Source organism: Anopheles marshallii, chromosome 2 (assembly GCF_943734725.1).
Source record: "Anopheles marshallii chromosome 2, idAnoMarsDA_429_01, whole genome shotgun sequence".
Taxonomy (NCBI): domain Eukaryota; kingdom Metazoa; phylum Arthropoda; class Insecta; order Diptera; family Culicidae; genus Anopheles; species Anopheles marshallii.
The window spans coordinates 87,341,658-87,485,836 of record NC_071326.1 but is presented as its reverse complement, the minus strand read 5'-3'; the positions used below and the strand labels follow the sequence as shown (position 1 = coordinate 87,485,836).

At 44.5% G+C, this 144,179-nt stretch overlaps 6 protein-coding genes across 6 annotated transcripts; 2 read left to right on the top strand and 4 right to left on the bottom strand.

The window, feature by feature from the left end:
• Window positions 1-49,444: 49,444 nt before the first annotated feature.
• On the bottom strand, window positions 49,445-50,305 carry LOC128709304 (uncharacterized). The gene has a single exon (XM_053804291.1). It carries the CDS (start codon window positions 50,303-50,305, stop codon window positions 49,445-49,447), a length of 861 nt encoding a protein of 286 aa, XP_053660266.1.
• Window positions 50,306-51,539: 1,234 nt separating this feature from the next.
• On the top strand, window positions 51,540-52,232 carry LOC128709286 (uncharacterized). The gene has a single exon (XM_053804274.1). The coding sequence runs from the start codon at window positions 51,540-51,542 to the stop codon at window positions 52,230-52,232; it is 693 nt and encodes a 230-aa protein (XP_053660249.1).
• Window positions 52,233-53,506: 1,274 nt separating this feature from the next.
• LOC128709381 (uncharacterized) lies at window positions 53,507-53,891 on the bottom strand. Its single transcript, XM_053804379.1, has 2 exons — window positions 53,722-53,891; window positions 53,507-53,648 (listed from the first exon to the last, which is right to left on the bottom strand). The coding sequence occupies exons 1-2, from the start codon at window positions 53,889-53,891 to the stop codon at window positions 53,507-53,509; spliced, it is 312 nt and encodes a 103-aa protein (XP_053660354.1).
• Window positions 53,892-56,416: 2,525 nt separating this feature from the next.
• LOC128710269 (uncharacterized) lies at window positions 56,417-59,965 on the bottom strand. Its single transcript, XM_053805314.1, has one exon. The coding sequence runs from the start codon at window positions 59,963-59,965 to the stop codon at window positions 56,417-56,419; it is 3,549 nt and encodes a 1,182-aa protein (XP_053661289.1).
• A 765-nt stretch (window positions 59,966-60,730) lies between these two features.
• LOC128710270 (multiple epidermal growth factor-like domains protein 11) lies at window positions 60,731-63,748 on the bottom strand. The gene has a single exon (XM_053805315.1). The coding sequence runs from the start codon at window positions 63,746-63,748 to the stop codon at window positions 60,731-60,733; it is 3,018 nt and encodes a 1,005-aa protein (XP_053661290.1).
• Window positions 63,749-83,722: 19,974 nt separating this feature from the next.
• On the top strand, window positions 83,723-127,326 carry LOC128710449 (MOXD1 homolog 2-like). Its single transcript, XM_053805501.1, has 9 exons — window positions 83,723-84,013; window positions 97,375-97,530; window positions 103,543-103,815; window positions 108,904-109,083; window positions 112,312-112,824; window positions 112,903-113,065; window positions 113,244-113,379; window positions 121,528-121,696; window positions 127,021-127,326. The coding sequence occupies exons 1-9, from the start codon at window positions 83,723-83,725 to the stop codon at window positions 127,324-127,326; spliced, it is 2,187 nt and encodes a 728-aa protein (XP_053661476.1).
• The last annotated feature ends 16,853 nt before the right edge of the window (window positions 127,327-144,179 follow it).

Genomic DNA, 144,179 nt, shown 5'->3' with positions numbered 1-144,179 from the left:
GATCTCGAGCGCAGCAGATTCCATGCAGATAAGAGAGCGGCCACGTACGTTGACAAACGAAATGTGCAATAAGAAGATAATTGGCTGCATGACCCCATCGCACGTCCTGCGCCGCACGCAGCAAGACGATTGTTAGACGCTGGTGACAGATTGTCCGTTGGCGTTGAATCAACCGTAGCATCGTGGGGCACGTTCGTATTTGAAGGGGGCTTAAATCATGCTCCAAGGACGGACCCGTTCTCGTTACGGAGCCAGGATAATTACACCCAATCGCGTTCTGTTTGGCTGCTGCTTGTAATCCAGTGTGGAATGCAAAGCAAGTCGCGCCAAAGCAGAAGATGACATAAATCCTTTACGGTGGTGCGTTTGCTGTACTTCACCGTGCAGATCGCTATAAACGCTACGCGCGAAACCGCGAGTATGTTGCTCTCAGCATAATCATAAAGTTGTTTACTGGTTAAACTTTTCCTTTGAAACAATGTTTTCGTACGTCGAACTTTGTGGGTGTAAAGTTGTTTTTTTTTTTGTTTGGTATCCCTCACTCGCTCCTTTCGTTGGGTTCTTATAGCTGGCGAAAATGTTGTTTTATCCCCGCGAATGGTTGTCGTCGTGGGTGTTGGAACAGTAATTTTTAACAGCCTTCTTCGCGCATGTAGATGGTGCCTCTCCCACAGGCTTCAAATTTGGTTCTTAAACCCATTTCTTTCCTTCCTTCCAGAACGGTAGAGGCGCAGCAGTTAAACTTCAACCAACATCGTCAATCAACCATCGCAAAATCGACACTTGACGAGGTATGAGGCGCAGCTTTACTGCACGGCCCGATGCTGTCTTAATTTATGTCACCCTTGTTTGTTGGCTTGTAAAACTTGATAACAACCCGTATTGGGTTCTACCATCGGAATTAGATATCATGTAAATTGAACATTCTTTGTGAGTGTGTTTTAAAGGCAATAAATAGTCGTCCAATGAAAGCTTCCCATGTGAGGAAATACCTTATTTACACGATGACACTGAATTACGTGCCGACTTCCCAACAAACTCACCTCCAGCCGGGTCGACCATCAGACCCACCGCAATGTATTTTCCCTCGAAACATTATGCTTGATATAATAATTGCCCAATAATCCGTCCGTTTATGTTTGCCTTTATCGCTAACTATTCGCAAAAGTCTCACACGCGCGGTGTACACACTGTAGCACCAGCAGCCACATGTGGGGCAATCAGTACAAGAATTATGTCTCTCGAGAGAAACAAAAATACAAATCGGCAGCGAGGCAGGTTTTGGCAACCCCAAACGGTAGTCGGCAGCGGCTGTGCATGAGCCACCCCCCACGGTGCGGTCGGGAAATTCAATTACTCCGTTAAATTTATTGCTTTATTTTGCAATTTCCGCCAGGACCGGTGTGGTGTGTTTATTCAAATGCCTCTTAAAATTCAATATAAATTTAAATTTCTTACTTACTTTCGGTTCCGCTGCCGGGTCGGGTCGGTTGCCTTCGTAAGATGGTGCATTGCTTCGAAATTCCGCAAACTCTTGGGTGGGGTTTACACCTCACCAAGCGGTTGGTGGTGGTTCGTGGTTTCTTTTCGCGGTTCTTCACCATGCACTTACACGTATACACACACACACACACACACATACACCTGTCAAGATGTGCATCTCATCCCTGCCGAGCGGTAACGAAAGCAAGTTGACGACAAAGTGCATACCTTCCATGCGTTTCGGTGCTGCCATTCGTATGCAGATCTTAGCCCGGGCTCTTTACCACTTCACTAGCAAAGAGAGTGTAAGCGCCGTTTTGCCGCTTCTAACGTACGGCTGCGGTGGGCTGGGAGGTGATTTTTTTCTTCGTGCTTCCTCCTGTTCTGATGTAAGCGACGGCACGAGCTGTAAAAACGGTGTGTTCCTTGGAGTGCTTGAGCCAGTGAAGGAGGCACCGTTGCAGCGTTGTGGAAATATGCAGATGCAGTTCGCGATATGTTGCAGCAGAGGTTGAGGAAATCGTTGATAAAGCTTCCAAACCAGTTTGCTTGGATGCGCTTCTTCATATTATAAGAGCGCACAGTCTGTGCGTCGGTTTGCTTCGGTTGGTAGTACTTCCGTGATTTCTTCCCTATTCTACATCAACCCCGGGGAGTTGGGAGCTTTCCACATGCAGCAGCTTTCGGATCGAATTGCATTCCCAGCGCCATCGTGGCAAGCAGCCGGGTGGCGGAGGCAGTCCTTTTTTCTCATTTCCACCCTTCGATACCAGCAGCGAAACGCTATTTGCATTGAAAGATACTCCTCAACCACCGCTTCAGAGCGCGTTTGAAGTAGCAACGGCAATTTTTTTTAAGCTATTAGGTGTACATAAATGAGCGGAATGATTGCATTCATTATCGTAGGCATCGGGCGCATTGCAAATCCTTCAAGAGTGTTTCGATGCATCCGGGCGGGACAATTGGTAAATAAATTATAATACCTGCTGTTATAATGCGGTGCTGTGTGTGGTGAGTGGCGAGGTTCGATCTTGATAGTGGCTGTGTACGGTAAGAGCATAAGTGATTGTTTTATAAGCTAACTGCTTTGTTTCTTTTTTTCCTGATTGTGAATGGTTGTTTTCGTTTTTCTGATTTTTCTTGAGACATTCTTGAGAGGTTACGATGACTTGGCTGGAGGAGAAATTATTGCTGTTAGCATTTCGTTACTGCCAATTTTTGTCTCTCTTTGCTTTTTATCATTGTTTTGTATTTTTAGAGACTCGTCACAATATTTGTACGAATATTTAGTCAGTGATAATGTCCCTCCTTATTTTTTCTACTTCAGTCATTTTTCAAACATTCATTGTGCAACGGAATCTGCATAAAATTTATTTTAATGAAAAAACAAACGAAGGCATCCATCCACCTCATTTTAGGCCCTCGAAACAACTCCATCTTTGATAGTGACCCATTACCATTTCGGTGCCCAGCCAGGTGCCGTAACTCGCATACCTCCAAAATCTCGTTATCGTAAATTAAACGTTAACAAGATCCAGCACAAAACATCGCCAAACAAATGATTATTGGAGCGCGCCCCAGAAACCTGTCGCGTTGGCTGTCTCAAGATCATCTCAAGCGCTCGGGGAACCGTCCGGACGAAGCCAACAAAAAAAAACATGGATGGAATACAAATTAATTGCTTGCGTTATCATTGATTATGCAACTCACAAAGACAGGGCCGGTGTACACTTCTTCACGTCGCTGAGGATGGGTGGTTAAATTCACGCAGTGAATACTTTTACCACGAATTAAAAACCAGCCCAAACGCCGAAAACATTACACTCCAGGGGTGTTCTTTTTGAGCGCATTTGAGCAAGTTTATGGGAAGGTTTTGCTGAACAACAACTGACAAAGAATGTTAACCTTAAGTATGAATAAATTCAAAACGAAACCGCTCTACCGTCGCTGGACGCTAAATTAATGAAGCACAAAATGTGTTCTTTTTTCTCTGTTACGGGGTTTTGCGAGTGACTGGGGTGAATCAAAGGCGTACAAAGAACAGGCAAGAAAGGATCAGCAATCCAGTGAATTCACGATCCACGAACTCGTTGCGTGCTAATTTATCTTCCACCTCATGCCGGGCAGACGAGAGCGCGAAAAGTCTCGCCGAAATCATTGCGTTCTGGCTTCCAGCTGGTCGAACAGTAAGGGCGGCTTTGGTAGTGGAGTACAATTGTACGAGGGCTGTCTATTGAAGGGATTGTCGCATATCTGGGAAAGGTAAGTGAGTGATGGTGGAAACGTAGTGGTGAACCTCGTAAGTTTATTATTTTTTCCAGTGATTGAAAAATTGTTGAATATATGTCGCTTAAAAGCGGAAGACAAACTCTCATCGACAAATTGTATTTTCTACTTATAAATAAGGCACTTTCAAATATAAATGTAATAGCAAATCGTTGAAAACTCAAATAAGCTTCTCCGATTGCATAACTTTAGGAGTATATGAACGCTGAAACTGTTATCCAGCTATCATTTCTTTTCAACCTAAGAATTATATTTAAAGATAAATAAAAAAGAAAAAAAAAACTAAAACGAACTAAAAGTCTTTTCACTTCGTGTTGCAGAATTATATGATCTCATTCTGTCGGTCTCAATTCATATAACAACAGAATAGTATCAAAAAATAAAATCTTTACATACTAATCGTTTTAAAGAAGCTGAAGTGTCGTAATGGGAAACTGTAAAAGAAATAAGGATAAAACCATTCCATATGGAATTCTTCATCTCCAAAGTAATTGCTAAGCTCTGTTTTTGGAAGATTCCACTCAAATAGCGATCGGAAGGATTAATTTAATTGGTCAAACGACTCGTCGTGTGATGCGAAGTGCACTTAAAAAGAAACACGATGCAAGAGAATGCACACAAAACAAAAAATTCAATACGTCCAGAACCAGGGGCACTGGAATAGGTGTCCTCTCGGGAGCGGAAGGCCGGAATCCTGTCTTTATTTTTAGGATTAATTTATAACATGACCTACGAGTGCGTGTATGTGCAGGCATCCTACCTTCTTCGGAAACTCTGAGTGAAAAACGGATGCGTCTAACGTTCTTTATTGGCCATTCTGAGGATACGCTTCTTATAATGGTGACGATGTGGGACAACATTAGGAAGTAGGGTCACTGTTACTCGTACCAAAGTTCACCGCAAAAGGGAAATTATACGGAAATAAGGCTTAAGTAGAGTAGAAGTTCGGTAGATATAGTTTTTCCTTCGTTTTTTTTTTCTTCTCGTGAGTACAATCATAAATTTTCTTCTGCATCGGCAACGACACAACATGCAACGCTAGCGAAAGGAAGCGAAGAACACGCAGACTATTCCGTCCCCGAAAGACACACGGCACGCACATACGGCCACGATTTTGTGCCCCTCTTATACATCCTCATCCTCACAGCCCGCATCGTACCGTCTAAACATGTGTCTCCCATTCTATACGCGCCACGATCCAACTTTGTAACTAATTATTTCCATGTTTTGGTTGTTTTTCGTGTGATAATTTAAATGAAGACATTTCTATGGCCATGTTGTTTCGGTTTGATTTCCCCGCGATCGTAATCCCGACTCTCTTCCTGCCGGGGGTTTCGATTCCTTCTCACCGGTTTGGAGAACTTTTTCTTCTGTTCGTTTGCCTTCCACTGCAGTGCACCTAAACAAGGCAACCCTCCTAAACCGATCGGAGTTCCCGCCTTGTGCTGCTAATAAACCAACGTATGATAATGGTTGCCTCTCAGTCTTATTTCCTTGCTGGTCCAATTGTCCCGATCGTATCGCAGCGAGAGGGAACGCGATTGTTCTAGGTTGCGTTGTTTATTTTTTATGATGCATCGGTGTTTAAAGGAAGACAATCCCCACACCAGCAACCAAAACCCGCGTCTACGGGAAGAGAGAATCCTGCATCGTTTGTTGTAGTTTTTTTTCTCCTTTCTTTTGGATGTTGGATGCATGCAGTTCACCCTGGCGCAACACAATGCACCGCGAGATCCTTGGTTGCGCGGTGCCCGAGACAACGACCAAAGACGACGCTGGGCGCGTTTTCAGCACAATCATAAATTGTGCTTCAGCACAGCGGACCAGGTTCGGGGTCGGTTGATTTACGACATCGCCGATTAATTGGATGGGAAAGCATTCTCTCTCACTCCCGGGCGCTGGTTTGTCTCCCAGGGGTCGGGAAGTGCAATCGTTATTCAAATAATTGGATGTGACATAATCGGACGCTTGAATTGGACGCAGTTTTCGGCCAGCGGAGCATATCTATCAAAATTATCTTGTGCGGGTAAAATATTACCTTACGGTGGGGAATTAATAGCCTGCGCCGGGTCACTCTAATGAAAGCCGGCCAATTCTTTCAATGTGCTCCCGGGCAGGACGATCGGGCATGGGGGTTTGTGATGAGCGATGGTGATGGCGACAAAAAGGGCCCATTATATTGTGCTGTGTCTTTTTTTCGGGAAGGAAATAAAGTCATTAGAAGCTATCATGGATTAGATTAATAGGGATCTCGTGTGCGTTATCCGGTGTGTTTATTTGTGAGCACACATTATGATCTCGAAATGAATTGTGGCTGCTGACAAATCACTCACATACTTAAAGTCTTCCCGCGTAATTCCTTCCCTGCGAAGGTTGTGTAGTCTAGCCTGATGCCCGGGCTGATAAGTACCTCCGGATATTTGTTTAACCAGCAGATGTATGTTATCCTTGTTCCTGGCTCTATTCGGCAAGATAAAGCCGTTTACCCCGAGCACAACTGGCGCCCCAAAGTCCGTAACGCAAGATTACCCTTTTATCGACCGGTTCATAAACATAACCCGTCACTAAAGCCGACCTTTTTTTTCGTTCGCATCACAAAATCTGCTTGCGGATCATTATGAGTCGGTGGCATGGTTCGCGTATATTCGGTGCAAGATCACGATGGAACGCACGGACCGCGGACCGATGGAAGGAAAAACGCATTACTTGGGGCCTCGTTGCTACCGCAATATTTATGACGGTTACACCATCCGAGCGCGGGATTGTCACCGTTGTTCTCGCAAAGAGACTTCCCCTTGAGCGTGCACCCGGTCGGGGCCTGCTCCACCGCAGCCATTCATTTAATGGGCCACTACGAAACGAGCGACTCCCCATAAGCGTCCTGAACTGCGCGTGGAGTAACTTGTTGTTTATGCCGTTCTAAAGATTGCCTGGTTCGGGAAATAACCTTACTCGCCTTGCTGCTACTACTGCTGCTTTAAATTTCTGCTGTCACCGAGGCTCTTTTTGGCGTCTTTGCTTCCTTTCTCCAGTGGCCACGTACCGTGGAGCTGGTTTTGAGAAGAACGGGGAGTTTGTAATAAAACTGTTTCCTTCTATAAATCATGCTACAAATCTTCGGTCACAGAATGTGCTGGTACCGCTCGCGTTTCGCGGGAACTACCCAAAATGGTAACGAACAGTGACGTTGGTTGGAAAACGAAGGTAGAAAACAAACATAACATTTTCAACTTTACCCAAACCTGGACCATCTTCTTCCCTCTAATTGGATCGAGCCGGGTAGATGTGATGAACAGTGCGTTGGACGTGTGTGTTAATTTGCGATCCCGAAACATGCAATATTTTTGATCTGGATTAATCAAGCGAACATCTTTTTCGGTGGGTTCCTAGGGAAGGTGCACACCATCCATCAAATCGCAGACTGTCATCAAGCGTGTTAAGGTTTTTGAATGTTAGAACATTCACTTTAACACGATGACATCTCGTTATGGAGTAACATTCATTTCCCGAACTCCGAACTCCAGAGCGTTTCCGCCGAGAGCACCCGCCACGTATTGCTCCCGGGCCAATTAACACGATCAATGGATCGCGTCTGAATTTTAGACGATGAAGATGGGAGCCGTTGCAGCTGTACCTCCGTAGTGGGATGTGTACAGTAGTCACGCATTCGCACCCATCGTTGATGTATTCATCTCAAACATCGAATTAATAATAATAACGTAATTATTCAATTACGTTTTCCAAACTCCACTGCACTCCACGCCCCAGGTGGAATGTACCAACAAAAGCTCGCTGCGAAAGAGCTTCCCTTCAATGGCGCGCTAGTTAGGGTGCGTGACGAGGCAGATATTTGCCTTCAGCTCCATACAGCGGTCAAGACATCCGAAACTCGCCCCCGGCACTGTCTGATGATGGTGTTGATTTTATTTATTTATTTACTTGCCATTTTTGCCATCCCAAGTACTGATTACTTCTCACCCTCTGGGTGAATGGTTGTCTTCGGATGTCTGCCGGTGGATTGAATCTAAACAGCACTGCGGACACTTACGCACATATGGAAAAACTCTGGCAAGTATCAATCTAATACAACGTATACTGTGTAAAAAGATGGGCAGTAAATTGTAATGTTTCATCGTAATATGCGATGAGAAGAAACTCCCATAAACATTCTCACCAATTAAAACGCACAAACAAGCTAATCCTCTTGTGCAGCCTGTATGACATAAGGGAGGTAAGAAAAAAACGCATCCATAAGAAAAATCCCCGTTCTTGTAGAGATTCAATTAAACACCGATAAATATTCGTCTTTACCAGAAGCACCTAAGGTATTGGGTTGTAACTGGCGTAAGTTTTCCCGTGGCTAACAGACAGACCCGGCCGTGGCATGAATGTGGTAGCAATTGGTAGCGAAAACGTTAATCCGGGGTAACGTTGCGTTTCAACCGTGTTTTTTTTTTATTTTCACTCATCTGAAGCTACCTCTTAGTTGCTTTTCCTCAGCCGCATGGCTCATATCCGTAAACAACCCCTCGGAATGGATGTGATGATCTACAATAGTCGCAACTGCCGACCATCAACATCGAAGAGGATCACCATTTGTCGGCAAAGTTCACGGATGGGTAAGACCGAGTTTGGGCTTAATTTTTCATTTTTCAGCACAATTGAACCCTCCCGTGAAGCTGCGTGGAAGAGTGTGTGTTCGTGTGCGCATCTTTCGGTGGTTAAGTTCGGTAGCAGTTGCGGTGGTAAGAGCAGAAGAATAGTTCAACGCACCTTTCACGAGGAGTGCACGTTGTTTGCGGCCGGTTGAAGAGTACCTTCCTCGGTACTACTAGCGTGCAACATCCAGAATCTGCCCTGGAGTGAGAGAAGAAGACGAACAAAAAAACAACAACCAACTCCACTGGAGCTGGAGCTCACCTGCCAGCAGAATGGGCTGTCCGAAAGCGGAGGGAGGCCTACCGATGTTTATGATCGCTTGAGCTGCAATAAATTAAGCGGCTTACCTCGTTTGATTACAATGTGTGTGCGGCTGCGAAGACTATGCAAGACAGCGAGTCCATTTACCATTAAATTTGTACTCCAACGGTTTAAGGGTGGATTTTTGTTCTCCTTCCCTCCACGAGCCGGTAACTCTTCTAGCCCTAATTCTACAATACCTCCGAAGGCACCCAGAGCATACCGTTTCTTTGGAAGTTTTGGTGGATTTTTTTACTCCTCATTCTTTGTTCACACTTGACTTTGCTTCGTACAGCAACCGATGTGGCTTCTCTTCTGTGCCTGCGGTTTGCCTAATCCTAGCCAGGCGCAATCGTTTTCAATTAGGCAGCGTGTCCCTCTAAACTTTCCTCTGCCCAAAAATTCCGTACCCAACCCAACGGTCTGGTAAAGTGAGTGAGCTCTGCTGAAATGTTAATCCTTCTTTTCGAAGCCATAAAGCAGTTTTATTATCGCACCAGAGACAGCTCGCCAGACACGGACGAACATTTCTAGGCGGACGCACCGTCTGCTGTTTTTTTTTCGCGGTTGTCCGATTTCATAATTCTTTCCTTTTTTTGGTGGGTGGAGTTGCTCCGGACCCGCCAAGGCTTTACTGGATGCCAAATGTTTTTAAACGATCTTTTTTTATTAATTATATTTTCAAGGTCTCACCGCCCATCTTTACGTGCAGCATTGCAATGGCTGACCTCATCTAACGACTGGCATAAGCTGCCGAGCAGAAAAAACAAATCGTAAAAAATGCAAACGCGTATCACACTCGCCTATCGCCGCTAGCTGCGATAATATGCAATCGATCGTTAAATGCCTTTTGAATTAATTTACTCCAAGTACATTCCTCGGGTTGCCTGGGATTGCTTTCGATTTGTTTTCCAATCGATAGGAGTGCTGCATTTTTGTTTTGTTTTGCTCTCTTGCTATCTCCTTTAGCTCGACGCATCACAACACATGCAACCGTTTTTCTATCACTTCACTTTCTCGTGCAGGCGAGCGCGGTTTTCGGGATATGCAGCTGGTGGCTTCACGGCAGACATGGGGGTTGTTGGCGCATCATCCCTTTCCTGTTAGCGCTGCCGGTTGGCCACAACATTCGCGCGGTCGGTGGCGTGCTGTACAGTTGAGGGAAACGGTTGGTAAACGAGCACATGTTTCGGCTGATTGCCTACCACAAGCACGATGGGCAAAGGTGATCTTACTCTGTGGCTACAATCGGAATTATTCTAATTGTTAAAATTGATTATTGTATCAATCAAAAGTTGATCTAATTGATCTAATAAGCAATAAAATATTAAAGCTCTAATAATAAATCGTTTTGTTCTTTTCGAAAGCATCATACAAGTCGTTTCAAAATCTTATTTAACATTTTACTTAATACAGGTACGAAGTATTTTCGATTGTATTCACTTCTTGAAATTATTTTGATCACAGCAGCATCCTTACACCATACGCCACAAACGTTGCTGCATTGCCTACATTCTGGCGAAAAACAACAAAATTTCACTTCTAATTTCCGATCGATTGTCTTACTTTTTGTTCTATTGTGTATATCTTTTTTTTTGTGTTAAATTCTTCTAAATAAATTTATTAAGGTCAATAATGTGATTTTCCTTTTTTTAAATATTCATATGGTAACATTTCCGTTTAATGATATTTTAGTAATATATTCTTGACTAGCAGCTACTTGTATACAGTGAGGAAAGAGTACTATTGAAGAGAAAAATGACTTTTATCGTAATATCTAACCTCTGGTTGTTAGTTAATTAATTAATTATAACCTCTGAAAATTTTCCTTTAATTTCTTATCATAGTACAAACACCAGTAACGATTGTTTATGTGCTGGACATGAAAGAATCTAAACTTTTTTTAAAACTTTGGCCATTCTTGTTATCCATATTTATGTCATATCCCACAGTGAATTCGCCTCCATCGGGCAAAACAAATCGCAAATCGCAACACACTTTGCTGTACATTCGTGCAGAGTTTGAAGGCGCACCAACGCACCGCTCTCTCCCTCCCCCCCTTTGGTCAACCATTGCCGATCAACCCACTTGGAGGCGATTTTCATGCCGAACTTGTTATCGGGCGCATCGTGGTACGGGATTCGATGATGATAGCAAATTGATTTAAATTTCATGTCCATACATACGTTTATTATCTTGGAGTGGATTAAACGAATGCGTTTAATCAATTAATACCCCAATCGAACGCGCGCGCGCTAGTGTGTGGTGATGGGCCGCACGTTACCCACCGATAGCCCAATCGAGAGGCCACCCGGCTCCCGTGTTTTGTTCAGCCGGGCAATGCACACCTAAATCTCGTGTGGTTATCGTTTGATGCGTGTTGTTAGTGTGTGGTCTACACGGTTTGGGAAGTGGGAGATGTTGATACAATTTCCTACCCCACTGTTGCGTTCTGGTTCGCTTGGGAGCAGGATACTGCCGTAGGTCCAGCAGGGCGGTAGATATTGGACGGTTTTCCTGTGTTGTTTTTTGTTGTATATTTTTGAGTGCAATTTAACGATTTGTATGCTTTATCTTGAAATGCGCTTATTTTATCCCGAAACCTTGCTGTCGGACGCACAAATTAATTCACGTGTTTTTCTCTCCGCCTCTGCACAGAGCCTCTCCTGAGGGGAGTACTCTAGCCCGCAATCTGCGTGTACCTCAGAAGCCAACCTTTCTACACGTATGTGTACTCACTTCCTATCGAGGTCAGCCTCGAAAGGGCAGGCATGTTTTTAGTCGAAAGGATTTTACAAGGAGCCTGAACGGCATGCGATAAGCACGGCGTGTTGGTATGAAAATGGCATCGAAAACGTTGCTTTGTTCTTCGTACGTTGATGATGACGGAAATTGAGCCTCACGAAACAAAGGTGAGCGTACGGTATGCGTCTTTACGGTTGATTACTCGCTGTCTTCCACAAGTCCTTGGATGATCCGAATGCTCCATATGAAATGCGGGTGCTGCAGAGCTAGAATCTTGCCCAGTGCGGAAGCCACTTTCGTAGAGATAAGCAGTCGTCCAGGCGTCTGAACGACGACTATTTCTCCCTGAGAACCAGGTGCACCGTGTTCTGCCGCGTCATTTTTATCCTTAAAGTCCCTGTCCCTGCGCACCGCAATCATCTCACCCCGCCATCTTTTCGCCCGTTCCGTTATAATTGGACCGAAATGTTTGCTTCTTCAATTTTGCGTCAAGCTAGCGAGAAAGAAGCAAAAAAAAACCTCCATTCCCTGGGAACCGTCAAGGTCCGGGAGTATTTACGCGCTTTGCAGAAAAGTAATGCGTCGGTCGGTTCCTTGGTGACTCTTGGCCGTTCACCGTGCCTGCTAAATGCCAACACTCGAACGATTTCGAGTATTTCCGTTGCGGAGTATTTTGCGTCGGCAGTTATTGCACCATTCCCGTCGGCTAACCATACATAATTGACCTCACTTTCCGGCGGTGCGGCCGCGTTTGGCAAGCTCTCCGGGGCGAGCTTGTGTAATTTATCAGCTCCCGAACCGCCCCGAAAGGTGTGGTGGAACTCGTGGTTGCGTTTCGGCATTACCGGTCAACCGTGTATCGCTGCGTCGAAAGGAATGGTCGCGATTAAGAATGGTGAAAATTGCGACAAAATTGCGACACATCGGGAGAAGATAGAGCGAAAGAGTGGTGTTTTTTTGTTGTTGGATGCACTTCAAGTCTGAAGAGTTCGTTTTTCCGACCGCCGTCCATGAGCAGCAGGTGATTGAAAATTGAAGTTATTTTTACTACCTTGCACACAATTTTATGAGGTTTGAAATTATGTTTTCAAGTGGTTACAGGCCGAAAATAAGTTGTATTTATTTAGTGCCGTCCTTCCATTAAAAAAAAAGAATATGAGAAGAGACTCAAAATCAATCATAATGACCTTTAATTTGTTTTGCAAACTTGCAATCTTAAGTTAAAATAAACCATTAAACTGGGATATTCGGTAAAGAAGTTCACTACTAGCAAACATTTCATCTCCACTGAGGTCTGAGACGCTTTGTGCGACGTTTTTGTAATATGCTTTGCTGCACTGTCACATTTCTAGCTTACCCGTTGGACCTCCAGTCTCATTCCATTGCATCCATGTCACCGCTCCTCGCCGAGAAGTTCGAAGAACTTCGCGATACTCTCATCAGTGCGGGTGAGTTATTTCTGGGCGATTAAAATTGATTGCACATTCGAGGCACATACACCCATGCGAGGTCCACGGAATGGAACGGTTTCGCCTCGAACTTTCCTCCCATTTGCCAGGTGGATGCCAATGCGTTTAAAATTCGAAAACTTTTCCACCTATCTTACCGTGCTAATCGGCCGCAGTCGCGTAAAGTGAAGCGGATGTGCAACGTTGCAGGCGGCAGGGCGTACGGCATCCGAGGGACGAATGGTGGCTTGAAAGTGGTTCGGGCGAAAGGTGCAATACAGCGGCCAAGGGAGACAGAAAAGCTAGCGACACAATCGGTCAACATCAAACGGTTTTTATTGCACACATCTTCGCTGTGAATCGCGGTTCCTGGCAATCTGCAGCACAGTTGGATGACAGTTGCCCCCCTCTCTCTCTATTGCACTTGGACGCCGTTCCGTGCGATGCAATTGCAATCGAGCGCAGCGATTGGAATGGCATGCCGGTGGTACGCGAAATGATCGGCACGGGATGATTTCATACCTTAATCGATCCGCCACGATCGATTGGTGACTGCGGAATGTTTCTTGCTGTGTTTTTTTTTCCTTCTTTCCGAGCCCATTGTGGTGAACTAATTTTACAGTCATTTGAGCGTCGATCGGCGCGTTTCTTCGCTAGATTTTCCACTGGGATTTGTCCGAATTATGACACACCAGTTCGCGTCGTGTTCACATGTGAAGGGCGCATCTCCCAAAACCACCCACCTGAAACACGTTACGGATGATACAGTTTTACAGCACGATGGAGGAAGTTAACGATTCATTTGGCTAGCGTTTTCCTTTCGGCATCCGACACAAGACGATGGTGCTGGGGGCAGATGAACCAACCAAGACGGCAGCTGTTGCCACTGTTACCTCGCCGGCGGTAGGGATTTGCCATTTCCTGTCCTACTTCGGTTTTTGCACATTGCCGTAGCTGTGCATAAGCATAACCAGAAAGACATAAATTTCTCGCGATTAACTATAATTTATGACGGTGGCCGGGCGGTGGCGTGTTCCGTGTGCGACAACTCGACCGTGCAACGGAGTCACTGACACCTTTTAGCCGGTAGCCCGGTCCGGTTCAGCTCATCTTCCAGGTTTGAGGCCTGCTACATGGGTTGCGTTGAAGCCATCTGACGGACTACTACAGAACCAATTTCCAAAACCAGTTCGTTAATGTAAATCAGTTACATTTTTATGCATTCTTTCAATTTGTTAGCTAGCTCCGTCTTATTTTGTTCGGATGTGTGTGGTTAAGTGAATTTATTGCCACCAACTGCAGCGGAAACGTGCATTAGAGGACATAAAAATGACAAAGGTGTTACAAGGCTGCTCCATTAACCCAGTCATCCACCCCGACATGCAAATAGTTTCTACTGCATCGGAAGAAAAGCACGACAGATGGATGTCAATTTCGGACGCCCAAGTGAGCAGCGTCCCAAGCGCCGTAGCACAGGTGCAATTTCGTGTGTTCCGGCTGTTTGGTTGCCACGAGCGATGTGAAAGCTATTACGCTCGTTCGTAATTGTTTAAAAGGTAATTTCAGCAGTAACTTCAAGCGTGTAACACAACACGCCAATTCGAGGCTAGCGCCCAAACTGGGCATCAAATTAGATTTAATTAATTGCAGCAGCAGCAGCTCAGCAAAATTGGTTCCCGGGCATCGTTCCCTTCACGTGGAGGCTATGCAGAAGAATTGCAATTCGAGGTGCAACAAACGGTTTGCAGTTGTGCACCAGTCAGCACCACCGGATGGAGTGTGAGGTTAACGAGATTTCAATTCAATTTAAAACGATGATGTTTGGAAGCAATTGCTACCCGCCCGAACAAGATTGCTGGCGAATGACTTTGAAATTATTTGGTGAAATGGCTTTATATTCGTTCTCCCAGTCAGGTTTTTTTTCTGTATTTGTAAGCTATCACTGCTTCACCAATGGAACAAAACGGTTTAATCCATTTTTAATTGCAATTTACGGCAGCGAGCACGGTTGCCATAACTCTGCAATCTGATTAAATTGACAGATGATCATCCGGATGGTGGTCCAGGTGAGGAATCGGAGATACTTTTGATGGTGACGAATTATGATCACAACAGGACAATGTTTTCATATTAATTCCGCAACAAGCTTTTGTTTTCAAATGCTGTGAGTATGTGAAAAAGGATTCTGGACTCCATTTATGAAAGTTCTATATTATTCCAGATTCGTAGGCGATATAATATCTGATCAGGAGCACCTGTTTAATAATGATCGACATCTGAAAACTCTCTCTCAGGCTCTCCAGTTTTATCGTGAAAATTTAATCCAAACATATTGAATAAATCCTACAATTATTAAGACTTTGAAGCAATCTTCGAATATTCGGGCGTAGGATTGCGACTTTCAGCTACCAGTTTTAAGCAACACAGATAGTAATATGTTGTCAGAGATTGCTACATCAAAGTACAACCATTGGACCAAGTCGTCCTGATTAAAAGGAACGATCATCTCCATCCCTCGTTCGCGAATGGATTTGTCCAGAAATTCGTACTTAAGTCGAACTACCGACCTTTGTGGTGGTATGTTGTCGACCGTTTTGTTTCTTGTGACCCAATCAAGTGTCTGCTATGTTGTATAAGAGATCTATTTACCTAGCTCTAACAGCTTCTCCAAAGCAACCAGGTTTTCCCAAACAACACAAAAACCTTGAAATATTTCAATATTTATCGTGTAGAAACACTAATTGTAGTAACATTGGGAAGAATATTTATAACGGCTTGCTCCAAAGTTTTAATTCCAAAATGCGTACCTTCACGCCATCATCTCTTTCATGTTGGAAGTGATTGAAGCACACATACTTATAACACATTCTAACTGACATCGCTACAACCAGAAACGATGATCGTACACCATCCAAAGGTCCCAGTTGCCAGTGCTAACCAAACAACGTCTATCCAATGGCAGAAAACCACGAGTTGGTAAAATGTCATAACGTACCGAAAACCCAGCTCTCCCGGCCATACACAATCCATGCCGTGGTATTTTTGTCCCTTCAAATCCCTGATACGCACTCGTGGCACCAGCCTCGGCGCGGTTCCGACCACAGCAACGGAAGCACGGAGCGGAACGGAGCCATCCGGTGCAGATACGCAAAATATGCAGACCGGTCTACTAATCGCTGGATGGAAAACAATATTACGCACGTTTTTGGAGCATGACACGAAGGGTTTTTGGCCCGAATACAGGTGTGCTAGGAGGGTGGTTTTCCTGTGTGAAATGAAATTTTTCGTCCCTTCCCCAAAACGCGTCGCGTATTTGGCCGGCCATTTTATCGAGTGCTTTGGATAGGAGATCATAACTTTGTCGCACAACCGAAACGCGCACGCACACTCGCAAGCACATATTCGGAGGACACTAATCCTTTCTAACGATCCGTGATGTTTCATCCTGTTTCCGTGCCTGTCACCGCTTTTGAACTCCTCCACGCACGTCCATCCATCCGGCTGTCGCTGGGAGAAGGATTCAATGCTCCATTTCCGATTGTTTCCAGTTGAACTCGGATCCCTTTTTTTGGGGCGGGTGTTGTAGGTGGATGGTAAAATTCACCCAAGATCAAGGCACGCGTAGGGTTGGCTGGTGTTGCCGTACGGACGTGATATTGACGTGGCGGATTCCCTCTTTTCCACGACCTCAAAACGGAAACACGGCGCGTAAAGCGATATACATTATTAAAAAACCCCACTCGCCCCAAACCCAACCCACCCCTCTGGTGAGGGTTTAGTTCTTAACCCTTTGGCCAAGGGGGTTTCACAAAGGGAGCCTAAGCAAGATGATTTTTTTTGGTGTGCATGTGTACCTTTCCGTACCTTCTGTGTCTGTTTGATTGTGTCAGACAGCGGGAAGCTTTAGCATACTCTCGGCTTTGTTCGGAATCCCTACCAACACTCCAGCGTCCTAGCGGTTCGTGGACAAAAGCAAAATAAAAATGCGCTACCTGAATCAATAAAAGGATCATACACCAGAAAAAGAAAGATATCAACAAACAACAACGGAGGCTACATTCTGTTTGTTGCCGTGTGCTTGCGAAAGCATTGCGGCAGATTCTTCGCGGTTTTTGGCCAACACTCACCTGCTGAAACCACGGTTATCCTACCGAAGCTGCTGGGTCTTTTTTTCATTTTTCACCCCCGTTCCTTGCCGATCCTGTGGCAAAGGGTCACAGCAGACGGAGACCCGGCAAAGCAGCAATCTTTCACTCGCCGTTTCCACGCGCTGAAGTTGTTTGTTCGCTTGCTGTTTGGACATTTTTATGATTGATTTCTGACATCTGCGCCTCCGAAGCCGGCGTTGGGCCGGATGACGGTTCACGGGGAAGGGCGAAAAAAAAAAAGGTTTTATTGATATTTTACCCGATAGCGAGTGTGCTTTCTAAATTGCGTTCGAGAGTTTTGGCGCGCCGGCAACATTTTACCATACGTCTCACCTTTTTGTTAGGGGGAGGAAATAGAGCCAAAACAAAAACACCCTGGGAAAATTGTTCTTAGAATTTGGCTGAATTTGAAACCACCGGTGGGCGAGACGGAAGGAAAAGGAATTTGTAGAGCAAACACCGAAGGGAAAAGTGGAGTGGGAAAATAAACCATAAATCGATTATTGCAATTTCTTTAGTTGTTCCATGAGGTGAAAGAGTTCATAGGGATTTTTTTAAGATAAACACACTTTTTACAAATATTGAACAGCAAAGATTGGAAAGAGTGTCCTTTTCTTCGAACGTTCAGTGTCGGTAAACACAATGGTATTTAATTATTTTTAATGAATTATTCCCTTATTCTTTCAAAGTGTTTTCTACATTGCTATTAAGTTTTAAACCAACACGTGCTTCTCGTTATGCTTTTTGAAGCTTTGTGTTTTGATTTGATGCAACCATTCCACACAAGATAATATCTAACATCCGACAAGCAAAACTATCCCTTTATTGTTCTTTAGTCCAAACAATAATTTCCTAACGAGTGTGCTTATGCTTACCGAACTTCCAAGAAAGCTGTTCCGCCTGTCCACAGACAACTTCCGAGATCGAGAAACGATTAATCCAACGTCAGCTAGTGTAGGTCGCCTTCGGATCCCAGACAGTCGGACACAAGACGGTTTACGGAAGCATGAAACGTATTTTTCTTGTTCGCTGACTAACAACACATTAGAAATGGAACCGTCGCGCCCGTTTCCGAAACTTTGTGGAGAGGAAAAAAAAGCAACCTCAAAATGGGAAGCATATTTCCGTAATAAATGATTCATAAATAGTGCTTCCTGTTGCGCTCTACGATTACAAACAGCGATTTTCAATCACACTTTTTTACACTTACCATTCCACGCACTCGCCGGCGCACTGGTTCCGTGGAAAATGGGTGGTGTTTGGAGATTTGAAGGGCGCCGTCCGCACGGGAGTGGGGAGAAAAAGGTTCGAAGTAAGCGAAAATACTTATCCCAAATAAATCATAACCTCACACTCAGCATCCTTTGCATTCCCAGGGAGTGGCCAGTCACCCAAAACATTACCGAACTGTCATAAATAATGATCTCAATGGTGCGCGGGTCGACCGAAAAAGGGCGATACACGCACAATGAGACACTGGGAATAGCTGACTGAGAAGGTTTAATGTCAGCAGGTTCCGTATGGATCTTTGCGATGCGTCCGAAAGGCGGAAAAAACAAATATAATGAAGAGGATGACTACATAGCTGTGACCAGGACGAGAAGGAAAAAAGCAACAAAAAAACACGATCCAAAATCAGTTCTATTGGAGTGGGACGCTATATGAATCGTGTGCGTCGTGTTTATGCATACCTAATCTTTCGCTTACGACAACAGCTACGGGAAAGGGTCGCTGATGTAGCTACTTCCGACCAGGAAAGGATGAGTTAAACACCGTGCGAGGAAGGAATCGAACACGGATCGATGTGTGCTTCGGCTCGTCTTGGTTCCGGCCTTGGTTTGGGGGGGTTCTCCGGAAGGGAAAAATGCTGTTGTCTAGATCAAATATTTATGATACGCTTACCAGCGCCGGCCCTGCCTCATGCTTCCGTCGCCGATGGATGGCGTCCATCTTGCCCGGGGGTTTCTTTGTCTGAAAGGAAGGAAGCATATTTGCTAAGACGCATGGTATCGGACGGTACGTTTGCTTGGACCGGAGCTGCAGGGAAGGAAATGTCCTACATCCGCAATAGCTTCACCAAAGCCGTACGGATGATGTTCCGGGCTTCTGATCGGTTGCTGTTTAGCCGGGGCCGAGTAATCGAGTTCACAGTTTAAACGGATGCTGCAGCTTCCAGGGTGAATGGAGAAGCCTTTGGAGATTGATTTATGGATTGGTTGTATAGTCTGCTCCGGTTGGAAACCACTTCATAAAACGTTCAATACGAGCAAAATTAAGGCGATAAAGTTAAGTGCAGCAATTCAAGCTCGAAATGATGCTGCAGTTGATACGACGATCACAAAGGCTTAATAAGTAAAGTATCAGGAGCATTTAAAATTGAAGCAATGAACAGTCCATGGCTAATATTGTGATTTTTATATTTTTGCTTGCGCTGAATATATAAATTTGAAATCAAACTACTTGCTCTCCCATTTCCAAATGGAGGCATGAAACACAAATCTTCTTTGTTGTAGTAATTAAATTTGATCTCCTTCGATAATCTACGTGTGAATTGAGTGTTTTCACTGTATTGTGTTTGTGCTTTGAACTAATCCAACCAGAGTGTAACGAATTCACCGCCTAACTTCTTCTTTAACATGACTTTTGACAGCTTGCCGCTAAGTAAGCTGCCCAAAAGAAATGTTTTACTGTTTATTTTTTCCGGCACAGTTAAACCACAAAGGTGACAACCGCCGAACCGATTTTGATACAAACTTTAAAAAATAAACCGTGAAGAAGCTAATTCGGTGGCAGCGCGTTTGTAGTGAAGTTATGGTGATGCCGCCAAGTAGCACCAAAAAGCCAAACAGGCGTATCTAGAGCAGGTCTTCAAAGGCGTTCGCTCACGACCGAAACGCAGCGCGAGCCAGTAGTCCAGCTTCGGAAAGCTCTAGGTACTCTGGTGCTGGGCGCAGTAAGCAAGCTAGGCAAGCTCAGTGTCACTGTCAGTCATGCTTCAATCGCGGAAACAACAACCGGTCAGGGAAGCTGAATCAATCAGCACCATTTAAGCACCTTATTAACGTCCCTCCGTCGACCGGACGGCATTCTGTCACAGTCACGTTCACACCACGATACCGGACCGTGTCTTGCCCGGGAGGGAAGAAAAAAAAATCCTAGTGTCACCAATGGGCGATGTCTTCCTTTTTGATGCCTTTGAGACTTAAAGCTTACCGCGCTGGTCAAGAAAATGTAGTGGAATGGTGCGTGTTTATTTTCTTTTCCTTTGCTGTCATTCCCAGTCTAGATCTGAGGCTTCCGAGTTTTCCGATAGCGAGTGCTATCCGGATTCCTTTAATGACTTCATCACGATTCCAAACACGGCAGCAGCTCAAGCTCGGTAGCTTGGGCTTGGTCGTCTGAAAAGGGGATGACGGCGTAAATGAGTGAAACATTGGAGTTCCGCTGTGGTCTGGAATTAATATATCTTAATCACACACCGGACAATGGAATCTCCCGGGAATCGGGCTCCTTCTGGTCAGTGAATGTGTCGATCATCATCATAAATTATCGCTCAGCTACGCAGCGCATCGTAAATTCGCACAGTGTGAAATTGCTGGAAGAGCTATCGATATACTGGAATCGACTATGAATGTGGAATAAAGATGAGGAATTTGCTTGAGGGATACCAGGAAGTGGAATATTCTGTTAATTGTTTTATAATCTTATAATTGAAGTACACATTCTTGAAGTTACAACACTAGAAAGAACATTTTCTTTTCAAGAAATAAATTTAAAAAAAAACATTATTATTATATTTTTGCACTTTAAAATAAACAAACAAAGGGACAAATTTTGTCCCTTTTTTGATGAAATGCTCTTTAAAACGAATCTCTTCTAATGCAGTGAACTGCGAAAACTAACACCGATCGAAATGAAGAGATTAAAAACAGGACGATTGGAAAAGGAGTGCAGTGAATCGCACAAATACTGGAACGAGGAGTGAGAAAAACTTCTAAAAGAAAACAACTGACCGACATCGAAATGCATCAAAATAAAATTACATGGTCAAAGCAGGAACACTAAAGAATAACATAAACTGTTCCAAACCTGAGATAGATAAGCTACATACAAACGAGGGAATGAATGAACTAAACGAGCGAATAATAATACACGGCAACGTCGGGGCAAGTTGAACATGTTGGTATCAGCCAGAAAAACACGAGGCATTAGATAGACACCGGCTGACAGATGCGAGTTTGGTAGAAAAAAAAGAAACACAACAGAAAAACCCACGACCCTCCGAACCTCATCTTTTTGCTTCGAAAGGTGTTGCAAGCACTCAGCCCTAAAGATGAGCTATCGCGAGGGCCACATCGCCGGATCGGGCCGGTTTGGGACGGCCCTAGCAAAATGGAGAGGTAAAGATTTTCACCTCCATATGTGTGTGCGGTCCACGATCGCAACACCACCCAGGTTCGGTTTCGTTCTTAATGAAGTGTAAGTGTACGTGGAGCAGGCACCGAAACCCCGTAATTATTGACGCTACCATCACCACCGTCACCCACCGTGGCCCTTGCCCGGGACCACCCAGCCGGCACCATGTTGATGCAATTAATTAAAGATTTCTTCTTTCGGTTGGCACCTTCCAGCGAGGAAAGCAACACCGAATGGGACGTCATCATTCTTAGATCGGTGGACCGGTACTTCCTTCGGCGAAGATGCCTGGTGGCAACCCGGCGACCATCTGTGGCGACACCGGTGTGGCACATCGGGTGCACGATGGTTAATGTTGATTGCGGTGAGTACAGAGCATTATTTCGCAAGACAGTAACAGTTCATTGTGTAATTGGCATGATATTCTGGTGTTAATGCAGAGGAAAGGATTTTAGTACTTTGAGGTATAGGCAGACGTTCTTAACTCAAATCTGGTCAAGCTAGTCTTTAAATTAACTAGGAATTGATTGATCTGTTTTGATATTTTACCTGATAAAGCATACCCTGGACGATTTTCAATGAAATTATTGTAGTAGTAATTCAATAATACTTATCTTACTTAATCACCTTTATTTACAACAACACTTACATGTAATAGATGTGTGTTTTTATATTGTATTTCTAATGAGCTTTAACATTAAGTATAGATGATTTATTTGTTCAAAGTTCCATGAAGGTTGGATTATGTCCCAGCAAGTTTGTCAAGTTATTGAAAAAAGGCAAGAGAAAAACGATTTTAAAAGCTACAAATTGGATGCAAAACATATTCCCGTCATGTTGACATGAAGAAATATCACTTTATGGACGTGAGTTGATGATGATGAAGCCTCCTTGGTCAATAGAATTTTTTTGTAATACCACCATCGACCGGGTCTCCCATCGTGGCTGTAATGACCCGGCACAAAACACCAACTAACGCGAGTGCGCTGGAAGTAATCATGATTTATTTTCATCAAGCTTAGACATAAAAACACTCGCATAACCCATGGTACCATTCGAATGCAAACCATTCCATTTTCGAACACCAATCGATGAATGAAAGATGCCCTGCGCGAACCAACGCTTCGGCAACGTCTAGGCACACACAAAAGTCGCGGATCCTATTTTTGTGTGCTATGTTGCTACAAATTTATCATGTAAATCAATACAATTTATCTTTCCACGTCTCTTTCGGTCGGTGTTTTCTTCCTACCATCGCCGGTGCCCGCAGTACGGTGGAGGTTCTGCTTTTATTGCGGCTTATTTGTGTTTGCAACATTAATCAATAAACATGTGCATGATGTAATGAGCCGATCAGCGTTGAATAGCCGTTGGGAGGTGGGAGGTCTGTTCAACGGTTTGACGTGGTACCCTCGCACAAAACCACAAAATATTAAAAATGAAAACAGAAAACTTCTTACACACACGCGTTCTGTTACCAGCTAAGGAGGTATCGCGTGTGATGCCCTCATTTGGGATGAACCTGAGCCTGAGTGGTCCTAAAACCCGCGAGTGGTGCCCTTGCTTTCTTACTCCCACTTTGTTCGATTGACCGAAATCGTAATGCTGATTGAGCAATAAATCTAACCGTGAATGCACTTTTCCATTACGGATGGTGGTCGGTTCGGGCCGAAGCTTTGTTTTTCCCTTCACTGTTAGTTGATTATGGTTCATTTTTACCTGCACCGGAAATATGCTTCAATGCTTCCTTTTGCATGTTCTTATGGCCAGCGAAATGAGCTTTTTTTATGGATGCTAAGCTAATATGTTTATAATATATATATTGGTTTTTACGTTTCATTAAATATTTTATTATCATAATCTGGAAGTTTTTCCACTTTTCATGTCATGGAAGTCATGGAGCAAAATTTTGCAAAATTCGTTTTGTTCCTTTTTTGAATAACATATCAATAAATTTATTTGCACAAAAATTAAGTGGATTTAAAAGATGCTTAATTACTTCATAAAAGTTTTTTACAAGCATCAATAACGGAATAGTATTGAAACATTGCAATAATAAATAGAAAAATCCTTAGATAACAAAAATGAAACTAGAATTAATGAGATAACTCAATAATGATGATGAAAAAGGAAAAGTAAAACTTAAAAATAGATACAAAGAGGACAACATAAATTTAAATCGTACAATGTTACATAGCAATTGCTATTGAAAGTTCAAACCACTAATAATTTTAGTTTTATGTTAAAAAGTATTTTACTTTTTGAAGGAAAGATGAAGGAAAGAACAATTAAATATTTCCGTGAGTAGAAAAGTTTAGGTGATTTAATTGTATAGGTTTTTTTTTTCTTAAAATTAAAATATTTGTTCTTTTGACTTTAGGACTTTTAATTTTATTAATTTTTTTGAATGGAATTTAATGGTCGCATATAATTGTCTAAATTTCACACCGCAGCTTTCCCATCGGTTCCATTTAGCTAAAACTTTGATTGCTTGGTACATTAAAAATAAACCTTCTGCATTCGAATAAATCTCGCAGGGTAATTACTGAAAACACGAGAAAGGAGAAGAAAAAGGACAATTTCCGTGGAAAAATGTTAAACCTTTGTTAAACGTAAATTATATTGGCATCGGTTTATGTCCGTCTCATCAGGCTCCGGACATTAATATTGTACCTCGTGATGCGTACCGAGAAATACCATCTGCGGACCCTTTTTCCTACAATTTCCTCGCAAGAGATGAAGATTTTTGAAAAAAGAGCAAAGAAATTACACCCGAATCCCGCTCGCAGAAGAAGCTAAAACACACACACAAAGGGCACTTTGCACTTTGTGTTCTTAATTGCTGCAAAATGGTTCACATTCCGGAAGAGGACAGGGACCACAAAGCGCAGGGTACGAGATGCAGATCGAAATGAAGAGAAGCGAAATAAAACCCCTGACACCCCCCTCAAACTCAAAGCAAAGCTTCGAAACACTTGGCTGCAATTTAAATTTATGATTCATGCCAAACGCGCCTCTGCGTAAAAGGTTGCAGTTTTAGTGGCTTGGCTTGTTTGTTTTTTTTCTCCTGCGCATGAAAACACTAACCGCTTGACTTGGTGGATCATGTTGCAGCTTCCAAATGGTACTTTATTATACCTTTTTTTTGGATATTCCTTAAGTTGGTCCAAATTTCGTCTCCACTGGTTTGGAGTTGAAATGGCAGCAGAAATAAAGCAGCGACGCACACGCGGAGAAAAGCAAAAAAAACAACAAGCGCGAAAACCTTCGGTGCAAGATCGGACCGAAATTAAAAGTTGTAAAAATTAAGATAAATGATTGTCGCTCTGATAATTAATTCCAGCCATTGTGCGCAACGCCTTCATGCTGCCGTGAAAGGTGGGAACACACGCAGTGCCGAGTGCGTGCTGCACTCGACCGTGCATTTGCTGGGTGAGTTTTGTGCTCGATTTGTTGCCATATTAGTGAGCGGAGGGGCTTTTTTTGCGCTGTTGTTTGTTGTTGCACCGCCTTGCTGCCGGGATGCCCGCGCCCGTTGTCTGGGTGCAATTGCACGTCGGCAAATGAATATTTCATTCTGTCTTGCTGCGCCAGGACGCCATGTCGCGCTGGTTTATGTTGTATGTTGTTTTTCTTAGATTCCTCAAACATCATCACGAGCGTCTTGATGTTGTACCCTTTCGAGACTGCAGAGAAGAGAATGAAGTTAAAACCTCATACAAAAAAACACCAACAACGGGAGTTTTATGAGATGCCATGTCAAATGTGCAACGATTCGTCACAGAAACACTCGCAAATGCGTTCCTGTTGCACAAATATGCATCCGAAACGCACATCCCATTCGGTCGGTAGGGTTTCGATTGCAATTATTCCGCTGAATGATTGCTCAATTGATAGGCTTCCCTGAAACTAGTCAGAAAATAGGCACAATTCTCACCGATTGCCGCGGCTACTTGCTGTGGGACAATTTTTCTCTGCGCAAATTGGCAAACGCCGCAAGTACGCATGCAACGTAACAAAAGGCAAAGAAACAAACCAACGTTGTCCTTCAAACCGGATCGATCACTTCTAGGCTGGCCGTGCATTCCAGCGCGCGGATAGATATTTCCGTAATTGACTTCTCCTTTGCGGCTGTCCACGGCCTTCTGCCTGATCCGGACCAAGATCGATTGTGCCGAGAAGAAAGCAAAAACTGTGCGGGGAAAAGGTTTGTAATGCCACCCGGAAGGTAGCTTCCTCACGTTGCGCCCCGTGGCTCGTGGTTCCCTCACCAAGTTGTGGTAAATGATTTATTTATTGCAAAATATTTCGCCATTCTTTAACACGCCGGTCGGCTCGAGCGCCCGACCATGGGTTGGACGCGGTGGAACAGGTTTTAAGCCACTTTTTTGCCAATAAGTACACGTGAGTGTGTGTTGTGTTTAGCTCCAGTTTGATAGCTACTGAGCAAATATAGCAGATCGGAGCAGATCGGAGCTCTGTAGACGATCGCTCATGATCGATCAATAAACCGTCAACTCCCGAGTAGATTGACGGCTCTGACGGCTTTGGCTTCTGGTTCTGGTTTCTACCCATGCCGGTGGACATTTGCTGTGTACGGCCATGCGGATTTTCATTAAACCTGCCCGCCTTCAACTGCTGGATGGGTTTTGAAAGCAAAGAGCAAAGAGAAAATGGTGTACGTGGAATTTAAATTAAGTGATTACTAACCGAAGATTCCCTCCAGCACCAGAAGTTTGCCGAAGAAAACGGCTGACGTTGGAAAAATCTTTTTATCCAAACAAGACTTGCCCTCTCACTCACTCCACGCTGTTGTTCGATTTGTTATCATAATTTTATGCTTCCATTTATGAGATTATGATCGGTCGTCAAGATAAAGCAACTGCCGACCTGTCCGTGCGTTCCGGGTCTGTTCCACCCCGATTTGATCGCCCGATACGAGCGAGTCGCCGGAGATCCTCGGACCGGTTTGATTCCCATCTAAAACCCAGCGTCCTCGAACCGTGCGAGTATCGACCACAACTATCCACAGCAAACAGTTGCATCGGGGATGGTCCAAATGGGGATGTATCTTCCTACTTCCAAACCCGGCTGAAAGGCATCGAGCGCAACTACCTGGACTGGAGGTCCCGCCTTCGGGAGTTCCGTTCCGGAGCTTAAAGAACACACGTGTCCATCAACGGGAACAGGTAGTCTGGGTTGCCACCGTCCCGTATCTATCATTAAAAACCGATCAGCAAATGATCTTTCGGGTGGTGCCCGGAATGCAGAAGCCGCAACTAGACCTTTGCCGGATATTTGACATCTTGTTCCTGCAGGGCGGGATAGTTTGGTGTGTGTGTTCCTGATAGCGACCGGTAATTCGGTGTGGTCGTCGTGTGAAGGCAAAGCGATGCGGCTCATTGCGCGTCCTGAAGATAAATGAAGCGTAACTGTCAACGTATGGTCGGGGTCTGTTTGTTTGGGAACAAGGACCCATAATGGTAAGCCATAAACTAAAGGTCACATCACAAATTGAACGTCCGGGAGCTGGCAGGGAATTTTCGGAGTTCCAGTTAATTCATATTTAATTTTTATTATCTTGTCCCGAAACATTTAGTTTCCCTTTGGAAAGGTTAGCTAAACAGGGGATCTTTATCGTCAAGTGTAGTGCCGGTGAGAACACGAGGATTACAAGGTTCATTCTTCCCTATGTCCTGCGAGAAACATGAGATATTATCAGATAGAGTCAGATAATGCTTTAACGACTCGCTGTTGAAACTTTCTTTCTCCAAGTCCATCTGACCATACTGCTCCACATCCCAACGTCCAATCAATTAAAACCCGACAGCAATCTTTGCAGATGTCAAATCGCTGGCAGAGGATCACCATCATCAAATGAAGGAAATTGAGCTTTCAGCAGGCCATGAAAAATGGTCGGTAAAGGATTTTTGCCACACATTTCAACCCGTAGACCTGCAGCTTAAGCACACTATTGGCAACAACGTTATTAATCATCAGTCAGCACCAATAGTGTACCGTCCAAGCGTTGGTAAGGTTGAAGCGCAGCATTGATAAATGACAAACCGCTTTCCGCGTGTCCGAACGAATCAATGTACGGCAAACTCGGCACCGGCCTCGGCTCGGTTATGCAGGTTCGTGTCCGTTTCTTTTAGTCGCTTTTGTTTGCCCTGGTTTGTCTTGGCATGTCGCTGAATATATGGTCACGAAGCGGTTTCCAGAGTGAGGTGGACACAAAAAAAAAAGAATCTTGTCGTTATAACTTTATGCAGGATTTTCCCGAGGATTTTTTTCTCCGTGTGTGCATCGCAGTGTATGTTTGTTAGCAATGCGCTTTCCGCTTTGCGATCATAATTGTGAGGAAACGTTCTATGCAGCCAGGGCTAGGCACTGGTGACAGCATACATTTTTATGATTCATTCTCCGATAAAGTATCGTCGCACGTCGCCGGTCCGACATACCGACTCGGGGAGGTCATCGGAAGGTCTCCCATGGGATAGGGACCCCCGAACGACCACGAAGGAACAGCGCAAAGAACGCAAACCGCGCATCCAAGTGAGATAAATATTGACTTTCGGGAGTGCATCCAGTACGGTCGCTGGTTCTCCGAGGTCGAAAATGCGACCGTAACGTCTGGCCACGGTGGTTAGCGTTTGAAAACCCCCTGTTTGGAAGCACTCGCAACCAACTTGGCACCGTCCACCGTACGTCGAACGCCAAAGCAGAAACGTCGATTCGATAAGAATCGCAAAATAACTTCTCCCGGGGTTGCTTCTCGCAACAAACCCACCACCACAACGCTCATCCACAACTCGCACAGCGTCCTGTCTCGGGCCTTGCTCGGGGTCTTACTGGACTTCCCAGTGGAAGTCTTCCGCACCGAACGATTCCACCACAGAACGGTGCCGTGAAAAGAAGGAACACAGAACGAGCATAATTTTTAATTTATTACATTTTAAATTCAATATTGTGGCACAAAACGGTGCACAAATCGTTGCGGTTTCGGTACGGATTGGGGTTCGATCCCGCGGATAGTGTTTTTGTCCATGGATGTGTATGCATGGCTGTGTGTGCCGGCTAATGTGTACAATTACATACATCCTTACGGGCGGGTTTCAACCGGCAGTCCTGGGAGGATGTGTTGCGGTGGCTTTTGTTTCGATTGCAGCCAATTTCTGATGCAGTTCCGGGACAAACTGCACTATATTGCGCTGAATTATGAGCCGGCTTGTTAACAGCGCCACAATCGACGGCCCATCATACGATGGGTTTTGTGGGTCGATTGTGCAGTTGAAAATGAAATTTAAGGCAAGCTGTGATGTGATAAATTTTCGCAATCGATGATGAAATTATTATTGAAAGTTGTTTAAGCTAATGTTTGAGAATTTCACTTCAAATGAACGAAAAACAACTGGAAGCGAATGTTTGATTAAAATATGTTGGACGATTGAATTTAAAAAATTGAAATTAGAATTTGTGAAAGAATGTGTAGAAGATCGAAAATATTTCATTCCTTTACGAAAAATGTTGCAAATGTTAAAACTATTAACCGGACTTCGTTAGTATTCACGCTTCAAACTGTACAACACTTCCCATTCTCTCGCTACACTAAATGCAGACCGTTAAACTCGTTACATAAGCCGCTTTTCTTTTCAGATAATTTCGAAACAAGCGAAGCTATCCGAAACGAACCGCAGCAGCCAAAAACAAAAATAGAATGGGACTGGCGATAAGATTCGTCCACTCTGCAGGTGTATTACTGCCCAGACAAAAAAGGCAATTCTCCACACCGCTGCACCCAAATCTATCTTGGAAGTGATTCATTTTGGGGAATGCAAGAATTGGAAAGATCCTTCTAAAACCGATAGTTTTTCTCCATGTTTTGTTTGTTCACTCATTTTCCAAAACACAGGAAAAAAGAACAAATCGGTTTTAACAGGAAAAACTACAAAGATACAAACGACTTTTATGCTGTAGCCGTTATGTGTTGCGTGCAGCTTCCCTGTTGTTTGTTAAAAGCGAACGACAGCCAAAACCAAATGTTCAGTAAAGTTCATTTACTGATAAAAAAATAGCTCCAACACGTTTTAACGCTCTGCCTTCCGAGCGTTTGATGAGCCACAGGAAATGGAAAACATAACCTAACCACAGTGGTCTCGGTGGACATCCTGCGGGTGGAAGCACTAGACGACCGAATCAGTTGGCCTTTCCATGGAAGAAAATGTGTGCGAGGTTGTGCCGGCGCAAAAGAGAAGCCCTTCATCATCCGTGTTACCATCCCTGGGGGCATTTATGGGCCGATAGATGAAACAGTACGTACTCCAGTACATCCTAGTGAACGAACGGCCTGGCAGCTGAAGCAACCGACCCCACGGGAGGTCGGTTTTTTTAAAAAATACAAATTCACCTAAACCAACACAACAGCAACAGTAAAACACAAAACGAAACGTTCGCCCAATGCAAGGATTTACCTCGCGTGTATGTGGAGGCGGACGATCTCGAAAGGATTAAGGTGAACCGAGCTTACTTGAACTGGGAGTTACCTTTAAAGTACGTATAGCGCTAGGTAAGCATTTATTGTTTCATCTGCGTTTACTTTTATTCGCATCCAAAATGGTTCGACGTGGTAAAGGCCTTTCTTATCGGGCTTCCCGTTTTGCAGCTTGCGGGAATGGTCTGGGATTAAGAAAAGCCGCCTGAAGTTATGCAATTTTGTGTGTGGAAAGAATTGTACAAAACCAAAACACTTCGTTAATGCAGGTGGAAATAGAACCACTTACATTCATGGATTCGATTCAAAAGGTTTGGACAAAGTTTGGTCTAAAATCGTTGTTGCTTTTGTGTCTCGGTTTTCAACAATTTTTAATAAAGCATACTATAATTGAATCTCCTCCGGCCGTACTATGATTCTTTCTTATTTAAATATGAAAAGTATATTAACTTTAATAAATAAAACATATAAGAGATTGTTCATTATTTTAGAGGGCTAGTTAATGTTTTTATTGCAGAAAACCCTCAAATCTCTCGACTTTCTTTTGACAAAATGGTAAACTCTGAGCCTTAAAGACGCATCAGTTTTATCTTCTAATTTGCTCCGTAAATCAAGGAGTACCTCTGCTGTTGATAACAATCAATCCTTTCTTTTGGAAAAAAATGCCCAACAAAACCTTACGGCTGGTGGTGGTGGTTTCTTAGGTTCAACTCCAAAACCTGCTTTCGTACCGACAACTGCGTTGAGCTGAAACATTAAATTATTTTAGGTTAATTAGATATAAAAATTAATTATGTCAGTATATCAACCGTGTGCAGATAGTTCCCAACTAAACGGGGCCTTCTCATCAGAGCCAGTTCCTTAAGCAAGCCGTGCGTTAGAAAAATAGAAGACATTTGTTGATATTCTTTCCCGCTCTCACTTATCTTCCCATGAAAAACGAAAAGAAATGGGAATTGAATTCAATTTTTTGTTTTTTGGTAGCCGCTTCTACGGAAGCTCACGGTAGGAAGCTGACCGTGCGGCTCCCGGGGGTCCGTTGCCCGTCCCGGAGGTCGCGACCAGATCGTCCCCGATAGAGCCCTCCTCCTCCGTTCGTCAGGCCCTCGCCACGAATACCCCCACCCTCAGCAGCATCATCCTCGCCAGCAGAGGGTGCGCGAGAATTAATTGCCTTCCCGGAATCTCTTTCAGCCCGAAACAAGTTGATAATTTATTCAAGCTACACATGTCCGAACAACGAGTTCGTCGCGTTAGATTAGTATCTTGCGGAAGATTAACGCACTCACACTCACCGGAGGCGTGTTGCCGTTCGGTTCGGGCCGCGTTTCGCTTAGGTCACGCTGCGCCACCTTCGGTGCGATCTTGTTCTTCCCGCACGGTGATCTTGCCCGCTGTTCGCAAGTTCGATTGGAAGCCTAATAGGCTTGCTCATTAGGTAATGCGCGGGTTTCTCGCGGACGCGGTCTTCTGGACTACGGGTGTGTACCACATTTCAACACGCTTGTACGATCGCGCCACGGTGGACAGGTGTGGTGTCTGGTTTGTCGACAAACAAAGAAAACAACAACCAAACGGGGTGGTGAGCTGGAAAGCAAATGACGACGCCACCAAATAAACACTCCACCAAGCACCTTCTCCACCGCTGGAACGGGTCATAAAATTGATGAATATTATATGCTGAAACCGGGGATAAGGAGGAAGAAATTAGTCGAGGATTAGAGGAGGTCAGGCCGGTGGAACAGGAATGCTCGCGAGGAGAACCCCGAAACGAGAAACATTTTGGCTTGAGTTATGGATCGAAACGGGTCATTTGCGCTGCAGTGTGTAAAGTATTTTCCCATCGAATTCTTTGTGCAATTTATTCGATCGGTTGCGTTGATTTAAACCATTTCCCAGAATGGGGCGTTCGGTACAGTTTGACTTTTTTATTAGTTATAGTTAACTGGAAGCTTATCAAATCCTTAATTAGGTTCGCGGAAGGTAGGAAATAGAACAGTATCAATATTTATAATGAGGGAGCTGTTAGTAGCCGAAGAAGAAAGAATCTGTTTTGCTGATGTAGGTGCATCTTAAAAAAGCGGTAGATGAAATGAAACCGGATTGTTGGTTTTAAGGAATTAAAAAACAACTACAACTAACGATCATTATCCGTTTTTACATCATTGTAAGTAAACTTAACCACGCATAACATAATAAAATATCTTCTTTCTCTCATTGAGCTGCTTTCGAGATAGCTGCATTAAAGTTCGCCCCATTTTATGTCACTAGATCTTGGTTTATTAATTCTTGAGCATCAAGATATCGCAAGCTTTTGCAAGAATTTTTTACAAAAAGTGACAATCATGTCGTACGAAGACAAGGAAATAACAGAAAAGATAAACTATAAGGACCGCAAAATGCAACAAAGCTTAATCGAAATATCGTAACTAGCTGCTCTATAACTGATATTTTGCGCTCTAGAACATCAAAATTCAATTTAAATTCATTGAAGCATAAATTAATCTAATATCCCGGAGCAATTGATTAACATCTGGCTGTCTAAATTTCACCATGGTTTTTTTAGTTAGTTTCATTTAGTCTCAGGTGATGTTTTACGTCGTGTTACCTCGAAACAAAACAATTCATCAATTCAGTTCAATTCAAAGCCAGTAACGAAACGAAACATTTCATACCTCTAGAAACCATCATTAGCATTCCTCGGCACTAAAACAAGAAGGAAGAAATACACATCGAACATGAGTTTTTTTTACCAAAGCATATGTCGGGGTCACCAGCGATCATGGCGCCAGCAGACAAGCGCCACAGACGGATCACGATTTGTGTGCTGGTATTTTTTTCTTTTCTGTTGTTTCGAGGCTAGTAAATGATAAAATCATTTCTTTTCGAACGCGTGACGCATGCTAAGCGAACGAGTTGGTTTATGGGGAGAAATCTAAACCATTTTCATTGATACCATGCTAATTACCGATCGCATCAATCATCGGAACCATCCGGCAGGACCCGATAGGGGTGTGATGCATCTGAAGCATGTTCGTTAATGGGACCGCAAGTTCAAAATGCAACTGCAGTTTTCTTCACGCTTGTCGAGCAATGATCGTGTTAACCTTTTCTCCTGTTATCGTTACTACGATTATCGCCAACGGCTTTCGCAGCCGCACTGTTGGCACTCGACGCTCGACGGTGTTGGAGAAAGTACCAGCAAGTTCTTCGAATTGATGAAATTCAAAACCAATTCCGAACAGGCGATCGCACGACGAGCGACTGCTACAAATGGGCTTGGAGTTCATTATTATCCCTCATCGGAACACCTTCGCACTCGGGTCGTTCGAGCGGATATTAGGATGTTCATTAATCATCACGCAGACGTGTCGTTTTTCTGTTCTTTTGTTTTGGTTTTTGAAACATTTTGGGGGAATATAACGTACGAAGGAAGGTGCTCTCATACTTCTAAGAAGTCTCTCCATCTCAAATTGAGGAAGACGAACATCGGTGACTCCTCCACACGCTAGTTCAGCGAAGGTTTTGGATCCGTGTCGCTTGTTCCGTTAATGAGTTAAACATCGTTAATAGATTGTGCCGACCCGGTGTGGCAATTAGGAAACGGAATGAAGATCCACCATCGTTGCAAGCGTAACCGCGCTGATGGCGTCCCGTCGCGCTTCACAGGCAGCGACCTGTAACTACCGAAGTGCGAATTGGATAGAACGACACAAACCTAAACAAGGGCAGATTCAGTGGTGGTGTGGTGTCACCATGATAAAATAGACACCCTACCGTGACGCGGTTTGGTTTGCGATCGGATCGTAAGATAGCGTGCGAATATTCTCGCAGATATAGCTACATTTGGAGGTTTTGACCACCGATGAGCTTCCGATGGGTCTTCAGAAGAGGAGGGGACATTAAGCAAACCATCACGGGCCTTCATTTAAGTGGCTTTAACTTTTTCAACCAGCTAGATGATCTTATTACCGGCTTCATTTTCGCTTCTAATGCCCAAGTAGAAGAGCTGCTCATCTGCTGTCCCTAAAAGTAAGCAATTTCCCTCCATAAAATAAACCTTTAGCTGTAAAGAACGTTCACGGCGCTGTAAACAGCTCCCGAAAAATCGAAGCTAAGCGTTTTCCCACTCACAGTAGGTCCGGGCTGTTTTAATTCCACTCCCGTGGTGAGAAAACTTTTCCCAAACCGTGGTGGGGATGAAAAACAATACCAAGTGTAGCCATTAGAATTGGTGAAGCCCTTCCTCGACCGACACTCAGCTCAGCCAAAACTTCTCACCTACCCGAGCGAATGTCGAGTGCCGAGCGTGTTGTTAAATTTAATTGAAAATAAAAATAATTAAACTACTAGCGCCGGTTAATTATCGTTGGCAGTGCGCTGTGATCTTGTTGCGGAAGAAAGCCAATAGCGAAAGGTGCCAATTAAAAGTTTTATTGTGCATTATTATCTTAAACGATCAGTTTTTGATACTGAGTGGAATTGGCGAGCCAGCGTAGTTGGGAGTGTGATTTTTTTATAGTATTATTTCTGAACACATTAGAAGTTGAGGATTAGTATGAATAGGAACCGGCTTCTAATGCACTCTACACGTTGGTTTACTGGGACGATTTTCCTATTATTCTATCCCGCTTATTGAAACGTCGTGGTAACAATTTCCTTTCCACGTGCAACGTAACGCAATCTGGATGTGAATCTTTGCGTCAATACCCACTCGTGCCGATCCCGATGCTTCCTTTTGGTGAGGAAATGCATTTCGACACCAGCAGCAATCAGGAAGCAATAATGAATCATTAGAAATGCAATTAAAACTGTCATTAAAACTGCACACCGAACACTTGGTGGATGACATTAAGAAGGCGCGTACACACGTGAAAGAACGTCTCAATACACACAGACACCCAGTCGTACTAATACGCCTTGACTGCACAAATGATTTTTAATTGTTCCCCCAACTCATTCCTCATTGTATCCATACCGTGCAGCCTAGAATGTGTCGATTTCTATCAGGTGCGTCAAACAACGAACCTGCATCCGATGCGCTGCACATTAAACACTAAAATGTAATTAAAATGGTTACTCGGCTGCTGGCTGAAGGACATCACCGGCAGCGCTGCTTCTAGCGAGTGGAGAGCGTGAAGCAGTCTTGCAGAACAATGTCCCATTCGAGACGCGGTAGTAACGCTTGGCAAAAGAAGCCGGTATGGTTAACTCATAATATTATTGTAGACACTGCTGCCAGGATCATAAGGCACTGCGCTGGAGAGAACGCGCGTGCTTGTGTGAAGCGTGATTACAAATTCATTAAACACTTCCCACACCATTCCGATGCACTTCCGGAAAGCTAGCTTACGGTGGGGGCTTCCGGAAATGATGCATGTTGTCGGGCAAGATGCTGCTGCCGGTAGCCAGCGTACCAGCGCTGATTGCAAAACCGTGATGAATGATGCTGATGATAGTGGCGGGCCCGGATTGGTGCGTTTCAAATGAATTGCATCCATTCATTACACCTCCATTGGATGCGATGAAGGATCGGAGCAGCAGAAGTTGATCTAATTAAAAGAGAGAGAAAAAATATTTATGCCAGCGATGAGTGATAAGAATTTTATGCGCCGTGCTGTGCAGTACTTGATCCATGATTCACGTGCTGGGATGACTGATGGCAAATGTTACAATCTGCGTTCATCGCAGAACGCTGCAAAAATGTAATGCTTTAGGTTTTTATTCTTTTCCATTTGCTAGCTACGAATGGGTTTTTTTATAAGAGGAGCTAAAATCTATCACAATCAGTGCCATTACTTTGAAGTGAAACTTCATTATGAGTAGGTTTAAAGCATTATAAAATGAGATTGTAAAATTATTTAGAAACTGAGTATGATTCCAATACAAAATTACACATCCAAGTACAATCCTATCGCTCGATCAGAACCGCAGCTTCGATTGCTTTAAGGGCAGAGGGCGCTACTATCACCAGCGATGCGACGATCGCCTGCTTTTTTTCAAGTGCAAACCGACAAACGAAGAGTAATAGTTAGTAATAGTTAGAAGTATTATTTTAAATCCGAAAGTTTTCAACAATTATTTAAAGTAGTTTCGATGTTAATTTAAATTTAAATCGATTACAAATTGTGATAACTCTTCGCTTTTTTTATTTAATTTCTATTATTTTTTTATTAGAATGTCAAGCTAAATCTATTGATTGGCCTGGAGAACTGAACTAATTGCAATAATTAAAATGTTATTTTCTTTTATCTATTAAGACATATTTTTCAATTAAACTGCTGTTGAAATGACTGTGTACGAATAAAACAAATCGGAAAAAACGAACCAATTTTTTTCCGCTTCTGTGAAACCATCGTCGGAAAAATACCATTTCAAGCTAAACAAAAAATATGTAAAACGTCATGAAGGTAGGGTTGTATCGGGTGGGAAGCAATCGTGCACTTGCAATTGCTCTAAAAGCTGATTAAAATTTCATTCGTACTCAACCGTGGTGAATCGTTTACAACAGCTTCGTGGAAAGTATTTATATATATGAGAGTTTCCCAGTGGAAAACAAGAAAAAAAAACACCAACTGCATGAATGCAGGATGAAAGAAGCGATTGCACCTTCATGCCCGACCAATCCCCTTAACTGCCCTCCATCCATCGGACAGTGAGTATCACACTCAAATTCAATATTGCACTCCCGGTTGAAAAAGTTCTGTTTGGAGAGCCTCAAAAATGCTAACAAAATAGTACGCTGCAAAAGACGGGCAGCCGCACTGGAATTGCGAAATCAATCTAATCTAATTTGGGGTCGAAAATTTTAACAAATTTGCAAACAATTCCAATCGAAACGACCCGGGTTTGCAGATCACTGCCACAGTGCGGCACTGAACCAGAGCCGGATCGGATGTTTATATTTGGCCACCGTTGCCATCATCCCCGTGCGTAGAACATTGGGGGATGGAAAAGGCTTTTTTATTTTCGCTGTTGTAATACGCCACGTGTCCATTTTCACGCCATCGCCATGGATCAACCGGGGGCCAGGGTTAGGGTTCGCTCCGCCTGATGGGGCCGGACGGCTGTAATCTCTTTTCGACGCGTCCCGAAACCTTTCTACATGAGGGAATTTGCAATTTAACAGTCTGTCTGGGACCCAGCCAGAGCTCCCCGGGACCATCTGTGGGTGAGAGATGGGTATTTATTTTTATGCCGTTTCGGTTCACCCTCTTCCCTTGGGAGAAGCAGGTGGATCCGTCTACGTGTGTGTGTGTGAGTGTGGCTGCTTTGTCGGATTGAAACGAATCGAAACAGGCCCCAAAATGGAAGACAAGGTGAACATTATGGAAATTTCAGCTACAAGTTGGTGCGTTCTAGCGCTTGGGAATCATCGGACAGACGGAATCTCATTTTGTTTTCCATTATTGGGTCTGCATGCGTGTGCGTGAATGTTGTTTTTCTTTTTAACGAATTTTGTACCACTTGTTTTGCTTTTTTCCCACTCAACATGCAATCTAAACTCGAAGCTTGAAACCAATAATTTATTGTATGTTTTTTGATACATGTTCACCTCTCTAATTCCAACGCCAAAAGTTGCAGCACTGTCGGCCATGTTATTTTCTCCACTCCCAAGAGTGCAGTAAAAATGACCGAAATAGATACGAGGTACATGAGGTAAAAGCGAGGGAAAAAGCGAGGGTACAAAAGACCTCCAATAAGACCCTTCGGGTGTGGGGACGCGTTTGGGTGACGGTGAATTATTCATCACTAACAAGCGAAGCGCGGAATATATTTTCAATTACAAATTTAATCGTATTAAATTATCTGCACCGTTGCACACATGCGGGGCGTTTGTTTTCATTTTCTCTAGTTTGTTTTGTTGCTATCCAGAATGATTGTAAAGTGCGTGAAGGAGAACATGGGAACAGGGAGAAGGAAGAGCGAACGCACCCGATGCTGGTGGGGAAATGTCTTTACATTATTGAATAGTCTAGGTTTTCCGACAACGTACCTATCACTTCGGTGGATGTGAAAAGTTACTAAGGAGCTGATCGTTAGCTGTTATACACGTCGAGTACGAATGTCGATAACACGATAGACTAGTTTAGCAGCAAGTTTTTCTGAATTTGAAGAATTTATTTGAAGCTTAGATCTTAGATAGGAAATTCATTTTATGGTCAATAAACGATAAGAATTTTCATGACTGTTAAATTCACTTCATGGAGTGCATGGAATTATGACAAATTATTTTTACACAATATCCCCTGAAAACCTTCAAGGATTTTCATCCTCGTAAAAAATGAGCTTAAACGTTAAGTAATACGAACTGAACAAACGATGCGCAGAAATTGAGTTATAAATAGAATCGCACATTTTTCGCAGTTTGAATTCTTTTTGAGTCAAATTAAATTAAATAAAATATTTTCTTTCTCACACAAACCAACATCCTAAAGACCACCCACTAACTGATCCCATAGTTTAAGTAATAGGGGAATCTTTTTGTATTGCGTATTTTCCACTTCGTTTAGTTCGTTACGGAAATGCGAATAATTTGCCATGGGTCACCTTTGCTTATTTCGGCTAGTAAACGGCAAAACGGAGAAAAAACTGCTGCCCTACGCAACTTCTCCGACCTCGCATGTATATTCATCTGTGTTCGGAAGTTACTAACGCAGAAAAGCGAAGGACTCGATGGAAAACAATATACTGATAAACGGATTAGCACCATCGCTACAGTTTGATTGCTGACTCCGGCTGTTGGGACCGCCAGATGAAAACGGACTCCGAATTGAAATGAAGCCTACCGCATACGATTTGACAATGTCCATCAGTATGCAGCGCGTAGGAACGATTCACGAGAGAAATCTCGGACCATTGCTCGCGCAAGGTCATTTTTGGGGCCCCGGGCCGGCCCCGGTGGAATCTTGTTTGATTTCTGTCCAACATTTTGCTAACGTCATCGACCCACCGGGCCGATGTGGAGAGACTGCCGCATCATAGAACCTTTCAATCTTTGGCCCTGAAGTTAAAATCCCAAAATTGAATCGACATCATGTTTTGCTGACTTTGCAGAATTCCAACACGTGAAAAACAAGGCAGGGTTCTTTCCTTTTCACAGCACGGCAGACGAACCGCTGGAACTATTGAGGTGGTGGTTTGGTGGATTGAAAACCCTTGGCCGACCCGTCTTAGTTAGGTCGAAACCTTTCCTAACCTCACAATTTTCACTCTTCAATCTTTGCTTCAAACGAATGCACAGAGGAGGAAACGGATGGGATGGGGAGTATGGTCGGAAAACCTTCAACCCACATTTATCGTGGTGGAAATGATGAGCAAAATCATTTTCCACCTCTACCGGATATGCCACTACGGTGGTCGATGTTTCGGAGATTTCTTTTGTTTCGCTTTACGACACCCGGTCCGGTTTCTGGTGGGTGCGTTGCCGGTTCCGAGAACTACCAAAAATAGCTGCCAGAATTCCATCTTACTTGGACGAATAATTGAAGCCAGTTACCAACAGGACGTATATTAATTTGGGGCAAAGCAAATGATAAGTAGGAACAATTGTTTCGTTTATGGTTTTGGGAAGTTGAGAGATTTTTGTTCAATATTTATCGATATTTTAATGAAAATTTATAAATTTTTCTATCGACAAATATTAAGTTGGTCCTTTGATAAATAGCTTAGCATCTATTTATGTCAAAGATAAGTCTGAACATGTTTGTGCAAACATTCATTTGTTTAGCTAGCGTCATAAAATAAACTGTTTTAAAAGAATTACAATTTGACAAAATTACAAAACATCAAGTCTAAAAGCAATAGTTGTAAAAAATACAAAATAAGTATATGGAATAAATTTAAGATACTTTCAATATTCTGGGGAACAAATGGGCACATCAATTGTCTCGATTGTATGATATATGTCTAAAACAGCATTTGAATCCATTTCTAGTCTTACGCACGTGCTGTAACAAAGGGTTACTCTACGGACTCCACGTAAGAGGCTTTCTTCCGCAAGATCAAAAGTTGTTTTGATTTAAAAGGATTACAACGGTTCGAAGTCTTTTCGCCGAAGGATACCCCTTTCTACGCTCCCCCGTTTTCCAGCCCGTGGCCCGAAAGGGGTAAAATATTCTTTTGATCAACCAGGCCAACCATGTGGCTCCCGAAACATTAAACCATGCTGTTTCCCACGTGCGTACATGCATGGTTGGATAGAGGCGAAATGGGGAGCTCAGCATCAGGAAATGGTTGAACTGATTATAATAAAATTGACCTTCGGAAGCAACCTCTGGAGCAACTTCTTTCGGTTGGCCGCACCATTGGGTACCATTAAACTTACATGAATTTAACCTGTTAAGCTACAAATAAACCGAAACGGACCCTCCTAGCTGCCCGCTCCTTGGGGGAGCATCATGTGATTAGCACCTTTTGACTTCGTTTTCCACCATGTTTGTTTTGCCTTATCCGGCCGCCCACAGTCCGCATCCTGGGGCCGATCGTTTGTTGAATAATTCAGCTTTACTCTTCGCACCGGAACGTCACCGGTGAGAGAAACCCACCACCGGAGGGTTCGGTATTTGTGGCCACATCATTTTTCGCTGTAAACGGTGGAGCTGTTGGGGGAGTTTTTAAGAAGCTTGCTGAAACGAGTCTGTCGAACTCCAACTGGTGGGGCGAAATGACGTGGTCGTGCGGGCCGAAAGCGGAGACGAAAAATGGAATTGGCCACAGAAGATTTGGACCACGGAAACTCATCTTTAATTCATGGCGCCTATGGGCGCTCGATCCTTCATTTCACGATCCTTCCGAAGCGTTCCGGCAAACAATCGCGCAAGACACTATCGCGGGGCAATGAAAATCGTAAATGAACCGATTGGTAGGTTCCACGGGTGTTTCGGGCTGGGTTGCTGACTATCGATGATCAATAAATATTCCTAGGCTGCGGGTCGCTTCCGGGCTTATGTGCGTTGCCTAGCCGGGTGGCGTGGCATTCGTGATAGAACCAGCCCGATATCCGTGGAATGAAGTCGAATAAATATTCATCTGACAATTGTTCCGGCGGGCGCAACGCACAAAGCGCCGTTGCTGCAGCAACACAAGATGGGATCGGCGAACGTAATCGGCACGTTCGACTGCATAGCAGTGTCCCGCATGCTTTCCTGTAATGGAATCTCCCTTACTGCGGGAGTTCCAAGGTCAAGATGTAGGCGAGATTTTCCCGTTAGAACCATTGTTTGTTCAAGGTAAGATTGTTGCAATCGATTCAAATTAATACGGCTTGAAATTGGTTGTTCAAGGTAAGCTTTTGTAAAGTGTCATTAGTGTTGAAGTTGCGATAGTGTTCAATTTCCTAGCACTAATGGTGTTGATTGACACAGAGTTCTAGTCAGACATAATATTGAAAACAGTTTTACTCGAATTCAATAAAAAGATTAAGATATTTTCTGATGTCTTCATTGATAAGAATGCTGTGACAGCGGATAAAACAAAGTACCCAAATTGAACAGCCAAAAGTAAAAAAAATATCAAAGCTCACCGGGAAAAGAGCGAGATATTGTTCAGCCATTTACTCATTGTTCTACCCTGGAAACAGTGAAAAATATAGAAGCTAAAATATAGAACCGAGGCGAAGCAAACTAGCAAAGGCAAACAAATCAAAAGACGAACAAACAAAAACAGACCAAACAAAAAACAACAATGGATGATTTTGAATGCAACTGATAAGCGAACGGACGATAATGAAAAATGGCCAACCGCACGGGAAAACTGGAGCTCGCGTTCGGCTTGACCATCTGCAAGCGAGCCACCACGGTTAAGATGCTGCCGGTTGAATCACCAGCCCTGGCCGTCGTTTATTATCGGAATATCGCTCCCCGGAGTGAAGTTGCTACAGTTTTCGCGGGTTCGCTTCGGGGCCCCGTGTGGAAGAAAAAAGTTTGCGATAAGATCCAGCCGGGGAATGAATGGCTGTTGCCGCTGCAGTTGGAGGGTTCGTTTTTGCCCTTTCAATACCTTCACAATACCATCATAATCCCTGTGTGCTCCGGGATGGATGCTTCCCTGTGCTTTGTCGCCGGTTAATCTAACCGATCCGGGAGCAGCAGCAAAACTCCCACCGCCACTTTCGCAAATCAGCAGGGGAGGAAGAACAAAAAAGAAGGGCATTCAAAACCCAACCGTGGCTACCGGAGCCGCAAGCGTTGCACAGTGGCCAATCATACTGTGGGTGGAAGCCGCAAACCAGCGTGCACTTATTGGAAGGTAGAAATTTCAATAATGATAATAATATTCGCTCCATTGTCTTCTGGCCGGTGGATTATTGTTTCGGGGGTTGCAGAAGGAGACTCGCTGTTCTTTTCCTCCTATCACCGGGTCACTTTCGAGCGCAAAGATCCGCTCGCATTGTGCCCGGTGCGGGTGATGTAAACGTTCCAGTTTTATCTTTATGCCATATTAAAAATCGAGCAAAACAAACAAAAACCTTAACCGAGCGTCACTTTTGCTAGAAGCGGAAAATTAAGGCAACATCTTCCTGACCACTTGAAGTAGGGTCTTGTGTGCTGTGTATCGAAAAAGGTTTATCAAACAATATGCGCTAGGGGGTGGTAAGTGTTATAGTTAGAAGGTCACAAAACCTAATGGTTCATAGTAAAGGCAATAGGACGAGATAGTAAATGAGTTATGTAGAGAAAGTGTACATTGAAGAAAGTTGTTTAAAAAAAAGAAATGAGTTTTTTATGCTTTTAGTATATGAGGTTTATATCTTGTACATTTCAATCACAAAATATGCATGAAACACCTTCTGAAAAGGGCACAACAGATCAATGACTGTAAATATTGAAGTTTGTGTGAAATTTCTTTCTCATTAACATTCTGCTCATTCTTCCAACAAAATTTCAACAGAATAAAAAATCATCCCTCAATTTTTACCACCCCTCACGCATAGATAGCATTTAATTTCTGCTTGATTGGAAAACAATTTAAAGAAAATATTCAACCATGAAATAAAGAAGTTCTGCAACAGATGCTGTTACACAAAAACCGCCACACAACCACCATCCTTCTCGTCTTTCCGTCTGCGGTGCAATTCGTCTCCACCTGCGCCCACAATTCCCTTATGACAAGAATAATGGACTGAATAGGAATTTCCTGCGCCACAAGTGCCTTGTGCTTTCTCCGTCCCATTTCTGGAATTAGAATGTTATAAAACCGAGTGAGCATGCGGCGCTTACCGGGGCATGGGAGCCGAGTTGGTTATTAATTTTCTCATTCGCATTCGGAAGAACACGTCGACAAGCAAAAGACGTCTATCAAGACGTTGTCTCGTCTCCGTGCAAAGAATAACTGTCGGTGGGCGGGAAGAAAAATGGAAAGGCGGCGCCATGTTTGTGTAACATGGGGTAAAAGGGATAAGAAAAATGACTGAGTTGCCATTTTTATCCGATTTATCCCATCTCGAGCGGCAAAGAAATTCCGACATCCTTTCGACAAAAATAAAATGCAAACAAAAAAATCAAGAGAAAAGAAAGATAGCATATAAAGGAAGGCATCCTTTCAATCTTCTACGTAACATTTCGCTTTCTGAAGCCGAAGAATGAAATGGCGAACAAAACGCTACGTCCGGAAAAGAAATGCATTCGGGTGAAACCGGGGTAGATCGAACATTGTTTGGGACACAAGGCGCGTTACGCTCTTTTCCTTGGTTTCCTTTCGCCGATGGAGTGTAGCTATGAAATGATGGTTCCACATTGCAGTAAAGACGGCGTAGTTTGGCGGTGGAATCACAACAACCAAGCGCCCAAAGCTTCGATACGATCGCTATCGTTTCGAGAAGATCGCTGGCTGCGTGTTGTTTTTCTTCCTTGCTCGAGGGAAGAGAGACTTCGTAGGATAAGCCCCAGCGATGAAGTAGGAGTACGGTTAAGCAAAGTACGAAATCTTCCAATATGATACAGTTTTCGTTGCTATGTGTGTGTGTGTGTGTTTTTTTTTTTACTGTGGTAAATACAAGCAACTGGTAGCCACCGATTTGAGTATGAATAGTCACGAGGAAATAAATTCAAACCCCATCGTTCAACGCCGTGAAAGTACACGCCTCGGAGTATCTCGTCGGGGCCCAAGTCTCGTTTCGACTTCGTTTTTTTTTTGTCGAGTGTAACGAGGTAAGTTTTGCTGATAAGATGGCCCGATTAAGCTGAGGTCCCGCGTAAGCATTCCAGAAGCACCACTTGGTTGTTCCGCACAAGAACCAACGGATGATCTTGATCCTCCCAGTTGCCTGACTTTGCCTCAGGGTATTGCTCCAGAACTGTAGCAAACAAAATTTATTGAGCGATTCACCATCGTTCGAGGAATGGTGTGTAATTTCAATCTTCACCGCGAAATATCTTCAACAACAGGAGCACAATCGACGACTTGGGCCTGGCATAAATTCTTGGAAGAAATGCTTTCGAATGTTTTTGCAACATTGAATTTGCTGTAACTATTTTACCAATTTCTGAACAACTAGAAATAACCTTCATGTTCGTCCCATGAACATGCCTCTTCTGGACATCACTCCCGAAGATATTCTAGCAACTTTCAGCAAGCTAATTGGAAAATTCCTACAAAAGCGCCAATACGTGATTGACGGGCGAAAGGATTTGCTGCATCTTAACGTCCGAAAGTTTTGCGGCAAAGAATTTGACTATTTCACGTTTCGAAACCACTCGCCACAAGAAGCTTAGTTCATCAGCACGTCATCATGCAGCCTGATCTGGTCGATATCCCGAAAAAAACTGCCAATAAAGGATCCTGCCGTAGAAAGACTTGGGAAGATTTCCCCATCACTCCCCCCGACAACTAGGCGTAATGAACTGTAAATGAGCGGCACTTTTAATTAAACTCAACGTCAAAAAGTTTGCTCCGTGCAGGTGGTACGTCGATGAAGTACCTTCTCCCTGCTTTTCCATGTCCGTCAATGTCATTTTGTGCTGCAAACCAACAAACCTGAGTTAATCATGCGAAACTGATCCCTGCTGCCTTGCTGGTGATGGCATCTTTGGATGTAGTTTAGGTAAGTTCCAGTTTTTACTTCCTTCATCTTTGGCTTCCATTGTGGCCAGGTGAAAATAGGTCACTTTGTTGTTTTGCCCTCGAATGCAAGTATGTGAAGCTTTCCATCTTTTTGCATCGCAGTATAATAGTTGGATCATTCCAGCATTGAGTAAGAAAATATGGAGTGTAAACCCGTACCAATCTTCTGTCTTAAAACAAAAACTCAATCAAGAGCACTAGCATGTAGGCAAACCAAAGACCTGTCACGAAACTTTGAAATGCTGACAGTTTGAAAGTGATTGAACTTTTTTTTCCTCCACTCATACCAACAAACATCCGACAAGGAGTTTGGAAGGAACATTCCCAGCATCTCGGTGGATGATTGTGTTTGCTTTGGATAATAACCAAATAACACATTCAAAAAAATCCTACACACACACACTATGACCCTCATCCTTATTCGATGGGAAATAAACAAATCTCGATCCAGGTTAGAAACCAAACAAAAGCGAGAAAATTCCTCCGAACGTGATGTTGCTGAGTAGAAGATTTTATCCTTCCGAAGGCACTTTTTCCCTTTTTCCGACCATTGTGTATCGATACTTTGCTTGAAGGAAATCAAACTAAAACCACCCTTTTCTTTGCTGCTCTGTAAACACATACGAACGCTTTGCGGCGTTGGGGCTGTAGCAAAATAATGGGCCAAAAGTAAAGAAAAAAAAAAACCATCACACAACCATCGCAGAATACTGCCATGTGTGAATTTCTTCCCTTGTTTGTAACGAATTCTTAGAAATCGGTGCTTTGGTTCGGAGTGTGTTGGATGAAAAATTACTTTCCTATTTGTTTCCTACCTGGTTTCCTACCGACCAGTGACATTTCAGGTTGATAAATATCTTTTGCCCCATTTTTTGCGCTGGTGCTACAAGTCTGTTTTTATTACTGTGCACCATATCCTGGCAAAAGTTTTTGTTTCCCCCTCAAGACATCGCTATCGAAAATGAGACCTTTCCTGGGTGGTGGATTCACTCCCGCACACTATGGAGCAGTGATTTGCGGCTAAAAATAGAAAGCACATTACTCAGGAACCCGGAACTCGGAATGCTTGGTGCCCATGATGTTCACACCCGGTTGAATGTTTGTGCAAAGAAATGGTTTGGGCGTTGTGGAACCTTTCTCCAACCGAAAACCCAAAATTGAAGTTTGCAGAAAATCAATAGTTGATTACTTCATCCGAGATACGGTTCTAACTGGACAAACTCTACCTTTGCATGAAGTGATCTGCTCGGTAATGTGTATGGAAGCCATCATTATTACTTGCTATGTCTACATCACTCCACCATTGGTGGCATCCGGTCGGCATGGGTGGGAATATGGTTATGATAACATTGAAAGCCACTCATGTAACTCCCTTTTTAGCAGAGACGCAACACATAGAACAATGAGCCTCTTGTGAGGGTTAAGCAAGTAAGTAAACAAACAAAGTACCCCATCGTAGACTGCATAAATGTTTAGGAAAAGTCTTGTTTCATCTAGAGCTGCTCCCTAGGTTGCCGTTCCAGAGTTCGAAGGAATCCTTCGTGCGTGGTTAGGCCACGACTACAAACTGATCCGGAGAGTTAGCGTTGGCCAGCGGGAATGGTTTTTGATAAATTTCTTTTCAATCGAAAGGACCTCAACAAAAAGCCTGTCATATTTCGAATTTGAAAATGTGTTCTGTTCATAGTTTTCGATACCTTTCCTATTTCCTTTCAGTCTACTATTGTACTCGTCTTCAGGTTTTCGCTGGTTGGCTCTTCCGAAAAAGCTTTTCCCCATTTTAGCAACGTGCTATTGAAAAGCAGTGGCCACACCAAACAATGACCGGAAAACAAATTTTCTCAACCAAGCAGAAGCGTCCCGATAAGGGCGGTACACTCTTTGCATGCTGTGGCTTTGGAGCACCGGTTTGCGAGCACCATTTCCGGGTTTTCTGGCAAACAGCGCATTGTTTCCCTTTGTTCCGAGGGAATGGTACCAACTCGAGCCATGATGGTGTTCACGTGTACCGAAAGTTCAAATATTCGTCATTCGTCATCAGGATGGAACGTGAAGAAAGCGCACCATTGTTTGCGAGGGAAATTGGCAGTTTTCGAGCGACCATCTTCATTCCAATTAATCTCATAAATTTTCCTCCGCACCAACGGATTGGTGAGGTAAGATAACATTGTGGCGATGATGGAAACAGTAAAAGAAATCTAATTTCCCCAATTTTTATGTGATTTTTTTATGGACAAATCTCATATGCTTTTGCAGGCTTCCCCAAAATGAAAGAGCAAAATCGCTCGGTAGGGCACAGTGAAATATTCAAATGAAAACGAATTTAATTTTCTACATGTCTCTCCACATCGCAAACTTCAACAAAGTTGTATACTTTCATCCTTCTTAAATTCTTCAATTGTGATTTTTTTTGCTTCTTTTGTATTGCTTTCCCAACAGTTCCATCGTTGCTGTTACTATCCTTGGCACACCGTTTTGTCAAGACGTGAAGACGTTTTAATCCAATTTAGCGGGATTTCGGTGCAGAAAGAACCTTCGTTGGGCGTTTGAAGCAAAATCGGAAAGCCTAAAAATAATCCCCTCATTTTTGTGCGATGTAATCCTGCATGTCAATACAACTTTACCATACCGGGTATGGCGGGGAACTAGCACGCTATCTAGCCTGCGTACGTGGACCCGTAAACGATGGATCCTGTGATGCAAGGCAACAATCAATTTGACAAGATAATACTCACCAGTAACTCGCTGAGGGGAGGAAGGCAAAGATTTACAAAAGGATAATGCTTCTTTTCTGCAGGATTTTTCACTTACGCACCCACGTGGAAGGAAATGACAGTTTCACATACTCAGGTATTATTGGGAAGCGTTGAGACTACAGTTGGATATCGCCTTTTGGTAGCTAGGATGAATGATCAGTTAAGCTAACCGTGTGCAATCAGGAGCATTATGTTAAATAGAACAACTGGACAACCGGATTCTGTTTGATGCGATTGAAATCTTATCGTAAAGGTCCGACTGGTTCTGATATAACACATTTAATTCTTATTTAAATGTAACAACAAAAACGAGATTATAAATCAGGAAAGACAAATCTTAAAAGGAATGATCAAGAACACATAATAATCGTATCTCTTCTGGTAATATTTGAAGCTTATTCCTATTCTATCATTCTTTGATTATTTCCCTATTTGAAAGCAGTTTGAAATGAAACAATAAAATTTGATCTGAGTGCCACAGCTTTGCAGGAGTTACCCGAAAACCCCATGCACCATTAGAACATCACGGACACACGTGACACAGTACGGGAAGGCCACTGACGACGAGTTGAATTTCTGACCTTAAAAAGCAACTTCCCTCGACGTGTAACATCTGTCCTCTAGCGGGTTGCAGTTTAGGCTGCAGCATCACGGCACAGGCTCAGCTCGCATCCCGTAGAAACCCGACCTGACGCGAGCTGCAACAGTACCCCGTTTGTCTGACTGCGGTTGAACGAGTGCTGCCGCTAAAGAGCAATTAATTATCTCGCTTACGGTTCCAAAGGATGCGAAGGATTTTCTGGCATACCAGCGACTACCGAGTGGTTGGTGCCGTTACCCTCTCTAGACATTCCAGGCCCAGGTCCAGCAGAGGGGGGTATAAATTATGGACCTTTTGCCCGATGTGCGATGTATCTTTCAAAAAGAGTTGACAAAATACTCCCGAAAAAAGTCCCGCTAGACAAGGAGCGGTGGTGGTGATAGTGGTTTGAATTTTCCATTTTCTTTGCTCTCCGTTTTGTTCCGCTTTTTATTCTTCCGTTGCAGGTTTTTTTGGGAAGAGACCGAAAAAAAAACTGCACACCACAACGCGACAACAACAGTTGCTGCGACATGGGCCATAAACAATCTAACGGGTCATGAGCGAGGATCCTTGAGGGAGGATTCTGAGAAGGATGAAGGGAAGGATAGGCGGAGGGTGGCAGCATGACATTTAGGATGTTATTATTTCAACGCCCACAATTAATTATGCGTAACGACGAGACGACGACTGCTGACATGACATGGTACTAATGTTTTTTTTTGTATGCGCGCGTGTACGTGTGTGCCACCAACTTTCCCTCTTTCGTTTGGAAGCAGAAGGAAATTACTTCTGCATGAATTTGGAAGGTTAAGATCCTTTTAGTTCGTCATCTCATTCATTCAGTAACGGTTGGTAAACCGTCTGTTGCAACCAGGATTCGATCGCTTCTGATATTTGCCGGAAGATTAATCGTTGCGTAATGACTTCAGTAAGATGCGGATATCCTCGCGTATCAGTTCTACTTCAAGCGAAGTCGATAGACTATTTCCATATCGCAGTACGATTAATGATTCGTTACAAACATTATTTATTTAAATACCACTTATCCTAGCATTTCCACCTGCTGTCTAAACTACCTCCAACTCAGCGTCTCGTCCAAGAATTGGCCGACAGCGATTCACATCGCCGATCATGCACATGGAAAATCGCTCACTGAACACTTGGAACCGGCCACACTCTCGTTCCCCAGCTATCCACAGCGTGCAGGTAACGTACCGAGTGCAGAACTGCGGGTGGGGCAGCACACCAAACGCCACATTGTTCGTACGGCAGATGTCACTGGGTAGTGGGCGAACTTCTTCCGGCGCAACGGTGGTCGTAGTCGGTAACAGTGTGACGGTGCAGGAGTTCAGATCCCCTGGGAGACACACAAACAGACGCTCGGAAAACACGAACCCACGGCGGCAGGAACGCTCACGGGCTCGTCCCAACAGGCAACTGACGTACTTATTGCAGTCCTCCGGATGTACCATCGTACCAAGCACAATGCCACGGCACATGTCCCCTGGCAGGGGTACCTCTTCGCCCTCCTTCCGACACGTACGCTGATTTCCCGGCACACAGGTGATCTCGTCCGAATCGAAGATTGTGTCCGGGGGACATGTTTCCTCGGTGGCAACTTCCTTGTAGCAGCTGATGTACTTGAAGCAACTGCTCGGATGCTCCAATATGCCAATCAGCAAACCGTCGCAAACATTTACGTTAGCATCTTCGTTGGATTCAACGCTCTCACCGCTGTCTGGAGTTGTAGTTGAAGTTGGAGCTGGTTGGGGTCTGTTGCCTTCTCCACTACCACCACCACCTCCGCCGCCTGGCCGATTACCTCCACCTGGACGACGGAGCGATACCTCACTGTTCGCATGTTCACTGACTGCCAACACGGCACCCACCAACGCTCCAACGGTGAGAAATACCAAAAAAGTCTTCATTGATTCGCTATAAATCTTTCACAATGTCACTCCCCTCTGAACCAACTCGTTGCGGGTGTCTAAGATTTGTGTATGACCCACCGTACGATGAACGCTGTTTATATAGAAGCTTCTCAAGACTTCGGGCGATTTATCGTAAATCGTTCACCACACAATAAGCCGCACAGATTACACCTGTTATTTTGAGGTAACTGATAAGGTTTCCCGAGACTCGTATCACTATTCGCGCAAGGCATGCCAATGGTATGATCTGCTATATCCGGATCGCTGGACTTTGTGATATTTATGACCTAGTCTAAAATCTGTTCTTCCTGCAGTACAGCCTGATAGGCGAGCGAAGGTTAAAAATATCTCTTCAATCACAACTCAAATCACGGATGAAAGAAACGGTGCCGAATCATTCCGTTGTGTATCGAAAATTGTGTTTTTAATAGATTTGTCTTATCAATGACAAACAGGTCTAGAAAGCGATCAGGATTTCCACTACTTGCTGTTTTCGGCTTACGTGTCTGGGGTGTTCCAGCGGTGTGAAAGAAGTGTTAAAGAGGTCAGGTACGAAAACAATCGCGCGATTCAGCGCCAAAAAGTGCGAGGTAATGTGGAACAATCAATGTTGGGAGTCATCATCGATTCGGTCAATCGGCAGTGTGATACGATACGATTGATGTATTTTACGTTACGAAATTTTGAGCTGAAAAGATGTGCGCTAAGCGTGCGTCACCGAATGGAACATTTCACTGAGCGGCTTAGCGCCTTACAGTATGCAATCGCAACACACCTCGCGCACAGTGAAACGGTTCTTTCGTGTAGTGGACACATTCTAACAATGCTTGATCGATTCATTGATTTTATTTAAATTAAATTTTAATTGTTAATTTATTATTTCAGCGGAAAAAAAAACAGAAATTAAATTAGTAAATTCGTTCTGTCGCCAAATATAATTTATCTGCAATTCTTTACATTATTCCATCCCAATACCTACAACATATCAGTCCCTCAACAACAGTTTGATTAGCTTGCACTATATCGGCATTTACAACCAAGAGAGCCCTTAACTGCGCTTTCTCGCGGAACAAGTAAAGATCTGTTCCCGGAAAACTGCAGCTTGCATTTTGTTATCCAGTTCCCATACCACGGCGATCGCTTATCAAATAAAGTTGGCATTTAAAAGAAGCTACACTATTCACTTATCTCTGTAGTTAACGTTGTGGTACGACGGCGCAAACAACATCCGATGGCGCTTTACATTTTGTACGTTGCTTTGCTGGTTGGTGCATTGTGGAATGCACCTTCTGCCAATGGGATCGATCTTAACGTCTTATGTCAAGACGTACGTTTCGGAACCTACCCCCATCCAACCGATTGCCGACAGTACGTGCTGTGTATTCTTTCTGCACCGGTTGTGGTGCCCTGTCCAGCCGGATACGTATTCCAACCGGAGGTACAGTTCTGTGTGCAAGCGTCACAGTACGAGTGCAGTGCGGTCACAACAACTATTCCCACGCCCGAACCGTCCAGCACTACGGTGGAACCGGAGTGCGAGCGGCGTCCATCCTGGGAATCATTCTTCTGCGATGGCGTACGCCGTAGACTCGTCACAAATCCCATGAACTGCACCCAATACATCCACTGCCAGTCGGATCCACCGAAAAACCATCATTGCCCAACCGGCACTGTCTTCAACGATCTGTACCAAGACTGCCTGGCTGGAGACGCCCAGTCCTGCGTGGGGGCCACCGTCGGAGAGCACTTTTGCGCCAACCGCACTGACGGCAGCTACGCTCATCCGTACCAATGCAACCGATTCATCTCCTGCGTGCGGCAACAAGTGCGACTCGAATCATGTCCACCCTTCTATGTATTCGATCCAGCCGTCGGACACTGCGTGAAGGGAAGCGTGCTTGACTGTTCAAGCCTGTTGAATTAGTGATAAGATGAAGCAAGGTTCGTAACTGTGCATACGAGAGATTGTTTGAATAAAATGCACGAGTTTGATCGCTTGTGCTGATATCTGAAGAGAATTAGATGTATTGGTTTTATCGAGAATTGAAAACCACTTAAGCAAGGGTTAACAAACGTTCGACTGAGGGATGTCAAGTTCAAGCTTAAATAGAGACATCTGACGAATGTCTGGACCAGTCAGACACTTGCTGTCAAAATGAAGTTTTTGCACAAAATCGTACTGGTTTTGGCGTTTTGTTTCTCTTCGATAAACGGCCAGAGTACAGAGTCCTGTGCAGAAGAAAACGAACTAACTGCAAATCCATCGATTTGCAGCCAATACTATCGCTGTCTGAGTGGTGAACGTATTCTGTTCAGCTGTACTGAAAGTAAAGTGTTTAATCCCGCTACTAAACGCTGTGTAGCATCCGACACGTACTCCTGTGATGAACATCAGCCGGAGCCCGTGTCAACGTCTGCTTCATCGATATATTGCCTGACGAAGGAAAATGGTATTGAGGCCCATGCAACCGACTGTGACAAATACGTCGTGTGCGAGGATGGCAGCGGGGTGATACACGCCTGTCCACAGGGTGAACAATTTTCCTGGAACAAGCTAGCATGTGGTGTCGGCTTTCCTTGTGGGGAGTATGTCGAACGACAAGGCACATCGCTGGAAGCCGAAGCATGTGCCAGACAATCGCTACTGCTGGCGGAACATCCGTACGAAGTTGGTGTGTACGTCGACTGCAAGGATAAGGTGATCCAGAACTGTGACGATGGTACTATCTTTCGCTGGAACTACCAACGCTGCCTGCCGGGTGTGGTCTCGACTAACGAGCTGAACAGGGCATCACCTAACTGTGGCGCCTTTGGTAAGCACTCGCACGCTTATCTATGTGAGAAGTACTTCAAGTGTATCTTCTGGATCTCTTCACTACAATCATGCCCTCCGGGTATGATCTACAGTGCAGCGGAGGAAGAGTGTATTTCTGGCAACTTTCAAACATGTACTTACACACAAAACTAATGTAAAGAGGGGCAATGAATAAAAGGCACGCGTGCACAAACACAACTGCAAATGCTCGTTTTTATTTATCTAACCTAGCCTAACATTAAGTCCAATGTTTCTCACGTGCTGATACTACCGTTGATAAGATATCGTTCTTCCGTGCTACAACAATCTAATCAAAGGTTCATTTAGTTGGAAGAGCAATTCACAAATACAGCTGTATCTGTATGTCTACACTTGCATTCTTATCACAGCGTATAGCAAAGTATCACCATCAGCAGCACTTTCAGTGCCAGTGTCAAATAGGGCGTCCCGGTCATCATGTCACGTTCTTCGTGTTCTGCCGTTCTTGGGCCACATTTACTTGTGTTTTTGAAATCCGTTTCACTGCTGCAAACGAGAAAAGTGGCACATTGTAAACAGCAACTCTCGATAAAACAAAACCCCAACTGATTTCACACACCTGGTACAGCACAATGGTTCGGAGGTGATCGTTCTTCGGGAGCTTAAAAGGGTAAAACCTCTACGACCCTCTCTTACAGCCAACCGTTTTATATGACTTTCTCCGCGTACCTTAACACTGTTTAGCCCGACACCGATCACGATGAGAAGCCACCACAGTGACAGCTTCATGTCGCTGCGCATACTGAGCTATATATCGTGCGAAACCATCACCATCACGAAGCGCCTTATCAGTTTGTCGCAGTGATGATAGCAAGTAAGTAGACGGTATGTTACGATAAGCATGCGTTTATTGATTTATGCATTCGCTTGTACAGCATATTTCTTGAACCTTTTTTTGTATGATACCTTGATCCTTTTTTGTATGCAAGTCTATTGATTACCTGCAACGCAGCGCTCAATATCAAACTATCAAAGGTTAAATCCGTTGGACGATTATTGCAGCTAATGAACTGAGCGCAAAGTACTGGATGAGGGTAATTTCCATCGGGACATGTCGATCGGGAGGCTCAGTGGTAACCGGAGACTAGATACAATCATCCACTTTACCTATCACACAATCGAGTTTTTCCGGGTGGAAGATCTGTCCTTCTGAACAGCGTAAGGCTAACGTGAAACTTGCCAGGCAAGCGAGATAAAGATCACAGCTTTGTGGATGCGGCAGGAATCCATCAGGTCGCCCAACGCACGTATCGTCGATGTACGAGCAGGTGTTAGCGTTACCGGGAATACAGTTTTGGGTCGTCGCACGGAAAATTGATCCCGGAATACAATGCATCACAGTCGGCTGTGAGCTTCTGCAACGAATGTATGACTGGCAGTCGGTCGGATGCGGATAAACTCGGTCATCCGGACTACCGATGCACATTCGCTCGATAGGATCGTAAGCGCAACCGACTGCCGTGCCAGGCACACAGACCTGCACGTCTGGACGGAAGATCTCCCCGAGAGGACACCTCGCGATGGTTACGGTTTGACATTCACAGCGGATGTAAACCTGACAGAAGTTGGGATGCTCGATCACCCACCCATTGGGTTTGTTGTAACAAGCGTCTTCGATGAACTCGCACGTTTGAACGTTTCCTGGTTGACAAGCACCGCTCGGAGCGTGCAGAATATATCCTTCCACACAATTCCATGTAACCGCGACTCCGTTACTACAACGAACGAATTGATTGCAGTTGTCTGGGTAGGGAAAAATCGTACCGTCCTCCTTCGTTTGGCATATTGTCTCCATGGGGGAGAAATCACAGGTGCGTGCATCTCCAGGTGCACAGTACTTTACGTAGTTGTTAAAGATCTCACCGGCTGGGCATTCGGTTATTACAGCAAAGCCTTTTTCACACCTAATGAACAAACCACATTCGTTCGGATGTTTGATTGCTTCTCCATAGGTGTGATGATTGCATATGTCTTCGTTTGGTCTGCCTGTTTCCGCGTCCCCAATTACACACTTACCGAGCATGCTGTTGAACACTTGTCCATGTGAGCAATCGACGACCGTGGTTGCACCGTGTGAACATTCCAAATATCTGGTACAATCGTCTGGGTGAGGCAACACACCATCGGTAAGATCTTTGCAGGTTTTGGGAACTTCCTGCAATTCGCAAGTCGTCCGATCGCCAGGTAGGCAGGCACCATCTCGCTGTGACCAAATTTCTCCCACCGGACACGCAAAGTGGTTTACCACGCCGTGTGAGCAGAACTCAAAGTTCCAGCACGAATTAGGATCAGCTAAGAAAGCATACGATGCGTTCGGGCAGATTTGTTTCCTGTTTGGTTCGGAAATATTCACACACTGCGCTCTGTCACCCGGGATGCAGGAAAGTAAGCTTGGGTCATATACAAATCCTTCCACACACTCATTGACCGTAGGCTGACCGAACAGGCACACTACAAACACTTGGCAGAGGGTTGGATCCGGATGAGGCAGGAGCACAACCTGCCTATCTGGACAAATATCTTCCAAGGGCAGTGCGTACATCGATGGTTTATAAATGATCAATTTTTTTGATACTGCCGAGTTGATCAACAGCAGGAACAGTGCACCGGCAAACAATTGTTCTTTCATTGCGACAACTTCCAGTTGGATGTCTCTGAGGATACTGCAGCCAAGCTCGCTTCAAATTTGGATATTTATTGAGCGGTGAAATTCTGGCCGGTGGACGAGACCGGTGCGAGACGGGGACTTTCTTGCATTTATCTTCCCACGATCGTACGTTATCAGTGAAGTCATTTAAAAATAGCACCTGCTTATCATTGGGAGGCACGGCTCACCACCAGTTTGGGAAACGGTGTTTTTTCGCCAACCACTTTGATCTTGTAACAAGAACTCTCACTTAAAACAGGGGAGTGCTCAATGATGCATCTGATTTTGATGTACGGAACATCGGTTGAGATAACTATAATTGAACATAAGTTGCTCTGTCAACTTTTGTGTAAAAAATTGAGTAGCTTCTTGGTTCAAAAATTTTACTAATTTATGCACAAGCCTTTAGAAATCCTTTCAAACTATTTCATACTCAACTGCAAGCGAATCGTTAAGTTTTGAGTATCGAATCACAATTGTGATAATTAAATAAGCATGTTCCACCACACCAGATTATGTAAAATCAAAGTAAAGAAACCGCATTTGAGCTATTAGTTTGATAGTTTATTTATGCACTTTTATGGGGTCATAATTGGATTATATTTATTCAAAGTGGTATACAAGTCCCTTGATTACCTGGAGCACAGTTTCGAATGGCGCCAACAAAGATCTGGTTTGGCGGACAGGTTAGGATCTCCGTGTCTCCGTTCGTGCAACGAATGAACAGATAGCACAGCAGCGGATGAGTGTAATTCCCATCAGGACGTCCTTCGCACACCGAGATGATGGGGGGCTCGGTGGTAACCGGAGTCAGCGAACAATCATCTGCGTTACCAGCCGCACACACGAGGAACTCGGGATGCAAGATCTCCCCTTCTGGACAGCTTAGAGCCGACGTGATACCGGAAGTACACATGAGGAACAGTTCACAGCCCTGCGGATGAGGAAGAACTCCATCACGACGTCCGGCGCAGGTATCGTCGAGGAATGAGCAGGTATTTCCATTTCCAGCTACACAGCTTTGAGCCTTTGCGAGGAAGATAGTTCCGGGACGACAGTTCTCCACAACTGCCACCGAGCTTTGACAACGAATGTACGAATGGCAATCGGTACGATACGGATAAACTCGACCATTAGGCTTCCCCACACAAGTTCGCTCGATAGGTTCAACCTCACACGTAGATGTATTTCCTGGCACACAGACCTGCATGTCTGCACGTAAGATCTCTCCCTTCGGACAGGAATCAACCGTTGCAGCTCCATGCCGACATTTTATAAAGTGACCACAGTGACTTGGATGCTCAACTACAAATCCATCTGGATGCCCGTGACAAACACTGTCGAGGAACTTGCACGTCTTTGCGTTTCCCGGTTTGCATGATTTGGACAACCCGTGTAGTATTTCTCCAGCTGGACAATCGTTCACTATTGCCTTGCCAACGTTGCATTTTATAAACCGAGCGCAATCGTCCGGGTGAGGATATACGGTGTTGTCCTGAACATTTGTACACATTGTCTCCACTGGGTGGAATTGACAGGTATCAACCATGCCCGGTGTGCAGAATTGTGCTTGTGCGTTGAGGATCTCTCCAGCTGGACACCGTAGTGGGGAAGGCTCGTGGTCAAAACACATGACGTAAAGATCACACTCGTTTGGATGTGCAAGAATCACTCCATTCGGTTGCTGTTCGCACAACCCATCAACCCGTACGCATGTTTTTGTATTGCCCAAGATGCAACCTCTCAGTTCTCGATCGAATACCGTTCCTATAGCACACTGCTCGAACACTGCCATGCCCGAGGTGCAGTGAATGTAAGCTGTGCAAACCAGTGGATGGGGAATGAGCTCATTCTGAGGCCCTGAACAGATATTGTCAAACCGCTCGCAAGTGGCTTCGTTGCCGGGAACGCAGGAACGCGTTGGGGCGTGGTAGACACTTCCACTAGGGCAACTCTGCACAATTGCCTTCTGGCCTTGGCATGCTACAAACTGTGAGCATTCCGAAGGATGCGGGAAGCGTGTGCTATCAGCCCTGTTTAAACACATTTGATCGATGGGATGAAACTCGCAGCTGTTTGCATCTCCAGGCACACACAACTGAGTGTCCGGTTGAAGGATCTCCCCAATGGGACACGGTTGGATGGACATCGCTCCGCCTTGGCACCAAATGAAATGTCCACAATGGCTGGGATGCTTCAATACGGAGCCGTCGGATTGATTGTGACATACGTTTTCGATGAACTCACATGTGTTGGTATTGCCAGGCCGGCAAGATCCACTGCCAGGGTGTAGGACGTGTCCGACTGGACAAGCCGTGGTGATCGGTCGGCCGCCATTGCAACGAACATACTGAGTGCAATCGTTCGGATGGGGATACACCGATCCGTGGGATATATTCCCACACATACGCTCGACCGGATGTATCTGGCAGGATTTGGCATCGCCCGGCGTACAAAATTTAACATTCTTGTTAAATATTTCACCTGCAGGACAGAACAACACTGCTGGTTGCTGCATCATGCACATGACCATGAGACTGCATTCGTTCGGATGCTCCATCATCGCTCCGTCAGGGTGATCGGTGCAGATGTTGGTGGCGTGTGTGCACGTCTCCGTATTGCCCACCACACAACCACTCAACCCTTGCTTGTAGATCGTACCCGGTGCACATTGTTCAAACACTGGCCGACCGGAGGAACAATAGACGAAAGCGGTACACTTTGTCGGATGGGGAACGATCCCATCGGAGCGTCCGGAGCAAAGACTATCAAACGGCACACAGGTGGATTCGTCTCCAGGAACGCAGGAGCGTGATGGTGCGTGGTAAACACTACCAGGTGGGCAGCTTTGTGCGACTGCATTCTGCAAATGGCACACCACAAACATTGCGCAATCCGTTGGATGTGGATAGTTTACTGTCTCGATCTGTCCTATGCACATCCGATCGATTGGCTCAAACTCACAGGTAAGCGAATTTCCCGGTACACAGAATTGAGCATCTGGACGTAGAATTTCGTGATGGGAACAAGACTGGATTCTCACGGCACCACCTTGACACATTATGAAAATCGCGCACAGACTCGGATGCGCGATCATAAAACCATCGGGTTGATCTTGGCATACGGTTCCAATGAACTCGCATGTTTCAGTATTGCCTGGTCGACAGGATCCACTGGCAGCGTGTAGAATCTGTCCCGTTGGGCATTTCATTACGGAAGATTGCCCACCGTTACATACAGCAAACTGCGTACAATCATCCGGAAATGGAAAAATCGCACCATTGGTTGCATTCTGGCACATTGTGTCCACTGGATAAAACTGACAGGTGTCGGGTTGGCCAGGAGCACAGAACTGGGCCTGCACGTTCAGTATCTCGCCGGCCGGACATTGATGTGCGTTTGCAGACCCTGCTTGACATAAAATGAACAAATCACACTCATTCGGATGTGCCAGAACTGTTCCATCGATTGCGCCCTGGCAGATGCTATCGATAGGCAGGCACGTTTCCGTATTGCCCGCGACACACTCTCCTGCCAGTTGTTCGAACACTTGGCCACGTGGACAATCAGCGATAGTTGTCTTCCCATCGTCACACTGCAGATACCTGGTACAGTCAGTTGGATAAGCCAGCACACCATCGGGACGACCCTGGCAGGAAGTTTCAACGTCAAGCAGCTCACAGGTATCCCAATTTCCCGGCGCACAGGCACCGTCTCGCTGTGACCAGATCTCGCCAATCGGACACGAAAAACGATTTACCGTGCCGCGCGAACAGAACACAAACTCCCAGCAGATACTGGGGTGTTGGTAAAACGCGTACGACACCTCCAGGCAAAACTCATTCCAGTCAGGCTCATTTCGTTCCGGACACAGGTCCCGATCGCCGTGGATGCAGCGAAGTGTGATCGGGTCAAAGATAAACTCGTCAGCACAATGATAGGCAGTCGGTTGTTCAAATGTGCACGTAATGAACGCGTAACACATGGAAGGATCCGGATGAGGCATAATTCCAGCATTAACACCAGCACAAACCGAATCGAGCGAGTGATCAGTGTTGCCAACTGTATGCACTATTTTCTCCGCTGTGCTTGCTGGAAAGCCCACAAGCACTAGCAACAGGAGAATTCCTGCTTCGGCTTTCAACTTTTTCCTCATTGCACTCGCGAGTTGTCACCACGATACTGAAGATTTCAACGCGTGAGATGCGGTAATTTAAGACAGATCGCGAACTGCTACGTTATCTTTGGTCGCTGCCGGAATTGAGTGCAGCGTATCAGTGCTTGCATCTTAGATCTTTTTAGAGAGATTGCTTTGAAAAAACCAGTAGAGTGATTGGGCACCGGGAAAACAATCATAATTTATGTCGTGATATTGTCGCGTAAATGGGTAGTGAGCTGAGGACAAGCACTATCACTTAGTGCACAAGAGTTGTGCTCCGGAATGCAACGGAGGGAGTAATTTTTTTTACAAATGGTCTTGTATTCGTGAGGTCGTGAAGTTCAATAAAAGTTAGGAAAAATGATTGGAATTTGAGAAAGTGAACAGCAGATATGAAGCTGTTTGCTTTAACCTTGAACTGAAAAAAGTGATGAATTCATGGTGTAGTCAGACTGTCTGCAAAAGATATTCTTCTTCTGGAGTTGTTGCACGACCATTTCCTCTTTATCGGGTTGCCGCATTACTTTCCATTTAACTCTTACCGTTGGAACGTAATAGCAGGGTTTTATCAACATATCAATCAATAAAAACCGATCGTTAAAATGAGCCGCAAGGGTAAGACTAATCCAATTTATAGGCCACTTACTGGTTTCATCAGTAAATCGTCTTATTGATAAGAAGTAAACAGACAGATACGAAATTTTTATTGATTTATTGACTTATTTATTGTGCATCAATACCACACATATTTCACCACAACATTTACAACGGAATACAAGTCTCCTGATTGCCCGGAGCACAATCTCGAATAGCGCCAACAAAGATCTGGTTTGGCGGACAGGTTAGGATCTCCGTGTCTCCGTTCGTGCAACGAATGAACAGATAGCACAGCAGCGGATGAGTGTAATTCCCATCAGGACGTCCTTCGCACACCGAGATGATGGGAGGCTCGGTGGTAACCGGAGCCAGCGAACAATCATCTGCGTTACCAGCCGCACACACGAGGAACTCGGGATGCAAGATCTCCCCTTCTGGACAGCGAAGCGCTGAGGTGGTACCCGAGGTGCATATCAGGAACAGTTCACAGCCCTGCGGATGAGGAAGAACTCCATCGGGACGCCCAACGCACGTACCGTCGAGGAATGAGCAGGTATTTCCATTTCCAGCTACACAGCTTTGAGCCGTTGCCAGGAAGATAGTTCCGGGACGACAGTTCTCCACTACTGCTTGCGAGTTTTGGCACCGGACGTACAGTCGGCAGTCAGTTAAATGTGGAAAAATGGATCCATCCGGCATTCCAATGCACATCCGATCGACTGGTTCGAAGCTACACGTAGATGGATTTCCCGGGACGCAGAACTGAGCATCTGGTCGGAGGATCTGCCCCGGTGGGCAGGGTTGCACCTGTACAGCACCTCCCTGGCACCAGATGAAATGTCCGCAAAGGTTCGGATGCTCTATCACCCATCCATCTGGCTGGTCCTGACACACATTGTCGATGAACTCACAGGTAGCGGTATTGCCGGGTCGACAATTACTGCTGGGAGCGTGTAGAATTTCTCCAGCTGGGCAATCGTTCACTATTGCCAGTCCAGCACTGCACACAACGAATTGAGCACAATCGTTCGGGTGAGGATAAATTGCTCCGTCCGCCATGTTTTGGCACATGGTGTCCACTGGGTGGAATTGGCAGGTGTCCGCGTTGCCTGGTACACAGAACTGCGCATCGGCATTGAGGATCTCACCCGGTGGACATCGTAGTGGAGCGGCCAGTTGCATCATGCACAAAATGTAAAGATCACACTCGTTCGGATGTGGCAAAATTGTTCCATCCGGTTGTCCTACACACATACCATCATTTCGGACGCATGTGTCCGTATTACCAACGACGCAACCTCCAAGCTCTTCGTTGAATATAGTGCCAGGGTAACACTGCTCGAAAACCGCCATGCCCGAGGTGCAGTAGATATAGGCCGTGCAAATGGTAGGATGAGGAATGTACCCATCAGGACGTCCGACACAAATGTTATCAAACCGTTCACAAGTAGCTTGATTGCCAGGAACGCAGGAGCGCGTTGGTGCGTTGTAAATGCTACCAGCTGGGCAGGTTTGCACCAGTGCGTTCTGTCCCTGACACATTAGGAACAGCGCGCAATCCGTCGGATGCGGGAAGCGCGTGTCATCGGCATGGCCTACGCACATCAGATCGATTGGAACGAACTCGCAAGTGTTCGCATCGCCGGGCACACAAAACTGAACGTCCGGTCGAAGGATCTCCCCAGCAGGACACGGGTTCACAGTCGGTCGTCCTTCCGTGCACCAGATGAAGAAGTCACAACGATCGGGATGGGGCAGTACAGTGCCATCGGGTTGACTGGCACACACTCCCGTCAGTGGAGTGCACGTTTGCGTATTGCCCGGGATGCAGGATTGAGCCGGTGCGCTGAAGATATTTCCCGGCTCGCATGCCAAATCTAGGGCCACTCCTTGCTGGCACGAAATGAATCGCGCACAGTCCGTCGGATGCGGGAAGAAGAAACCACCGTCCCGTCCATCACACATGTTTTCGAGCGGCAATCTTTCGCAGGTGTCGGAATTGCCGGGGACGCAGAACTGAGCCTCCACTCGTAGTATCTCGCCTGGTGGACAGGGGTTCACAATGGCATTGCCTCCCTGGCAGATGATAAACATTTCACAACGGGTTGGATGCTCCAGCACAGTATTGTCGGGTTGCAGCAGACAGAGACCCTCGGTAACGACACAAGTGTCACGGTCACCGATGGCACAGACACCTGTTTGTGGATTGAAGATGGTGTTATCAGGACACGTCATGACAGTGGATACACCGTTGTTGCAGGAAAGATAAAGCTCGCAGGACGTTGGGTGAGGTACAACGCCCGGTGGACGTCCAATGCATGCCGTTTCCACGCTGCTGAACTCGCACGTATCACGATCACCCGGGACGCAAAATCGGATATCTGGACGGAAGATCTCATTCGGCGGACAGACCAGTACAGATGCTTCACCGAGCGAACAGAACACGAACAGATGACACTCGTTTGGATGTGGCCGAAGATCGTTCGCTACTCCACGGCACAAATCACCGGTCGATTGACAGGTGTCGGTGTTGCCCACTATACAGCGTCCCAGGATCTCATCGAACACTTCTCCGCGCAAACACTCCAACACCGCTGTTGCACCGTTCGTACACTGTAAGTACCTCGTACAGTCGATCGGATGGGGTATTGCACCGTCCGGACGTCCTTGACAGAGGTTGCCAATGTCCAGCACTTCACAGGTGTCCCGATTGCCCGGCAAACAGGCTCCATCCTCCTGTGACCAGATCTCTCCCACCGGGCAGGTGAATCGGTTCACCGTGCCGTATGAACAGAACACAAACTCCCAGCACACGTTCGGGTTGGCGTAGAACGCGTACGAAACGGCCGCGCAGACCTCGTTCCAGTCCGGTTCATTCCTCACCGCGCACTCATTACGGTCGCCTGGAATGCAGCGAAGTGAGGACGGATCAAAGACTAATCCTGCAGCGCACTGGTAAACAATCGGTTGCTCAAAAGTGCACGAGATGTACACGTGGCAGAGGGCCGGATCCGGATGCGGGAAGATCCCGGCGTTCACACCTATACAAACCGATTCGACGACGTGGTCATTTTCACTAATCGGAAACAAAATAAGTTCACCCGTGCTGCCACAGGGGAAACCCAACAGCAACAACAGGCAGAAGGCTCCAATGCCTTCCAGCAATGGTAATGTTTGCTTCATCGCACCAACGCTCGGGGATGTTGCGTTTTCGATACTGAAACCTCCATCAGGCGCGTCGTGGTCATTTATTAGGCGAATCGTCACATGCATTATGGGGTTCCGATTATTTACCACCGTTGGTCATAATTCGGCCCACTTTAATGTGTAGATAATGTTGTTTTACGAGGTTTATCAATTACGTACACCGGAACAGAGATAGGGCGTATCGGACACTGTGCGAAAAACAATCCGCAGCGAAAGATACGGTGGAGAAGCGTGAGGTTAAAACGATTACCATTGATTAAAATATCACCACCAGTGAGTGTCGTAAATAAATAGGCCGTAGCAAGGTAAAACAGAGCACCGAGGAAGGAGTGCTCGTGTTTGTACACCCCTGGAATTGAAAGTGAATGAGATTCGCACTTTACTAGAACAAGTGAACCAATGCCTTCATCATCAGTGAGAAAAAATGGAATATTCAAGGCAAAAGTGGAATACCGCTGTCAGAGTCGTCGTCTAGGTGATGATAAATCGCTCGTAGTAGCCTTGGCCAACTGTTACTATGGTGTCAAGCGGTATCATAGGAACGATCGAAACAACATCACAAGAAATGTCACTATAAGTCACGTGCTCACATTTTCAAACTGAGTTTAATTTGTAAAACTTTCGTTAGAACCTTCATACGAAATAATAAACTATAAAATAATGATGGTTCATGATGATCGTCAAGAGGGAATTTCCTGAGTGATTATGGCCGATGCGCTGATCTGCTCCTTCTATCGTAACTTCCTTGTTCACCAGTGTTGCTTTGTAATGTCCTGCAGGTCAATAGTCTAAGGGCTGAAGAAGGTGTAAATGGACCAACCAGTTGTGAAGCAAGTTTGACACGATTTGAGTAGAATGTAGCTAAGGATATTCAACACCTTACCCCAAAAATTCCAAATCAAATTATTCATTTGCTATCAAACTGTAAATATGGCTAAGGTTCTACAATCACAAAAGCAATAGGTTCAATTGCAATGATCCTTCCGTAGGTTCTACTTCTGCCGCAACATTGCAGCAGATCCAATGCAACAGCGTGACATCGTACAAACCTGTATCACAACCAGTCATCAACTGGAGGGGATAAACCCTCCGCCATAAAGCTTCCTATGCACGAGGACATGGTTCACATTTCCCTAGGATACATTTTATAGCACCCGAGTTCACTCGCTTCCGAATTTCCCGGATGAACTTGGGTGACCGTGGTTGGGTATCGGATAGGTCTCTCACGGCCGTGGATTCTGCATTCCTCTCGGAGAGCACGGAAAGGCAAAATATTACAACTGTTCCGAAAACCGAGACGGAAATCTCCGAAATGCGTAACCGAACCGACACCGAACTGTACCGAAAATGCGGTCCCCTTCAGCTTCGACCGGGCAGCAAACAAGCAGCAAACTCGGTTCGGATGGAGAAAGAAAAAAAGCATAGCATCCGCACTCGCACCGCTGGCGGAGAGGATTTAGTACGGTCGTGACGTTCGCTCGTGACGCGCTGTGTGCGAGTGCGTGAAAAAGGGAAAATCCGCGCGTGATCGCTTAGTGGCGGTGTGTGTGTGCGTGTGCTTGTTTCGATGGGGTAGATGGGCAAGGGCAGAGTGCGGAAGGAAATAGTTTCAATGGGACGATGTGAGGAAGTGACAATGTGAATGGCATGTTTTGGGCGATTGTAATTAAAAGGTGAATTTTATAGTAAAAAACTGGCAATTTTTGCTTGAAATATTAAACCAGGACGTTGCTGTTTGCCGTAGGAAACACGTGATATGCTCGTTTTACATACAGATCGACAGTAAACGTACACTCTTTCGTTCGCTTGGTTTTGCATTAATATCAGTTCCGTGCGTCGAGATTAACGGAAAAGTCAGACATCCTTCGGGGACACCTTCTATCCGGTTTCCGGAGAGAAAGGATCAGTTAGCACGATAGTGCGAGTGCCCGTGTGAGTGACAGAGAAGGTGAGCACGTGAGAGGGATCGGCAACAACAACAACAAAAAAAGCGAATCGCAGCAGGACCGTGCGCGGGAAGAAAATCAATAAATTTCACTCAAGGTTATTCACACTGGTTGGGTTGGGTGACTCGACGACTGTGCGGCAGTAATTCCGGGCACAACAAACACGCTCTAGGAAGTAGCGGCTTGGCTTGGAAAAGGATGTAAACGGTGCAGCAGAACGTCATCGTGTACCGTCAAGCACATCCAGTTTTGCTGCAAACAATAGAAATATCCCGAGGCAGCCCTAGCTGGCAGACGGGAAACCAGAAAGAACAATCCGGAATAAATTGAGCGTTCTACCGTTGTTCGGTTTGCTCGCCTTTTTTTCGGATTGTCCTTTAAAGCAGTGCTTGTGTGAATGTGTGCCCCGTTGTGTGTACGTGTGTCTGAATTCCAAGCAGGATTTATAAAGTAAACAGAAGCAGGCTCCTTAAGGACGAAAATCCAATACGAACGCAAACGGTGGCAACAAAGCGAAGAGGAAAGATCCTCGAAAATCGTGACATCCGGAGGGAACCGCAGAGCGCAGATTTTAGACCAAGTGTCGGTGTTGTTGTTGTTATTGTTGCAGAAAATAACGCAAAAGACGAACCAAATGGTCAAACCTGACGACGGCCTTGGCTTTCACCACGAAAACGTCCACGGCGACGACTCGGGGCAAAACCAAGTCATGAAAAATGTAAATTTCATTCCGAACCATCCATGAAACGGACCACTTTCCGGTGTGACTAGAGGACACAAGAAGCCGTATTTGCGAGACACAAAGTGTCCCGTTTTGTGAGTCTAGCTGTGTGTTTGTGTGAGTTTGTGTCCTGGCAAACAAAAAAAAATAGCAAGCACAGGCCATGAATCGGCGCGGCTCATTTGTTCGGCAATGGTTTGCCACCGATGGTGCAAGTAAGTTTTTGGCCCAATTTTTCGCCTGCCGTTCCGACGTTCCGGACGTGACGTACGGAAAGTGTTGAATTTATTTAGTTTTTGCCTTTGCGGGGGAAAGAAAAACGAAATCATTGTTGACAGTCAGGCAACTGTCAGGTTTGATTTTTGGAGAAAATTGTTTTACCGGTGAAGGACGGAACTGAACCGACCGAACCGGTCGACCATCGTTACTTTGGGCGTTTTCTTGCCGCTTTGCTTTTGGAGTGATTTTAAACGTGCTCCAGACACATTTCTAATGAAGAGTGTAAAAAGTGTACCTAGCAATACGGATGTTATAAATGAGTCAAATAAGTTGAGCTCACTCATTTTAATTAGGCCAGAATGTCGGGTACGGTATGGATCACCAATAGGGAATGGGGTTTACCCTACTTTCTATAATTATTAAACCAAAAGACGCAAATTATTGGTTAATTCTCAGTCCCTGAGAACTTTTGCAAGATAAAAGCATCTGGTTTGTGAAAGTAAATCATATTGGACTTCACCAATTCGTAATCATTATCAATATTGTAATTGACATTGATTGAAGTCATTAATGTTAGAGAAAAAAAACAGCTCTGATCAGATCTGCTCTGAACTTAAAAATCTCTAGAATAGTTCTCTGATTTAATTCCGTTCTGAATTAATTAAAATTATCGTTAAAATTGCTTATATCGATAGGAAATACCATAATGAGGGAAAACAAATTCTACGCGATATTAAACTGCGAACTTACATGGAAATTGTGAAGAGACAAATAACAGTCGAGTAATGAGGAATTCCAGATTTACAATGTCAACGACAACGCTGGGTTGGCTTTCGGTTAAATATTCAGAAGTCATTAAACAAGGCATGATGGGAGGCGCAGAATGTTCACCCACCTAGATCCGAGGTGTGACCTTTCCACATGGTACAATATTGACATCGTGCAACCTGCTTCCTATTCACCATCTTTTCCAACTTGAAGAAAAATCCAGGTCGACAGCCTGATGACGCCAGCTGGAAAATGGTAAAATGCCTGACAGCTCCTCTTCTCGGGCATCCTCTCGGGGGCATCTAGCTACCATTGCTCGGATCGGATCCTCGTTATCTTCGTTATCTTTGCACCTGTTTGTGCGTGTGTCTTTCAGCCACCCAGTCGAGAGGTTGGAGCGGCCTCCGGTTTTACGGTTCGTTATGTAACCCGAACCAAAACCTGCCGCACAATCAAGACAACCTTTTCGCCAACCGTGCTCGGTAGTACTGTGTCTGAAAATCGATAATCGATGAACGGGTGGGAGCAAGCAAGCAGAAAGCGCCTTTTACAGACCCGAGAGGCCTTTGCCCTGATCGATGTCATCAGCGAGTGGCACACAGTGTGTCGATGGAAGTGAAATTTTCCGGCCGACAAAACTTGGTCCTGTGTTTGAGTTGGCTGTTTCGTCCCGGGGAAGAGCATTCTGCCGACGTCACACTCCGTAACGAGGGAATCATTATTGAGGTCAGTACCAGTGTGGCACCTTTGCGAAGTTGTACGTGCGCTTTGTGTGTGTGTGTGTGTGTGTGTGTGTGTGTGTGTGTGTGTGATTTCCTTCGCCATTTGGCGGCGAACCGCCACAACGAAACCCGTTCCGTTTCGTCGATTGTCGGCCGGTCAGGATCGTATTGGTTTCAATTATTCAACAGTCCATCAAAAACCTTGATTAAACTTCTGCCGCTGCCCTTGCGGTAAGGAACAGGAATGTGAAAATTGCTGACTACCCGATGCCCAAACTTCATGACCGAAGGAAAGCATTAAAAGCACGAAACAGACGGTTTTTCGGTGGGGTTGTTTCTGTCTTCCCATTTTTGTTTTCACCACCAGGACATACCACAATGGCCGCTGTCCATCGAATGCATGTCCACGATGTTACCGACTCGTCTCCCGCAACGCTTAGAGGTTTCGCCGTATGTTGCGGTGTTCTAAATTTCCGACGATTTAAAATTCATGAAAACAATGAACTATTCATTTCAGGGTTGGACCTCTCGCCGGGTTTTACCCCCTAGTGGGTCCCGGCCGGACGGTTTTATTGCGCCTTCGGGTGCGCGAGACGAAGCGGTGAAATTGATTTTGCCGGGCGGCGAGGGAAAAGGTCAACTTGGGATGTAACGAACCCTCCCCCCCCTTCCCGGTATCACCGGACGAAAACACGAATCGGGAGGTTCTGGTACTGTCACGGGGTAATAATTTTGGGAACCTTGGAAATCACCTCCAGCCGGAGTGGCCGATGATTGCGTCATCTAGTGGCAAACGCTAATGAATTGTGTCCGGATTCCGGGGATGCGATGTTCCTGGGTACGCGCTCTCATCATGACATCGCTCCAACCAACTCCAATTCTTGGTGATCCATTACGGTGAACTCCGCCAAAAAAAGCCCTGACACTACGCCCACGCCCTGCGACAAAGGCGCGGGGGGCCCTCTACATCCAAAAAAGGATCTTTGCCGGGGTTGAATGTTTGCTCGGGTAAACTTCTAACGTTTGTCATTGTTTGTCTTTCGGATCCTTCCGGACGGCCGAACGAGCATTTGTTTGCTCTATTTCTGCTTATGTTTCACTGCAGCACCAAAACAAAACCAGTAGAAAAAAAAACGGTGCAAAATCCAAAACCCACCCCGAAAAAGCACAACCGGCCCGTAAATGGTGAGCGCATTTCGTTGGATGGCAAATCGATGTAAAATCAGTAACCGAAACGATGCCGTTCCTGCGCCGTCGGTTACGGTGGAAAGCGATAAGAAGGCGGAGGAAAAAACTTTGCCCCGTCATCTGTGTTTGCGCACGATTTACAAGCGTCTGCGTCTTGTAAGCTATCAATCGAATTGAATTTGATGGCAAACATATTCCGGTTTTTGTTGCCGAGTTACGTGATGGCTTCGGCGAAGCTTCTAAACTCTTTAATAAAGCGGTTAAAGTGTGTTTTTGGCTTAGTTTCAAGAAATGGTTAACTTGGAATGTGTAGCTTAACAAGGAATGTTTATTGGGATATTTCAATGGAATTTAAATACTTGAGAAAATCGTATTTAAGTCTCATTTCGTAGTATTTCACAAGCATAAGTTTGAATATTCTCAAGAACTGTTTTAATTCTTCTTCCAACTTGAGATATATATATACTTTAGAGATTTACCGTCATCTTACCTGGTGTTGAAATAGTTGGATCGAAAGTCTGTAATATTATCTTCACCGTCCAAGGTCCAAGGTGAGATTTGTGGACCGACAGCAAGATAAGAGTCAGTAGTGAAGACTTAACAACTCCCTGGTTTCAATTCTCAAATATACTGCATTGACGAACATTATTACTATTTTCAAACATTATTCATCAAATTTCTCATCCCGAGTGCATCCTGTGCTCTGTATACCTCGTAGAATAAACCGTCCCACAACAGACCACGTACGCTGTATTCCAATTGCATCACCATAACTCTAAATCATACGATTCACTGCAATCCATTAAAGTGCTTCAACCCGCAATCGCACTGCAGGAACCGGGAACTGTCGGGGAATTATTGCACAGTTCTGTAACGATACCGGGGTCTGTTTGATTTTAATTTTCATGTGCAGCATAATGCGCATTAAAATGATAATCACTGTATGAGCAAAACACACAACGAGAACCCATCCCGGGTATGACCCGGTGACACCGTGCTGCTCTGCCCAATGGGTTGGGCTTTAACGCATTGGCGAGACCGGTCCCTGATTTCCGCCGTGCAAAAGTTCAATCCATTACGTGACTTCATCTGCAATTCAGGTCAGGCGATTTATTGAGTGATTCGATCGGTATGGGACGCGGCCCCGATGGAGACGACGGGGCCGGGCAGGGCAGAACATGTATCCGGGTCCAATCTTGTACCGGCCGATCAATAATGTAGACCCATGTGAGTTGCTGTGGCTGTTGACTTGTGCCATCTTGACGTGACGTATTGCGGATATCGGGCGTAGGTAGCTGATGGGCTGAAATCCTTTAATTGATGTTAATCGTTGACGGTGATGGTGAGGCGGCAAAGGCTTTAGAATAGGACGTGCCTGTTTCCTTTTCCCCGCACTGGAAAGGCCTCAAAAGTGATCGATACATTAGCAAATCAATCAACACTCACATCATTACGGAGTGATTATGAGGTTTGCGAGGGTTGTACACCCACCCGGACAAAGTGGCCGTGGGCATGTGATGAGGGGAGGGAGGGGGCAGTGTGCTGGCCGTGAAGCGTCATAATTAGGTGGCCACCAGAAGGTGAGACGGTTCGATCCTTTTCATCGCATAAACGAGGAAAGGACATCATCCGAAACCGGACGGGTACAACAAGTCATCGTATTATCATAAATAAATTAATTAAATCGTCTTCCTCATGCCGAACATGGTGTCGCCCACGGTTGCCAACAGTCCCACTGTCAGCGAGCGACCGGGACAATCCGGTTTTTGCGAGTAGCCTCCCAATATCCGTCAGCTGCACATAATGGTCCGGCTGTGGAGCGATAGCGAACGGACATCGAACACGTACACCGTACATGACAGTATCGGTCGGAAGTGATTGCGTTCGGGTTCCTGGGGCCAGGCCCCGGAGTAACGTTTCCGGCCCGTGCTCACCCCTCTCCCTGCTCGGAGAGTGAATTTTAAATTAATTATTTTGACAGAACACGCGTCAGATTGTCGTTTATTGTGATTCTTTTTTTTAAACGTATATTATTTTCAATAATATTTATGTCCTCGGTTCGGTGGCTGCGCTGATGCGATTGGAGCGTACCAAAAACGAACAGCATACATACATATCCCCCATTCAGCCCCGTGCTTGTTGTACAATCTGGAGGACAAGTGGTCATGTCGTGTCGTTGGATAAGCCCAGCACTCCGGGAAAACGGATCTTGCGGTGGGGAGCGTTGGGGTCACGTGCCCCGAAACCGAAACAAACCAACGACGGCTAACGTGTGCAACATCGATGACCTACATCCCACGGCCAGATGGTAGCTACTGCCGGGGGAAGGCTGGCCCAAAGGCTGGCAAGCGCGGTGCTTGCAAATTGAAAATAAGAACATTAAAGCAATGTTTACCTGACAACATGCAGGCAAGTGCTGTTGCTGCCAGCTGATGATGAGGATGATGCAGTGATTCTCTGTGATGTCGTCAGCCACGTTGCTTTGATGGTTTCGTCTATAGATGTACGTACACGAGCCGTGCATGCACACCCCGATCGGAGATAAGATGACGGGTGTTAGAAAATGCATGGAAATGAGCGACCACTTTGGTAACTTTGTGCCCTGCACAGGATATGGATGTTCCGGGTGAGATTCGCTAGAAACGCTTCCGAGCGTGCTGATGTAAATGTAGTGCATCAGTTTAAGAGACTATGTTTGAGGTTACGTTCTTATCGAGCGTGGGTAATCTGGAGCATGTTGAGTGTTATTTTAAATTTTGTGATACTCTTGTTGCAACAAGTTTTCTAACAAGGAGCGAATAACATTATTGCAAGTCTGTTACTCTTTAGTCAGACTTGGTGGTAAAATGATCCATTAAGACGTTCATACTACCTCAGGAAAATTCGCATTGAAATCCTTCTTCATCCAATACAAACCGGCAAAGCCTCGGAGCCGGATAATTTATTCCTTTCAAGTAGCATTCAAAGATAGCATTGAAAGCTTCCAGCAACTGCAGCAACCGGCAAGACGGTATAAATATCTGCATCTACCTCTCTTTTGGAGTTGTTTTAATTTATGTTTTCTAGCGATTTAAATTAGAATATTATCGTCGGTGTACGCGCACCGCACACAGCAAGCAGCATTAGCCAAGTATAGCTGGGTTGGATCATCGCCACCGTTGTCTATTCGCAACTTTGCACCATCAACACGTCATCAGGAACGCGTTTGGCGATGATGCGTTCTCTGCGCGCTGCTGTGCGCACGGTGTGTTTTGTTTGATAATTTATGCTAAATCTGCGCTTGAATATTCTGCTACCGGCTCCCTGGCCGCAGCAGTAGCAGTAGCAGCAGCCACACACAGGATGCACGATGCCACACTACGTGTGTTGGCTGTGTGCTTTAATCATACTGTACTGGTACACAGCGGTCGATAGTGTGTCTTCATCTTCATTCTCTCTCCGGTGAACCACGTGCTGCATGTCTCGACAAACAAGGTCCCTTATCAAACTGATTGGTTCCTAGCGCTGCTAATCGAACAGTCTCCACGGAGGAAATAGAAGGCAATCCATAATTTTACCGGCTTAGGGTGGGTATTAAGGAATTTTATTTAATTACAAGCCACGCCACGTGGCCAGAATCAGCGGATCAATTGAAGGGTATAGTATTACTTCGCCGTGTGGCAGTCAGTCTCGCAACCCGGGTGCGCCGGTGCAGGCAGTTCGATTCGGAGGGTTGTTTCTGTCAAATCGAGTGCCGGTGATGTGGAAGCAACCCACCCCTACTCGGTAGGCAGCGCACGTTTGAGGCGAGAGTACACCTCCCCCAACGACGGTACGACGGTGAACGTTAGACGAACTCGATCCGTGCGTACACTGTGCACTGGACAGACGTCTAATTAGACGTCTTGAGCGGTTGGCAAACATGACGAGCTGCTCATTTAATGACGTGGGGAGCCGTTTGCATGCGGAAATGATTAAACATTCCTTAAAGGTGTATGTTTTACGTGGTCGGAAAAGCAATCAGGTTCGGGTACGATTTGTACCTATAGCGAATCGATTACAGGTTTTGATTGGGGTATTATATTCATAAAAAGAATTCTACACTAAAAGTGAAGCAACGGAGAAAACCACTACACTTACACCTGTTTCTGTAGTAATGAAGATCTCACACATCACTCGACGACCATGATGGAGATACAGCAGTGTGCTCCGTAAGTGGTCGGCAAAGTTTCGAAATTACTTCCTCCTGCTGGCACATTTTGTTTGGATAGCTAGTCTTCTGTGACACAAAATGAAAAATGGGTCACTTTTACTTTGAGAGCTGTCCAAACTTTTGTTCCTCCGCTCCAAAAAATACAAATACGCAAATCCCACAAGAATTTGGCACCTCCCCATACGTCCAACGCAACGTCCAACGTACGAAATTGAACCATTTAAAGAGCAATAGCTGCAGAAGTGGGTTGGTTTTGTTTCGCTTTTTAACGAGTCTCTTACCTCATTCCGAAAGGTTAATCACCTGGGATTACATTTTACTTCTGTTGACAATCGGTACTGAGCCGGCACGGCGATGGAGACAGTGTTTCCGGGTCAGTGGAGAATATACTGTGGCCGGAATTCCACAGTCCCGATGGAGTAATGCCCTCGAGTTCCACATATCGGGATGATTTGTTTTTCCCCGTTTCCGAACCGGAAGAACCCGAAGGGCTAACAAATAATATCGGAATTGGAAGAATCGAGACGAAAAACGTATAAAGTAAATCGGTGTTTTAAAATCGTTGCCAATGGTTTTTTTTTTTTCAACGCAAGCATGTTGGCAGTCCTTTACTTTTGGACGGGAAAAAGGGCTAGAGTGCCGGGCGAGTGCAATGATTGGATGGATCAACCCGAAAACCGGAATATCCGCAGTCAATCATGCCTTTTCCGGTGCCGGGGAAAAATACTCATCGATTTACTTCGATCCGTCGGACAGGTTCGTTGACCCATTTGTTGTACATTGCGACGTGTGTTTGCTTGTGGTCACATCCGTATGGAACCGTTGGAAAATTAATCAAAGAATGGAACTCATCACCGGTAATGACGTGTGTTGTGTGCTTTTACGAACTTGATCCCACAATTGATTTTTTACTTCACGGTTTTCCACTTTATCCATCAAGATCGACTTGCAGGTTGAACTGGCACGGATGGCGCGCGAAAAAAAAACGACCCTTCCGAAACGATTCGGGCAGCAGCTCTTCCCGCCGTTAAGAACTTGCTGGTAGTAAAACACCAAACAAGAAAGAAACACAGCACTGGGTGGGCAAGCAAGTGGATAACATTTGATTTTATCACTAACCTGAGGGTAATTTTGAAGAGCAATAATTCGAACGATTATTGCTGTTAGGATTATTGTTGAACCTAAACGTCGTTGGGTTGGGAAGCCGACCGGTCCGGTATATATGTTTGGTGGTCGGTTGTGTATTGGGAGGGGGAGAAACATTCGAAACGATAAAAAATATCTTCTCCGATGCTCGGAAAACCGATACCAGTGCCTTCGGGGTATTCGAAGCTAGTTTACTAGGACGAACCGATACACACCGACGTGCTGGGGTGGTCCGTCTGGCAGGGTGACAGGAAGGGTACGAACACGAGACAAATGGCTCTCAATCTAATAAAGCGGCTCCGGAATGACCAGAATGTACGATGTCCCGTTCGTACTGGTCGGTTCGGGAGGTTTTTGGAAAATGGACGGAAATATTTCGTCGGAAAAAGGGCGGAAAAATCAATTCCAAGCGATGGGTGCGCCTGCGGTTGTGTCCGAAGCAGTGGGACTAGTGAGCTAGTGGGAAGCAAAATTTAAGAAACGGTTCCGAAGGAATGTTTGCGAAGTGGGTTGAACGAAACTTTGAAGTGCTTTAAAGAAGTGGGAACCGAACCTTCCATTTAATATTGGGAAATGGTGGCATTGAAATATTGAAGAAGCCATCTTGTGGAATTTTACATTATTGATGGAGCACAATGCTAAGATATGAGAGTAAAGGACGATAATAAACAAACTCATGCAGGCTGGCTGGTTCGTGTTTATCAAGCGTCTAGCAAAACGTAGGAACACAACAGAGTAATCCTTTAAGACAACTGATAATAGCCGTCCTCCATAAAAAATCACCATGAGTTTTGATTTCCGTATGCCTTCCCAGAAGGTACGGTGGGTTCCGAAACACGCTAACTGCCGGTGTGGAATTACCTACCGAAGCCGAACTCAATCCATGATAATCCAACTGATTATCAAATCTCACCATAAACAACGCCCCAAAACGTTTTCCCCGGTCCCGGTCCGGCGTAATGAAGCTGTTCAAACAAAAGACTCCACACCTCAGGACAGGACGGAGAAGACATTCCGAAAGCAACTAAAATCGACCTAATTTTCGTGTCGGATCTCACATCTTTAGCGATGGTCCGTTTAAGGTGTGCTTGGTACGGAAAATTCCAAAGTTTTTCCGGCCAGGTCTGTCTTTTTGGGGAACACCGAGGAGCTACCACCCGGTAGACGGACCAGCCAACACACGCACACACACAACCATTCACCTGTTCCGTGCTATAAACGCCTTTCCCTGCCCGACCGGTGTGGCAAAGTCGGACTGGGAAATGGTCTCATTTATCCGCTTTAGTGCGAAATTAAGAGCAGCACATTCCGAGGCCGAAACAGCAGGCCTCCTGTAGCAGGCCTTGAACCTTGGTAAGTTTTTCGTTCGATACGAACGTTTGAAAACTGCGCCAAAGAAAATCCAAACGCCAGTGGGAAGGAGACAAAAAACACCCAGCTAAAGCCTGTCTTGCTTTCTCCTGACGCCTTTGACCAAGGCGACGGGATAAACTCATTTGAACAAATAGAAATTAATTAAAAGCTATTTTTCTCACTTTGCCAGCGTCGTACCGATCAGGATTCGTGTACCTTCCCAAAGCTCTTACCCAGCTGCAGGATCTCGTATCTGACTGTTAGCTTTCTGGTGGCTGGACACCACTTTTCTTCGCCAGTGTGGTGTGCATCTTCGGCTTTATGTCCGGGCAAGAAAATCTTGCACTCGAGCATCGCTTCTGACCGCGAACCGAAAACACTCCTGCCCTGCACCTCAGCCAGCGCAGCTCAGGATTAGGTTCGTTTCATCTGCAGATAAGCGGAAATACGGCGTGGCACGGGACGTGGCGTTGGTGCTTGAGCGGACATTTAATTCAACTGCAGACATTGCGGACATTTTGCTGCGATGTTTGCTTGTGCCAGAAACTGGCAGCTAGCTCTTCCCCGGACGGTCGCTTTAGGTCAAGTAGGCAGTAGGATGTATTGCCGTGTCGCAGTATAGAGGGCGCTCGGTCAGTGGGCACCCTGGAAGGAAGTACCTGGAAGCGTACGTGTAGCTTGTGACTAGAGCGGGAAAAGCGGGCAGTCAATTTATCGATAAAATAGGCCATCCTTTTTTATTTTTTTGAAGGGGTTCTCACCGTACCTGGTGTCCTTGGTTTTGCATGCGAAATGAGCGGTATCCGGCCATTTTTCCGATTTCGAAATTTTCCGATTACCCCCTATTTGCAGCGCTCACTTCTTCAAGCGGCACATCACCACCAGCACTAAACTCCGATACAAGCGCCCGATTCGGGCTATTGATTTCCAGAACCATAAACTTAACTAGCTTCCTGTGTGTCCTTTCCTGTGTTGCCGTGTTGTGCCGCCAGTTTTCAAGTTTAGTAATATTTTATAAATCGATTTATTGTCGAACGATGTTGTTGTACCGTTGCCGGGGTAGGGTGTGCCACTTCACAAGCACCCCCATTTCATTTCCTCGCTCTCGTTTGAGAGGTTTCCTTTCGGATGGCACAGGATGGCTTCCCTAACGAGTGCGATCGACATCATCGTTCGCAAAAAAGGGGTATAATTCCGTGCCCGATTCCATTTCCTCCCGGGTACGCTTAGATACGGGAACTACCAGTCCAAGGCTAGTTTTATGGGTTTTCTTTTGCTTCTCTTGCACGTTTTTCACTCCCTTCCCACCAGCTCACCGTCTCCCCTATCGCAAAATCCAACAAAGGAGCACTCTGGGCTATTCAAATTCGTTCGGTAAAGCAGTTGGAAACTCATTTAAATTCCGATACGATAAATTTTTGGTGCAAAAGCTCCGACTCTGGTTGGTTCTCTGCAGGGTTTCGGTATCTAAAAAAACAGGGGTGGAAGACAAAAAAAAGCGAATCACATTTTACAGCAGAACGGAACAACAGTGAGGACTGTGTTTTTATCGGGATTCCACGTTTTTTTCCCCACGACTTTCCCATCCCAATGCAATTGGAGATTCCTCCTGTAAGCGCGCATAATCGGAAAACTAGTAAGCGTACCATGTACTGGGCGCCTCCATCCCGTTGAGGCGTTTTGCCCTGCTGGCATGTATGTGCAATTTACGGTACGATGAACCGTAAAAGGGTAACTTTGGGGCAAATTTTCAATCGCACGTGTGCCGCGTTGATGTCTTTGTGAGCGTTCACATTGCGGGTGGGGGGGTGGTGGAGGGAGTGTTGTTAAAACTGTACCGAGTTCGTTTGTAGTTCCGACTGATTTGGAAACGAACCACCGTGCGGTACGAGAGAAGGAGATGGAGGGAGAGTGCGAGTACTTGACGAGATGGAAAAAATACTCCCAAATACATACACACACACAACAAACGGTAAAGTATTTACTCTAAACTCTTCCAAACGCTCCACCAGGAATAAGAGGTTTAAACATTCTGACCCATCTGAAGCAAACAACAAAAAACATGGAGTGTGCACACGATGCACATGGTTTCGGGAATCGAAAGGTACGGAACATCGGTTCGGTGTATGAGTTTTTCGCTTGTTCAGCATACTACATGGTGGAATGAAAGTAAGGAACACACTCACACAAAAAAAACCCCATCAAAAGCACGTTTCTTATTTGCTGATGGTTGTTTTACCTTTTTTTCTTCTTACACATTTTTCCGTATCGTAATTCTTCGTGGCTATTTCTAGGTGAGCACATTTCAGAACGCGCGCGCGTTTTTCTCCTTCTTTTTTTTTGCCCTTCCACATTTAGGCGCCAATAATTTTCCACATTTGGATCAATAAATTGTTCTCATGGCGCAATGCATGTGTGTGTATTTGTGTGAAAATTGTTCACAGTGGAAAGACGTACGAGTTGCGGCAAAGGAAAGGCCGGGTGGAAAGGTTAAACATTTTAATGATGCACCTGAGAAACTCAATACTCGACCACCGAAACCGAAAACCGAACCCCGCGTAATGGTGAGTTACGTTTCGGTGTTTCAAATTTATTTCCAACCGGTTTCGGGGTTTTATTTTTAACCCCAGTGGGACACATAAAAGGGGTTGGCATTGGTGGAGTTTATTTTATTTTACCCTTCGTTGAGTGATTTTTTATTTGACCTAATAAATAAAGGAACGAAAAGGGGGGCGAGCCTCTCGAATATCATTGTCATGGAAAGAGATTTGCAGTAGCAAGCTTAAAATAGGGTAATAAGGACATTTTCACGTGATATTCTAACCTTGTGGCAAATTGGATCAATTAACGTTTAAATAACTCCACTACTTCCTTGCACTAACTTCAACTGCTATTTGAATATGCCTCGCCAACTTTAAGTGTGTCACTAATGTAAATTTACTATTCCATCTCGTAAAAACTCATCGTCAATTTAATTAATAACTCTTCACTCCGGCAACTCGCGATGCTTTTCGCGCCAAACTTTTGCCTTTCATTTTTTTCCGTATACACTCCACATCCGTTTTCAAATGTTATAAAATCGATTCTGGTGTGATGTGGTTTTAATTTAAAGCCACAATGTCTGCAAGGCTTTAAACTACGAGCGGTAACGTAAGGGCAACCAGCAAACTTTGCCCTTTAGTCAACAACAAAGAACAAGTCAACACAGCAGCGCCCGATTCGTGGTATTCTTACTCCATTTTTCACTTCATACATTATCGGAACAATCCCTTCACAAATCTGTAAGCAATCATGTTTCAATTTAATTAACATATTCGCCAAAAATCATAATCCTGCCTTTGTCGTTGGGTCGTACTATTTAGCAAAGGCTTCACAGCAGCCACCATCGTGCCATCGTTTCGCGTGTTTCGCGAAAGCTCATTCGTAGCCTTCATTTTATCAACCATCCCTAGCTCAACTCAATGCCTCATGTGTAAATAAACTTTCGCATTCGAGTGGTGCGCGTAAGTGTGTGTTGAAAATGTGGCCTGTTCTTTGTAACGCCGCGCAACAGACCGGTTCCGGAGGGTGGGTGGAAAATAGACAAAAACCTGGGCTCTGGCAGTGATGTTGTTGGCATATTAGCTGTTTTGTAAGTAGCTTTTTGAGCAGGAAAAAAAAAACACAACAAAAAAAGACGACACCCCAGAACGTCTCGTTCGGTGCGCCAAGGATTCGAAAGACTAGACGCAACAACAAAAACACATCTTTTCACTTCGGACTAGGATGCGGCCGTGTTGGGGCGGGCCAGGAACTTAACGAATTTTCAACGAGCTGCTAAAAATATGTCTAAAAGTGAGTGAGTGAAATTGATTTACAATGGCAAGACGGGAACTGGAAGATGGGAGATGTTGCTTGCTCGGATCAAGTGTACTTTTAAGATTTCTTCCGAAACTTCCCAAGACATGGTGTGAGCGATCGGAGGCCGGCCTGATGAGAGCCGCTCGAGAAAGACGCTTAAAATATGCAAACAAAAAACCGATACACAGGCGAAAATTTGGATTTTTCATTGTAAAAGAGAGCTTTTTTTCGGCGGAGGTGTTGGATTGTGGCTGTTGTTGATTATGGAGTTCCGTGTGCTTGTATGTATTGTGTAAAATTCATCACTGACCGACCAGAGTGGGGGGGAGGGAAAAGGACACACGCACACACAAAACCGGCGAAGCACCATCTCCAGTGTTTCGAGTTTGATAAATGGACGCACTTTCGTCCGGTAAGCCAAATCGAGGGGCCACCCTTGTGCGGTCCTAGCACGGTGAAGCTTCACCGAGCGGCGCATTATGATGAAGATGATGATGATGGTGCTCGTTGTATCACTATATGTGAGCCATGCCCTACGGGGCTGGCAGCGTTCCTCTACAAGTGTCAGCAATTTCGATGAGGTGAATAAACGTGGCCGTACTTGACGGCGAAGCCGTCGTACGGTGCGATTTCATTCGAACGCCAGATGGCACAAGATATGGCCGACTTGGAAATAATGCGTTTTGCACGATTTTCATCAAACGACATTATGAATAACAATGGACGTAGACAATTCTTTGGAACATTGCCTTTGGAGGGCCTCTAGCGACTGGGACGCTTTATTCCATTCGATGGAGGGCTTAGACGTGGCGGTTTGCAGCGGGAAGTTGCTGTGTTTGCTCATTGAATCCGTAAGTGACATACTTTCGATTTTTCCCCCATCCAGAAGGGGACATGAAGGCGAACCCGCCTACACCAGAGCAAACTCCCCAAAGGCGGGTTTTTTTTTATTATTTTGAGAAAAAAGATGACACATGTTTACGCATGACTGGAATTCACACTCTTGCGCTGGAAAACACATGATGAAACATATTGAAGGTCGTCGTTTCCGAGGATCGGCCCATGTAGCCCATTTCGTTGGGCATTGTGTGTTACTGGTTTGCCAAACCAGTGTGTTTCCTTGCGAAGAGCTCAATCACATTCAGACCTGCAGACACATTCCGACAACACATTTCTTATTATCCAAGTGGGATGTTATCGTTTATTGTGTGATACAATGAAATGCTGTTTTGTTTTTCTTTTTTTTTTTTTGAGTGGGATACATTTTCCCACAACATAACAAGTTACCCGAGAGTGAGGACCAATACCTCATTTTTTTTGGTCTTGTTTTAACATCAAGTCCCTTTTTTGCTACCGTCAAGTGTTCCGAAAACGAAACAAGATGGTAACAGTAAGCAGGTAACCTCTTCAACGACTCTCCTGAGCCCGTAACCTGCACTTCAGGACGGTCTTGTCAGCTTTCATGCAGATTGTGAAGCTTTTTACCGGGGCTGTGTGTAATGTACGGGCTTGCTGCTGCGGTTATCCATCTCATCGACTCTCAATGAAGAGTATGCCGCATTGGACCGGCTGTACCGCATTCTTTCAGCGACTGTGCCTGTAAGCACCACTTGTGTGTTGACAAGTTGCGCTCGTTTCTGGATTTTTTTTTAGTTGTTGTTGGTGGAGATCATCCCTGCAGGAAGTTTTAGACCTTTGGGCGAAAATGCGACAGGACGGCGGGGACCGGACCACTCGGGCGGACATTATTTGAATTTGTAAAGCGCCTCCACCAACGGTAGAAGATTTTCTTTATCGCCAGAGTGTGCCACAGCCGGGGAAGCTGGGCTTTGTTTTCATGTGCGTGAGAGTAGCGAAGGGAAGCAGTGCAAAGGAGGGAGGAAGGGACAGGAAAAAAAACGGAAACGCTTTTTGACTCGTAATTGTCGAAAAATGGTGCGCCACAACCTTTACACACACTTCACATTATACGCGTGTGTGTGTGTGGGCCAAAGAGCGTAGAGATCTGTCTTTGACGCGGAACTGATGAAAAGGTTTCTTGGAAAATGGAAATTCCATATTTTCTTTGTTCTCAGAGAAAAGCTTTTCTTTCTGCACTGATTTCCACCGTTTGTGTGGGTGGGCAGGAGTAAGTTCTTTTTTTCCCTGTTGAATGGGATGTAAATTTCTTTGTACGAAACTGGCTTTCATAAAGGAGCCAAACAATTCAAATGTACGTTACGAATAATGTTTAATGTTGTTTGTGGGTTATTGTTTGTTTGCAATTAGGAAAAAAAGGCTACAAGTACTTAACTTGCTGTTGGGTTGGCAAAACCTAGATGTAGCTTATCATTCAAAGGTTGATACAGGTGGAGTAGAGAATATTTTGACTCCAGTACCTGAATTTATTTTCAGATGTAGTTTCGTCTAGTCAAAATTTCATAAATTTTCTTATTCCTTAACCTTATATTATATGTACAAAGCTTCACCTGTAACTCAAGCACTATTTGGATCGTTCAGCAAAGCGTTGCTCTAAATCAGTATACCATATAAATATTAAAGATTTACTTGAAATGGTTTAATAAACATCAAAACCGCATCTTCTTAAAAATCGTATTAACATTCATTCTCACTATTTCTAGCAGGTGGTACTTTCACGGCAATTTTCGAGTGTTAAATGTTATAAACAAAGATATATCTGACGATTTTCCACTATTTAAAAGTACTTGTTGTACTCGCAAACAGAGCAGCAAAAAAAAAAACCCCACCTCCATAACCTCGGAAGAAAAACGTCTTGACCTATTCCTCATTTGTCAAATGGTATCGCTTCGCGTGGCACACTTTTGTTCCGAACCGTGTGCAGTGTTTTATTGTGGAAAATAAATTAATTTCTTAATTTACCACCAGCCGCACCAGCCGCAGCATCGCGGCCTTTTGTCCCGAAGTGGAGAAACAGTAGTGGTGATACGGTACACTTCACACTGCTGCTCTTATCACGGGGCGACAGTTAATTTTATGTGTCAGCGTGTCCGTCTTATCGGACCGCTCTGTGTGTTCTCCGTTTCCAATAAAGAAAGTGTTCTGTTCTAAGCTCGCAGCACCGACCGACGGCAAAGAAAGTATGCACCGAGACAAGGTCGCAAAGGTTCCGCCAGAGTACATAGCAAAACATGGTTGCAACTCCGCACTGTTCCTGCCCCATTCGGTGCGGTGTGCAACTGCAAGTGTTGCACGCGCGGTTACGATTGTAACTCGCGCACAAATATCGTGCCATCATCATCAGACGCACGCATTCTATCTGCTCCCTCCGAGTGTGTGTGTGTGTGCGCGCGAGAGTCTATGTAGCCACATTAAATTAAGACTAATTTATAACAAGTGACACTTTCCAACGATGCTCCACATTGGCTTCGCGCCCCCAAACCGAACCACCGTACACCGAACATAGTTGCACTAGACGAAGGAACCATCCCAGACCCGACCATTCTGTATCATAATTAATGATGTAGATAAAATGCAGCTAGCCGCGAGCGATGCACTGCAGTATGTTACCATGGTGCATCCTGGTGTATGGCACTGGTCTGGTGTCGCGGTTGTGTTTGTATAAAAACTGATCGCACTTCTTACATTCCGTTTCAGATGGTGATGTGTTGCGGTTGACTTCAGGTGAGCAGCAGTGCTGAAGTGTGAAGGATCTGCCGGGTGCGAGGTGCTTAAACTCTGCGACTGCAATTGCAGCGAAGAAAGCTGTGGAACTTTCAACTCGGCTCGGTGGTAGACAGTGTGTGGAAAGTGATAAGGAGCGAGCGTGTGTGTTTGTAAGTGTTGAGAACAGGTGAAAAGTCCCCCATTCGGGAATTGGGGATCTGGTGCCACAACATGGGTATGCGCGTGAACGGTGGTAGCAGGATGTGGGCGACCGTGGGTCTTCTGCTGGTGACAGTGTGCGGTTTTTGTGCGAGTTCCGGTGGAGCTACGCCCCAGTGGGAACATCTGGTGGACTTTGATCCCAACTATCGGCTGCTGTGGAGTGTTGGGAGTCAGGAGGTGACGTTCGAGATTCAAGCCCGCACACTCGGCTACGTGGGCGTTGGGTTCTCCCGCGATGGGACGCTGGTCGGTGCAGATATCGCCGTCGGCTGGATCGACCAGGGACATGTATATCTTCAGGTGAGTGTTACACCAAACATTAGCGATCCAGTAATCCAAAATTTCTCACCCAACACAAATCAGCCAAAAAAGGCAGATAGATTCTTCTGCCAAAAATCCTAACAACACGAACCCAACTGCCCAACTTTTGCCCAAACCGAGCAAACATGCAACGTTATCCGGGACAAAGAAACTGAAAAAAGCGTCAATAAACCGACACACTCCAGCCTCAATCGACTGCAAACACATCGCGGCATGCACCTCCGGTGATGGCAAAACTTATCCAACACGCTCGTGCGAAAGGTGGATTTTACACATCATAACCTCGAGCGGAAAAGTTTTGCATTTACAATTGAAATTGAGCATGAACTGTGGTGAGCGTAACAAACAAACAAACCGACAGCGGGCGAAAAAAAAACCCTCCCCCCGTTACACGGTCCTCCCGTGCGAAGATTACGTCACTGCTGCGAAGCGAACGGTACCACTCGGTGACTTCCTGCGGTGCAGCCATAAAGCGAATGCTGCGTGAAACGTTTTAGAAATGGGAACGAAAATCCGGCCTGTACCATGACCTCCAATTAATTCTTGCCTCAATATCAACGGTTCGACGGTAGGGTAGAATGGCGTTTTGGGGGAATAGGGCGAAGGACATGGGACGCCCAAAATACGACACAACACAAAAAAATCACCATCCTCTAGTTGGGAACGGGAATAATGAATGCTTGCTGGTGGCCCCGGGCGGGCAGGCCCGTCCTCACTGTTTGTTTGGTGTGTCGGCTAGAGCAAAGCGAGATTGATTTTTTCCGACGTTCACTGTGCACAGTGCACAGACTGTTCCATGTCAGCATTGTCAGTCGTACGTTTGTTGTTTCGGTTTTCTATTTTTTGTTGTATTGTGCAATGTACGTTTAGGCGCGCTTTAATCAAAGCCAGTCCGTTCGCTTGATATAAGAATAGAAATGCGTATCAAGAATTATGATCTTTGACGAAAACAACAATAACCAACGTCATCGAACATGAGACATGAATCATTTCAATTTGTTAGAACTTTAATCGGAATGCTTTGTTTAATTCCTGCTCCACCCTTCATGGGATGCAACTATGATAAAGATGTTAGATTTTAGCACTATTTATACAATACTAATATGGTGCTAGTGTTGTTGATGTAAACATTATTTGATTGATAAATCATAAACATAAATGATAAATGAGTTTAGAGGACGCATCAGCATTCAAATTGAACTAGGAGTCTCCAAAAATTGTGTAACATGTTGATTTATTCCTATTTTAAACGTTAGGAACTCATTTAGCAATAGAAAATATCGGAAAGAATATTTCAAAACTATTCTACCGAAGTTCTACTTAACCTAATTCACAAAACAGACAGTTTGTTTGCAGTTTCAATCAACTATTTGAAGTTCAATTTGAATGACGCTTTCCTATCCACAAAATCAAGAATTCCTTTACTATCGGTATTGCATGGCAGTGATCTGTACCTTAAAATGTTTTCCATTGTGATGTCACGTCAGCATTTAATCATACATTATATTTAGATTGAAATCTGTACAACATGTTTGTTTAAACTCCCTCCATGTCCAAGATGCCAGAACCTCACACATATTTCGGCAAAGATCTCGAGCGCACAGTATTCCAACGTTTGTTGCGTATGCTTCGAAGCTGTCTATCCGGAAAACATTTCACCTCCCTGCACGGCAAATTTATCACAAACTAGGAAAATTAGAAAGCGCTTGGTTAGCAGACAGTACGGAAAGGGCACACATATTTCCCGACCAGCTTGATAAAACAAAAACCGGACACTAATTTCACAGTGCCCGGTACGGGTTTTGGCAGTGCATGAGAAATTTTCGCCCGGGGAAGAAAAGTTCCCATCCCATCCGAACCACCCCGAAGTAATCCGTTGATCGGATCATTTAAGGGGGCACCGTCTCGGCACTGTGCAGCCGTCCGGTTCGCAGCACATATGTATCGCGCGTAATCTGATTATGATTGGAGCAACCCGCTCTTACAAGCGGCAAGGTGGGCCTTGCTCGGATCCTGTCAGAATCGGTGAGCAGTACATCCTACGTCTTTCTATTTCTGCAGTTCCGGTTTTGGGTTTTGGGAGCGCATGCACACCAACAGGGAAAGTTCCCGAACCCGCCCGGCGGAAGGTTACCCGTGCGCTTGGCTAGTAATCCAGCGTCTGGGGTATCTTCATCATCCGGCCCTTCGTCGACAGCCGGCCAGCTACAAACCCTTTTTCGGCCCAACGAGGGAAAGAAGTTTAAGCTGAACATTTTGTGCCAGCGTTTCGCCGACAGGTTTCAGCAAAACCAGTCCGGGGAACGTTTTTAGCGTATGACGTGTAGTTTTGCGAAAACGTGGGGAAAACACTAAGCGGTATGCATACGTGCAAATGATTGTTGTTATGATTGTATCATAAATATTACACAAATAAACAAATTAATTCCTCCCCACATCACAATGCCCGAACCCGAGCTAGAGCGATTGCCCGGAGGCAAACGTCATCCACCGTATTTGGCGCTCCGACCGGGTTTTTGGAGTGAAAAGTTTTGACTCCGACTTTTTCCTGGAAATGGAGATGAAACTGTCAGACGTAAGCGTATGTGCTGATGATGTGCATGCACGGTTTAGGTTCGCAGTTCTGTAGGGTGAAGTTTTTCTGTGCCAAGAGTCCCTACCGAAAGTCCTTCTACACAGCTTCTAGCGGATGATGAATGAATTTTTGATTTCCACGAATTGGATCTCCGTAACCGTACCTGGGGATTTAGTGGAGATGTAAAACAATTTACCCATTTAGTGCGAGTCGGGTACCCCATTCTATACTTTGTGGAGGGAATGTTGAGAAGAGCGATTTCGAACGCCAAATGGCTTCCATCTCATTTATCGCGTATGCGGCAATGTAAACAAAACGCACACGTAACCCTGGGATTAGTCACCTGATCGCCAGTGTATTAATTAGTTTTCCCCTTCCAAATGCGTACGCACACGAAAGACACGGAGCGAGAATTAATTACAAGCACTCGAATTTCCATTTCCTGCGTCCGGAACAGCCGGTTTGCTTTGACGCGATTTGTCAAGTGCTGCGTATCAAAACAACATTATCACCGCGTACACCCTTTGGGGTGGCCTTGCGTTCGATCATCGGCATCGTTAAGGACGATAGTTTACTTTCCTTCGCCTCCGTTACTGCGGTCCGAAATCGATGAAACGGGAAGAGCTGGCCATAAATCACTTTGTGGGGGCATTTACTTTTTCTTTCGCAGCCCGTTGTTGTTTACTGCAATTTTGTATCGGCCCGTGTTGCGAGTTATCGCGTAAACCGGGCCAGATCGTAAGGGAAGGTGCGTCATGATGGAATTCTACGGAATAAACAAAACGCTGCCAACGGGTACATACACCGGTACGGGTAGGTTAAAACAAATGACCACCGATTTTACCTGGTTGTATTTTTATTTATTTTGCGCGATGGTGTGGTCATCCGCGAAGAGGGTGAACAGTATATGGGGAAATTTTGGGCCAGAAGAGTCGTATAAACGATTGGGAGGCTTACGATAGTTGCCATTAACTGCGCGCGAGCGCCAGGAAACGGGCAGGTCATTAATAATGTTAAGACTCCATAACCCCCTGAAGCACAGGTTTTTCTTTTAGTGTGTGTACAGTGCTGTACACAAAAAAAAACGCCACTCAGAACATTTTTTTTTGTTCTTGTTTGGTGAACATAGAGCTGTTTTTGTGCATATTGGATTATACATATTTAAATGAATAACAGTAACAAATAAGTACTACTGCTATATTGTTATGTATTTGCATGAAAATCGTTGAAAAATATGATTAAATATCTAGTTATTTTCCACCTTCTAATGCAGTTGTTGCAGTCGTTTAAATCGTGATTTAAAAAACCTTCAATCTTCTCATCAATCAGTTTTCCAACTTTAATCACACAAAATGACAATCATGTTGATTTGTCTGATAGCGCGGAAAGACTAAACTTATGAGATTAATTGTCACAGATTGTCAACCATTCGGTAAAACAAGCTTAGTAATACCAAGCACATTTACACAACAAACAAATTTTCAAGCAGGTCGAAGAAAACTCGTAGAGTATTCCTCTAAATGAAGGTAACAAACGCATGCAATTCACATCGTAAATCTGCTTCCGAAACGATATCCTCCAACACCTTTTGTTCTTCCTTCGACTAATCAAAGTACCGTCATATCGATGGCAAAGTTGAAACAACGCCATCAAGTACACCCTCCAGGTGTGGGAATAAGTAAAGAGTACAAACACCATTGCCGGGGGCCGTTATTCTAGCGATGGAACAAAGCAACAATTACCGCCCAGACTATATCGGCATGTGCGTGTTTGGTGTTTGGCTAGATGCTTCACGCATCGATAAGAGAAATTCGTGGAAAAAGTTCCGAAAAAGTAATAGCAATTCCAGTTCGCTTCCACCGCCCGCATAGATAGGTGAGTTTGCGAATCGGTTTAAGTCCGGCGGGCTTCCTCACTTATCTACCCTGGCTGCAGGGGGTGAGAACGAAAAAGAACAAAACAACGAAAGTAAAATACGACCGTGCGTGGTGTGGAATTGCGTGAAATTTGTTATCGTTTGGCCTCGGGAACGCCACCACAACGGGCGAACTAAAACGCACTTGAGCTGTGTTTCGTTTCGTGATGCAGAAGTAATACGAAGCGAAACGTCAAGGGGAAGAAAACCCCCCAAGTTTCTTATCATTTAAAAGGCAAAACTTTCGCTCGCAAAGCCTCTCGAAAACGCAACAGGAACTGATGAAGAAAGAGTGAGTGAAGAAACGGGGGCGAATTTTCTCTTAGGTGAGGTGGTAACCCTCTATGCCTCACTTCTTTCGTTAGTGCGAAATAGAACAGGCCACCCCGTGGAGGGGTTTTCAGTTTTATGGGGTAAAGTTTTCGGGTTTTTTTTTGCTTCGAATTCCCCCATTTCCACCACTAAACAAATGGCTGATAAAAATATGCTCCGATGTGGCATGCTAATCCCTGCGGTTAGAAGTTGGGCCCCGGGTTCTTCCGCAACCTGAAGTCATGGTCATTTTTAGCACCCTGCTTTCCACCGTTGTTTCGTCTTGACCTCTGAAACAATGAAAGTTTCCTTTACCGCAACCATGATGACAATTCGTTTCTTTTCCTTCCACGCAGCGCCGTCCGCGGCTGAAGGTCAGTTGGTGAAGGTGCGCCAAACGTCACCGTTATTAGAAAATGCTCCCCTCGGGGGAAACCATGCTTTCGTCTCATCGACAGTGGAAAGAGCAGAGAAAAGTGGGAAATAGGAGCAGTTTTTTGCGTGTGGTTTCGTCACTTTTCATGCGAAGGCAGTTAAAGTGGAGCTTCCGGGTGAATTTACTCACCCCAAAATAAAGGCTAGTGAAGCTTTTTTTTGTTGGAGGAATCGAGGATCACGCAGCCGTATTGAAAGGGCAATTAAAAAGTTGAAACGTTTGCGGAAAACGGAAGCTTGCGCTTTTCCACCTTTTTGACTGTTTGTGAAGCTTTTTTTCCTGCAGAGGTATGGACATTTGCCTGGGTGGAACAAAGATCGTTAGCTTTGGAGTTTTGCTCTTTCGCTCTTTGCTGCATTTTTCATGCAGAAGATGGTTTCTATTTAGCCTTTAGTTTCGTGTTTATAAACTGGCATTGACGGGGTTTGTTATGATTTTCCTAACATGCAAAAAACTAGTCACCTAGATAAATTAATTGGTATTGGTTGCCCAAAACATCAGCCATTTTTTGGCCTGCAGTTTTACCCAAAACAGTGTCACAAAGTTATAATTGGCTGTTGAAGTTAAGGGTTAATCAATGGATTTATATCGTTGGTATATTTTATTGGATAAATATTTTAACTATTTTGTTGTTTATTTAATATTTAAATAATTTATTGTTTATTAGATTTATATATTTAAACCGAAAGTTAAGCATTTTAGTAATTTTAAAATATGCTGCTTTTAAAATTATATGTTTACGATTTCTTTCGGCTGCTTACATTATTCGCTTCACGTTAGTATAAACCAGTGAAATTAATGAACGAATCAAAAAATCGGGTCAAAGTGTTCACGAAGATAGCACAGAAAAAAAAACCCTCAAATTTAGCTCAACCACACAAAACGCTCTCCAAACACCATGGCACAAAACCCACCAGCACGAACCAGAACGAAACGGTGGCAAATTTAGCTGACGCTTTTCAAAATTTACATTATTAAAAATGCTAGCGTCAGTCGCTGTGCACAGGGTGCACAACAAAAAAAAAGACTAGAACAGGGATGCAAAGAATAAAACAGGAAAGCAAAGGACGCACACCTGACCGATTATGGGAAAAAGGTTTCGCTAACGCTCTGTGCTGACTCTACTTTGCGCTCCCTTTAAAAAAAAACATCTGAAAAGAAAGCAAAAAATCTCGTCGTAGTAATCAGCGCGAAAAATTCGCTAACCTTTGCACGAATCGTGGTGAAATGTTGCGCCGTTAAGTGAATTTTGGCACGGTACCCGGGAAGCAAGATTGTGCGCGCACACACACACACACACAAACCCTGTTGACGGAAAGCAGACGGGGTTGATTGTGTATGTGTGTGTGTGTGGTAAGTGTGCCTTCGGCTCGCGCGAATAACTTTAAACATGATAATTAGTTAATTTTTAACCCCTTGCTGTTGGTGCCCAGCACCCCATTGCAGGTGAACCTTCCAGAAGGATGAGATAGATCTGAACGCAGATACACGGTGTGTATGTTTTCTTTTCATCCTGCAATTATACTGTTTTTTTTTCGCTTACATCCCCTTTCGGTAGGGATGTTGATCTTTGGAGGGATCTTTCAGGTCCTTGTTGGCTTTCAAAAAACCGTCTGCTTTTTGAGAAGGGAATAGTGTTTAATCTAGCAGAATGGATGAGCTTTTAATTGTGAAGCACAATTGAATTACACACAGTCGTCGGTGGTTTTAATTAGTTGCTTCAGGTATTAGGGTTAAGCGCCAGAATTACGCTGTGTAAACATAATGATCCACCCAAGGCTTGTGTAATTCCCGGATGAATGTTATGAGGGGACGCTATTACATTCCAGCACCGAAAAAGGTGATCCAAATTGCATCAAATCTACGTCCAATAAAGACTCGGAATCCATAATTTATCCCTTTATGGCAGAGAATTTTGTCCCTTGCAAAAAAAAGCTTGTGTATCTCTTCCAACCGTAGTCCTTAGGTTTATACTTCCGGTTTCGATCGATCCATCGATCAAAATTTCCCACACGGCCATTCGCGCCAGATCGTATGAAAATCTTCTCAGCTTCCAATCTAGCGAAAACCATTTGCTTCCCAAACTCCAACAGATCTCGTGTCGGGGCTCGTTTTCCGGCCCCATCTCCTCAAAACAAAACGCACACACCCGAACTAAGGCGAAGAAAGCAATAACAATCTATTGGAATGAATGAAAAATTGTTACCGTATTACTGCGTTTGCGTGCGCGTGTGATTACGTTTATGGAGCGACCGTTCTCGTTTTATTGCGGGCATATTTTAAAAGCAGCACCGGAACGCGTTTGGGCGCCCCTCTGTTCTTTTCCGTTTGAACCGCCAGCAGTATCGGGTCTATCTTTCCGGTCGTAAAAACCCTGCGACCGATTACCTACAGCGCGCGAATAGGTGGCCGCATACGAGACATGGGAGCATCCCGATAGCAGGGTTGGGCTTTTTGCTGACATAGATTCCTTGAGAAATCCCATATAACGTACGCCCGATAAGGACGAATGAATGGGCACTTCATCATTTCTATTGCGTAAGGGTGTGGAATCTGTTTTTTTTTATTTGTGAGAAATCTCGTACGTTAAGGTATCTAATGAATTGTGTACTGATGTTGAGCACATTCAAGAATTATTTCCGCTATTTCCTCAAGGGTACTCTGGGTCCGGGGGTTCTGGCATAAGCTTTTATTGTGACATAACCTGTCAGCTGCCTACCATAGTACGAAAACGCACATATCAATTAAAGTCTGACGCTAAAACGCCAACGAGGCGCCCGTCACTGAGCAAACTGCACTCTGTAGCCTTTAATTACCCTTTAGTGTTTCTCGTCTTCCTGTTGCCTTTCTGCAAGAATAAAAAAAAAAACCCGCTTGGATCCGGTTTGCATAAGCCTCACGGGGAACCAGAGCACCTTCTGCTTAGGACATTAGAAGTTGTCGGTGCATTAAAATGTAAAACATATACAGAGGGCGCGTTGTCCCTTACAGGCCCACCGGTAAACCGGAGGTGGGAGGGTTTGCGTGAGCTCTCGCACTTGGGTGGCATTATTCCAACAAGGAAGAAGGTGGAAAGCTTTCGTGCGAGTGAAGAAAATACACACCCATCCTCCGCTTCTGGTGTTTTACCGTGTACCGATGTTCGTGCACAAAGCGAATGAAGTTGTGAACAGGAAACAGAAGCCTAATGAAACTAAACAGCTATTTGTGTACCGTACCGTACCGATGCCGTGGTGCCAGGTTGTATGTGATACAAGTGATACACGCCGAGGTTGTTTTTTCTTCCCGTGTTAGTTTGCTGCCATGTCGGGAAGCTTTTTATTCCACCCATTTACCACGAAAGATGTCTGGAACGGTGGTTCAAATATTCTGGAAAGGTGTCAGAATGCGCACCTGGCCACAACATGCACACCGTGCGGCTAAGGTAGGCCTGAAAAATTTCAGCGAAAACCTGGGCAGAACCTTGAGGACTGGCGCTCAGTTTGGCGCATTTTCGCCACGACCCCCCCGTTGTCAGTGCCAAATCGCATTATCGCACCACTACATGGCATATTGGGCGAAGGTGCATGTAATGTCTGTGTCATTGCTGTTTCCTTGCTGTGTTGTTGCTGTATGGAGCCCCTTTTTTTGCAAAAGCTGTACGAATATTAGGAAGAAAAACTAACAAAACTGCAATGATGGGTGAGTGAACGATAAATGTTTTGTTTGCTTGTCCAATGTTAACGCCACTGTACACCGGGAAGTGAAAGCTAATGTGCATGAATAAATCCATAGGCAGGAGCGGGTACTTCCTGCCAAAGTGGTAACAAACTTGTACTGCAGCTTAAATTCCCTGTTCGCTGTAGAGAGTGCAAGTTTGATGATGTTTTTCGCCCATTTCTGAGGAAACTCGCTAGAAATCCTCCAACCGGTTGGTATTTACACATTTGTTGGCGATGCGCATGCTTTTAACTAAAAGCCCTGTCCCGGCGCCTGTTTGAAACAGGATCTAAAGGAATGTCCCTCCGTCAAATGGTACAACTGCAGATTTTTCCCTTTGGACGACATCAGCATCTTTCCCGCAGAGCAACATGACGCGAACCTGTTTCACCGGTTAATAGAAAATAGAGCTATTGGAACGATTTTACGACACATGTTCTCGGTGTCGACTCACCGGGATGGACACCGCCGTGCAATCACGGTACAGTTTTTAACCCCCAGGACGCTCACCGACGTGAGGAGAAGCGATGGCTATCAGAATCGTTCCGGTTCCGTGCGGATTGTGTGCAAATTCCTGTTCTTCATCGGGAGGACATCTGTGTATGTGTGTGTGTGTGTGTGTGTTTAAGTAAATGTGTTTACCAAAAGCAGACAAGCTTCCAACTGAGAGTGTTCTACTGCTGGTTGGGTGAGTGCAGCAGCAACTACTAGGTCGAATGATGATGTTGTTGTAATATAGTTGCTAAGTACACTCGTAATAGCTTTTATGTCGGAAAGTCGAGATCCTCTTTAGAAAGACAACCGAGTACTCGGGACCGATGAGGACAAGTTTTACTACATGCTCGTACAAACACACACACACACACACACACACACACACACACACACACACGCCACTCCCTGTTCCATTTCCTGATCCGCCGCTGTAAAAGTCAGCATGGAACCGGAACGCTTCTCTACTGACAAGCTGCAGGCAACGTAACGTGTGTCCCACAAGTAGCTGGCGCTGGTTGACTTGTGATGATGATTTTTAGCCGTCCGACGAAAGTTAAATTAATGCAAACATGTTGTTTGATATGAAATTTTAACTTCTTCTAACCGTTTTGCGTTCGTGGTGGGGTGACGCGCTGTTGTTAGTGTGAGTGTTTTGTGTGTTTTATCGAGTTATCAAACCAGACACAGCCGGTGACTACAACGGGTAGCGATACATGTAGAGTCCATATAGTCCATTAAGCGTGCCCGAAAGTCACAGGATGTACTCCCGGCCAAGGTGTAATCAAACCGAATCAAAACCCGGGTGAAATCTGCTACCACATCGGAAGTCACCCGGTACGCCCAAATTGATGCGAAAATAAATGTCATGATTTATGTAAACGACGAGTGAGCGTGAATCGTCAAACAGCGAGTTTTGCTTGCACAGGCACAAGCGATCGTGTCGGAGGACGAAACGGGTTTCATTGAAGGCACCTCTTCTTTTAGTGCCGTTTGCGAACTGGAGCAGATCAAACATAAAGCACGGTAAACGTAATGAGTACATTACGGCAGTGCTTAAGCGGTGGTGGCAAGTGACTTAGTAGATTATTGCTAATTGTTTGCTGTTGCGTACGGGAAATGCGAGAAATTATAGCCCGGTATTTGCATTACTAATTGAAGTTGGTGATGTGCAAACCATGGCTGAGTGGTTGGAATTGTAAAGGTTTGTGCTGCTTGTGGGACGATTAAGTGCTTGTGATAAGATTTGCAAAGTAAGAGAAGAGGAGGTGGGTCTCTTCAAAGCCGGATGCTACACTGTTTGTTGAAGATTTGCAGTGTCGTTGAAACACATCTTGCATTGATACTGTTATTGTGTGATTGTAAGCAATGAAAAATTTTAAACCCCTAAAGTTATGCAACCTGTTTGACAAATGATCGATTAAAGGCACTTGATTGCGAGATGCTTGGGAACATTCTTCGTAAAATGAGAAGGATCAATACTGAAATGCTTGTCATCATTGTTTCAAAAATTGGCCACTATTACTCTCTACCACTCGAAGGGCTATATGAACCACTCGCCAGGAAGTAAACGCACACTGAAGTCAGTCGATTAAGGGACGATATCCTAACTGAACGGATCTTAAACGCTATCACCCATCACATCTAATCGCCCGCGGGAAGACTTCCGGTAGCAGCCACCTTCACCGAACAACGGTCGACGGTCCCCGTAAATCTCGTCCACCGCATGCACATAAATTACTGTCCATCATTTTCGCTGCTCGACGGTCCTGCCTCGAACCACGTCGTGCGCCATTCCATCGGTCGGCCAATAATGACCGGAGCGTAGAGTGCCCACGCACTTTCCGAGGCCTCCGCCTTTGCCAGGATGATTGGTGTCCCCAGGGCAAGGATGAGAAAACACCGAATGGCCGCATGGGATTCGGTTCCTTTCCGCCCGGTGGTGTGTTTTGGTGTCGTGGTCGCACCATAAAATAAAATGGCGATGACAAATTGTAGCAATTATTTCCACCATAAATCATGCGTGAATAAACTATAAACGGACCGTCAGTTTTTCCTTTCCGGGGTTGGGTTGTGTGGAAAAAGCTGCACTTATGAAACCACCGCCACTTTACACAGATTTGGTGGTCACGGGTGAGCAAGAACGGCCCCCCGTTATTTTTTTTTTTGAGGGTTGATCGCAGTACTTCTGGCAGGAACTTACAGCGGTCTTTCGTGCCAATCGAGCACAACGGAAGTGAGTTTCGGCTAATGTTACTACGCCCGAGTCCGGAAAATTAGTTGCCAATCGAATGGTTTCATGCAGGACTAAAGAAAGCCAGCGTACGTTTCTGCGTGGTTCCGGGCGATATTTGTACGGACATGCGTCAACGAGGCATTTGCGACAATTTGTGTGAACAATTACCCACCACCGTCACCGGGTCACACTCCAACCCCGAAACCAACCACTGGGTAATGAGGATGGCGGGATGTCATTTACCCATGCCCGGTGCTGTTGCCCACGTAACACTCACACCGTCCAGCTGTGTCAGCTGTCAGCGGAAGCATGATGTTTATGACGAGCAATTTCCGGCGATGACCCAATCCCAAAAACAAAGCGTCAAAAATTGCAAGTAGCAAACGTGAACGCCGCCTTTCGGTGGCAACGACGGTACCTGCCCGAACCGGACGTCCACGCTAACCGGCTGTTGCGCGACGATGCCGTCCGTAATTAGGAATCGGGTGAATCCCGCACAGAAAGCGCTTTCTGTAACGGAAATTATTGTTCCGTGAGGTTTGCGCTAATTGTCGTGCGACCATCCGATGGTGATGGATTCGACAGGGGACAATCTGAATGAAAATACTCGCGCAAGGATAATTTTGGTGTTTTTTTCTGTGGTGGAAGGGTGAGCAAAACAAGGGACCGTGGTGGGGGTGGCACATCCATTTCCGGCATGTGACGGATTATCGAATGAATGATGCAAGAGGTTCCGGGGTCTGCTGATGAGTTGCGGGCAAACCCATCGAACACAATGTTGGCCGCTGGCCAAGTCGGTGAGTGACGAACCAGGGTTTTGTTGGATGTTGGGAAATGAATTACCATTTAATTGACTGACGAGGCATTGCTTAGTGTGCGCAGATCGGTCAGATTTGTCGACTGATGGTGACGTTATCTCGGATGCAATAATGTTGTCACAGATTTTGTAGTTTATTTGCCGAGGGGCCACTTTCTATTCAGTATCGAGGTCATTATTGATGTGCTTTAGTTAGTTTTTCTCGTTGCTACGTGGAAGAGTTTTTGAATGCATTGACGATTCTTCCACAATAACAGTTCGTAGTTATTTGAAGATCTCAAAATGCATGATGGTATGTAAATAGTAGAACTTAATTTCGAACTCCCGAAATTTTCATCTACATCCAGCAGTCAGCAGAATTACCATCACTCACGGAAGCTCTCGTGGTACCTTGTTTAAAGTGTACAAGAAAAGCTGACTTTTTAGTGATGTGGACTAATTAACTGTTTCCTTGAAGTGGTTTTTTTTTCGTGGAGCGCAATAATTAAATACTTATTACCATTAGACATGAGTATTTGTACAAGAAGTGATAAGGAAATATAATGAAACGTTATTGTTTTAAGAAGCTTGCTCGTTTTAACTGACAAGATCTTAATCTAAGTTTTATAAGTAAAATATGTGTTTGCTAAATCCCTAGTCAAAAAATTATTCAATATTGTGTCCATTTTTCTTTTCATCAGGTAAAATCCACAAGTCCACTCGATTTAAAAAGAAAATAAATACATTGTGTTGAATTATATACATATATATATAGAATTATATATAAATGTATATTATAACAATATGCTAACTATTCTAATGTCACCATATGTCCCCTCATACTTACGGTCTTTTTTTCCTTTCAATGTATCTTCCCAGGATCGTCACATCCGACCGGACAGCGACGGTGAACCAATTGTCGACTCCTCGCAAGACTACACGCTGCTGCTGGGATACGAGAACACAACCCACACCGTAATTAGATTTAAGCGCAATCTGGATACCTGTGATATGAAGGATGACTTCCCGATAACGGTAAGTGTGCGACTCCGACGCAATCCAGTCACGTACGCACAGGGCAAACTTCCCCACGAGGACCGACCCACTCGTACGAAGCATCCACTTAGCGCCCGTCAAGTGTGCGCCAATGGTAACGCGCCTCACGACACAAAGTTACAAGTAGCCAATTTGGCCAACATTTTGACTTTGACATCTTTCGAGAGCGCGCTGCACAATACTCGTGCCGTTCGATTGTTTCACCCACTGGTGTCGGCAGTTCGGCTGCGGGTGAAAGCGCACCGCCCGTTTGTGGCAGCCGGAAACCTTCGGGTTTTGGTTCGTTGGTTCCGAGATCTGACCAAGACAACCGTCCGACCGACCGACCGACCGACAACCGTGCAATGCGAAATTCAAATTTAATCGTTTGCAAACTGTTGCCATAAATCAGAACGATGGGTAAGGAAGGCAGCTACTTCCGCTGCCGGGAGTTTACCCACTATCGGGTTTGCAGACAACGGTTCTCAATGGTACCATTTCTTCAGCAAAGTCTCTAAGGGTTCGGTTTGGTTGTGGTTGGACGATTGTGTGTCAGATTGCGAGCAGAACCAAAACCAAGATAACGATCAAACGATAAAAACCCCGTCGAAGCTCAACTTCCGCAGGCCCCGCACAGCTCTGCAGTTGCAAATCGAGCTACTGAGTGTCCGAGGAGAAGCGAGACTGAAGGCAACACGCCACCATCCAGCAGACCATTGGACTAAACCGAACGAAACCGACCGATTTCACCGATCAGGTTTCGAGGTTGCGATTGCCATCTTCTGGCGTTTGTACGTCGAGATGGACGTAGCCCGTAACCAGGCCGGGGCTGATTGTGTCTGCCATTCCTGTGGGAGTCGTCCCTTGGAGAATCGATTTGCATATCGTCAGCGTATCACCTTGCGCTCGAAGCATCGTCCAGGAAACGGTCGATAGATTCCTCGTCCATTGGTTTGCATCCCCACACGGACAACCCACCTGCAGACAAATCAGCCAGTCAGTGGTCTGACTTTCAGCGTTCAGGCAAATCCGGAACACGGAAATGTGATAGGAAAGCGTGGATAACCAACGTTCTAACCCCGGTGATCGGTGGACAATCCTGCCCGGAAGCGATTTATAAGCACCCGTGCACGGTAGACTGGGCGCTTGAAGGTGTTTCGGAACTTTTGCAACATCGGAAGTACCCGGACGATACGGAGGCAGATCTGCCCGGGACGGTCGTTGTGTGTTACGATGGGTGAGAGAAGTTTTTTCCCCGTACTGCCTCGCATAATCTTCCCTGCGAGATGCATCGGGAGTGTTTCGTGCTCCAATCAGTACGCTTTTACGCTTAACCTCCTTGTCGGAAGCAGGGCGACTATGCAGCGCTGCTCTTGCCGTAGTTGTGTTTTGCTCATTGTTGTTGCTCCCACCATCGGTAAAGTGAAAGATGAACCCAATTTTCTTTGCATTTTACTATCGAATCGCAAAACCAACAAACCTCAGTTTTCCCCTTTTGTGTTGCGATTATTCAGCAGCGCGATGTGGAAGAATGTCTTCCAGCGCACACGCGGGGGTACGTTAATAAACAGGGCAGGAATTACAAGGAACTTTTCCAATTAGTTTGGAATTACGATGACAGTTGAAAAGTCGATGGATGGGGTAGTAAAGCGGGAAGAAGAATCGATGGCGACGGGAGGCAACTCGGAGTGAGAAGAAGCGTCTTAAAATGTTGAAGAATCTCCGCCAAGGGGAAGAACAGCAAATGCAATGTTGGCATTAAACTCAGATGATGCTTTATTTATTGTGTAATTAATTTGTACCACTTTTCGGTCCATTTTAGGGTGGGTTGGGTTGGAGAGGTCGTGGATTGTTCTACTTAAGGTGAAGGTATTCGTTGACAGCTTGCAAGTGGAATCAGATTACTCTTAAGACGATGACATTTGGCAGCCGAAGCGTGAGTCATAAATCAAATAGAATGCGTAGCTGGTGTGTTTTATCGTAATCTTTTGTATTTGATAAAATGTCCATTAGTTCAAACGACATTAGGAACTTTTTTTTAAGTTGCAAGCAACACATAAATTATTGCCGACTTTGCAAGCAAATCGAATAAGATAATCTATCGAGCATCTTATACCTATTAGCCTTTAATGAAGAAATCCGATCCAAAGGACCGAATTCTCCAATATCTGGACGAATCTAAATCTTGTTAAAATGGAACTTCTCCCAAACTGTGGTCTTCGGTGCCGTTGGTTGGTCCGAGCAATCCGACCAGCATCGACCATTAGCCAACTCAAACCACAAACTCAATTACGACCCAAACTCAATCATAATCCTGGAGACTGGCCACTAGGCCACGTGAGAAGCGGCCGGGGACCGCGAGGGTGTTGGAATTAAGGACCGAACGATATACCGTAACGATCCCCACCATCCATGCCCTGGATCTGTCGGGGATCGTTCAGCGCAAACAGCCACGACTCGACGCACTAATAATTTTTCCACCCCTCAAAAGACAAACGCCCCTTACACTTGATAGGTGGGTGGATGGGTTTTCTTTTTCTAGGTTCAATTTCGGTTTGATACTGGCCCCGGGAAAACCACCCGAAAAAGCAGCCAAGCTAGGAAGCACCGCTTTCGAGTGGCAAATTCCTTTAACTTTCTCCCAACACCCAAAGATTCGCCCACCTCCGGTCTCGGTCCCAGTTCGACGATGGGCTGAAAGTTTGTTTCGGACGGCCAAACGCTGAGGGGGGCTGGGAGGAGGTTTCAGCTTCAGTGGCATCAGCCCGAAAAAGTGGCGGATCGCAAAATTTCGCTCTCCGAGTTTAATTGAGATAAAACCCTCCGGTAGATTAAGGTGTCGGAATAGTCAAAATCCTGTTTTCTAATTGGAAATTGAATTATGAAAATAAGGAAACACAATACGACGCTCGATGCGAACGCCGGTGTGCGCTAAGGGTTTATGCCCGAGATTGTCTGATTGGTCTCGGGTGTAAGGGTAAGTGCATAGTCTGAAGTGAGGGCGAGATTGAGATAGAGAGGGGAAAAAAAACCATCCTCAACATGCGGGGGTGAATGAATGACGCGACGAATCGCCTTCCTGCAGGATACCCTCTACGTGGGGAACAGTACGAGAGTTGAAATAATATTTGAATATAAATTGAAATTAACATGTGCACTGATACAAACGGACGAGGGTCGAAAATAACAATAAACGAATGGCATCCATCGACCGTACCTTAAGCAGGACAGCTTTTCCTACATTCTACTGCTTTGGGCTAGGAAACAAAAAATGCAATCGTCTCTAAAAATGGAACATTTCAGTTGCGTTGCGTTCGGGGTTCTAATGATCGAAAAACAAACGATCGCGATAGGCAACAGCAGAAGCGTACTACAGTGCGACATTCCACTCGCTCGGCGAAGGAATTCATTTATAGAACGATAGGAAGCACACACACATAAAAAACAACACTCCCTCAAGCGCACATTTTATTTTAATCAAATATGTTTGCACTTATTTCATAAATTGCGCTTCATCGTCGGCATTTTCCCGCACCATTTTGAGTGGGCGACTTGACTGAAATCTAAGAAAAAGCTCGCTTCACTTAAAATATTTTCCCCAAAACTTCCTCTCACTCCAAAGACGCATGCGGCTTCGTCCGGAGCTTCGGTTGGAATTTCGATGACGGGTTTGATCATAAATTCCTGTTAGCGAACGGTAGTTCGCTTCGCTTTCCAACGAATGCACTTCCATGTTCTCGCGCCATTCCCGGTACTTCTCCATCATCCATCCGGTACCGGTTGCGTGTGGGGATTCATTTGTAGAAATCGCAGCCACTCACCGGCTCTTCGGTCTCGCACCCGCCCGGCAAACACTTCTATTCCGATTCGAGCTACCTTCAAAAACCCACTAAAAGCTTCCACTTTTCTTCCACAAGGGGAGTTGATAGCGGGTAGGTAGAGCGAGGGTAGGAAAAAATGTGTTCCTTCGAATCGGATCTCGTTTCAACACCCTACAGCCATAAAGCCGGTGCGTGCAATGCAGGATTTACATGTGGAATTGAAATTTAATTACATTTTTCCCAACGTTAATTTATTCAAATTGTAATGCAAACATTTTCGCAACAAGCGCTCGCCGAGTGCGGCTCGGGTTTGGGGTTTAGAACCTCGGGTTGAAAGCGTACGCTAACGGTTTATGGTAATGCAGTGTGGATCTTTTTATTTGTTGATTTCGAGTTAACTGCGTCTGACGAAGTGCTGGTTTTGCGAAGAAAAAATACCGAGATTGAAGTGTGCTGTTTTTAGTTTAAAAGTGTATAATTAATAATTCTTGCCTACATTTAGGCGCACACTTTCCGCCGCTGCTGTATGGTGGAACACGTCTAAATGTTACATTTTCGGTCTTATTCGACACACCCGCCAGCCTCTTGTTCACGCTTAGCATTCACAAGAGGCATTTGTTTTTAAAGTGCTTCCAAATCACAATTCCAACCCGCTCGACGTGTGCTAAAGCGGTGAATGCGAGCTCGTACTGAGCATAAAGGAATGGTATAACTTATATAACACAATCCGCACCACGAAAAGAGAGCCAGACAGTGGGCCAATTGATAAAGCGTGTACCATGGAACGAAACAGATAAAATTTCATGCTTCGTAATTCCATTATTGCGCAACGCATATGAGGGCAATACAGATCCATTCGTACGTAAGTGAAGCGGTGGCCATGCGATTCGGGAATGCGGTGGGTGTATCGGGGTGAGTATTATTACGCCTGAATGCTTACCAATTTCAAATCAATGCTACACATTCTACCATGGGGTTTTGGAACTCCGCAAACCACCGGACGGGGCAAAAAATGCAACCCTTCAAACACAACTTCTGTCCAAGCGGGGGATAGAACGAGCGAGCGCACGGTAGGGAGAATGCGAAACAGAACTGTAGCAAACGCTGTGCGGTGGGAAATATTGCACTTCATGCTTTGTCCTGCTTTGGCGTACCACCTCGAATTGTTTTCCAGCATTCCCGTAAAGCTGCAGCCGACCGCTCCTTGCCGAGGGGGCTTTTCCACGCGTTCTCGGTAGCTCATGATGACCGACATGAAAATGTTTCATTTTCGCTACGAAATTGGGTTTTGGCGATTTCCGATGAATTTTCCACCCCAGAAAATGCCAATCCTGTTTTCGGGAAGAGTTGGCGAGAGCCCGGCCAGGACGGTGGCTTTGGTGGATCAGCATTACTAGCTCAATTGCACCGAAATTGTTTGCCCAATATTTTGGATGCGTTTTCATAGACGATGTGCCCAGTTTGTGTGTGTGTTGTTGAGAGGTTTTTTTTTCTCCTCCGGACAGTTTTGTTAACCACTCCGTCACGTTGCCAATGGAACAGGATGAGCAATTTAAATCGATTATCCGATGCTGTTCCTCTAAAACGGTTAAATGGCAATTAAACGCAATCGTGCAGGAGGGACTTGGGGTGGAAAATATATTTCCTACAATGAGGCCAATTGATAACGCTATCGTTGGATGAAGCGTGGAAGTTTCGTTTTGCACAGAGTTATAATTCGAGTTCAATGTTTACGAATCTATACGAGAAAAAAATAATAAATGATGTATCGTTTGGAGCAACAAGTGTAAAACGTTGTGAAAAGGTTTAATAACGTCAAAACTGCTCAATAAATGTTTAAAATCCATATTTCTCAAAGATTTGTAGCAATTTATGTATAAACTGCAACACAAAATGTGACAATGTCCCGAATTTTACTTGAAAAGGAAACATTCTGATTTACGAGTTGTTGCGCCGGAAGGTATGCAATTGTTTGTCAGTTTTAATAATTGTGGACCACAGTTTGGACAAACCCTTATGCCTATGATTTAAATCTTAATAATAATAAATATTAATACTTAAGTAACTAGTTTAATCTAAATAGTCTAAATATGTTTTGCAAAGTTTATTTATAATCATTATCCTTATTATGCCCAGTTTACTATTTGTTCAATGTTACTAAATAATTTCTATATTTCCATTCTTCTTTCAGAACGACACCATGCGTGTCCTTTTCCTTTACTCTAAGGAGAAACCGGTGCGGGGATCGAATGCCGCCCTACCCCAACCACTCGTTGCCTTCAAGGGTTCGCGTTCGATCTTCCTAATGCAGCGTTCCAGCCAGGACGAACTGTTGAATGTACCGAGCGTGAGCATTCTGGAGCTTCGCAACGAAGACGTCGAGCTGCCGGACAGCGATGAAAGTCTTTACTGGTGCAAAATCTTCAAGCTGGACGACTTCGTTCAAAAGCACCATCTAGTGCGGGTAAGAAAGGCCACGTATTTCACATTCCAGTGTTTCTTCATAGTGTTTTCTATTGTGTGTTAACGTTAAAATACTAAATGGTGGCTTTATGAAATTTAGAAAGCCATTTTCGACGCGAAGTGTTGTGGTCAGCTTCGTGCCAACCGTACAGTAAATAGAAAAATAGAACAGACGGTAAAAATATTTCCTAAACCATTGACACTTGCCCAAAATCTGGCGGTTTCGGAATAGCACACCAGCTGGACACACCAACAAAACAAATGCCGCTCTGTCAACTGGTGCGAAAAATGGTCAACTATTTCCGGAACGTACAAAACCCCCCGAAAAGGCCACTCCCAAACACTTTGCTACGAAAAGCTTAACCGAATGGGAAGCGAAAGGCGTTCAATTTCCGGACCGAATTTCATTCAATTTAGCGCGTCGGTCAACCGCGGACGTTCCCACGGGTTCGCTGGGCGGGCGGCTAGCAAAACAGGACCGGAGCGAAACGAAATGCAACAAAATCGGGCAATGTTGCATGCCATTTTTTTCTGCTTTCCTCTGAATGCCGATTTGGCACACGGCTGGCAATGAAGCATCAATAAGCTTTCTTGCCCATTTTGAAAGGAAATTCCATCAACGGAGTGTTTGGAGAAACGAGCTGATTTTTTTTGTCGGTCACACTCACCACCCAAAAAGCACGAAATAATATTAATGTCGGAAGATTTTTAAGACCTCAAACCACCGACCGGGTAAATGGGCATGAATGGTGGTTTGATCACACATTTCGAATGGTTGCCTTTTTATTTTGGGAAAGAATTTCCACGCGCTTTCCATGCATGGCGAGTTATCGTCAGATCATCGTGGTTTACCGCGGGAATGGATGCTAATACATCTTCATCGATCTGTGGGGGGTGCAAACCTCGAGCCGATAAAAGGCTTCCGTACACTTTTGGGGGAGTGAAATATTCTCGCCAGTCTCTCGTTCGTGATAAATACTACACGTTCGCTACCGGAGCACTTTATATCTCGGGATTGCTGGCATTCTTTTTCCTTCAAGCGTTTCCAGGAGTTTTTTTTCCTCTCTTTATTTCACTTTATGGTGTGCTTCTTGGGTGGAAAGTTACCAACATCAGCCACGATGATTACTGCTGTAAAGTGATTTCATGTGGAGTAATATTTCTTGCTCCTTTCGCGCAACCTTTCCTACCTGTATTCTTTCCGTACGTGAAGCACACACAAGTTTGTTCCTGGGCGATAAAATGCTGCCAGAAGGAATTCTCCCAAGGTCCTCCTTTTCTACCCCACCATTGGGAATGGAAAATTTATTTCTAATGTGTATAAATTGGAAATGTGTTTGGAGAGGATACGGCAAATGGATCTTGTGTACACTTCCAATTTCCGTTATCATTATGGTGATATATTGTGGAGACCGACAGCACTGGAGGTAAAGAGAATCTTTTCTTCACTGACGACTCGAAAGTGTTGGACGTTTTTTTTTGCGGAGCTGTCAACTTTTCCTGTATGTGTATATGCTGGTGTCTTCGGCCAGTCGTTTCCCTGTGTTTTGAGGCTGCATGAAAAATGGTCTCGTCAGCAGAAATGGTTGAAGTTGGAATGAGCGTTTGGAGATAAGAAAGTTGTAAAAAAATCATTTCCTCACGTTTTACTTTTGCGGAAGTTTGTGGATGAAGATGATGGGATGGAAACGTTACAAAACTCCCTCCAGTACCGTTGTGCCGATATGTGACGGCATGGAACTAAGAGATATTCGCCCAGCTTTCGTCCATACAAATCCATCCTAGCCGAGATGAAGATGGGGTGCAAAGAACATATGCATCCGGGTCGGAACTACACACAGATCTCAACGAACGAATGGATGCGACGACTCGTCAGCTCGCCACCAACGGGTAGAAGAAAAAAACCGTAGCACCACGGTGGGAAATTGTTTGGAAAATATTTCCTCCTCCCCGTTACAAAGGGATGGTTTTCGGCGACGGTGGAAACAAACATGATGTCGATGTGATAGACTGTCGACAATTTTCCTGCCGAGACATGACTGTCGATTTTGTCTTTTCCAATTTTGAGTACTTATTTTCCGTTCGTTTTGCAAACGCTGAAACAGCTCCAAACAAAGCGGAATGTTAAAATGTACTCTAGCGAAGGAGAAGGATGTGGCCGCACACATTCGGGCAGCACAGAATCCTTTGCTACCAATCACAATTCACAATGTCGATTCGCTGGATGCTTCGGGATAGACTGGAGGCTGTTGGTAATATCCTGTTCCGTTCCGGGCTTTCCCTCACCTGCGATGTCTGGAGCGCTGCAACAAATCCAAAACGGTGAATGTAAACTTCCCTTTTTCTATGTTTATGTAGCGTCAAAGTGCAAACTTTCATTAAATCCCAACCGGAACAAATGTGTTTGTTCTCTTTGATATGCGTTGCGAATCTTTTAACGGCCCCGTTTAGTTGATGCATCTTCTGTAAGCGTCACAATAGAGAACATGCCACTAATGGCCATCTCTAACCCCTTTTGCAAGGGGCCAGGGGACACTCTGCGCCGGAGAAACTTTTAATCGCATCACCTCAAAGACGCAATTTTGCGTACCGTTTGGGGGAAATTTTGTAAAATCACTTCACCAAAATGCAATCATAAGACATGGTGAAAGTAAATATTTTTCTACAACCCACTCTGCTGCTGGGGAAGACGTGAAGGCAGCTGGTATGTATGTTCTGGCGTACAAACAAGGTCACCCTATTGGAAAGCAATCGTTCCCTCGGGAGCAGCCGAAAGAATAGAATCAAACAAATACTTAAAAAAAACGATGGTATTATTGTTTCTCGGGGCAAATATTTGGTTGCCCCGCGTACGTCTGTAATAATCTTCACAAAAATCAACCATGAATTAAGCGCCGTAAGAGGCACTCCGTGCTGAAGTGCATGGAGAAATGACGTCTTGAAAGGATAAAGGAAGAGATGTGAAAAAAGAAAGGCATTCCGCGGCGGTTTTGTACTTGATAAAATTGTAGGGGCTCATCCCTGCGAGGAACCATGCTGTTCCAGAAGAATCGCACTGAAAAACGATCCTTATTTCGTCTTCCTGAAAGGGCCAACGGGATTCTGCATCCTGGCAATCCTATCGAACAATTGCTCCGCGAATGAAGCGCACACGCTAAGATTGCCCAGCAGGAAGCGGATCATATAGCCCCCAGTTTGTCGAGAGAGACGAAATTAATGCCATGAAGAAGCGGTGAATAAATGAATTATACCAAACCGCCGTTCCATAGTGAATTGTACTGCCGAATGGAAGGGATGGGTTGAAAAACACTCAACCGCTGTGTGCTGTGTAAATGTCCCGAACTGCGTACAGAAGGAGGTACGAAAGGCAACGAGAAATGGACGACAATCGCGTATGCAAAGGAGGGTTTGGGAGTTTTGTAATTTGATCTGTGGATCTTCTGTTCGGTCCCCTTTCGTCGCGTGATGTTTGCTGCGTTCGTGTGGTATACACAACTGACGCCACGTTAATTAGAAATTAAATGAAAAACGTGCGGACATTAAAACATCGTAGTTCGTTTGCTTAATCCCGGTAATAGAATTTAGGTTGGAAAAGATTTGCGTTACAACGACCATTTGACTTCCAACTGCAGAAGAAGACGGGCCTTTCAATGTGTCCTTTTTCAATCTTGTGTCTTTATAATTCAGAACGCACCGTACCCCTTTTCTTTGCATAGGACAACATTCTAACGAGCACACATTCGGAGGGAATGGAGAGCAAACGAGTTTATTGCGCCCTCTTAAACATTCGCCTCATCAGCACGTTCAATTCTTCCACTAACGGACCGAAAGAATCGATAGTTGATCGATCAAATCACTCTTGCACGCAAAACGGCTCCGGAGCCGGAGAAATGTGCTCACATTCTACGCAAAAGTGTCAACCCGGTCTCGCCGACGTTGGCATTGGTACGCTGACGAGCTGCTCGGCGGCGCTTGCTCCGGTTTGTGATACTGCGCCCAGAATACTCATCAATCTCAATTCCTTCGTCGCCAACGGGTGGTGTACCGGTGTACCGGCGTTCGATGTCACATTCCGGTCGTATTCAGATCATTCACTCAAATCGCGCTTGTTCGAGATTTTCTTCGACAGGTCTTGCTTTCTTTCTTTCCTTTTCGGACGGAAAACGGAAGTGGTGCGGTATGTTCTCCCTTGCCCTAGTATGATCTGTGAAGCCATTTGCCGTCAGTTTGCTCAGTCCCCTTCCGAATGTCTCCCGCATGCTCCACGGTAGCTGGGTGGGGGAGAAACACGCATGAACGTCTTTCTCTACTTTATGCAAATGAGGTGACACCATTATTCGTTAGATCGGGTGTGATGGTGTGATGCGCACGAATAACTTCATTCCGGTGGTTTCCAAAAGGCGGAAAGCGTAATCTAGCATACCGGCGGCAGCTTATCTCCATTTATCAAGTGCTGCAGGAGTTGATCACTGCCGGTTTCTCGATTGACGTACTGACGATAGTTGACGACTGCAAGTGTAGCCCTATTGGGAATGGGAAAGCTGATTCGAAGTAGATAAGAGCAATAGTAATGGGAATGGCGTTTCTGCCTTGTGAAGTGATATACTTTTAATCAAATAGTCTTTTCCTTGCTTTCGTACGCTTAAAGGATTTGTTTTGTGAAAGAAAGTTAGTTAACAATTTACGTCACTTGAGACTTAAAGCTATCCTCAATAAGGGATTTTTAGTTGCAAATACTGTTCTAAAAATATAGCTTCTAATTGGCTGTACTAAATTTACTACTACATACTAAATTTGAAACAATAGCGCCATCTATTGCTAATATTGTCAATCTCAAATAACAATACTAATTGCTTGTGTTGTTGCAAATCGGAAACAGCGTGTTATCATTTCATTTATTATGAGTCAGATGTGCAATAATCATTAAAACCGTAATATCCTCACACGTGCCCAACGGTTTTTAATTATTTTTGCATTTCTGCAGTGCTTCTGCAATCAAACCAATTTACATCAACCAATCAATAGCTTCTGCTCGATTGCTTTGTTTTGTGCTAAATCAATCTCTTACTTTCCTTCTACTCTCTTGCAGTACGAGCCAGTGTTCGATTCCAGCACGAGCGTCCTCTACCTGAACCATCTCATCCTGTACGAGTGCCAAGGGTTGTCGCAGGAGCTGGAGCAGCTATCCCGCGAACGAGGCCAACCCTGCTTCCGGCTGCAACCGATGCACTGCAACACCGTCGTAGCTAATTGGGCCCGTGGATCTGACGTAAGTAGCGTGACAGAAGTAGCAGGACCGACCAATGAAGTTGCCGTATCTTACAGTGTTGGTGGTGCTCAAGATACAGGGAAACCCGACTTCAAAACACCACGGCAAAGCAGAACGATTTTTTCGCACTCTTCTGTTACGAACTTTCATATCACCACAGCTTTTTCCGCTTCTTTGTGCTCGATGCTACATCGCGCACCGTAGGGCGGAAACCTGTGAACCAGATTTCTGCTTTCAAACGGAAACGGAATGGAACCTGAACAAGATGGAAGCAATAACAAAAAAATCAAACAACAGAAACAGAAGAGAATCGAGCGTTCCAGCGCTTGGTTTGTGTAGGTGACAAAAGTCACTCTCATTTTCCGCCCGCTAATTAACTAACGGTTACGGCTTGCTTCCGTCAACGGTATGGCTTTTCCGTGCATTTTCATTTGTACCTATTTGGGAGCAGCTATTTCGTTTGTGGGTGGGTTTGGTGGGACGTTTTTGTTCTCCTCCAAACGACGCTAGGACGACGCTTCTCCGGTGTGGGTGTTAACATTCGAAAAGACGCTGTAGTGGCAAGAAATATTCTTTCGCCTTTCTGGTATCAAAATGAAACATACAATCTCCGCCTTGTGCCAGCGTCTACTACTCTGAGCGTTTTATCCCTGCCACAGCTCGAAAGGTGAAACATCCGCGACAGAAAAAAAGCCAACCGATGCAGCAAAACATGAAAGAACATTTACGCACTGCTGGATCACTGATTTTTCGCTTTCGTTCCGCACCGAAGCATCGGAAATTTTGACTTTGAAGCAGTGCGTGTGTGTGTGTGTGTGGGCTTCTACGTTAAAGACCACGTTAAGGGTGCGTTCTTTCACGGACGCTTAGAACGCTGAAACGTGCTGCCGGTGCTAATATTTGCGTGTTCCGGTGCCAGTGAAAATTAGGTCACCGAAAGCACAGAAGCACACCTAACGCAGCCGCTGCTTTGTGCAGCAGCAGTGTGTGAACGGTTTTTTTTGGTTGTTGTGCCCTGCTCATCCCATAAAACAAAACAGCAGGAAAATAGAAAATAAACAAATACCGATGCCAGCGGCGGCAGTACAGGCCGGTGGTGTAACAATGCCATGTAACAAGGATTGTTAATGAAACTGCCAACAAAAACTTCCCATCTCTCGGTTTAGCGGTGAGGGAGCAAGAATAAAAACAACTGCGCTTGTGCTTTGTAGCTTTAGTAGTGCTGTCATACAAAAAGAACAAAAAAAACGGTACACAAAAATCCCACCTCAAAAGCTGCAAAATTGTTCCCGAAAAATGGTTTAACAAGCGCAGCTCGATGGGAGGATAAAATAGTTTTCATTGTGCCCTCGCGTTCATCGCATGCAAAAATGGTTATGTTACGCCAAAACAACAATTCCGCGAAAAACATATTACATTTCGCGAGTGTGTCGACATGTTTCGCCTTCATTTGTTTGTTTATTTGTTTGCTCTAGTCCACCTACCGTTTTAGTTTTATGTACAACATTTATTTGTTCTTAGAAATGCATTGATGTGAACAATGCGCTTTGGGGTAGGGAAATAAAATCGTATCTGCCATTCACCCCTAATTGGTCAGAAGGACGCTGGTAGATTGAAATTGGCAGTGAATGTTGAGAGGTGAGCTTTGTTGTGCCTTTTGCATACTTTCAGGCGCTATAAACAAGAATGTGGTTTTACGTGGGAAATCCTAGTTTATTGTTATTATGTTTTCGTATAATGTGATAATTGAATTCAACGGATATCGACAATATTATAAAATTGAGAAAAAAATGACAAAGTTTTCATGTGCTCCATTCATTTACATTCATTTACAGAGAAAAATCACAGAAGCGACCAGTCCTTTGAAAAACAAACGTTTAGTTGAGATGTATGGATTCAATTAATATTTTGATTCGAATGAAACGAATATTTTTGTGTGATGTAGAAATAAATGAAACAAACTGTCTTTAGCTAAAGCATCAATTGGATAAAAAAGAAGATTTGCCCACGGTTCTAGCGACAGGCTTTAATAAACGCCCGCTGATTGTAAGCAAACAGTACCGAGCGAACAAATCAAAATGAGCATAACTGCTTGAAAAGCGTCCTTACCGATCGTACACAACAGCAGGGAACAAAAGATGAGAAAACAAATCGACAAATGGCTGATTGAATTTGTGCCGCTTAGTGCCACAGAAAGAAAATGGAAGGATAGGCAAAAAACGACGGACTACATAAAAGTAGAACACAATCCCATCCATCCACGCCCGGCACGGTTTGGTGGGAAAAGCTTTTCTTTGCTCGGCTTCTTGCTTTCTGTGTTTTTTTTTGTTTGGTTCATTCGTCTGTTTCCCCGGGAAGGCGCCGATTGGTAAACGCGGCGACCATTCGAAGCAGAACCAAACCACCCCCAGGAACAGTGAACAAGACGAATAAATTAAATTACACGATAGAATAAATTTGCCAATTGCCAATTCAATTTGAATGTGATGGAATGTAATGAATTTCGCGTTCGCCGTTCGGTCGCACACCGATGTGCTGTGTCATCACCCGTCGCCGTGAACTGATTTTCCTTCACGCTGTTCTTACAAACCGGTGCAAAGACCTTGCACCAGGTGTGGTGCCAGGTGTGCCCACGGTGCGGCTACGTTTCGTCACGTCCCGCACCCGAAAGCGGTTCGAAAAGAGGTGTAATTTATCGCATTATTCGCGCACACTACGACTAGTGTTACGGGTCGCATCCGTTTATGATGTGTACTACACTTGGCGCGCACTGGCGGATTGGAATAGTGGTTCGTTTGGGATCACCGTTCGGGCAGGAGCGCGTAACGCGCGGGAAACAGTAGCAAATGGGTATACGGAGCGTGACTTTTACGACGATGACGCCATGCATCTGCGCTTTGCCGAGCGTTATTACCGAGCCATTGTTCCGTGCAGTTTATGAGTCTGGGATTGGCACTTACGGAATAGTGCGAGGAGCTTCAATCGTAAAAACTGTACGCTCCGAAAGACGGCTATAAAGTCGTCTTGGCTGTTCGCTTCCAACAACCGAACGGGAAGATTTACGTCGCTGCTTACATGACTTAGCAAAACCTTGTAAAAGGCAGATCGGTGTCATTATCGGTCCCATTCAACAGACGTGAACATTTTAAATTTGCACTCCTGTACTAACAACTAGCTCAAGCATCTTCCCAACCTCCACCGTTCTAATGTTTCTTCCTCTCCGCACAGGGATTCACCTTCCCACCGGAAGCCGGCTACCCGCTCGAGTCACACCAGGCCACGTACTATATGCTCGAGACGCACTACAACTATCCCGACTACACGTACGATTTCTCGCCGTTCTATCGGAAGAATCTCAGCAAGCAGCAGCGCAACATGAACATTAAATCGCGCGATGAAACGGCCGAACCACAGCCGGAAGACAGCGATGCGCGTTCGAACGCCGACGAGGACCTGACAGACGATATGGACGATAGTATCGCCATGGAGCAACAGATGGTGGACAACTCGGGGCTGAAGCTGTATTACACGCACAAGCTACGCCAGCACGATGCGGGCGTCCTGTCCGTTGGGCTCGATCCGAACTGGCGTCACATCATTCCACCCCGGCAGGAGAACGTGGTATCGCAAGGCCACTGTATCGGGGCCTGCACGCAGCGGGCATTCCCACGCGATGGCATCAACATCTTCGCCGTCATGAGCCGAACGCATCTGATCGGACGACAGGTGAAACTGCGACAGGTAGGTACCGGAACGGGGACAAATTCTTCCAAATATTTTCCACTGCTAAATGTTCACCTACCAACCACCATTTGCCAGATCCGGGGAAACGTGGAGCTTCAGCCGATAATGCGTGACACAAACATCGATCCAAGCTATCAGGACTACCGCCGGCTGACCGTTCCGGTGCGCGTACTCCCAGGTGATAGTCTCGTTGCGGAATGTATCTATGACAGCTCGTCCCGCAAATCCATCACTCTCGGTAAGTGAACCGGCTGTCGGCTGTCACACTTCACTGACGGCCATTAAAGTGCTCTGTTTGGTTGTGCCTTTTTGGGGTACGCACGGGTCTCGCCCACGGGAGACTGTTCTGACGGCCGGTCAACATTGTCTTGGGGTTTAAATTCACGTTTATACGACTACGTTCGTTTTCCCTACAGGTGGCATGACGACCCGGGAGGAAATCTGTATCATCCTGACACTGTACTACCCTCGTCAGCGGGAGTTGACATCGTGCCATTCGCTGCCAAGTCTGCCGACCGTGCTACACTCGCTGGGCATCGAGGAGCTGGCTTCGTAAGTACAGTCAAATATGTTAAGACATTTTGCAACGCCATGGAAGAAGGTGGGAAAAATGTGTTTTCAGGAGAAAGTAACTGACGTTAAGTCTGCTGTGAAAAGTTGTGTGGGATGTCGAGCTTTAAGGATAAATTAATGGACTTGGATACTCCTATGTGTTCATTTCTATGTGTCTTAATGAAGGTGGCAGCGCTGTGTACTTTATATGTGTTTTATTGCTGGGTTGCATTGTCTTGAATGGAGTTCTTGAAAAGAACAAGACCACGATGTCCAGTGTAACTATTGTGTGTTAAATATGCTTCACAAATTAGTTTCCAAATAGAATCCGATCTGGTCTTCGCACGGCTGGGGGTTTCTTTTGGGCAAAACTGTCAGAGATTTCCTTCTGAGAATATGAAATCTCCTTAATGTCTCATATTCTTTGACATAATGACCACCGCAGATCTTGCGGGTCCGTCTTCTGTCGAAGTTTAAAGAAACTATTTCCTCGTCGTACTGAGCAGCAAACTTCAATATCGCACATTAAAGTAGTGTTAGAAATTCCAAGGAATTAGAAAGTGTAGAGAAATTTGGTAATTATTTAATGACCGTTTCTACTTCCTGTCCCCTGCAATGAAATTTTCATCTATTTGTATTCTTTCCAAGAATCAAGCATCATTCATTCAATTTTGAAGATTACTCCCTTTTCAGTTCGGCACACTTCCCGTTCGATAAATACGGTTCCCGTGTCTCAGAACGCGTCTCGCATAATGATAACCCCTTTCCCACTGATGTCCTAAAAGTTTAGAGCGAGCGTGCCGTTGCAAAACGTGACATTTAATTTGTATCACTCTTGGTTCCCTTTTAACTCTACTTGATGATCCTTGGTTCTGCAATCTTTTTGCTCCCAAAAAATGAGAAAAGATGTCAGCTGAAAGGTTCTCAAAGCCTACAAGCCTTCAAGTTTATTTCGAGTAGGTTCTGGGTTTTGAAAGAAAGCGATAGAACGATTTGTTGCCCCCATTGTTGAATGATAATTTCTATCCTGCTTTTGTGAAAATCATTTCTTAGAATTGGGAAAAAACGATCACACCGCACCCCGGAGGTCAGGGTACGTGAGTGGAATGAATTACAAGAAATTGGAACGAATGTCCCGAATCGATCGAACCGGAAAAGGGCCCTGTATCGATTATCGAATCCTTCCCACTCAACTGTGTAACGAAGTAGCTTAATGAGTATTATCAACGGATATTTTTTAGGCTGGGAGTGGTCAGGCAAACCAGCTGCTAGTGAACAATCACACAAAAAAGCGGAAAGGAAAAAGGCCACAACAATCAGTTCCCTTTTTTTCGTGCGCCTGTTTGGAGGGTTCCATTTCCGGCACCACAAAACAATCGACCGCAACCGCACTGGGACACACAAACCACACTGTCGGCGTATCTTCGAAGTGTTGGAAAAGTATGAAAGTTGTGTGACAATAAAGGAGAAGCAACGCCTTTATCGCACCCAATCGCCTCTTCTCGCTAGGAATGCGAATACTCCGAGCGTAAAGATGCTGGAATTTGTGAAATAATTTTTATTTTCATCTTTTTTTGTGCTGAAGCTTTCCTTTTGCTTTGTAAAATTCTGCTAGAAATAGGCAAAACCCATCCCAAGAGATACAGTAGGAGCTTTTCCGCGGTGTATAAATGAATTGCTTCAGCTATTGTGCATGTACGTGTGTACAGTCCGATTCGTATCCTTATTCACTCTCGGGCTTCCTGGCCAATGCCTTTGTGAAAACTTCTCTACCTCTGCGGACCTTTTTTCCGATCTTTAGACATTCTGTGCTCCTCGCTTTCAATTTCTTCGAAAGCATCTCAGTCCACCTGGCTAGTCCGTGCAGACCTTTCAACTGACCGGATAGAAAAATGTTTTCCACCTCGCACCAAAGCTCTCGCCTCAATCGTCACCTGCCTGTAACAAATTTGTTCAGTTTCAAGCCCTCAGACCCTCAGCATCACTGGTGGTGCGTTTTTTACCAATAATGAAGGTAAACTGGTACCGCATAAGCGCTTCAAATGGTAGTAATTTCTTTCGAAATTGAAAGAAAAAATCTACAAAAAGAAAAAAAAAACCCTACCCCACCCGAATCTTTGTTTCAATCCGTATTTTGTCTTTTGGTTCTTATTACATCCTTCTAGTTGTTTGCGAAACGGAACCTTCGAAAGAGGTGATGGATTGTTCATTGAATGTAAGAGAGCAGCGGCAACAAAAAATGCTACCACGAAAAGGAAAATGGAAAAATCTCATTAAATTTTAATGATAGCTCTTTTTTCTGCTGCCGCCTTCGTGCTGCGTTGCTGCATCCCTGCAAAAGATGGCGAATCACAATGGTGAAATGCGAAAATAAGGAAAAACGAATCAAAATGATTTCATCCATTGCAGCAGTTACAGGTTTTTGCCAATGCAACCTACCAGATGCCTGATGAGATATTATATTTTACATCGTGGCCACCGGGACACTTTGGTTTCCTTTCATCATGGTGCGACAGTTTTTTGTTTTTGTTTTGTATTTTATTTTGGTTTTCGTAGAGTTGCAGGTGATGCAGATGATAAAATGGCACCGACCGCCAACGATCGGCGAAATGAAACCTTTTTCATCTGACCGCGCACCGTGCCAACTCAACCGAACTGCTCGCACTAAAGGCAAAAATAAAACATTTAAACATGTTCTTTTTTTCCTTTTTTTTTGCTGCATTTGGCTATCCGCAAAAGGAACAAAGGCTGTATGGTCAAAAAAATGCCGGGCGCCACCCTTATTGTGGGAGGCAGTTTCCGCAGGCAGAGTCGTATTGACATGGGATCAACACAAACAAAACAACGGCGAAAAAAAGACGGGGAAACTTATCTTGTTTATAGTTTTGTGGCCACTGTCAACCGCATTGCTGTCCCCAAGCCCACAACGCGGGCCTCCCATGGGGGACGAGCGCTAATGCAATGGAGGACATTTTTCTTTTTCACGAAATGAACCATGATCGTCATTAAATTTTTGATGCAAAATACAGTTCACAGTCACAATACAAGCAGATACATCACAATCTTTTTTTTGCGCGCTGGTGGCCCTGGTGGCATGGCGATCGTTGTTATCTTTATCACGCTCCGATGGTGCATTGCTGGTGCTGGGTGTCGTTCCTGATGATGGCAAATGAGCATGGCGCAAAATCAAATGAAGCGATGATGAACCAAAAGGAGTGTGCCGGGAATCTCGAGCATTTTAGTGCACATCATGAAATATTATATTAGACGAATGATATAGGAGTAGACTAATAGTCATGCAAAGGACGTGACAAGATTAGTTTTTTTGATCACAAAGGTTCAACACTATGATATCACTTCACGTTTAAAGAAGTAAAAGTTCCATAATGATACTAACATGTATAAAATGGCAATGGGAGTAATTTATTTCGTTAATAATGACTATTACAGTTATAGCCCGTTGTTAAAATTTAATCCCAGGATCGATGACACGGGATTTGACGGAAATAAAAGTGTTAAAGAATACCCAAGGCGCCAGCTAGTTAATAATTGGTTTATTAAAAAGTGTCATATAAAAGTAACATAAAAAGAAAATAATAGAAACCGAAGAACATTTAGCAATAGACGCCATAGTTTTTTCCAATTCATGTTAAACAGTGGGGCACAAAATTCACGCGAAAAGATTAATCTTTTTCCTCACCCAGTTACCAACAGGCAGTAGAACACTTTGCGAAGAAAGTGTTGTTGGCTTAATAATGACATGTTTTTGTTCCACTAGTACAACAACTTTTCCCAGGTATTCTTCTCACCACCCTGCAAAGGATAGCGTTGTAATTTGTTGAGGGAAAAATGCAACGCTAATAAAAACATTAAGTACATCCTCTCTTTGCAACAAAGGAGCGTGTGTCTGTAGTGAACAAAAATCTCGTTGGGAAAAAGTATCGGAAAGCAGCGTACGGTAATGGGGCGGGTTAGCGTGGGAAGGCGAAAAGTAATTTGCACCTGAGAACTTTTGCCTACATGTTTTCGCATTATTTATCATCTCGTACCATTGCCCAGCTAGGACCCTCCACAATGAACGTTATGCAATATCGTTTGCAAGACTTTCCATTGCATAAAGCGACAAAATCGAGAGGGTACAGAAAAAGGATCGTAAAATTTTCCTCATAGGGAGAGTCATCCCTGTGACAATTGCACCTGATGCTCTGTGTGGTCGTACCGCCATGGGTAACGGGCCCAGAAAAAAGGAATCGAAAGGATTTGCAGCTAGAAATCCCAATCCCAGGGACAATTCCGATGGGAGTCTTACGTCTTCGTGATGGGATTGTTGTTCTTTTTTTCTTCCTCTACCATTAGTCGCCTTAAGATTAGCACAGGCTTTGTCTCACCAACAGTAACGACAATGTTGCCGGATTGTCTCATCACCCTTGCCAGATATTGTTTGAATGTGGGATATTATCAGCAGTTCCAGTAGCCATCAATGCCTTTCCCTTTTCTTAGATATTTACTTTCTAATGCATATTTCGTGTTACGAAAATCTCCGTTTCGTTGTTGCGAAATTGAATAAGACACGACCAACCACTAGCTGACAGCTGAGGGCCTATAACTTCGTTTCCGATATTTAATGTGTCCCCGATGTGCGCTAATGACATTCCGAATGGTGTGGAAGTGTCAGCATCCTAAAACCAGCACTCCCAGTAGAATTATTTTAATTAAAACATCGAAATCTCAAAGGTTAACGGAACCGGTGACTGATGGAGTTTGTTCGCACTCTACGCGGTAACGTTACAGGTTCGCGCGCAAAGTTTAATCCCGCTTTCCGTGAGCTGGTCTTGCATTAAAAGGATTGAGTCGATGAAGCGATACTTTTGCTCTGGGTGAAACTTTACCTTAAAAGCTCCCATATAAACGCTAATGAGCGGTGGATTCACCTGTATTCGTCAGATGGGTTTAGCGCTGTGGTTACAGAGTGCTGCTCGCTTTCACTCGTTCAACAGTGAAGTTATTGAAACGTAAGTAGACAGCAACTAACTTTTAAAGCCGTTCTGAATGAAGCACCGAGAGGGTATTGTTGAACGTTGCTTTTTAAAGGGAACACCTCGAGAAACAGTGTAGCGTAGATGTGCTGTAACATTTATGTCGAAGAACTAAACCAATTTGATTAAATATTTTTAAAATCAATTTGCAACTGACTAATTGGATAGCAATGAAAGCCATTTAGTCGTTGATAGGTCGTTAAAAATGAAAGGGTTTAACCTTTAACTAAGTTCATTGACAGTACGTTTGTTTTATTATTTTATTGTTAAAGTATAATGCTGGGATTAAAAATTTAGTTTTAACGTCATGATTTTGTAAGCCGTGAAAGTATGAAAGTTTGTTGCCGTTAACTTAAAATGTTTTAAAAACTCGTTGGCATATTTTTCATTTTTCTCTGTATTCTGTGAAAGCAATAATTGTTCTGTTTGCACAATAATGAATCAAATAAATATAAAAAAATGTATTGCTAAGTAATTCTTGTACGCACCCTTGCGGTACCAAACTGTATCGAACAACCACACAACGGCAGGAATTGGTGAAAACATTCCCGCGCGCTAAGCGTAAATCTCATTTCGAAAAGTGCGCGAAAGTGGGTAATGAATTACTTTCACTACCTCCGTATCTTCTCCCCATCCCGTCCCCATGCATCGCTAATCCACAACGACGAGAAGAAAACCGTGGTGGAATTTTTCAGCCACAATAGAAAAAAAACACAACCAAACTCACAAAGCCTGTCGCGGACAGGCTGGAAGAAATGGGTTTTTCCTTTCCCCGCACAGGAAGACGGGGAAATACGCCATTCCTTGTTCGCACCCTTCCTGCCGCGCTCAGTGCCGCTATGCGTTGTTTGCGACCGTGCTATATGTTTGATCTTGCACAACGAATGTAATAAATTACTTTCGAAATAATATATATAAATACATACTGCCATCACCATGAGGGTGCGAGCGAAGGTAGCATTCCATCGTCTCGCTGCTAGCTAACAACCCTCGCAGCCGGAGTGCAATATGGCGCAGGCCAGGCAGAGGAAACCCACCGGAACGCCAACTGCGAGCTTCACGCTCTAAAATCCAAAGCCCTCATCGGTTGTGTGGGAGCCTGGTTAGCGCTACCAAAGGGAAAGTGGAAAGGAGAAGAAAAGCATGGTCAGACTGTACAGCAACTGCCAGTCGACACACTTTTTTATGCCACCAAGTGTTACTTCTCCACAAGAATGTTGTTGCATCCCTTAAAACCCGATGGCTCCATCATTTTGACCAAAAACTCGACTCCACTCGGTGTCTTGTAGGTGGTAAAGGGCGCCTAGCTAAAGAGAGAGAGAGAACAAAAAAAAAACCGTAACGAAAACGGTTCAAAACCATTAACCACTTAAATTTATTGCTGAAAAACATAATTCTTCGGAACGATTACGGCTGGGAAATAAATTAAGTAACGAAGCCCGGACTCGTCGCCATCATCGTCGGCATCATCTACATCTAGTACGAGTTTCAGTTCATCCTTCAAAGGGAAAGGACGCGGCGTGGAGAGAAAGAACCCATTCGTAAAATAATTTCTCTTCCCATTCCCTAGCGACACAGCGGTACATTTCTTCAAAACGTTTGCCAAAACGCGCCCGTACAGAATTAACACCGCTTTGCGAAAAAGTAAATTTAGGTATAGTGTTGTTGCTTGCCCAGCCACCGGCTGTTGGACTGAACGTTTATTTAGAACGAATCGTACCAAACCCCAAATATTTCCCATACGTCCCAGTGACGGTTCGGCTATTAATCTCGGTGGATAGAAAAATGGATTTTCCTCATCTTGCGAAACGGCAGCAAGCCCAGCAAGCAGTTACGGTTCTGTTAATTGAGGCCGCTGTTTTGTGCAAAGGTGCACACGAGGGCCCGACGAAAACCACACAAAGCACATGAGTGCTTAGGACAATCAATCTTGAAGGTTTTGGTGAGGTTGATTCGGTTTTGAAAAATTGACGAATCTAATTTAGTTTGTATTGTGGCAGGGTGTATTTCTTACTAAGAAATGCTTCTTTGTTAAAAAGAGTAAAATTTCCTTATATAAGTTCTATGTAGTACTTCCTAGACACCTTGGAAGTACAGAGTGGAGTAGAAAACTTTCCAAAACGATGTCATACTCTCGGGCATTGTAAATGTAGAATTTGATTTGAATAGATTTTCGGGAAAAAATAAAAAGCTTTTGAGCAAACAGCAGGGAGAGATTATTGACAACTTCTTTCAGTTGTCTAAAATTTCTAAGAACGTTTTTTACGGTTCTGCCAAATAATTATTGCCACTTCCATAGCCCCTTGTTCAAATAAAGTGCACCATATCCACATAACTTCCCATTAAATGAAAGCACTTTACAGCCAATTGATTCGTTATTGTGACCTAACGCCCAACTCGGCTGGTTCGAATCGGTTTGTGACGTCATCTGTACCGTTGATTCGGTAAAACCGCAGCCGGAGGGTTCGGTGGAACATTTCAAACCCAACCGGCCACGTAACCGCTGTAAACTAACCGTTGTACTATGCAACAATTTGCAACAATCCACCAGCGTAACCGAGAGTTGTTCTTCCGCTTAAAAACATTACAAAAATTCACACACACATACTAAACGCCAAAGCCTTATCGTCAAACCACGGTCGACGGGTGGGCAAGTCCATTAGCACACCTGTCCTTCCCACGGTTCCCTCCATTGGTGGGTGTTACGGCCATTTTTGGACCCCATTTCGGGGCTACAGGAGTTTGCCCAAAAACCCATCGCCAACCGCAAACTGTCCGGTTCACTAATATTCCGGCCCCCCTGTCGACCGGTAATGGGTCGGTTAGGGTTTCCTGTCACTTTTTTCTACTTTCTGCAATTTTGGCACAATTTAGCAACCGATAGGTTAGGTTTGCTGCCTGTTCGTTTTTACGCTTCGATCCGAATCGATTAACGCACGTTACACCATTACGGGTCGGACAGTTGCTGCGCCGTGTCTATGCGTGTACAGGTGTAGATCTATTTTCAAACATGCATGCCCCGGTTTTTGACTTTAAACGAACCAAACCACACCGTAAAGTGCTGTGAGCTGTGAGTGTACATTTCGTTGCTGTTTCTTTCTTTCTCCAACAGTGGGACCAACCCGGTCGTGATAGCTTCCCCGGCCGAACTGGCCGGTATGACGCTCGAGAGACGGCTCACATCCTACGACTGGGAGAATCAGTTCGAGAGCTTCCAGGACGCGACTAGGCAGGGTTCCTTCAAGCCGCTCTGCTGGACACCGACCAATACGATGCTGCCGGTAAGTAAAATTGTCCCCGACGCTAAATTTTACCATGGATTGACAGTTTAGAAAGGGTTCCCGGAGAGTATTTTAAAGATATTTTCTACCAACTTCATTCGAGTGTGGGTGATGTCTAATACGGGAGACACGGGTTGTGTTTGTGAGCTGTTTTCAATTGACTGCCATTACGAGACGGCCACACCAGTGCAGTGTTTCCAATACCTGTCCTTTAATCCTTTCAGCCATCTCGGCTGTCCTTAACCATTACTGCACATGACAGTTTATGACAGGGTTCGTACGAAACCGATGAAGCACGTGTGGGATTTTCCTCCGCAGCCATACCCTCTACTAAAACTAGTCCGTTTGGTTTTGGACAACCCAAGTTGCGTGGGGGGGAATGCGATGGAATGGATGAAATAAAACTTTTAAATAAGCCTTCCGAAAATGGTAATGATAACATATAATTCCCCACTGGGGCACTTTGGTCCTTTGCAGTCGAGTTTTCTATGCCCTGTATGTGAGTGTCGTTTTTTTATGGAAGCATTACGTGCCAACTGTACCCAGTGAGACGCTAGTGAGGCCTTTACTGAGGAAAAAAAACTAAATACGAACCCTCCACGCTCAATTCCATTCAGCCGTACTACAGCAACACGTGTGGGAAGGAAGATTTCGATGGATTTCTCGCATGTCCGGGGTTATCTTCCCGGTTCCCATATGACTCACACGCACGAACTGTCGTGTGTGCGTGTTTCTATCCACTCTTTAATCCCTTTCTAACCCCTAAGAAAGCAAAAACTGTTTGGTAAAACTACCCACCATACCTAAGGGATTAGTTTCGTTTTACAAATGAAGCAAAATCCTTACGAGTCTCGTGAGGCTAGAACCTGTGACTTCGAGGCTTAGTGGAGGGTTTTTCTGTTGCTGTAGGGTGGCAGATTTCGAGTGAAACAAATGGTGCTATCTCGCTGATGAACGAAAATGAGACTTGTAATGGGTATTGCACAGCTTTGGGTAACTTTTTCTGCACAAAAACTTCCATTGCACTCCTTGGCACTAACGCTAATCTTAAGGATGGCGCCGTTCAAGTGGCAATTGAAACGCACGAACCGGTTTGTGAGGCCGCGTTTGAAACAAATTCTTCACAAAACACATATGCTATTTGCTACATGCAACATTATTTGGTTAGTGTGCAAACATAGACGAATGCACGAGGCAAAGAAGTCACAGCTAGACAAGCGCTCTTTAGTGTAACATCAAAGCGAAACACATCCCTTGAAGACGCAATTTTACACTAAAGTTGGAGTTGAGAAAAAGGATTTAGATAAAGACGAGATAAAACATAGCATTTTTACAAGACCAGTGCTAGCTGCCCTTTTCCTATGGGTTTGGAACACATGGGAACTTGCAAGGTACGTATGTTACCCACAAGGATACATGTACCAAGCGTTAAGCGCTAATGAGAGACAAACCTCGGTGCACGGAGCCGCAGTGTCCCATCCACTGCGCACACTACAGAAATGCTTGTCCCCAAGAATGACAACGACTTCTTATGTATACACAGTGACATCAAAGGACATTACAGCGAAGGTTGGGTTCGTGTATCTCGTTTTTTTTCACCTCCATTTTCCTTTCCAAACTGCAGACAGTTTGGTTGCATCCCCGAATGCAAGTGGGATGCCTGCATTCCAGCACGATGCACCTGTTTCGTAAGCCGTTGTTCGTAAGCCAATGTACTCCACACGTCCCGAGATTTACATTGTTCGCCAAGGTTGATGTTTTGTTACCCCTTTTATTGTCCAAAAAATGAGTTGGCGTTTTTTCTGCGCTCCTTTCTTTGGGGTTGTCTTTCCAAAGTCAACGACGTAGGGACATCAAAGAGTTTGGGGATTTTTTTTTCTACTGTGTTTTAAGATTGAAAAATTGCCTTACACATAATTCTTACTTTTAGAAGAGCTCCTTCTATGTCCGTGCTTATTACATCACGGAATTTTATTTCTTTCCGTATCACTTTATCACGCCCTAGATAGTGAAAAAAAGTTAACCAGGGCCAGGTTCTAGGTAACATGTTAGTGAATCATAAGAACTCTGAAAGTTAAGGGAAAGTAAATAAGGATGTTGTAATAAGTCGCTATTAGTCTCCTCCAGCAATATTAAATGGAAGAAAAATAAGCAGCTCCATCTGGTGTCGATAACGAAAAGCACTAATCAATTGAATGGATGGTGCAAATGAAGATGTCTCTCTTTTCCCTTCCTACCAGCACAAAGTCCAGTCTCCAGGGCCCGATTGTAAATTCTGCTGTTTCTTGTCATCCCAATCGGGTACAGGATCTTTAGTCTTTGTCATTTTTCTCAAAAGAAACACACATAATTCCTTTCTACCCCGGAACCCTTTTTGCATCGTTTCCTCCTCATTCTTTCCATTCTGTTACCAGAGAGTGTTTCAACGAGGCTCAAGCTTCATCGGTTTCGGCTCCTGGTCACGGCACCATCGCAAAAAAACTCACTCCAGACCATACCGGGCGCTATTATTCTCGATATGTTGTAATGTCGGCATCCCTTTGATGTTTGTTTCAAAAGCACTCGCGCGCACACTCACGCTCTTCTGTACTCCTTTTGTTATTTGCCCTTCAGGAAGAGTGTGTGGCATCCCAAGTTGAGCAGGGGGCCAAAGGGAACTAGGGAGCGGACGTTTTCTTTTCAACCCAAACCGACGTTGGGTGGAGATGGATGGACGGAGGGTTGATGATGATGTTGGTCGAGACATTTTTTAAGTACCCAACCTCCAGCCTTGCCACCTCCTTTAAATCTCTTTTTGTGGGTGGGGGTGAGTGTGCGGATGTTTTTTTTCTTCTTTTCCATGTCCAGACATCAGAGGCCGTTCCCGGTGCATTCGCCTCGTTGAATGGATCAATGGTTGGAAGCCAGGTTGGGAAATGGTCGGAACATGAGGCACGTAAAGAAAAAAAAAACACTTGTGTAAAGGAACTACTACATCATAAACTCTCCCGGAGGGGTTTCCGCTGGCTGGGTGGAATGAGGACAAGAAGTAGAACACCAGGTACTTGAAGTTTTGTCCGACAATCCCCTCCAGTGGCCTCCCGTGTCCTGCAGCGGTATGAAACGCCATAATAAAACCATTGATGGTAATGATTAGAAGAAACTGTGCGTGATTGCTTTATGAAGAAGTATAAAGACTCTCTCTGCCTGTGTGAGTGTGTACATGTGTACATGAGTAATAGAACATTAGATCGTCATCTACATCCTTCATCATACTCGGCCGGATGGATGCGAAGCGAAGCACTTGTATTTATAGTTTCATCCGGCACGACGAATCAAACGAACCCATGCCTTCACGCTTCCAACTAAGCATGAAAAACGCAATTCCGTGAATAATTCCACACCCACACTTTGGAGGTTCCTCAGCCCACTTTCTTCGTTGATAAATATTACATTTTTAATTTTTTATTCTCCCTTATTTGCCTATCTTCAAATGGTTGCAGCTTGAGACCATTTATACACTGCATCTGCAAAATAGGGACATTTTGTTGCTCCCGGTGCTTACCACACAACCGTCACGGCTTCAAACGGAATAATTGAGGCACGAAAGTTTGTTTTCTACACTCCACATCGCTTCCCCTTTTTCCCCTAATTTTGGGCTCTAGTTTCATAATTCTTAAGCGTGTCCCGTTTCGACGCGTTTTCATTTTATCTTTTTCCTTCCGTATAATTTAGCCCATCGGCCAGTTTGGTTTGGCCGGCAATGTTGTAAGAAAACTGGTCAGGACTAAGAAATTACAACATCGCAGCTATATTTCTAGCGTTCCCGCTCATGCCAGTTCCGCACGAAGTAAAAGCAAACACAGGCAGGGAACAAATGGCAGTAGCAGAAGAAAAAAAAACGCCCGAGAAGCTCGTTAAGAAGTTTCTTACATCTGAAGTACTGCACGGATTGTAATGATTCTGTTGCTGCAGGAAAACTTTACCGTTTTGTACGACGAAAGGCGCACTTAGTGCTGCTGCTGCGTTGTTGAGAGTGCATCCTTCCGGATGTTGAAACATGACCGCGGCATACGGGAGTCCTGGGGTCTTAAATCGTCAACATCGTTTTAGAGTTAATTTATTTTAAATGCCAATTATTCTTTGCATACAACCGCTGTGGGTTGTAAGTGGCATGAGACGCATTTGAATAAAGTGCCCCGCTAGTATCCATTCCAGTGCAGTTTTGAACGAACTAGATGCGATGATAAAATAAATATTTGTATATAGCAGCTCACTTACATTCATGCGGTTTTTGTCCTGTTTTCTATTTAATCAATTGACCGTGCAATGCGCTACAAAACTAGCAACAAAGCAAGAAAACAAACATAAGAAGGCAAAGGAAACACGAAACTTTCTTTCGTTCCTTGTATTACACAAGAAAATACAACTTGTAGTCCAAGTCCGTTCTCGTTAACAAATACTTTTGTTTTGCTCGAAGGTACCGATGCTGAGCTACGCTCTGCACATTCTGTTACTTCTTGCGCACTCGTGCAAATGGCGCTAGTAATTGGTATGCGGTTACTAGTACCACACCGATACGGATCCGTTTGCCGCCAACCGAACCATCTCACGACCACCGTTGATCTGTTCTGCTCGTCCATCGTCCATCTCCATTATTTGATGGATATATCCCGGGAACATCTCGTGATGGGGCCGCAAGCCATGAAAACGGTACCATCCAACGCAACATCACATTCCGACACCGCAAATGAAAAGTGCACGATGCAACTTTGCTTCCTCTTACCGGTTTGCGCTCTGCGTTCTTTCCGTAACCGAGAATAGGGTCCAACACCGTCCATCTTAAGAGCAAACGAATTGGAACAAATGACCAGAACGTTTCTACGTTTTATCTGGTACAATTTCTTATCCCCCTTCTCACATCACGGCCACTTGGCTCCGGATCACCGCCACTGTGTTCTGTGTGGCTGTGGGTTTTCGATCGGAAAACATTCGGTTTGGGGCTGTTCTTGTGTGGCTAGATATGAGTGGTATCATTTACCACGCCACAGAACGGAATGATTCGCTGTAAAAACCCTACCGAAAACATCAAGCCCGAAATGAAACTCCCAAAAAAAAAACATCATCTCTCTGGAACAGATACACTCCCGGTGGGAAAACACGAACTCGACAGAAACATTTAAACAGTAAAGTGGGTTTACCGACGTGAGAAACGTGATGAAATTTTCAATTCGAGAAAAATTCGCTTTTTCGCCCCCAGAAACACATTGAAGCATACGTTTTTCTAGTGCAACTTTTTCAATTTCTTTCTTTTTCTCTCGCTCTCTGTATTACTTCTCCCACAGGGCATCGAATCGGAATCGTTCAGCAGCAACATTACGCGCTCCTGGAAACCGATGGACAAGTGTCGAAACATTCACACGAACCTGGTCACCGAGACGGGTCCCAACATGATCGACATGCCGGCGATGGACGATCACGAATCGACCAATATGATCGATATCGATTTGAAGGCGAAAATGTCCCGCAGCGGGCAACAGACACCGCCGACCACCAACCATCGTCAGGTGGGTCGCAGCTCCGGTTCAACGCTGCTCGAATCATTCCTCGCCCTTACAGTCGCTGCAGTTCTTGGGTATGCTTTGCAGTAGAAGCAGATAGCTACGGTACAGTGCTCGGTCGCGCAGATAAACCAAGCATACGGAAAGCAATAAATACACATACCGATCACTCTTATCGACGACGGCGCACGCTGGCGACCCCCGCTCCGGAAGCTCATTAAACCGCACACAACGGAAACAATATAGTGCGCCCGATACTAACCCTCTAGGCGTAGCTATCTCTCTTATCTGTAAATATGTCGTGTATCAAATGTGCGCTTCGAAAAAGGGTTACAATATTGGTACCATCACCCTTTTTGTCGGGATAACCCAGCGTGTCGCGTCCCAGAGATCATTTGTATAGGAAAGCAGAAGGCAAGCTAAAACAACATTTAAATGGCACACATGAGCATGTATATAATCTCATTGAATGTAAACCGTACTAATGTAAGCACAGTAAGCGAGGAGCAAAAAGATACATCCAGCGATTTTTGGGGACTGCAAACGAGCGTATCCCACACGTGGCAATATAAGCGTTGAGTAATGTGTAGTATTTGTGTTAGCATTGATTTGTTTCTGTTTATGTTCGCTTCCTTTGTTCGTTACGTATCTCTCATCTACTATTTTATGGAGCAAAGTAATAAAACCGACAGGTGTCAAAGACGTATCATTACCAACATCATCATCATCATTACGAGATAAATGTAGTTCCTTTGCGAAGGGACAGGATGGCGCGAGCTAATGACGGTGAATAGTAGAAACGCAGGCGCAGACTAGAATTGTATAATGTCAAACCAAAAACCGGAGAAAACTCACTCAAACACACGCAAAACCAAAGTGACTATGAAATAAAACGACAACCAAGTATCATTTGCATTTAAATTCTTTTCATAATATCGATTGAGAATGGGAAACGAATAATCACAGCCGTCTAGCGCTAGACCTTGCGCCTACGTGTATGCAATCTGAGACAACATTCGACGTTTCTCTCAAGTTAAAGCGGACAGTTTTCAAGCAATTTGATTTCAAAAAAAATATTCACAACCCATTGCCAACTGGCCAAAGTGTTAAGAAAATTGCGGGAAAATGAAGTTACATTTGCTATATTGCTTTGACCACAACAACGCCTGGTTGTAAGCAATCCGCACCACAATATCACATTATTTGTCTACTTTTAGCATTCCAGCAGCTTGAATGGTGACGTAATCTAGTTATGGAATTAATTTCTTTCCCCAATAAGCACAGCTTTGCCATTTACAGTGCATCCTACCGAATGCTTCAACAGAACCTGCTTTAATCCCAATCATTGGTATCCAATGGCCAGTGCATTTCTTCCTATAGCTAGAAACTACCGGTGAATAATTGCAATGGATTCCTTCTTTCGGGGAAAAACGGCCTAAAACAACACCAGCATCAACTGAGATGCAACGAGCAATGCAAAAACAACGCGCTTCGTATTAAGCTGTAGTACCCACCGCTGCACGGTGGCAAATATTTCATCATCCCAAAGTACCGGGAATCGTATCGACTCAGCCCGCAGGATGGAAACAGGATCGAACCTGTACGTATGTGTGAGCTACCTTCTGCCCCAGGTATTATCAGAATCCGTTGTTTGATGCAACCATAGTCCGGACGTACAACCGGCCACAAACTGATAATTAATCTTCACTACCGTACGGCGCCGTCGTACCGAGGGGACCACTCACGAAGTCGCCGTTGGTTGGCGTTACGGTGTACGCTGCCTACCCACAAAATCCCTCCGGGAATGCACACGCTCACGTACAAACAGACCGGGACCGGTGTTGGTTTGGTAGCGTGAAACGTAAATTATGCACCTCGGGCCTCCGAAGGTTCTGACGCGGCCAAATGAGTTCGTCACGATACGCAAGCGGTTAGGGAGAGCGTAATTCCTGGCACCGAATAGTGCGGATGGATCGAAGCCAAAAACGCAATTCATCAGAGAATAGTTAATTCAGTGCCTTGACCGTTACCCATCCCTTGGTGGGTGGATGCGTGCCGTGCGTGCGTGCCTTGCGTGTTTCCGAAGGGTAAAACTCGGGGACTTGAACTTGCCGAATCGGTTCGACCGGCGACCATATATATTTAATTGATCGCATCGTTACAGTCGATGGAGTAGAGATGCAGTCGTTTGCTTTTCTCCATGCGAACGAGATGCATTCGCGCGTTTGTGTGTGTGTGTGTGGGGGGTCGTCAGGAACACGTACACATTCAAACACACCACAGTCTCCTACAACGAATCTGTAACAATGGAACTTGCTTGGGAGTGCGAGGGCACCAGGCTAGACTATACTACCAGGCCTAATGATACCTGGCAGCCCAACGGGACGTCTAGACGTCTGACGACCACTAAATTGCTTAGTCGAACCATTCCTACATGTGTGTTTGTTTGTGCATCGGTGCGTATGTGTGCCTTAACGTGCGCGACACGAAAAAGGTCAATTTAAAGGATGCCGTCCAAGCCCATTTTCCACCTTCCCTTTACAACGTGACGCAGACGTCCCGAATCGATCATATTCTACGCCGGTGGGTGTATATTTGTGGGCTGCTTTTTGGCGTTGGAAAATTCTTTCCGGTTGAAATGAGTTTTCTATTTCACTTTGCCTAATTTGGTGCAATTTGGCGCACACGGAAAGGTAATTTTGCTGCTCGCAAACCGAAACCCCATGTTTAGTTCCGGACGTAGTTTCGATGGGAAGGTCGTGACATTGCAGCCATGACGGGTTCCTTCCTGTAGGGTGAATTTCTTACAGTCATTCGAGTTCTAATTGAATATCGGTCTCGAACGTCGTCGAGTAGCTCACAAAAGACATCTGCCTGCAACTACCGCGCACAACTTCCGAAGTCATCCACCTAACGGTGAAGGTGCCGATTTTTGACTTTTGTTCACTGGTTTTTCCCGGAAGCGTACTGCGTGAACGCGGACTGCACGTGCGGGCACCTTGTTAGCATTGTCCGCCACCCAGCCAGTTGCGTGCGTGGTGCGGATTGATATGCGTCCTCACGCTCACCACTCACCGAGAGGCACGTGTCGTGCTTAATCGTTTTATGGGCGCTTCGGGGGTACAGCTGACGGGACGCTCGTTTACTGTCGTCATGATTCATTTTATTTTTATTGAACAACATTTTCGCCTTCAAAAAGGCATGCAACAGCATCATGCGCTGTGAACACGTTCCATCGTACTGGGAGGCACGTGAAGAACAACGGCGGAAGAAGCCGGAAACAAAGTGTTCGCTAGTAAAAGTATTGCCGAAGAACACACAAACAGATGGGCAGATGGGACGCTCCACTTAGCTGCTTGTAATGGATGTCGTTTTTTTAAAAAATTGCATACCATTTTTCCGGAAATCTAGATACCGAAGCCACCCAAGTACGTGAGGACGATTGATAAATCATCCACGAACGTTCCTGGCGATGGGATCGTTACTCGCGTTCCACCGCAATGAAATCATCCTACTGTCAATAAAAAGAAATCTTCTACCGTAATGACAGGTTTTCGATGATGGAAGCCTACTGAGATCCTGTCAAAATTGTTCTGCTCACCCAATGCTGCTTCTGCTACACACGCGTATTATGAGTTGGCAACAAACGCAGAACTCTGCGCGAATGTTTATTATCGTGCGATGTTAGGATATCAATCAATCATTGAAGTGATTGGCGAGAGGTTTGGTGCCTGCTGCTCCAAAGAGGGAAGAGTTCATTGTATAAATTGTTGGTCTACTATTATGGCAGGATCGAACCGTTGTGACCTAAATTCAATGGGACATCATATTTGAAGCTGATGCAACACAGATACCTTCCGCAGGTCATTACGCGTCGCTCGGCGTGCGTTTGCCGTGAAGGGATTTTTACTAGCAATATGAAATAAATCATAATTATTACGGTGCGTCCTTTGGAGGAATTCAATAATGAGGAAAAAATTGGTTTTGATTGATATGTAGCTTAATAATAATGATACCTTGGCATCTCTGTTTCATTGGGTGCACATTAATCAATCAATCGAACACTGAGATTATGGAATCGGTATGGGTTTTTTTTTTTAAATAATATGTTGCAATTTTGTGACAACCTAACCGCAGATCATCTGTTTTGATATTGGACGTTTAGTTTAACATTACTAATGATCTTTTTTCAATAAATTCCCTTAATTTTGACTCGTTGTATACTGATTGAGGCGAAATTTTGATGCAGCGTTGTAGGTGGTAGTGCTGTTATCTTCTCCCTAGGATTTTCTTTTGTTGACCATGTGCATTCTTTTGTCTAAGGCCAGATGCATGCATATCGGATAGCATTCCAGAACATTTATGACCTTTTTTTACCTAATCTCCCTTACCTCCAGAAGTGATTCAGCTCAACTACAATCCTGGATGGGATCCTTAGTTAACGAAATTAAAGTAAAGAAACCTAATATTGGTGCGTGCTTAGCAGACGATCTTCACGTAGGGATGACCAAGAAGATTGTAACGTCTTTTCGGTGAAATATTACGTCACTTACAGTTGCTTTTAGAGTCATCTAATCTGATAACCCCACGGTCCTAAATGCACAGATGCCAAGAGTATGATAGAAAATATTTTGTTTGAATCCTTCTAAGTCTATTCTTAGCTCAGAATCTCATAAGTCACTGCATATTGCTGTTCAGCAACGATAGTTTCGGTCTCGCCTACGTTTTCGGTGCGTAAGTTTTCGGTGTAGATTGAGATCGATTCAGTTGTTCCATCATTCGTCTATCGAGGGAACTGTCTTATTAATAGTAATTCCAGCTTTATACTTCACCTATTCCCAGCGCTCCTGTAGAGAGCCATGCTAGTGTTGCTATCAGTAGATCACCGCAGGAATCTGGTAGGATCTCATTGACCTTGTCTCTGACCAGTGGTTATTGTGAAGCTGATCCGCCAAACTGCTTTCACCAAGTATTCGTAGCTTGTAACCGAATTGTTCCGATCTTCGGAACAAGAACCATCTCCACACGGAATGTTGCAATAGCTATGCTGGAACATGTAAGATGAAGGCTATTGGAGGATTTGGCAAGATGAAAAATAATCGTACTAAGGGAAAGGTCTCCACTGAAGGATTCATGGATCTTTGTTAGCCATTGTACTCTACAATATAGACGGGGAATATTTCGTCCAATAAAGTAAATTTTCCTGTCATGAATCGGACCTAGACATCATTAGATGGTAGCCAATCATACTTTGCAAATATACTTAACAATTATTTAAACTTAACAGCAACACTGAATTACTTTGAAAACGAAAAGGTTAATTATCAGGACACTTGCTCACTTCATATGCAGCATGTCATAAATGCACAAATGACTTGACAGAAAAGATCTCTAAAAAAATTAATTAAAACTGTTCCAGCACTGTTATTGTTGCACATCTCTTTTTCCTGCTAGCTGCTCAAGTGGGGCCATTTATTATATTACTAAACCACAGAGAGAGGTGTAATTATAATCACTAATTAATCATGTGTGTGATAAAATTTGCATAGATAGTACACTGCATTTTTATCACTTACCCCGTTGCGGAACGTTTCAATTGATTAGATAAACATAATTTTATCATCGCCGTGGGTCATTTTGTTTATTGGTTGATTTTTTTTGTGTTGCTCCAAAGGGTTTGACTTGTAATGTACCGCAGTGTGGGTGGCAAACGATCAGTAGCCATCATCAACCATCACCACCATCACCAACTGGTATGCAATTAAATTAGTTTGTTTGTGATTAAAATTCAATCAAATGTGTTTTAATGCATTTTTTATCGCGCATTATGTGCACCATTTCCGTGATTCTTTACCGATCTGTTGGTTAAACGAAATTAGCTATTGTTTTTTTTTACATCGCACACCAAACCACACACATGCTTTTTTCCCACATGCCAGCATTTATCAACATTGCGTAGAACCACGGTAACACCGCAATCGAGATAATGGCAAACGAAATAGTAGCTTAGAGCAGTTTCTTTTTTGTACCATACACAAAAAATAAACTATCCACTTCCGTCCGGTATATGACATAAACCCGTCAGCACAAATCCGTTATCCAAATGGATTTGAATGGAATTTTTTCTGCCAATAAGGTTGACGTAAAAGAGCAAACTAAACAACTGCAACTTCCATTGCTTATTGTTTTGTACTAAAACCCTCAGCACAACCGAACCGGAAACACGCGAATTGATCATCGGGCAGGTGGGTAAAACCATTGGTTCCGATAAACGAAGGCCGCGCTACGATCCGGACATCCGGAAGATCCGGACGGCCATAAATTAAAATGCGCTCAATACGCTTGCCAGCAAACAAATAATTAGTGCCCCTAATGTAAACCGGCTGGTAATCCTTTCGCGTTAAATAAATGCATAACGCCAATGTACGGTGGACACAATAAGCAGAAAAAAACATCGTACCAAGAGAAATACAACAAAAATCAATGTTGAAATGCACAACAAAAGCGAGTAAAAAAGGGTCGACCAATCAAATTATTTTAATGACCACCATCAGTGGTTGTGTGAGTATTGTGTTTTTTTTGTCCTTTTTGTGCAATTATTTTTGCTGCCAACATTGGATACATTTGTCGGTGGTGATGATTCAAACATGCGAGGTTTTATGAATAAATCATCTAATGCGACAAATATACCATTTTAAAGCATAACCTCCAGGCGCAATTTTCAGATGGGATGGCATTAATCGCTTAATTACATTCATCACTGCTCCCTTTTCCGATGTATCGCATATCGTGTGGTTGTATTATAGTTTTCCCATTGCACATATTATCCACAACATTGTAACCCTTAATGCTTCATATCTGGCGGTGGTGAAGGAATGAAATAGGCAGAATATGAACGCGAGAGAAAGAGAGAGAGAGATGAAGAGAGAAAGCAATAAACAGTCCGAAAGCTAATCTGCACAATAATCACTAAACTCTAATGAATGGGCTAGAGAGGTGGAATGGGTGATCGTCTGGGACATCGTAAAATCTTATGTTTATTGTTGTACCGACACCATCACCATCGTCAGCCAACCAGGCAATAAAGTTCTCGATCGATTTTCTAAGCCAATTTTCTAAATTAAAAACCACCAGCCAACAACACGCCCCGGTGTACGTGCCCCGCCACACCCGGATTGCAATAAAAGCGAATAAAGGAGCGCATTTGAGGTCAATGGTAATTAGAAGTGTAAAGGCAAACGGGATCACTACGAGATCGGAGATGAAAAATGGTACTCCCTTGTACGTTTGAGCTTGAATCCGTATCGAACGGTGATGTACGTCTCCCCACAGCAACCAACCATCTGTGCGGAACAGTTCCGTTGCTTTAACAGCGCCAAAACGCGCAAAGGGACGTTGGCTGTGACAAAATAATAAAATTATACCAAGTGTCCACCCACACAACCACGGGATTACGATCTGCTCACCTCTGTGACCGCAAACACCCGACCTAGTCGACCGATTCTCCCCGTTTTATTGTGGGGTGTACAAATAATGCCATTAGAGCATGTGTTTCCTGTCCTGGTTCGGTCCCCTTTAGGGCAGGATTATACGCGCATTAATGGCAGCGTTGAAGGGGACAAGATGAAATCTCATAGATGAAAGGACTTCCCTACGATTTGCCAACAAAGCTACCGCTCAATCGCCGAATCAAATCTTTCTTGACACGTCCCTACGTACAGCAGCTTTTCTTTTCCGTATTTTTCCTTCCATCCAAAGATCGAAGGAGTGAGATTGATTCCATTGTAGAATGAGAATCGAATGCATTACAGGAATGGTTCTCTATAATTCATCCACCGTTGCAGCATTGTTATCGGTAAACGTTTTTAGCTGAGCTGGGACAAATTTTCTTTTCGATATTTTTTTCCTCAGTTTTTTGTTTCAACTCAGAATGGAAATGTTGTGTATTCCCTTCAAATCGAAAGTAGTCGTTTGAATCTCACTCCGCATGAACTTATTTCAAAGCATTTGGTTTTATGCTGAATAATACACAATTGTTTGATTGCAAATCCTATCCGACAATCGTTAATCCTCTTTGATGATGTTTTTGTAAGCGATTGCGGTTAACCACTGAATCTTAAATCTTAATGCAGAATTTTGACAATTTTATGTCCGTGTATATTATTTATTGGAATCCCTTTTCTTCTTTTTATTATAAAATCAATGTGTTATTAGAGTCCAAATCCGTAGTCTTTGCTACATAATAAATTTGAAGCTTTTGTTCAGTCTTAAGCTTATTGCGAGTTTATGACAAATGCATTAATGGACTCGTATGTTCAACAGTGTCAAGTTTTATGAGGCTGCTAATTTTTATTTAAATCTTTTGCTAAATTTTATTAAAAGCACGAACATGACAAACTAAAGATCAACCAACATAAATGCGGAATTGAAAATAGTCGTTTCTCAATACACTTTATCTGATACTCCTTCATTGCCATCGAAGTATCGATTTGGGGCCGTGTTTTAATTTGCTGATACATTTATGAGAACACAACACGTTTCAATGATTAATAACGGACGAATTAATTTAATTGCAATCCATTTAATGCCCGGCCCCGGTCGCTCGTTTCTTGAGATAAAGGCGAAAAATGCGTTTCGATTATTTTCCACCGGTCGGGACGCACACGAAACCCCAAGGACCCATTTTATCACGCCTGGCAAGATCGGATCGACAATACAAAACTCTCAGCACACTCGGTACACCTGCCCAATTACCGCCGACCCACCGAGCACCCCCGGAAAAGGTGGAAAAACCGAACGTGGGAAATAATAGAACCGTTCGTTCGTGTTCCGATTGTCAGACACGCCGGCACGCACATAAATTTGATATTAATGATAAAACTTTTCCACTTTAATTAAACGATTCAAAATTCACGAGCACTCCGATACGGTTTCGGAAAGTCGCATGCTGGTACGTCGCGCGATCGGGCGATTGTTGTTGTGCGGGTAATTTTAACCCCATTTTCCGCCTTGAAGTTATGCTTACCGCCGCACACACACAGGGGAAAAAAAGCGATGGCGGAATGTAAATTAAGGTTAAACGTAATGCGATCAAACGCGCTCACCCCGTGGCAAAGCAGACGGTACCGAGTTGGGGGCAAACCGGTGTCAACAGTAAATTAAAGGTGTTTATTGGACGTCTTCCCTCGTTGGCTGGGCGGGCACTGCTGGAATGTTGGAACGTAAAACGAACAACATGTCGTCAAATTCCACAGCTACCCGGGTCCCATTCCAAAGCAGTTACGCATCATCGAACCCAGAACAGGGAAAAGCAGCCCGAAATGCCTTTCTCGCATATACGCACAGGCACACACGCACACATTCCAAAAACGCGCCACCAGTTATTAGTACATACGGAGTTGTCTCGGCACAAACGAACCGTGTTTCATCGGTTCCATTTGGCCTCTCACTGTTCTACTTCAATTAAACGTGGCGCGACATTCTTTCGCTAATCAGTTCCTCCTATCACTGGAACACGTACTCGTTTCAAGTTCGTACCCTTTCGTTTTGATGAAATGAACGCTGTTGTGCTACGGAACTTTATGCTGGGCGTCCTTTCGTCTTCGTGCAGTCAGGTAGGTGTGTGGTACCCGCTGAATATGAATGTTAAACAGCAGAGCCCTAGGAGCGATAGGGGCGCAAAAGCACAATTGAATTCACAACTTTCGAAACGAGCACAAGAAAGTTCGACCGTTTCGATAATGGAGGTGCATGTGCTTTTTTCATCAATCACTTTCGCTAATTACCATTTCACACTTGTGAACAACACTCAGTACATGAGCAATTGCACACTACAGCACACTGCTATGGACATTAACTGTAGATTTTTGCTGCAAACGTCAAAAGGCTTTAGACCTACCCGTGAGTATCTGGTTTTTACATACACAAGATAAGTTAAACAAATTCCGAATATTCAAATTGGAAGGTTCATGGCTCTTTTTAAACCATTTTGAACATTTTTCTAGTTGTAATTTCAAAATCCTCCTTATGTAGTTGCTTACTACTTGCATGATAAGCAGATTCAAAAATGCTGCCGAGGACAAAAAGGCATTTCAACTACGGTGTAAATTTACCAATATTGCTTTTAATAATTTAATAATTTAATAAAGCTAAAAGGTATTTTTTTATAGTTATAGTAAATTCCAATAGCTTTTTCAAATATTTTTTTTTTTACACTAAATAAATAACACTTATAAATAAGAAAAAATTCAGCATATTTATTGATTTAACATCATTCAAAATATTTAAATAATACCTCAGACAAATTTTAGTTCAAATTGCTTACACCCATGCACAATTTGTGCGCCATTATCTATACTATATTATAACACTTTGCTTTCGTCGAGCATCCATAAATTTTATACGCCCGGAATGTATGCAATCGGACGTCTCACAAATGTCAACCCGTAATGGAGGCGCATTGTACTTTAGTGATGGAAATCCTACTTTTCACCGTTTTAATGAACTAAACCCCAGCATGATAGACTATTAATACCTTTTCTTCGAAAAAATCCAATGGTAGGAAATAGAAGGCATATGAAGAAATGGTCCTGCAGTGTGCTATTAAAAAAATTAAGTTGTAAATCAGTTCCTTGACGACCCTGTGCAAGCTCAGGAAACAAACGACCACTCCACTAAAGCTACCTATAAAACACGATCAATGGAGTGTGCCGGAAAGGGTAAAGAAGGAAACCCTCATCATGCAGCATAAAGCTCACGCTACCGTAGCTAATCTTCACTTCGAGCTAATGGTACACAATGCGATTGTGTTCAGATTTTTATTAGCTCTCTTTCTCTCGTTTGCGCCCGAATGTTTGATGGATTGATTTAAAAATACATCGAACGATTAAGAGGGCAAATGAGCCAACATCATCGGTCTGCCCGTCGTTGCATCGTTAAAACGACATTTATCGACGTAAAAGGGCAAGGCACAGTAAAGCCTTTCGCAGCCGTTATGGTGTTCTTTCGAAAATATGCTACTTGCAATGCGGCAACGGTGGTATGCACTCGCTACCACTGCTGCTAGCGCTGCTGCTGCTTGTTTCAATATGGTCGATAGATGCAAACTATTTCCACACATATACACACTCACCCACACACTCCGGCTATTTACAGCGTAGTTTCAAGCGTTAGTTTACATTCCCTCATCGATCGATACAAACCACTTGCTTAGGGAGGGATTGGTTGTACATGCAAAAGACTCTTTGCCAGCGTCTTGCTGGGACGGGTTTTATCGGCACACTGGAACGCCAAACCCATGAAAACGTGCTCCATTCTGGGTGCATCAACGCCGCACGAGACAGTACAGTAACATTCCGACAAGTTCTGGTGGGGTTTTCTAAAGAATGATAAATTACTCCCACATCTCTCATACACCTTCACCCATGCAGCCACAGCAGCCGCAGACGCACGGTGTTCGATACAGTTTAGCAAAATTATGAAATTTGTATGCGTCACGCAGCGTTGCACCAGCAGCAATAGATGTGGAATGGAAAATTGAGACGTTACATTAATGCACTTCAATTTGAGGTGTTTATGGAGCGTCATAATTCAGCTCGCAGGCGCAGCTACCTAACGGGAGAGACAATGCGCACAGAATGCGATCGAGTTTGCGCTGCTCCGGATGCTGGATTCATTACGGAATGTACAACTTTAGTTAATTTAGTATGCTTTGCATAATGTTCCTTTCAGAAGCAGGGATTTAATCGGCAGGGTAAAGAAACGTAAGTCTTGCAATGAGAAGTGTAGTGTTATTGTAGGATTTTGGTATAAATCAACCCAAGCTAATCAAGCCAAGCCAAGCAATCCCGCCATATGTAATAAAAATCATTATCTCTTTTGTAATAGGTATATTTACGCCTGAAGTGTATGCAATATGAAGACAATATAAAAGCAAGCTTGCCATGGAGGCGCATTGTAGTTTATCAACAACAAAACTAATTCGAAAAGCTCTAACCCTCAAGCTTTACTATAATTAATACAGAGTGGTTTGTTTGTGTTACAAATATCGAGCAGAATTTTAAAAATCGATTTTTAATCAAAGGATTCTCGGTCAGATACTACAACTTTTCACAATTATCTGGCAAATTCTGCCCGTGTTTCCTCCCAAAATCGACGGATACGAGTTACCTGAGTTTGATATTGTTTCACAGTGTTGGTTTGTTCACTTGGAAGCGGTTCGTAATATAAAGACAACCTTCTGATCCCGCCATATGCGTACTCTTCAGATGGAGCTTGCACACTGAGATTTTCATAGCTAGAAGTCTGAGCAATGGATAACAGAAAATATTCTTTAAAAAATATATATTTCTAAGATGGAATATTGTTCATTACAAAAAAAAGCCTTGAAGGTTTTTTTCTACATCCTTGCACTTGACTCATTTTCATTCGAAGCATAACTTCTCATTAGGAAGCGAATCGTTAAGTATCGTGTGACTAATGATCTTTGTAACGTTATAGGCTTTCTGCACTGAAACACTTATTATGCCAATGATACCATATTTCAACATTCCCAACACCATGTTCGACAGATCATATCCAGGTTTCTCCGCTCCAAATCAGCATGATGGAAACATTTCAAAATACATTAAATGCTCCATGCGTACCGTCCATCCGTTATTTATGTGTCTAATGAAAAGAGAATGACTTTTCAAAATTTACCCAAAACCTTCCGAAAAAAAATCCGGGACTCATTTCGGGTAATGAGTAAACTAGTTTCAGCATAGTGTGGGGTTGGAAAAGTATCATTACACATACAGTCAAAAGCAAACTCCTGTCGAGGATGGGTGAAACACAAAACTCATTAGTACTCGAAATTGTCCCTCTGCGACCAGTTCTCGAAGGTTCACCTGGGGATTTTGTTCCGAAGAAGTGTAGGTTTACCGAGCCAAACGAACCCGGCTAGCAAGAGCCCGAATCATCTAGATAAGAAAACCATCCTGGGGGTCATTTCCGCATCGGGTTGATTTCAAGTAACCAGCCATCGCGAACCACGGCGACCAACGTTGAACGTTGCACAAATACTAGTACCAGCAATCATAACAAAGTCAGAGACGAGAACGCGTAACCAATTGCAAGGGACGGAATAACCCGTTTCCATTAAAGCGCAAAAAAAACACATCATGAAGGGAAATAAAATTCATTAGAAATAGTCATTAATAATGTCAAGTTGCATGCCCGAGCGAACCGGTCGTAGCGTGGGTAGGACGGGCAACCGGAAAGGATCCCGAGCAACAAGGGTAAGATAAATTTCAATCCCGCTTTCGCGTGTGGCTATCACCAGCGCCATCCTTGCGTCCATCAAGCGGTCACATGATGACGAAGCGACTGGTCAAGTCAAACCCCTCGCAACCGAAAATAGAGTGTAGCAGCAGCTGGTCGAACGGAATTGAGGTTTTCCATCCTTTTGTTGGCCCACGGTGTGTAACCTTCCGTGTCTAACAGCTGTAAATTTGATGATGATTTCACTTTCATCCCGGCCGCTCCCTGACGAATGACCATTTGAAACGAGATGGCGGTGGAATGGGTAATAGAAACATTTGCCACAGCCACCAATGGGCGTTCGGTGTCAATCCGGCGTTCCGGAACCGATTCGTCAACCCCGAACCCCCGAACTGCATCTAATATTCATACCCTTCAAGAAGGAAAACTCCCCAACGCATCAATCTTGACGTGTGTGCAGTGCGGTAAAAAAGGAGTATGGACGCCAAATTTCGACCACTATGGTTCTCTGAGATCGACGCATTTCCGTGCATTGCCCACATTCGGGCGTTTATTGAGTCATGACAAATAGCTTCGTCATCAGATTTCCAATCACGTATCCGATTGTGAATACGTTTTGTTTTGCGTTTTTACGGAAGCCTCCCCCCTCCCCATGATGTGATGTGTGCCTGTTGGAGTGAAATTGAGTGCAATTTATATTCGAGCATATATTACCTTCAGGAATGCTGCCCAAACTAGCGTCTTATTGATATGAGCCCGGACAATGGCGGGTGGCTTTTAGCACCGAGGGCGGCCGACTAAACGGTGTTTGGAACGTGTTGATATGCCGGCAATCGATGCGATTGAAACATTCTTCAAGTAGTTTTGCTTATTCCCGCAAGGGTATTAGACTTCACGCACGCACCCTGATAGAACGGATATGGAAAGACCCCCCGAGGCGTATTTTTCGCCAACCCCGAAAGGAATGCAATCGTTCCCTTTCGGTTTGCCTGCGGTTGATCTGGAAGTGGCAAAATTCAATGGTGCACAAACTCATCCCCTTATTTCTTAGCAGAAGATTTTCATTTCCTCTCGCTATCGCTACGCATGTTACTGGGCTTTTCTGTAAAGAAAAAGCGTAAGAAATATTCAGTTCTAGACAGAAAAAAATGATTCCGAGAACCAGGAGCACAAGACTGTGCGTTTTTTTCTTCGAGCATGGAAAAAAACCCTCAAGGGTGCATAAATTCGGGCACCGTGTTCATCAATCTTTTATTAGATTTTTCAATTTCCCGTCGCTCGTTACTGTGCAGCAAGCGATCTAGCGCTGAATGTAATGCCCTGAAGGGGTCGCATCACACCAAGGAGTAAGAAACAAACCTAGAACATCGCACAACACCTCTCCAATGCGTTCTTTAAAGGGCACTCTAAGAAAATGGCAAGATACGGCGGGAGAAAAAAAAACCCTCCGGAAACGCACCAATCAACGACCGCGAGTGCGTGTAGTGCGGCAATCCTGTTAGCGGGCATCGCTTCTGCCGCTTGTTCTACACGTCCACAAAGAATTTATAGCTTCCCGTCTTCCCAATCGGAGCACTTCCTGCACTTCCAACTCGAATTGCACAAATTCACCAAAATCAACAACCGAAAACAAGCGCTTCGAACGAGGGGGTTTACGGCGGCTCATCATCATCCGTGATCGACTCTCGGAAACAAATACGAACGAACGGGAAACGGTACCGGTGCATGCGGTTTGGGGAAAGTGATTTTTCTTGTTGCCTTGATGGTGGCGGGATTTTCTTTTTCCTGGTGCGTACCTTTCTCGTTTCGGCACAACCTTCACACGTCACAAGTGCCATCAATCTATTCTCGAAACGAACCATTGTTCATTGTTTCGCAGGAAGTACCATTAGATGCGAAGTTTGAGAGTAAGCAAATGTTCCAAATTGTATGATTTGTTGGAAACTAACAAAAACCTCTAGAATTTAAAAAAAATCGTAGAAATTCCGTTGTAACACAAGACAATGTAGTTCTTAGTTGTTGGGATCTTGCCTACCGTTGCCGTTGCCCGGCGGAAATGGCGAAATGAAGCTATTTTATCATGTAATTTTTAACAGTTTTTTAAACTGTCTAGTAATAAAAGTTACAACTCTAGAACCAAATCAATTTTATTTAATTGTATAGGAAATTACTAGTTTCAACTACCATTTCACTTTTACTTTCGAGAAATGAGCAAAATCAATAAAACAAATATTGAGTACCGTAGAATAATCCCTTCCTCATGCTCGATCACCCCAACTCAACATATGACCCAATGGCAACCTATCCATCATTCGATTGACCATTATCCTTAGCATACCCTCAACGTGTGAGGCAGCAAGGGGGAAAACATAATGAAACAGGTACTCATCGTCGCCGACCCAACGCACGACATTAAAATCCTTTGAACAGCGTAAATTTCCCACCAAAATACACACACACACATACGCAACTAATAAAGGCCCGAACGGATGCATGGCCCATACACAGCATGGATCCCTTCCGTAACTGCTGCAACCATCGGAGGGAAAACAAATTAAAAATTATAATCCTCTCAGTGACACACTCGCGCACACTGTGAGCCGAGGCGCCGTACCAGCGCGGTACTGCAACAAATAAAACTGTTTTGCGTGAATGTAAACAGAATTTTAAGAGCCTTCCATCGGGCAAACCACTCAAACCGGTGAGGTGCAAAGCCCACCCTCCTCGCGCACATTTGCTCCGGGCCAGTTAAAACATTAATTTCGTATAAAAATAATGATTTAAAATATGCAACAGGGTTCCGTTTCTGCATACACGGTTCCGATTCTGATCCATTAAACGCATGTTCGGCGGACTGCACGGATTGAGGATTTTTCATTTATGATCATTTGCAAATTTACGTGAATAAAACATGAATCGTTTGGGATGAGTGAGGATGGGGCATTAACAGGCATTGCTTTTAGCACGTTTGCGCGTACATTGCAGTCCCGTTTTCTCGAGTTCACCAAATTTAGCTTGCAAACATTACTGCTGACTACGAACTCTCTTTCAAACATAACAAACTTACCCATCCCGATCGGCTAACGATAGTGTTGTAAAACGCTTTCTAGTCAAACTAATCCTGGTGGTACAGTTTCACATTCCGGGGAACTTGCTCACCGACTGTAACACAACTTTTAATTACTAAAGTACACATTATTTTCCACGATGTATTTGTCGCCTGCAAACCTACGGTAGGATGCATTGGTAGGAGCTGGAGTAGAAACTTTTTTAAGCTGGTACGGATGGCATTCTTTGGCAGTGGCCTTTTTTGCAAACTGCAGGTCCTTAGAATCTAAGGTGGTAGTAAACGTCTGAAAAGTTTCGTGCCCGGGACAGGATTACCGTGGACGTGATGGTGGCTCAGGTGAAACTAATTAGTTTGAACTATAAAGGGATCGAGAGTATTAAGGTTGAATTTATCAGTAGTTGAAAACACTATGGTAAGGAAAACGTTTTATTTAACAATAAAGTAATACGTACAAATAAACAAACGCTTAACAATATCGACTTCGGTAGCGGCGCCGGTCTTCACACCAGCTCAAAATCCCATCCGGACCAAACCGCCGTACGCAGGACTGACTATCCCGCGGGGAGTAAACAATGTCTAAGAAAGCCATGGCAGGTCTAGACCTCCTGAGGTT

Excerpts from the sequence above, each read along its gene's own strand:
- LOC128709286 (XM_053804274.1), top strand. The coding sequence starts at position 51,540 with ATGGCGCTTTACATTTTGTACGTTGCTTTGCTGGTTGGTGCATTGTGG.
- LOC128709304 (XM_053804291.1), bottom strand. The coding sequence starts at position 50,305 with ATGAAGACTTTTTTGGTATTTCTCACCGTTGGAGCGTTGGTGGGTGCC.
- LOC128710270 (XM_053805315.1), bottom strand. The coding sequence starts at position 63,748 with ATGAAGCAAACATTACCATTGCTGGAAGGCATTGGAGCCTTCTGCCTG.
- LOC128710449 (XM_053805501.1), top strand. The coding sequence starts at position 83,723 with ATGGGTATGCGCGTGAACGGTGGTAGCAGGATGTGGGCGACCGTGGGT. Across the intron at positions 97,531-103,542 it reads AGGATGACTTCCCGATAACG|AACGACACCATGCGTGTCCT; the intron begins GTAAGTGTGCGA and ends TTCTTCTTTCAG. Across the intron at positions 113,066-113,243 it reads CCGCAAATCCATCACTCTCG|GTGGCATGACGACCCGGGAG; the intron begins GTAAGTGAACCG and ends TTTTCCCTACAG.
- LOC128710269 (XM_053805314.1), bottom strand. The coding sequence starts at position 59,965 with ATGAGGAAAAAGTTGAAAGCCGAAGCAGGAATTCTCCTGTTGCTAGTG.
- LOC128709381 (XM_053804379.1), bottom strand. The coding sequence starts at position 53,891 with ATGAAGCTGTCACTGTGGTGGCTTCTCATCGTGATCGGTGTCGGGCTA. Across the intron at positions 53,649-53,721 it reads GAACCATTGTGCTGTACCAG|CAGTGAAACGGATTTCAAAA; the intron begins GTGTGTGAAATC and ends TCTCGTTTGCAG.